Raw genomic sequence first — 119,209 nt, 5'->3', positions numbered from 1 at the left:
ACTCACTACTCTACAATTTGTAATGTACTATAGGCCTGTGGCCTTTAAATATGTGAAATAAAGATTGACTGATGCATAGTATGGGACAGTGTATTTTTTGTATGATGGGGTGACAGGAATTGTAATTGAGGTATTATTTGAAATAGGTTGGTTTGTAATAAACATCTGTTCCAATGGTATTGTTTCATATTGTAACAATTTACATCTAGGAACGAGAGACTTTAATCATTCATGTCTTAAGTAAAGGTTAAACTTGGATGGAGTGTCTGTAAATTTCTAGGAAACACTGTAACTCCTTTTAACTACTACTACTACTAATAGAATCATTTTGATAATTGTTTAAGAGCCGCTCTCTCATTGATTTGTAATTGATTGATTTAACTCTTTGAGGGTTTACTGTAAATTGTAAATCTTTGTAGAGGATAAAACACGTCCGAGGGTTGTTATGATATTTAAAACCCGCATCCCGAGGGCCTTTCCCCGAGCGATTTTTCGAGGGAAAGGGTGTTAAATATCATAACAACCCGAGAGGAAGTGTTTTATCTTACTTATAAACCGATTTTGAACCTTAAAATTATTCCCAAACTAAATTTCAACCCATTATAAGAATAGTTAGTAACTTTGTCTAATACTTTGTTATCACCAGCTTTTAGAGTGAACGTGTTTTTGTTTCTAACTAAAGAAGTATCGTCATTATCGGCATCAACATCAACATGATTTCTCCTCCCTGGGGGGTCCTCGCTATCCCTAAAAAGGAACTATGGTCTTGTTGATTAAAGCATTGTCATCCATCTTCATCTCGGCCTCGACCTCGTCCTTATTGAAATGCCCTCTCCTGTTATCACGGGTTTGTCCTTCAACCCGGCAATTGACGTCTTTGGCGACCTTGTTCAGTTTTGTCCTCATGATCATGGAGTCAATATTAACCCAAGCGCGACATTGCGACAATGCGACAACCCGACATTTTTCAGTTATTTCACAGCGTGTCAGCTTGATGTCGGAGGAAATCCCTTAGTGATGTATGTGTATGGTGCCGGGATTTGAACACGCGATCTTAGTTTTCTGGTACGTCTAGGACACAGCGAACTGCGCCGCCTAAAACGACAGGGCCAACCGTGTGTCATTTGAAAAAAGACCGGAATTAAATTAAAAAGAAATGCAAAGTGTTTGTTTTTTGACATGGTATACATGTTACTCCGAAGAATTTCAAGTCAAATTAACCTGAAGAATATGCGTTGGCTGTTTCTGTGATAAGTTTTGCATCCACGTAACCAATCTGAGAGGCAATGTGTATCACACCCTAGGGGTATGTGTGTTAGTTTTAATTACCTGTCTGAGTAAAGGATGCAGCTGCAATATTAGCAACAGCTTAAGTATTGTTCAACCCTCGTCAATCCCTGCGGCCATTTTCGTTATTAGAAACTGCGACGAAACGCTGTGATGTGTTGCGATAACGTATTGATCAGCCTCAAGATATTCCGTAGATATTGTCCATGTCTCCGGTCATGTGACCGCCTGGTATACGAATATATACAGTGACTGTCGGTCCCTCACAACATCTTCGTCATGGTGATAACGATGAACGACGTTTGGTCATCTCGGACCCTGGCTGCAGTGATGACCCTGGTTTGTCTGGCGACAGTGGACGCTGGGTGTCCACACACGGACCCAGGTCTGAAAAGATGGAGCGATGCCAGCACGTGGGGAGGGACCAAGCCAGGGGGAGGCCAACAGGTGACTAAAGCCTAAGTATAGCTTTTCATCCCTAAAGATGCTGAAATAAAACGAAATATTGTAACAACTGAAATATCCCAATATTACATGGAAACCAAAAAGATTCTATTAGATACTAAAAAAACAGTATCCCATTCAGGTATATGTGTTTTAATTTGAATTAAAACTTTGACCATACGATACGAAACACCACTTGTGATCCACAACGGATATGTGTTTCCACCGAGCTAATCATCAATCGGCTGGTTCAAACATTCTGCTATATTAAAGACCTTAAAACAATCCTGAAGCAAATAGCGTCTTGTTCTTTTATGTTATAATTGTTGTTTGGCTTTTGTTACACAGAATTATCTCTTCCTGTTTGAGTGACAGGGTGTTTGGGCCAAACTCCAAGTTTTGAGCTATGTACCGTAGTTATCTGTCTACACGAAATTAATCCTTACAGGTCACCCTGACATCGGGCATGCAAGTGCTACTGGACGAGTCCACTCCGTCCCTCGGGTCGATCACGGTGGAGTCTGGGGCCACTCTTGTGTGGGACGATAGGGCTGACATCACACTCACCGTCAGCTACGTCCTGGTTAGGGGGGAGTTCCACGTCGGCAGCGACGACTGCAGATTCACCAAGAAAGCCAACATCGTCCTCACAGGTAGAGTATATTAACAAGTATATAGAAGTAGCAGATTTACTACGAAAGCCAACTTCGTCCCTTCCGGTATAGAATATCATCCCACTATGGTCTATTGAGACACACCACTAACGTAACAGATATTTGAATGATAACATCGATCTATTGCAGGCCTCAGCAACTCAACACTGAACGTTCCTGGTTTCGGCCGGAAGTTCATCGGTGTGTCGGCAGGTGGCGTTCTGGAGCTTCACGGCAGAGAGAAGACGTCATGGACGAAGCTGGCGACCTCCATCCCTGCTGCAGATCAGACGTGTGGAGTTGTCTACGATCACAAGGTGAGGTGCAAAGATAGGTGGACAATGTCCCTTTCGCCTCTCCATAAAGGTCTTTGCAGCCAGTGTCATTGAATAAATATAAGTAATAGATAGAGGACTAGTGACAGAACTTTATCAGACAATACAAATCTGGAGGTGCATGTAACTCGAGCAGCACTATTGTATACATTGTATGGGTTTGGACTACTAAACATTTTCTGGTATATTACAGTACATAGACGTAACCCCAAAGACAACCAAACATCGGACCTGAGGCATGTAGGCTACTTACAATATTGCCCTTGTGTACTAACTTACAGTTGTGAACTCGCACTCTGTAACTCATGTTGTGGCCTGAAGCCATTCTGTTGATTCCAACATGGTACATCCTTATAGTGTTGTCAGCTAGAGTTCTCCATGGTAATGTCCATCTACAGAACACGCCCTATCACGTTGAGAGCGGGATGGGGATTCACGTGGTGGTGTGGAACCTGGACGGGAGTCTGTACGACTTCGGCACCTTCTTCACGGGAGAGACCTGGAACACCGCCGCGGACAGTTTGTTCGTGGAGTTTCTCAGAAGTACGTGGATACCGTTTCTTTAGACATACACTGTGGAGTACTTTATTCATGCAGTTTAATGATCCAAAGAAACAATCAGTTTTTACCAATATACTCCATTTGCAACTGCTTCAAAACAAGAAAAAGAGCAGGTGGAATTGTTAAGCGGTTAATTGATCAATCGTTACGCTGACAACCCAACTTCAATTCCTCATATCGCTGCCTCTTGCAAAAAATATCCATTGGTATGCAGAATGTATTTGATATCAACACCAATTGTTCTAATTACCTTTTTAACTTGTAATTTCTAGTTATCCCCACGAATAAAGTTGTGGCCCTCAGTGTTATGCGTAAACTGGGTGTTGAAGCAAGACCGGATTGGGACTGGGAGTCTATATTTACTGCTGTTGAGACTCTTGGTGGATTGACACAGTCACACATGAGGAACGTCTCAGACACAGAACCGTATGCTTTTATCACTGTGACAGGTATGTGTGTGACTTGTGTAGTTTATGGTAGATCCATCATGTGCATATGAATATAAGAGCACTTCAGTCTTCAACGAAGGACTTAATTATTGCTACGGGACATGGAATAAAACTTCCTGAGCTGTCGTTGTGCTTGGTTAATTTGAAGTATTAAGTAAAATATGTATCGATTGAAGTCATAAACGCACGCACACACACACACACACACACACTCACACACACACATGTACACACACTCACTCTCTCACACACACACACACACACACACACACACACACACACACACACACACTCACACACACACATGTACACACACTCACTCTCTCTCACACACACACACACTCACACACACACACACAGTCACAAAACGAGTACATAACAATGGTTGAAATATTTTATGTATGTTTGTAACATTTAGAAATTATAATAAAATTGTACTTTTAAGGAAACCCTGGCGTTACAATGGAGCAGCGCGTTGCCCAACACGGTGATGCAAAGTACACAATCACTGATGACGTTCACGTAACACTGTGGGGAAGAAAACTCAAGTTCTTTGTTGAAAGTGCTGTTAGGATAGAGAACAACTCGAGGCTCCCACATGACGTCAACTTCCGGGTCTCATCAACTGATATCGCCTACCCAAAGATTGACGTCATCAATGACGTGTCTACATGGCAACCAGGTAAACTTGTGTCTGATATGATAGTTTTGAAAGCTGTATTCTTGGTTAGCCCAATTTTGCAAACTGCCCGCACAATTGTTGCCAAATACCACACTATATCTCTTGAATATTCAAATGTGGAAATACATCAGGAAGGAAAAAAACTCTCTCCGCAACAATAAATAATTTTATTAGCATTCGGCACAATAAATACCTCTTTCAGATTAACCATTTGAACCAAATCTTTACATTATTTGGTTTCAAAACTAAAATGCTTGTCAGGAAGCGAAGCATTGTGTTGATAAATAAATCATCAAGTTATCCCACGTGTTCACCTATGTACATACTGACTGTTCCTCTACAGGTGATCGTGTTGTGTTCACCTATGTACATATTGACTGTTCCTCTTCAAGTGATCGTGTTGTGTTCACTACGTACATATTGAATGTTCCTCCTCAGGTGATCGTGTTTTGTTCACCTACGAACATATTGACTGTTCCTCTTCAGGTGATCGTGTCATCTTCACCTATATAAATATTGACTGTTCCTCTTCAGGTGATCGTGTTGTGTTCACCTATGTATTTATTGACTGTTCCTCTTCAGGTGATCGTGTTGTGTTCACCTTTGTACATACTGACTGTTCCTCTTCAGGTGATTGTGTTGTGTTCACCTATGTATATATTGACTGTTCCTCTTCAGGTAATCGTGTTGTGTTCACCTATGTATTTACTGACTGTTCCTCTTCAGGTGATCGTGTTGTGTTCACCTATGTACATATTGACTGCTCCTCTTCAGGTGATCGTGTTGTGTTCACCTATATAAATATTGACTGTTCCTATTCAGGTGATCGTGTTGTGTTCACCTTTGTACATACTGACTGTTCCTCCTCAGGTGATCGTGTTGTGTTCACCTATGTACATATTGACTGTTCCTTCTCAGGTGATCGTGTTGTGTTCACCTATGTTCATACTGACTGTTTCTCTCCAGGCGATCGTGTTGTGTTCACCTATGTTCATACTGACTGTTTATCTTCAGGTGATCGTGTTGTGTTCACGTCTACGGACTTTGACTGGAAACAGGCGGAGGAGTTTGAAGTGTTTCCTTGTGACGACTGCGCCAGCAACCAGTTCCGGGTCAAGGGTCGGTTGAGATTGAATCGGAACACGTTAATTTTTGTTATACCTGAACTACATTACAAGAATAAAGAAAAAGAGTTGATGAACATGTAGATATAAGTATCGTCTCTTATCTTTAAAATTGTTTCGAGGAAAATAACTTTCATAAGTCTTCATAAGAATATGCTTTTGTATGTCCTCATTGCCAAACGCTTAGATGAGCAGATGTACTGGTTACAGGAGAATTCAAGTTTCCGCACTACGGCAAGGTGTATGACGGAGTTGACATGAGAGGTGAGGTAGCACTGCTGTCACGTGACTTCGTTATCGAAGGTGAGATGGAGACCGGATGTTACGTCACAGAAACAAACAGGGAAAAAGAAGAATGGCTGTGTTCTCTCTTCGATTTCGACCACTTTGGTGGACATCTTAAGGTAACACACTTCATTTACCAGGGTGTTTAGTGGCCACGATGTACACATAGTATATCTGTGATAACGTCAACGTATATGATGGACATCTTAAGGTAACACACTTCATTTACCTGGGTGTTTAGTGGCCACGATGTACACATAGTATATCTGTGATAACGTCAACGTATATTGTGGACATATGTAGGTAACACACTTCATTTACCAGGGTGTTTAGTGGCCACGACGTACACATAGTATCTATGTGATAACGTTAACGTATATTGTGGACATTTTAAGGTAACACACTTAATTTTCCAGGGTGTTTAGTGGCCACCATGTACACATAATATCTATGTGATAACGTTAACGTATATGTAGACATCTTTAGGTAACACACTTCCTTTACCAGGGTGTTTAGTTGCCACGATGTACACATAGTATCTATGTGATAACGTTAACGTATATTGTGGACATCTTAAGGTAACACACTTCCTTCACCAGGGTGTTTAGTTGCCACGATGTATACATAGTATCTATGTGATAACGTTAACGTATATTGTGGACATCTTAAGGTAACACACTTCCTTTATTATGTGTACTGAATTCGGTACTGAGGAATACTTCGTATCTTGTCGGTTGTGGATATATAACAGAAACTATATACACTCAACATACACTCTCCTTTGTCAACACGGAAATCGATGAAACCTGTGTCTGACTAGCTACTTATTACTAACATTATGCCATGGTGGCTACATATTTACGCACTGGTAAGTATGTCGTGAAAACAGTCAAAAGAAGACAATTGATGGTATATATTTATGAACAGGTAACAAAGGGTTTCGACTCAGCTCACATCCAAGGCATGGAGTTCTACCACATGGGACAGCAGGAGTTCACAGGTAACATTTATCATAGAGATCAGTCTTGTGAACAATGATACTTTCTCCCCGGGGGTGCTATGTTGACATTCACTGTCAAGGCGTTCCATTTTACTTGCGTAGAAACAGTTCTCCTTTCATGTCAGTATGTTTGTTTTCCATCCATACATGTCTATTTGTATATGTAGTCCTCATTCTTCTCACGTGATCGCAAAACAGAAGTTCCGTTATGTTGATCTGAAACGTCTTTTTATATTTCATAAAATTTTACATATTTTAAAGGTAATATATAATGTAACCTCCAAAGTAAGTAACATTGATATGCCTGTAATTTGACCTGGTCAAGGTTATTAACTAGTGTATGCTTTACTTACACATTGGATGTACTGATTGGTGGCTCAGTAACGTTATATAATATCTTTGATGTTGTTACCTAGACATCTATACGGATGCTGGGATTATTCATGTACATCGACCATGGGCATTTATCAATAGCGTGAGAAATATTACATGATAAAAAATATCTTTTGAATTGCAGGTTCCTACCCTATACACTTCCACATGTGTGATGACGTCAACGGCACCTGGGTCCGCAGCAACTCCATCCACCACAGCCTGGCCAGATGTGTCACCATCCACGGCACCGACGGACTCGAGGTACTCTTCCTAGTTATCTGTCTCAATACATCATTTCTGTCCACCAAGTCATCAATTTGTATCACACACTTATTACTTAATGAAATCTGCATCACAAACTGCCTTTTAACATGAACACTAGTGCCTCCATTCTATTGCCGTCAGTTAGATTTCGTTGATAATGATTGCTTCTGTTGAAGGTCGCGAAAGTATATTCTCCAAGGTATTTACCGGAAGGTTGACAGCATTGCCACACAGTCAGTAAATAATTATTATAGCTTATGTATATACTGGTTGTTTGACTATTGCCTAATATGTGGATGTTTCTTTGACTGTTCCCACGTATGGTTCAACTATTCTGTCGTCATCACACAGGTGAGCGACAACGCCTGTTACGACCATCTTGGCCACGGCTACTTCCTCGAGGACAGTGTGGAGCAATACAATATTCTGGACGGGAATATCGGAATCGGAACGAAACACGGCACACACATAATGACGGACATGAAAAACAACTGGTGCGACAAAACCCTAGCCTGGAGTTGCAAGTACGTCATGTGCAGTTACTCGTATTCGGCAGTTCATATACTGCTATTGTACAATAATAAAATAACAGGAAACAAAAATGATCAGAAACGCATTATTTGGCCATGAGTAGGCCTGTAACTGTAAAGAGGCCATGTACAACCACAATTTGTACAACCAACATACAGAACTTGTACAACCAACATACAGAACTTGTACAACCAACACACAGAACTTGTACAACCAACATACAGAACTTGTACAACCAACACACAGAACTTGTACAACCAACATACAGAACTTGTACAACCAACATGCAGAACGTGTACACACAACATACAGATCTTGTACAACCAACATACAGATCTTGTACAACCAACATACAGACCTTATACAACCAACATACAGAACGTGTACAACCAACAACATACCATGGGCAACCAACATTCAGAACATGGGCAACCAACATACAGAACATGGGCAACCAACATACAGAACATGGGCAACCAACATTCAGAACATGGGCAACCAACATTCAGAACTTGTACAACCAACATACAGGACATGGGCAACTAACATACAGAACAGTTAGAACCAACATTCAGAACATGACAACCAACATTCAGAACATGGACAACTAACATTCAGAACATGGACAACTAACATACAGAACAGTTAGAATCAACATTCAGAACATGGGCAACCAACATTCAGAACATGGGCAACCATCATTCAGAACATGGGCAACCAACATTCAGAACATGGGCAACCAACATTCAGAACATGGACAACTAACATTCAGAACGTGGAGAACATATAGAACATGTAGAAACTGGAGACACAATATGTTAATGGAATTTGTTATGGTAATTCAGCGCAAAGAGGGAATATATATGACTGATAGATTAAGTTACTACTCTACAAGTATGTGATAAATATCGATGATGTGTCAAATATCGATACGGTATGGTCGAAGCTAGATACACGTTTGTGATTACTGCGATGTGTGGCTGACGGTGAATAGTCTAGCTCGAGGACATTAACACTGAGACTGTTCCAGTTCCCTGGCCACCTTCTGGATCACCCACTTCAACAACTACATCAGGAACAACGTGGCAGCCGGCTCGGATGTAAGTAACACGTCATGTCTTCCTCTTGTCAATGAGAAGGAAGAATACAAAAAGGTCATAGAGGATCGTGCTGACGACCAAGGAACCAAGTCTGGGATACGAACTTCACATTCTTAGATTACTAACATATAAGGCCATGCATTCCAGAAGATAAGACCTCAACAGTCAGGTTTGAAAGAGATGAGACTATTTAACAAGTTCGATTGTGTTATTTTAAAATGAGGGGTGTTTTCTATTGGTATCACAAACATATAAGGTATATCACGAACCCTCTATGACAACAATCATTACACCACACAATGCAAAGGACATTATCCACTATTTTTAAGTGTGAAGTTTACACGATATACAGCTTTTCCATTGGTTGAGAGGTCGGTCACATGACCGCGAAACATTCATATAAACGTATGAACGAAACATGTTGACGAGCATACGGTTTTCACGAGACTCTATTCTTGAAGTGACGTAAACACTGATGGACAACTTCCACATTCCCGGTGAAACCCCTGGGAATTCCCTAGCACGAATAAATATAGTATGGTTGCTGATCATTGAGACCCATTAATCTTGAACTCAGAGTTTTAGGGATAAGTCAGAGAGTTTGACTCAGGCTGCATACACATTCCTGAATATCGTCGCTACGACCCATCCCAGTGAACAAAACTAAGAAATGCACATCCAAACTATCGACTTAACAGTGACAGTCGACCGCAATCTATGAATTTACCTTAGTATCTATTTTACACATCTTTATAATCACCATTCAAAGATCGGACAACTGATCAGTGATGACACTTGTAATCGCCTCAGGTTCTCAGAAATCCCGCCCGTCACGTCTATTTTGTCGGCCACTTTGACACCATGTACTTGATGCAAATGTATTTCAACGCGCTATCTATGCGACTGACTTACTGAGATAGTTTTAAGATACCTTTCCCATCTAGTGATGATGTTAACAAGACAACAAAAGATGTTACTATCGAGAAACTTGAGCATATATACGCTCTACCTCTCCTTTTGAGAAACTATTTTATTCTGCCTTACAACTTGTTGTTGTGTGGTTGTCAGTGTTGACATGAAGTCACACGTACTAAATGAATGTCTGTATACATCCTTTGAGGTATAAAATAGCGACGTTAATTCACTTGGCCTCACTCTAAGAAGGTTCATAGTCCAATGTCCAATTACGATTTTCGCCCCTAATGACAAATGAGATATCATCTCATTTAACAGGAGGAGAAGTATGACATCGTTAATGTAATCTTTTCCCCTAGAACGCTGGATTCTGGCTCAACTACGCCGACAGCCCCCTCGGACCATCAGCTGCCCGTCAAGCGGAGAAACTGGCCAACAACCAATCAGCTGTCACAGAGTTCAGTACCAGACACACACCAATCCTGGAGTTCGACAACAACGTGGCTCACTCCAATCATGAGGTGAGACAGACAAACTCTGTACGGCGTGAGGCGTGGTACAGGCAATTCTTACTTTGCAGTTGATCCGCGAACAGACATATAACAAAGTTGTTATAAGGTTATACTAGTACATGTCTGGTTGAAGATATATATTTGTAGATGTCTTAGTTAAAAACGTCATGTTGCGACGAATGGGCTTTGTTTAGTTGACGGATACGTGTCGGGAATGCATCAGTGATGCAGTGTTTATAAGCCTCTTCTCTCAGAAAGAATACATTGATATATTACTAAACCCAATCGGAACAAAGCATCTCAGCGCTTCGACTGTTGTAAGCCTACGTAAAATTGGTGTTCCAATAGCCGTACTGCAACGATTGCTTTGTGCGAGTGGCCATGGCCTCTAGTTCCTGGATCATAACTGGGCTGTGTAATGATGACCAATATTTCCAATGCCTGCTAACGAGACAAACCGTACTTAATACAGTTGTCATTTCCAGAGAGGTCTGATGTTTGACAACAGAATCTCAAACGGCCAAATGCACCATAGCACGTTCATCCCGGAGAACGCGAGATTCGGATCCAGCGAATACGACCCCAGAGAACCAAACACCCCAGAGGGAGAACCAGTCACCACCTCCATCAAGAGGTACCAGATATTTATCACATTATGACATATATATGTATGACTTGATTATCTTTTAATTACACGTTCCGCAAGACGCAATATAAGTTAACCAATACACTGTTATTTAATTGCATTTATTTAAGAAATGATATGACACTATCAGGAAATGAATCATGCAAATGAAAACCACACGTTTATTATAATGCCAACTGTAAGCCAACTTTTAGTGCACGTCGCCTTCATATGGTTGGAATATTACCCATGGCGGCGTTAATCCTCATTCACCAACATTTTTTACCCTGCTTCCATCTCTCCGACAGACTTACCGTGTTCAAGAACCGTAAGGAGAATATATGGCTGAGGGCTGCCAACACCATTCTGGTCAACTGCAGGTGAGACTCTCTGCCTTGGGCAATACTCTAGTGCAACATATAATGGTCAAGGACGGGTATATGTTTGGGTGGACTGTAAAACAGCCTATACGACTGAAGAGGCCTGTCTTGGGTCCATTCTAATGCAGCATATACTGGTTGCCAGATCTCTTATTCGGCCGAGACTGGTCAAAAGGGTATGTAAATATGTGTAAATATTTGTTTTGAAGTGTACTGTATACTGTGTCGTATTCCAGTATTGCTGACTCACAGCGTGGCCTCGTCATGCCGCTGTCGAAGGGTAACCGCTTCAATGAAGTCAGGAATTCGGTGTTTATTGGGATGTCGGACAACATGGGTGTCGGCAGGACTTACACCATCGGCGGCTTTACCGGACCAGTGAAACCAATCCACAAGTTCAGTAGATCATTTCTGGGCTGGAGACCGTGAGTAAATATCCGTTATTCATACACACAAACTGATACACATTGTTCCCGCCACCTGTGTTGGTAATATGTTAAACAGCGGCCATTACCTGGGTGATAGAGTCCATAGGAAACTAAATCTGGAAGCCACTGTGTTATTACCCAAAGATGTGAAGCAATGCTGTTGTGATCGGACAGAGGGCAATTGTGTCTCGCGACATCAACCTCTGTAGAACATCACGATCAGCGTGACTGTGTCCTTTTGAATTGTTCTAACATGTAAAGATATTGTGATATTAATGTTTATTTTCTCCAGAACTGATCCTCTGCAAGGGTTCGTCTTTTACAACGGCCCGAGCTACGTCACCGACTGCTACTTCAACGACTTCTACAACTGGCACTGGAACTCCACGTGGGACAGCGTCTTCAACGTCCCTGGGTATCGAACTGGTGGCGCTCTTGGCTTCAAGAGAACCAACATGCTCGTCTTCAGCCCAAGAAGCACTGTGTCCGGTCTTAAGTTTGGATTCTGTGACAAGGTAGGTTAGTCTCTTGACACACGTACAGTGTCCCAGGTCCTACATTACACAACCCCAACTTGTAGTCGGGTCTTGCCCCGGTATCCTCACAAACACGGATCGGGGTCAATGAATGTGTGTGTTCATTCTGTAGATTTTACACATGGAAATACATCGCTTTCTAATACCATTATTACATTCAAAATAACCATAAAACTATATATATTCATGTGGACGTGAACCAAACTATCTTCTGTACTACGTGTAACAATCAATCAGTCATACTTGAGAGTATGTTAAGGACACAACTTAGCTGAAACTAAATGTGTTGACTTTAATTACATCTTGCTTTCAAATAGTATATACAAATCTTTTCTTGTCTTATAGTTATCATTGCGTCTTGTAATTGAACTGTTCCAACCCACAAGAGGAACATTGTCGAATATGCTATATACATTTTGTCTATTTTTCATGCAAACCTTCTCTTCCCAACAGTCTGAGGGAAACACAGTATTCGACGGCAACAAGACCACACCAGGATTTGAAGACGACGACGAAGGGAAAGAACAAGCGTCGTTACACGACGTTGACGGTAGCGTGACGGGCATGATCAACTCGCAGGTCGTCAAGAACAACCCGTTCTTTACCACACCCAAGTGTTCTGTGAGGGACAACTGGGGCATGGCCGTATGTCCTTACAAATACGTGAAGGTGAGCAGTCGCGGTGTTTTAACTGAGGAGAAGAAATTCACAAAGCCATTAGAGTAAAGCAGTAAAGATTATAAGGCCATATGCACCATTTTTATTTCGAATAATTCAAACGCCATACCTGATGCAAATACTGCATAGAATGCACAATAAATCTATCAGATAGAATGTATAGATGACTCCATTTTCCACATAATGGCCGTACTCCATTGAATTTTGGTTGAATCTATCGACATAACTGGATCGTAAATGGAAGTAGTTATTCCCCCTTTCGAATGTGTTTCCTTATTACTAACTTGGGGGCACGAATGGCCCAGTCGTCTAGGGCGCCGCAATTCGCTGTGCAGAGTTGCGTCCCTTGTGCACGCCAGAAACCTATGATTGTTGGTTACAGGTTTGAATACCGGTTCGCCCCGATTATGTTTCTAGGTTTGTCAGCACCATACCCGTGCTCGTGGCTTTCACCGAAGTGGTAAACGTCTGAGACCTGCATCGGGCTTTCCTCCCACATTGAGCTGACACGCCGCGATATAACTGGAATACTTTTAGAAGCGGCGTTAAACCCAACTCACTCACGTACTGTTACTGACTTGTTTAGGAAACCAAGACATGTTTGTTACTAAGTTAAATCTTCAATGAGATTCCCCAACACTTGCAGCTGCGGATTGATATTGCCATGTTAAACCATTATTATGGAGTCAGGAACCAGGAATTCAGTGGTGATCCTGAACGTGCACGTTGTGCAGGTGATGTGACCCAACAATAGGCCATTATGCCAAATTATGGAGCAGTTACATATCAACCATAAAAATGTTGAAGTCGGAGGAATCACTCAGAAGGAACAGATTATCATGATTTCTCCATTTAAAGTCGAAGACAAACTACACTAATATACGCATCTCATATTAATACGTTCAGCATCACAACGGTGTCAGAGAGAGGCATGATGAGGTCAAAGATTACTCACACGAACTGTTACTTAAACTATGACGTATTTCTGTAAACATTAACCATTTAGTATGGGGAGGTGCCGATGGCCATAAAATGTACAAATCCATCGGTATTGATGTTGTGGTTCTGTCTTTCATTGTAGATTGACATTAGAAGCGATGTCTGGAAAATCCACAACGATGAGCCTGTCACCTTCATCCGAGATGACGCCCATGAACACCCATTCTCAATGAACAGTGAGTTACCTTTCTTTAAGTAACACATAGGTGTAATTATGGTTTGTCGATACACATAGAAATATTAACATCAATCACCTTTTTTATTTTTTCAGAAGATCAAGGCCGTAGATATCACTTCATGGTTAACAAGACCTACACAGTTCATTTCAACACCACAGTCCCTAAGCAGTTCATGATACAGGCATTCAACATGGAGAGGTGAGAAATAGTCGTTAAAAATGTAGCTGAAGTGAATCTTGGACAAGTTATGCATCGTTTCCAGTACTGATCTCCAGTCAGCTCAGTGAAACCGCAACACTTAGTCATTTGTTTGTTAGCGTTATGACTCACAAAAAATTGTATATTACTATGAGAAAGTATGCCGTGACTTTCTAATTGGCACTTGGAGGACCCAAATAATAAATCGCTTCAGTTCTAGCTTTAATGGGAATGTCCTCACTATCTCATCGTCAGCGCGCAGATGATGCATGGAAGTCCATCCTGTTCATCGTGAGCTCTGCCACGTTGAATCCAGGCATTAGTTGTGTTAGTGATTACTGTATTAATTGTTTATTGCTGAACACCTCACCCTGCAGTATTCCAGCTATATGACGGCGGCCTGTAAATAATCAAATCTGGACAAAATATATGTTTGATATTTTAAGTAACGGTCCACGCCGACGTGGTGCGATGACAATCACCCAAGCCTGGTCGTCCAATCCATTTAGTCGCCTCTAACAACAAGCATGGGTTGCATGAACCAACGGAATCTCCACACGGTGATGAATCATATAACATGAGCAATCACCTGAAATACGTTGTTCCCAATAAATATGTAGTAACAGATGTGCAAACAATGTGTATAATATATCAAACCTGTTATATTACTGAATGAACTTTCTTCGTTTTCAGCGCAATTTATCAGAACTTAATAGCATAATTTAAACAATCCATAGATATCATCCCTAACTATTTATATTTTCAGTGGTGATTCCATTCGTGTCGGCGTATGCATGCCTAAAGACATGACGACATTTGAGCTGTCCAGTTGGTACCCCTCCTACAATAAACGGAGGCCACCGCTAGAGGTCGCCACTATACAGGAACTGGATGCTGATACTTCCGGTAGGGCCTACTTCTGGGACAAACAAGTTGGGTATGTACCACAGTTTTACGAGTTGTCGATATCAGTGTCTTAATGTATATTGTTATTCTGTCGTGTATGTGGAAAAACCATTTGACCATATTGTTGCTTCTTTATTACAGCATGATCTTCGTCAAACTGATGTCAAATGAGACTCGAACAGAGAGGCAGATGCTGTGTCCGAATGGAAAATGTCCAAACTTCAACATCGTGAGAAAAGACGGAAGCAACACTGCAGACTGTCGGCAAACAGCCTATGGTCCTTACATTAAAGAAGCAGAGGTACTGAACGTAGGCTGAAAAATACACAACCGAAACGTTTTTAGGGAACTACCATTTAACATTCTGGGCTAATATGTTTTTGAAAACCAAAGCCAGGCTTGTAACATGAAGTTGAGCAATATTAAGTTGTACCTTGTACATGACTGATGAGCCAATCTATCTTTGTCCAGGTATCCACTGGATATATTCCACCCTCTCCATGTGTCAAGGCATCATCCCAGGTGAGTACAACTATAGGTCATTGCTGCCAAAACCTTCTTTGTGGTAAAGAGCGGGACTTGTCATTATGTTTAAATGGATGAATGGAGGTTTCCCCCCAATGTGACGAAAGTTGTATAGATATTGAGGTGAGGTGAGGTGAAATGGGGTTTAACGTCGCGCCCAAGATTATTGCGCTCATAAAGCGACGTGCATGCGTGTGTGCGTGCGCGTATGCGTGCGAGCGTGACCAGTCTTGTTTAAGCCCATCAATACCGGGCGGCATCTTTTACCGTATTTTTGGTATGATGCGGCCGGGGATCGAACGCCCGACGTTTCTCTCTGCAGTCGAACGTTCTGCCACTATACCACGGAGGCGGCAGAAAGTTGTATACAGGAATGTGGTCACGCTGAGAGGAAGAAAGAGGAAACAGAATTGAAACAAACCCACTTTGTCCCTGCAAAGACTTCTCTAGTCAAAGTCTGGCTGTCCTACATGAAACGTTTAAATTTGTCTTAAACTGACTCGACCTCGAATAACATAACCATTACATGTAAGCATCACTACACTAGTGTTTCATCAGAGAAACACGGTACACGTGGCATATCAGATAATGCTACACAGAAGATGGCAACTGAGAAAGAATTCTACAATCAGTGCAATCTCTGAAAAGTTCAATTCTGTCAAAACGGTTTTTTAAAATATTTTAACTTAGTACACCACTATCCCACACGAGAAACTTAATGGAAAACTTGAAATGACTTGAACCATAGGGCCATTGTTACTAAACATGGTAGCCATAAATATCGTTACATCTCTATTGTCAGTAATGAAATCAAATATCATCTGGAGTTTACCGAGAAACAATTTGTGAAATGCTGGACTTTCTCATTAACATCTATATTTGGGCATACTACATGTAGGCAAGAAGTAGGTACCCGCTTATTTCTAATCTGTTTCCTTATACAAATGAATCGTAATTTTCTGTCCGGATTGGCAAAATCGAAACATTCAAATTTGGCCAAGAAGTTTAGCTCAGGCTTCATGTATATCGATGATACCCTGTCGTTCAATGATGGTCAAATATCCAGTTCCATTCCACTTATTTATCCACCTGAACTAGCAATAAAATACACCAGTCGTCCGTTTCATATGTAGATCTATGCATGACGACTCTGACTGACAACAAACTATCGACATGACTGTATGACAGGACAGGACTTCAACTTTTCAATAATCAACTTTACCTAGAAGTGCAGCTGCTCCAGTCTTTGGTGTCTACATTTCACAATGTTTGACCTACACTCGAGAAGACTTTTCCATATGAAGAATTATAAGAGCGTCATGCGACTCTTGCTCAAAAGCTACATCAGGCTTACAACACACAAGGCCTTAGTAAAGCTTTCAACATCAGGCCTACAACACACAAGGCCTTAGTAAAGCTTTCAACATCAGGCTTACAACACACAAGGCCTTAGTAAAGCTTTCAAAATGTTGTATGGCAGACACGTGGAGGGCATTTCAACTTGACGCATTAGCGATCACAACGATATGTTCACTTGTGTTTGACTGGTAAACAATTGATTAGCGATCACAACGATATGTTCACTTGTGTTTGACTGGTAAACAATTGATTAGCGATCACAACGATATGTTCACTTGTGTTTGACTGGTAAACAATTGATTAGCGATCACAACGATATGTTCACTTGTGTTTGACTGGTAAACAATTGATTAGCGATCACAACGATATGTTCACTTGTGTTTGACTGGTAAACAATTGATTAGCGATCACAACGATATGTTCACTTGTGTTTGACTGGTAAACAATTGATTAGCGATCACAACGATATGTTCACTTGTGTTTGACTGGTAAACAATTGATTAGCGATGTCGCGAACACCTGGTATCACCACTATTTGAGACTGATTGATAAACACATACGTATCATACAGTCGGACTCGTTCAATGGACTTTGAGTTCAGAAGATATTTCTTCTGCTTATGCAAAGGGTTTTGTATCGTTTATACATTATAGATGTACATATTTATGTCAAAGTGGAGACTGTTTTGCGTTAGATTTGCTTTTACATTGTGATTTTAATAGGGCTTCGGTGCAGGAGAGACCCGTCCGACCACAATCTTGACGAGTTCTACCAGCGAAGATCCCTATTGTCCACCTCAGGCAGAACCAGGTAGGTACATACAACCCTGATAGAATCATTGTGCACATTTCTTAATGAATAGGTCAAATTGTCTCGGTCACATGAGATGTGCATATATCTGGTGAGAAGAGGTTACAATGGGTGATATAAGTGAATGTGTGCTATTTTGTGCCCAAATCACGTGATTGACTGGTTGAGCTGTGAGACAATTTTACATTGCGTGCTCCCCGTGATGAATGGTTGTCAGTGTATCTTTTGCAGGTTACCCTAGACCCGGCTGTACTTCTCAGCTCGCCGAATGTCTGGTCGAATGTATTTTAATGACCACAACACGACCATTTGTGTGTTTCAGAACCTGTACCGCTTCTGGGTCAGTCCCGGGGCTGCGCTGTTGACACATGGCGGCGGGACATGGGGGACATGACAATACGGCTCTACAGATCCATGACCAGGGGGTTCTGTGTCCAGAGATGCGGTCAGAACGGTTACAGATATGCCGGCCTACAAAACAGCAATGAGTGTTGGTGTAGTGACAGTTTTGGCCTCTACGGTTCTGGAGAGGGTTGTACCAAGGAGTGTAGCGCGAAAACAGGACGTTCCTGTGGGGGAGGCTGGAGGAATGAGGTGTTTACCACCAGTGCAGGTGAGTGTGTTGTGTTTGCACCAGATTGTGTTCATAAATGCTCATCAATATATGATTATTCCAAATTTTAAAAGAAAAAATTGATCTTAAGTAAAGCTTGAAGTGATGCAGATCTTAATTACGTTCACCACTTCGGCGAAACTCGCGAGCACAGGTATGTTGCTGACAAACTTAGAAACATAATTGGGTCGATCCTTGATTCGAATCCGCGATCACAGAGTTCTCGTGTGCCCAAGGGACAACGGTGACCCTCCTAACGAAAATGAAGACGTGTTTACTACAATATATATTGTGAGTGATATAAGTATCAACATAACACACAAAAACACTTGTCACTGAGCATCTTAATAATCTCGTCCCCAGATCGCAGCACTACCTTAACGAGTTGCGGCCCGGGGTCACGTGGTGTAGTTATTGACGGAAGCTGTTACTATTTTGGAGATGATAGACTCAACTTTGTTGATGCTCAACGCGCATGCGTGAGGATGGGCGGTGACCTGGCAAGCATCTCCTCTGCAGCTGTGCAGGTATGAAACGTTTGGATGTACCCCATGGGTTTGTACTTCCTTATTGAATTATATCAAACTTCGAACAAATTATCCATTGTTTGTATCATGAGTACATCGTCGCTGCTTCTATAGGTTCTCACTGAACAGAAAGATAATTTTTTATGACTTGTCATTAGAATATGCAAACATTTTTCCTTCAGAGAGTTTACTGCAATTCTAAAAGATCGTGTTATGTATATTGAATAATGCAAAACTTCTATTTCAAGTCTGAAATAAAAGCATACCTGGGTCAGAGTGAATCTAACATCTGGATTGGCCTGACGGATGTTGCTAAAGAAGGAGAATTTGTCTTCATGGATGGCACGCCGGCTACATACATCAACGGGGACCTCAAGTACGACGCAGCTATACCATACGACGACTTTGTTGGTAAGAGTGAGTGAGTGAGTGTGGTTTCAAGCTGCTTTAGCATTATTCCAGCAATATCACCGCGGGGACACCACACATGGGCTTCACACATTGTATCCATATGGGGAATCGAACCCCGGGGTGACGAGCCAACGCGGTCACCACCAGGCTACCCCGGCCCACCGCCCCTTATTGGTTAAAACCTGTTGTTTAGCAATAAAATACCAGTATATGTGTCTTAGCGGTTAGTATTCCCTCAGAAATAAGATACTAGTATCAACAAACATCATTATTAATCAATGTGATCCAGTGTGGGATAATGTGCGTATAATGTGTTTCAGCCATAGACGTGTACCAAGGCTTAATCTGGGGTTACCGGAGGTCGCACTACGAGTACCGCTACATCTGTCAGATGCCTATCGCCTCCAGCACCGTATTTGGTACGTGTGCATACAAGACACAATTAACTATATGCTGCAAACATAGTATTAGATCCTCCCGAAAGGATATTTTGTATGTCATATATTGTACGGTTCAAATAGTTTAGTTAAGTTTAATTTGTCTGAACCTACATTTTAGTATGTAGTTATCGTGTGAGCGGATTAGTGATTGACATCAGCAGCATAGATATTAGCAATGGGATACGATGACATGCGTCAACAAAGTCAGCGAGGCTAATCAACCGACCCCGTGAGTCGCCTTGTACGACAAGCGTAGTCGCCTTTGAAGGCAAGCATCGGCTGCTGAAGCCCGCCGTGGTGGATTGACTGTGTACTTTTTTCGCTTCATTGAGGTATGAATCGAAAAACCGATGTGCAAACTTCCGCTACGCCTTTAAATCAGTTGTTGATAGGAGCAAGACTTTAGCACCATGAATTCAGGATTCTGGGACGCATTAGGCATGCATCTGTACATTGCGGGGCCTTGGCTCACGACGCATTAGGCATGCATCTGTACATTGCGGGGCCTTGGCTCACGACGCATTAGGCATGCATCTGTACATTGCGGGGCCTTGGCTCACGACGCATTAGGCATGCATCTGTACATTGCGGGGCCTTGGCTCACGACGCATTAGGCATGCATCTGTACATTGCGGGGCCTTGGCTCACGACGCATTAGGCATGCATCTGTACATTGCGGGGCCTTGACTCACGACGCATTAGGCATGCATCTGTACATTGCGGGGCCTTGGCTAACGGCGCAATACGCATCAGAGAGGCAGTCGTTATCGACAATTGTGAGAGCCTTCAGTCATTTGAACATAGTCTGAATTAGACAACGTCAGTTACTAAAATGACATAAAAGTCATGTAAACTTCTAAAGTTACAAGTACATTTGTTCCCCATTAACCAGAGAGCTGCGGACCGAACGGTGCCGGACACAGACTGGGCAGTAACGGCAAGTGCTACCTCATCCTCAACACCAAAACTAACTACGACACAGCAGAGTACCAATGTTTAACTCGACAGGGAGTGCTTCCGACGGTCACAGATGACCTCACACAGGTTTGGAACAATATACAGGTTTTGTGTGTACGACCTTCAAAACATTCTTGCTTGATGATACTGTTGAAGTGAAAGAAGTATTTTACTGTTTCAACATTACTATAAACCATAGGCTAAGGAGTGCATGAGAATGTGACCGAGGAAAGAGGAGGAGGGTGGTTTACAGACATCAGATACTGGCACCACCCACTACAATAGCATTAGGAGGCAGGTCCAAGTCATTAGTATCTATTGGCGTTCCGTTGATTCTAACTGCTCTTTGCAAAGTAGGTTAGTAAGTGAATGTTCTTTAACGCCACAGTAAACATTAAACCGATCTTAATCGGACAAACCAGTAACTGAAATCATCGAGCCACGCCATCAGGTCAAGATGGCACTCAGACAGCTACTGGGGCTGACCACCCAGTCCAATTAAATGGCCTAAGACGATCATGGGTGTAATGCATGGCGTTTAACAACCAGGGGTGCCAGAGGGCACCAATTTTAAAACGCCAATTGAATTCCTGTTTTGTCTTTCAGCGAGAAATCCGTAATCAGTTGCTGATTTTCGGCAGGGACATGGACTACTGGACCGGCGAGATGGTGATCAGCCAAACTGGAACAGCTATGGACACCCACTATAGTAGGAGCATTCATACACTGATGTTCACGTGCATGTTAATAGTCAAGTTAGCAGCAGCATGTTAATAACAATATACAGACACCACATGAATTACTCCTGTAATAAACCTGTAAGGTCCAACTGCCGTGTAGAGTGACATGTTTACAAGTATTCTACACTTGTTTATTTGTTTGTTTGTTGTTTTACGCCTTTATCAGCAATATTTAGGTTATATCACGGCGACGTGTAAATATTCGGGGTACGACACCCAATCAAAAAGGTCGACCATCCGACCTTATTCAGCCGTCTATTACAACAACCAGTAGAGTGGCGGGGACCTATGATCTATTCTGATGTGGGGCCTCTTGCACAAAGCGATCTTAGCGCCATGACGATCGTAACTCCCATACTTCATCGTGGACTTATGATATAAGTAGCGCTAAAATCGCTTTATGCAACATGACCCCGGGTCCTATAGTGTATTGCTACTCTTATGAGCTGGAATCCATCAACCGAGGTTGGGTCATGTCTCCCAGTTCCTGTATTCACGTACGTAGTGCAATGTTACTTTTGTTTGGTTTCACCAGAGTTGACCTACGCTTCCTTGTTCAACAAAAACGCTGCCAGTCCCAGCGAGAAGAATGGCGTCCTGTGCCTTATAGGTAGGTTTACATCTCTACTTTTATTGATCCAGAAGCGTTTAGGCAGCCGCCCAGCCAGTTCACTAGGTGGATTACTTTAATACAAGTTATATACAGTTTGGCACGATGTACATGAATGAAAGGCGGTAATCAGTGATACACCGCTAAAGGTATGGACACTTTGAAAAATACGTAAAATTGCGCAAATATTATTCATATTATTTGTTGTCAACTTTTAACCATCGCTGTATTCATACATTAGAATTAATGACTTGATGTAACGGCGAATGGACTGTTTAAATGGTTATATCTTTATCTGTTCCAGAGGGATCCCCATCAACCAGTAACTGTCCACCAAGTAAGATAAACGGTTTTATGTCTGAATTTGAAGCGATGTTATACTCTCAATGTTTCGATTTAAATAATCTGATTGATAATTCAGTCCGGTTTCAAACTGTTCTAAACATTATTTTTGAACTGATTTTACACTTTGCTACAACTCAAGATGACTATATTGTTACACACCCAATTCACCCAGTGCGATTCTGTAACCTGTATTCCCCAGCTTGGAAGGAACACAATGGCTCCTGCTACCTGTACACCGGCAAGGCCGCGCCCAGCTACGACACCGTGGCCGCCCTGTGTAACCAGTAAGTCCTCCTGTAGTAGACAGTGTCCGTGGCCACTCTGTGTAACAAGCAAGTCCTCTTGTAGTAGACAGTGTCCGTGGCCACTCTTTGTAACCAGTAAGTCCTCCTGTAGTAAACAGTGTCCGTGGCCGCTCTGTGTAACCAGTAAGTCATCTTGTAGTAAACAGTGTCCGTGGCCGCTCTGTGTAACCAGTAAGGCCCCCTGTAGTAAACAGTGTCCGTGGCTGCTCTGTGTAACCAGTAAGGCCCCCTGTAGTAAACAGTGTCCGTGGCCGCTCTGTGTAACCAGTAAGTCCTCCTGTTGTAGACAGTGTCCGTGGCCGCTCTGTGTAACCAGTAAGTCCTACTGTGGTAAACAGTGTCCGTGGCTGCTCTGTGTAACCAGTAAGTCCTCCTGTAGTAAACAGTGTCCGTGGCCGCGGGACTAACGGGTCAGGCTCACTGATGCATGTCATCGTATCCCAATTGCGTGGATCGATGCTCATGATATCAATGCCTGGATTGTCTGGTTCGAACTCGATTATTCACAGACCGCCGTCAAGTAGCTTGAATAATGCTGATTGGGGCGTTAAACAACAAACAAACAAATCCTACTTTAATGAACAGTGCCCGTAGCATCTCTGTGTAACCAGTCAGTCGTTCTCTTGCAAACAGTCTCTGTGTTCGCTCTGGGTAACGAGTAAGACATTGTTCCAAAAAGCGTTCAAATGACAAATACATTTGACAACTGAGGATACCAGTATAGTAAATATCAGAGCAATGCAGTAATTAGTATCAGGAATGCCATACATCCTGCAATATAGAGACAAGGAGAGGACGAGAAACACTTGATTTCTGTACTGCTCTACCTGGGGGTGGGGGGGGGGGGGGGGGACATGTACAACCGGACAGGTGTGTATGAGACACGTGTACAAACTGTACATAATGCCATAACGCTGCCGATATGTTTGTTTGTTTGGTGTGTTTGTTAACGAGGTACATAAACCCAGTGTTGAAATGTGGCTGACCGAGTGTAGTTTGTGTGTCACTGTTTCCTGGCGGAGAATGTTGAATAAAGTAGTTGTGTGTATACAAATGTCACATGGTAGAATAGCAGCATACTTTTACATTGGAGTCAATTCTGGAACAGCTTCGACATCACCGAATCAAATCTTGTCAACAGGGGCGACAGCAACATGGTGACAGTCCATAGCAAGGCTGAGAACGACTTCGTCTACAACATGGTGAAGGACTTCCACAAGGGAGAGGAGAGGGACGTCCTCATAGGTAACTTGTGACAACACATTGGGCATTCAGGAGCAACATTGCCAACATTACCTTATATGGACTAAACAAGTACTCTCTACATATTTAGGATCAACCTGTTAGACAAGCACAGTGCCTACACACACCCCATAGGAACACGATGTATATGATTACTCTAGAATGTATTCTCTGGTACGTCGCCAGGTGTCAGTTGGGATGAGTGGCATAAGCCCATAGACACATATAACATGTTAGTAAATAATATGTTGGTAAGTTAATGCAAGAAAAAAATGTATGTTAATGCGAAATTCAGTCGAACCTCGGTGTGTTGAACTAGGATGTGTCGAATTCCAGATTGTCTAGAACTCATTTAAGAGTCCAAATCATCCAAATTAAGCATGACATTCCCCTGATATCTTGGACCCCGGATAACTTGAACCCCTGATATCTTGAACCCCGGATAACTAGAACACCTGATATCTTGGACCCCGGATAACTTGAACCCCTGATATCTTGAACCCCGGATAACTTGAACCCCTGATATCTTGTACCCCGGATAACTTGAACCCCTGATATCTTGAACCCCGGATAACTAGAACACCTGATATCTTGGACCCCGGATAACTTGAACCCCTGATATCTTGAACCCCGGATAACTTGAACCCCTGATATCTTGGACCCCGGATAACTTGAACCTTTTTCAGGTCGCACATGTTCGACACAATGAGGTTCAACTGTTTTAAATATAGCAGTGTTATTACGATTGCTTAAAATTACTATAATTGAATTAAAAACGTAAACACGTGAAACACCGACTAATATGTGTAAATAAACGTGCAAATCCCTTGCATAATCCTAATAAGTGTCCATTTGTACTATTCCGAATATTTGTAGATAGCCACCAATTTAAAAGCTTCCAGCCACTTACAGGGCCTGAGTCCTAGGTGGCCAAGTGGCGTGCCTCTACGTATAGTGCACGGTAGTAGATCACTGCCTCGCCACGCTTGTCATCATGGTCTGTCAACTCTCTATCCGATGATACATATCAACAAATGGAATATCACCAGCATTTACTGGTCACAGGCTTGCAGCTCCAACTATGTGTTGTTTGTCCCCAGGTTACCGGTACCGCAGTGTGTTCGACAAGTTCACCTGGCTGGACGGATCGGACCCCGTCTACGAGAACTGGAGCGACGGACATGGCATGTCTGGACTGACCGGTGGCTACTGTGCGAAGATATGTTACTATGACAACAAAGTCACATGGAAGAACACCCCGTGTCTTAAACAGAATCACGCTGCCGTATGCAAGATGCCCCTCTAGACAAATCCCAGCTGTTCAGGTGTACAATATAATCCAAACACAGCATCATTTATCGAAGTTATATGCAAGTGTGATTTTGTAAGTGCGATGTCTGTGTATGTAACTCGTGTGTGTAGACTTTTATCAATGTATCCATGGATTCCAGAACACGAATTGTTGCAAACATATTGTAATCAGCTGTAGTAATTTCAGTATAGAGATTAACATATCATTAATCTCTCAGCGGGGCCTTACATGTATCTATTTGTTTTTTTGTTTAACGCCGCTCTCAGCAATTTTCCAGCTGTATGACGGCGGCCTGTAAATGATCGAGTCTAGACCAGACAATCAAGGGATTGACATCATGAGCATCGATCCATGCAATTGGGATACGATGACATGCATCAACCAAGTCAGCAAGACTGTTACATGTATCCAGATACAGTGGATTCAATTCAACTGACGCTCATTTCAATCTCTTTTGTTTGCTGGCTTTGTATGCAACAGTTCGTTTGACTAGCTCTAGAAACAATGGTTGGCAAATAAAACCTTTTTAAAACAAAATGATATTCACGAGTTCGATTTGTTTCTAACATGCTAAGTTCTCGACATTTAGAATATTGACAGGGGGTGAAGTATGCGATGAACTATTTGTGCAATACAGTAACGCATTCAATGATAAAGTGAGGTTACTAAAATACTGTTCAAAGAGGCGTTAAACATATATTCCGAGGAAACACCTGTCGTTGTAGTCGTTGATTTTGGGTGTAGCACATTACAATTCCAACACACATACATACTAAACACAACATGTGATCAGCGGGAGGTATCAACAATCGAACATTTAGACCGGCTAGCTCCGATAAAGTGTAGGAGAAACACAATGTAAAGTTCTTTTGATACATTCAAATGTTTACTATTCGACATACTTAACAATATGTAGTACCAAAGTATTATTGAGCCCTGAGGTCGAAAGTGCCGCACCGAACTGTGACGAGTAAACATATTTTGAGTTCTTGGGCTTCGCCAAAGTGCTAAACGTCTATCACCTTCGCCATGTCAGACTTTTTTCCAACACTTCACTGACACTCCTAATATAACTGAAATATTGTTCAAAGAAGGGTTACATCTAACTCACTCACATTCGCAAGGTTTTATTCACCCTTTAGACTTTACTGTAGTGTTTGTGTTGGGTGCCCTGAGAATGAACAGTATACGAGGGTGTCTGAAACTATCTGGACCTGACTATAAACAATATGCGCATGTAGTGATTGATATTGACTGTAGCATATACACCCTTCACTTCTTTCTGTACTGGATCATGCAAGTTGTTATATAAAGCGCTTTTGGGTTTGGAAAGGGCGCCATAAAATATATAATATATTATTATATTACCATAATTTGAGGGACAAACGAAAATCGCGAAAATTGTTGTTACATTTGATTATGCCAACATAACTATTCCTGCAACAGTTTGTAAAAGTGTCTGGTAATTTTGTATAAAATTAAATTGGTTCAATGAAGACTGCGACAAGAAATGTATTTGCAACCCCATTACCCCTACCATGTTTGAAATTGTGTAAATCTGTGTCGAAAATTGCACATTTATTTATTTAAAAAGATGAGATATCTAAGATACCTATCAGCGCCAGCACAGTTCATTTTTTAAATACAATAGAGCCAACTTAAGATATTTTCAACTGAATAACAAACACGTGATAAAATCAACTGTATAGTTTCTTTTGTCACTCAGTATATTGTACAAGGAATAAGGAGGTTACGGGTTAATGAACGCGTTCCACGGTCGTACAATGTAAATGTAAATGTAAAAAGGTACAAGTGCTTATATAATTCAATACAAGTAAATATATTCTGAAGTTGAATAATGCATCTTTTAATGCATATTCATGAAGACATCTCGACTTTAAGGTCGTGGTTCACAATTAGCATGTGCTTGTTAATGCACGGCGCACAGTTTGGATGTTTGCCTTTTTGTTGGTAGCATGTTACTCGTTCATGTCACTTGTGTTTAATGTGAACAGCACATTATTATTGTTTGGCTATCAGGGGCTCATAAAAACACATTTGTGTAGCCGTAAATAATTCTTACGTAATGCCACGGCTTGCTCGAAATCAACGTCTACGTATGTGAGAATTTGCCAGACAATTAACTGTCCATCGAAACACAATGTTATTTATTTGGAGACATTATCTACAGCAGGGAAACACTCATGACAGTCTTGCCACGGACCGGTCGGTCACAAGGCCAACAAGACAACCATATTCGGTTGGTGCATCTACGGAATCGAAACCAAACTGCCACATTAACAGCTGGGGCACGTCCTGGGTTGAGACCACTGAGTGGCAGAACCGTACGCATCAGGTTAAGGAAGAACAACGACGCCCAGTTTTGCTGTAACGTCCCCGGCGTCAGGTACGCCTAGGTTGGTGAAGCAACATCGGAGTTTCAGAAGACAAGACTGGGACGTATACTGCTCACAGATGAGTCCAAGTTTCACCTCTGCGTTAATCGATATCCTCAGTTTGGGGGTGGAAGTGTGATTGTGTGGGAAGGCATCGCAACCAATGGGAGAACACAACTCATCATTGTTAATGGCAAGTTGAATGGCGTGCGCTAGCAGGACGACATCGTTCAATATCATGGTCTACCATGGTCTTACTTTTGAGGCGGCATAACATTGCTGTACTGCCATGGCGTCTGTTGTCAGTCATCTAGTGTCTTCAATGCACCGCCGCTGCTTCGCCTGTATCAAAGCACATGGTGGTCACACCTGATACTGACATTGGTAATTGAGTTGTTACGTCACCCTCCTTTTAGGATGTGTAGCTCGGTCTCCTGTTGCCAGATATGTATATCAGATATCAATGATCAGACGAATGACCAAATACCAAGTTGTTATATTCGTAACATTTATGCCACATTATATGAAGCACAGTTCACCTTTTTCCGTTAGTATGTATGTGATTTCAAGCTAAAGAAATATATGTTCTCTATCAATATCTTAATATCTCCATAATATAAATTTGTTTTAGTCAATGTTATTCTCGTTCCTAATTCGGAATTCTAATTTTGTTTGTTTGTTTGTTGTTGAACGCCTCACTCAGCAATATTCCCGCCTTATGGCGACAGCTTGTAAATAATCAAGTCTGGACCAGACAATCCAGTGATTGACACCATGAGCATCGATCCACGCAATTGGGATACGATGACATGCATCAAAACCAAGTCAGCGAACCTGACCACCCGATCCCGTTAGTCGCCTCTTACGACAAGAATAGTCGCCTTTTACGGCAAGTATGGGTTGCTGAAGACCTATTCTATCCCGGATCCTCACGGGTCTCGGCATCTAAATCTAAGACTTCAGTTCTGGACAATAAATTGTTACATTCACCAGAGTGGCGGATACAACTGAGAATCATTTATAATTCTAAACATGATACTGGTGAATGTTTGATTCAGATTGGTTAAAAGGAAGTAACCTTTATCATACTGATACCGCTTTTAAATTAATCCTTTCCACACACAAAAAACGTGAGTATTAAAACATCGATCTATCGATATCGTACGCGTCGACTCATAAAACAATGGCTACCAATAACCCATTAATGATATTGTGTATGTTCGATGTCAGAACAATAGCTTATCAAACATGATGAAATCTATTTCAGAACACACTAAATTAGGTAAAACATACACTAATGGGCCACATAATCATCGGTCACAATACTAAGCAGTCTCTCTCTGGTGTAGTTGTGTGCAGCTGAACACGGCGATATTCTAACATACTTTGGCATTGGTTGTGCAAGGAGGCTCACTTCTGCTAATAAATCATTGGTTTAATATTAAACTCAACCACATACCAGGACTGTCCTCTGTGTTCATACAATTACTGTCACCATTAACAGATATTTAGGCAGTCAGAGTCAGCGAAGGGTAAGGGAGGCAACTCAAGTTTAGCCAATGTCGAAGTGCGGGGTGGAGTGATCGTCATAATTCATCGCCGAGATATTTCAAACCGAACGTTCGAAATACATAACTTCATATTATTTAATCAAGTTTGTTGGAGAAATAATGTGGTCAGAATTTATTTTTCACTATTCCTACAACCTGTCAAATCTACAATGGAGATGTATGTTGATTTCCTAGAACTGACTTCGTTGAGTCCAAGCAGTGCAGATATACAACACCTGGCGATGAATTTAATACATGTAGCTTTGGGGGATATTTTCACAACTTCTTTTTTAAAACTATGTGTGTTTAAGAGTTATTTTGAACTTGTCGAGACTTGAGTATTTTAATGATGAACTTTAATAATATTAATACCACTTATAACTACCCTGATCCCGTTCCGGAATGTCCTAAGAGGTAACCTCCCAATTGTCACACGGTCCAATTGTCTTGTATTTAGATATAAAGTGGTGTAATTTTACGCCGAAGACATGTTGTCAATTATTTGATTCATTTGTAACTTCCACGATGTGTTACGGGTGGGAATTTTGGGGGCATGGGTGGCCCAGTCGTCTAAGGTTTCGCGATTCGCTGTGCAGAGTTGCCTTGGGCACGCCAGAAACCTATGATTGTGGGCTCGAATCCCGGTTCGCCCCGATTATGTTTCTAGGTTTGTCAGCAGTAGCCAATATAGTTCCAACTGAAATATGTTTCTTATAGAGTGGCGAAGCAACATATACGCAAAACAACACTTGTTTTTAATTGCCTTTCGCGGCAATCCATCGGTCTGTCTGCTAGAGTACTGCCCTTTGTCAAAGGGAAGCTACTCTAACCCTAGTCTATGAGACGTCACGGCCTCGGTCAGACGTTGTTGACAGTCGGTCTGTCCTGTCATATTAAGAAGTGTTGTCAGATGTACACTCAGCGACAAAACGAAACAAGGTAACAATTCAAACATATTTCGGCCAAATCCAACTATTTTAATTTGTGGAAAAGGTCTACAAGCACAGATATGGCTACTGATCCTGCTTGGCTAGGCTTCGTGCCCTCACAAAATTGTTTCGAAATTTATATCTCCAAAGTTGCCAAAACTTATAAAATGCCTCAGCTACATCACAGTTAGACACTGATTTTCAGTATGTTAGACTGTTCTTTTGATAATGATAGCAATTATCCCTGTAGTTTATCCAGATTCCCGATGGTTAAATCCGACTCGATCGCCGAATGACGAGGGTGACGCCATAGTTTGTTTATAATCAGTGAAAGTAGTCCCTACTTGACCTTTGATATTTGCATCTCTATCCGCATATGACCCCAACGGATATCGTTTTTATCCGTTGGCTTTATCCTGCCGAGAAACCTACCCCTTATATGATAAATCTTTTGAAGCGCACTTGTTCTTTCTAGCATTTAATTCAATTGATCAGAATACAAAATATACTCAATTAAAGGTCAATTAATTTTACTAACATACACTGAGTCCCATGTTTTGTATCATTGAAAAACACACAGATCAAACACAACTTAAAAACACAATCATAATCTGGTTCATCTGTATCACCTGGCGAGTTGGAGTGTCTTACTCTGGCCGCCGTTGGGAGATGCTTATTGATTAAGTAGGTAAGACCAGGCAGTGATACTGGGCACACTTTACTGACCTGTCGGATGATTGGCACGTAATTGGGGCGTCTGACAATTGGGAGTGAACCTTCTAAGATAGCGGACCCCTGTAATTACTAGTACGCCTTCTAAGAGAGCGTTCTTGTCGTCATGCTAGAATGGAGATACCCTACTGTGCTGAAGCGCTCGGTTCCAAATTAAAATAAAATGTATCTAATCTACAGTGGGACTACGTCAAATTTCAAAACACGGTAGGTTTATCTCTTTATGTATATTGATCATGAAAATCGTTATCATACTTTGTATTATGAATGTTATCAAAATATGAATACGGGAAACATTCAACAGTTAATTGCAGACCGCGTTTGAAGGTTAAGTGATATAACGGTGTCGTCCCGATCGGTTCAATAGAAAGCTCAGAAACAGAAAGTAGAGGTCGACGGATCAGTACCTGGAGATAATCTCAAAACAAAGCTGTTACCATAGTGATGGGGTACAGAAAGCGTTGCTGTGTGATGGGTACCCCCACTGATGCCACTATAAGGGATAAGGTTTATTCCATACTGAAAGGCCTAATGCCCATAGTACAATTCTGTTTTCGGGAGTGGTTACAGATCCGTTTAACAGGTCATGTTCTAATTAACATAGCATCATAGAGGAACATTGATAGAACTTTAAGAGTACCTTTATCAGTAGTTGACATGATCGATATAATTTTATGAAGAGCTGGATGTACAAAAAAAGGCAGATCAAAATATATTTTCTTCTTTGGTGGTCGTATTTTGGACAAACAAACAGAAAATGAAACTCATCTTCAATCACATTTAAACCACATTTCTCACATATTCTCAATTCTCTGGCTATGTTACTATGTCTGCCTACTTCGATCCCAAGTCTAAGAGAGCTGCATCTAAATTGTGCTAAACTTATTCTAAACCTTTTAAAATTGATATCAAATAAATAGTATTCTGGGGAAATAGTTGTCTTAAAAAGCTTGTAGTAATTGCATTTTTCTGAATTTATAACATGCGATGACCATTTTTGTAAGTAGATACTCTTAAGTCTTTGGCGTATAGATACTTAAAACGAATCTGGATTGTTAGGTACACATTGATTATGCCAAACATACCCATAGCAGCATTCATTTAATAACGACTTTACATCATATACCCAATTGCGGATTCCATGTTTTTCATACAATAACATTATATTGTCACATTTTCTAGGTAATCTATCAATAGGCATTTTAAGAATCTTGAACCAATACTTGAGAATTCTAATATATTGAAATATGTACAGTGGTACACGTCCACATTCACCCTGTACCATAACATTCGATGTACAGTTTTTTTTACGCCAAGGAATCGTTTACAAGCATATAGATAGATCAGTTCAATAGTTCTGTGTTCAGTATTACTCAAGACCCCTGCTCCATATAAAGGAATTGGAGTAATTTTTGTATCAAGTATTTTTAAAAAAAAGGTTTTATATGAAAGATCAGATAAAGTTTTTAAACTATGTAAGATTCCCATTAGTATCTTTTTTTGCCTGCATTGCTGCATTACTGGTGTGGTAATTCCACGATAATCTGTCTGTAAATGTTACCCTCAGATATTTATAAGAAGTGACAATTTGTAACGGTTGTGGGTTGAAGAACAATTTTTCCCAACTTGATAGCTTATTTCCCTGTTTAAAAACTTAAACTTTCGTTTTCTAAGTGTTCACTTGGAGTTTACAATTAGAACAGTACAACACTGGTTGATCAATGAAATTCTGTAAACCGTTTATCGTACTAGAGAACAGAACTATATCATCAGCAAAAAGAAACAGAAATATCTTAACAATATCTGGATGCAGCTGTTCACCATCCGTACAATTATCCTTAATTTGTGCAGCCAGTTCATTGATGAAAAAACAGAACAGGAAGGGGCTGAGATTACAGCCTTGGCGTACACCACTGTTACATGTGAAGACATCAGAGTATTTTCCCTGGTTTTTAATACATGACTTTACACTTTGATAAATATTGCATGATAATTTACCCTTTTTATTACTAACACCATTTAAAAAAAAACAATGACCACATTATATTTCTGTTTACAGAATGAAACGCTTTTTTGAAGTCTACAAAAATTGCATAACAATTTCCACCTTTTCTCTACATGTATTTGTGAATAATCGCATTAAGTATGCAAATATTATCCGTGGTTGGGCACCCTTGCCTAAAACCTGCTTGTTCTTCCGAAATTTTACCTAATGAATCTGACCAAAACTGTGAGCCTTTTATAGATAACAGAAACAAATATTTTGCTAAAAACATTCAGAAGGGTAATTCCTCGATAGTTGTTTGTATCAGAACGCGATCCTGATTTGTGTAGTGGAATAACGACACCGATAGTCTACGTTTTTTTGGAAATAAGACGTTTCTAAAATCTTATGAAACAGTAACTCAAGGTACGGGAGTAGAATATTGGCAGAATGTTAAAATAAACTCTAGAATTAAACCATCTTTGCCGAACTCTTGCTGTTTTTCAAATCGTAGATAGCTTTTTGAATTTCCTCTCTTGTGATTGGCGTGTCAAGAATTGTAGCAGTTATGTCATTGTCACATGTTTCCTGATCTGCTTATTCAAAGAAGGTATCCCTAACACCATTACCACAAAACATATTTTTGAAATAATCATACCAATTTCAATGTTATTTTTAAGCTCATAATGTGGATTTAGCTTTCCGAGGGTTGTCCAAAATTCTTTCCACGACTTAATGTTATGTTCCAAATATTGTTTTTTTTCTTTTCAAGAAATAAAAGCTTCTTTTCCCTGCACGTGGTTTTGTAAAGATTTCTAATTCCTGTATATTACCTTAACGACTGCAAATCTTTATCTCTTCTGAATTTGTTGAGGCATGTACATCTCTCTTTTTTAGTAACTGACATTCCCAATCAAACCATTGTTGTGTTTTCTTAACCATGTGAACTACTTTCTTCATTTCGTCACCAGCATAGGAGAGTGCCTCTCTAATAAACTTGATACTTTCATCAATATTTGTGAATGCGGCATCAACTGCTTTTTCAACCAGTGACACAAACTTGTCTGAAGATAAGTTACAAAGAAATATTTCCTCTTTATCAGTTCTCCATTAAAATCTAAATCTCCCTGTCTTTGCTAACTGATCACCCTCTGTATTATAATATAAATAATCAGCAAACTTGTTCTTGAAGTCTAACTTCTGAATCCACGTCTCTGTGAGGCCTACAATGTCTCAGTCCTCTAATTTAGTCTTCAAACCAGATGTATTCCATTATAAGAGTTTCATAGTAGGAGAGTCATCACTTTTTCAATCCTCTGAGTATTGGTAAGGGCCCCGGCCACACCCCTGGGTAGTGCGGTCCTACTGGCTGCCCCTAGAGCTGGTAGCCTGACTGCGGGTAGTGGGGCGCGAACTCCCCTATTGCTAATCTAGGACTAGCAAGGCTAGCTATATAGATAAATGTAGACTACAGCTGCTGGGGCGTCGCTGCAACAACTCCTGTGTGTCAATTTGTAAAACTTAACTCTATTATTTTCATAACAATAATTTACACAGTTTATGAGGAGTGTGCTTTCAACAGCTAAGAAATATAAGCTACTTCATCATGTATTTCACTACGTTTGCACAGGGGAATTCCCCACGAAGACTAAGTGGAGAACGATTGTGTTAAATGAAATAACTACCCACGAGGAAGAAGTATAGAAATACACACTATCATAGAGAGCTGACCTATCTCGATATTGTACAATTCACACAACACGTACTCCTCACGTGTTATACAGCACTGTAATGTTATATCCAGAATTGAGAGAAGAAATACAGTATGTAATAAGGATTGGATCCAGAAGCAACACATCTAAGGAATGTACAAAATGTAATACTTTTGCATGTGATTGTTATCACCATGTCATCTTGAACTGTGAATATCTTCTTTCAGAGAGAGATGTATTCTATTCATCTCTAATTGATAATCTTGATGTTGAAATGTATGTTAAAATAGAGATGATGGAAGACCATGATATGTTAGCATTCTTTCTTGGTGCAGAAAACAATGACATTGATGAAATAACGTGTCATTTCACTATTTTTGAATTCTCAAAGTATTTAAATCAAATTAAACATATCCTAAACAACGTGTGGTAACCTTACCAATATTTCTCACTGTTTATAGCCTGTAAATATGCGGGACATAAATATATATATGTTTGATTATTTTGTTATTTAATTATTTAATGACATTATCTTGTGTTTTGAGAATCTTCGGATATATCTGGAGGATATAAAGACATTCATTCATTCATTCATTCATTCATCCATTCTGCGGGCTGATTAGGAAGAGAGAATCACATATCTTGTCTTAGACTAACATCTAGTCTCTGAAATGAACATATTTTATAAACAAAACAGTTGTTAAATGATCTTAATATAATATAACAAAAAGGAACTAAGATACTTCATTTCAACCTGAAACTTCAGTAATCAAGACTTACCAAATATGAAAGACTTGCACGGTCTACACTGGGTAGGTATATTTCAGGGTCTGTATGTCCTTGTGTCGTATGAACATTTGAAGTAGCTGTGAGGCCATGTATTGCATTTGTTGAATCAAAACACGATTCCGTACACAAAGGTTGTCAGAAGATTTATTTGACAGCAAGAAAGTATGTAATCAAACTCTGATAAGCCATTATGTAGATCTAACTGTTGACCGCAGGCCCCCCATTTGAGGAGCTTGTGGGTGGCTCATAGCGTGATATTGCCGGGACATCCCTGGAAGCGCCGTCAACAGTGCCTCACCCTAACAACTCTTGTCTCTAACACACATTGCGGCCACGAGTCAGACATGTGACGACCATTTTGAAGTAGAAATGAGTCAGTGAGTGATGTTTTACGCCAAACTCCCCAATATTCCAGTCACAGCACGGGGAAGGTTTAGCCTTGTACACCAACGCATTAGTCACAAGGCTACGCTGGGCAACCCCGCATTGGTTCTATCAACGCTAACTCATTAAATGACAAAAGCTATCTGCTACAACTTATACAGTATACACGATGATTTGGCAGTATTGCTTGTTGATGTCAAGGATTGCACGTTTCATATAAAGGATTGAACATGTTTCATATAAAGGAATGAACATGTTTCATATAAAGGATTGAACATGTTTAACATAAAGGACTGACTATGTTTAGTGTCACGGATTGCACTTGTTTAGTGTTGATTGTAAAGCTTAAAGCTTCATCTTACATACGGCCGCGTAATTGTGATCCACACATGGGGTGTTCTTCCATGTGACTTTGTTGTCATAGTAACATATCTTCGTACAGTAGCCACCGGTCAGTCCAGACATGCCATGTCCGTCGCTCCAGTTCTCGTAGACGGGGTCCGATCCGTCCAGCCAGGTGAACTTGTCGAACACACTGCGGTACCGGTAACCTGGAGACGAGCAACGACATTAAACATCCCCCATAGCGCAGTTAAAGGCAAACATACATTCTGTGGAAGCCAGTGTTAGGGCTTTATGTAACGATAATACCACAAGAGGCTCGTTGCCCCGGTAGCTGACTTTTTACGAAATGAACATGAAATGACGTAATTTGTGTGTTGCTGATACCTAAATATAACACAGAATGACCGCAGCGTTGCGTCACTTATCCGCAACAAATCCGCTGGTCGATGGGTCGAGTCCTATATCCGGCCCTGATCAGTACTTGCCAATCAGCGCCATACCAGTCATAGAGGGTTTCCCCAAATGGTCAATGCCCACGACACTTTACCGTACAATCAAGCTGTCCCTAATGGTGAAATTGATAAACAGTAAGGAAACCCAACTCATTCACTCCCATCTTTCTGTGTCCTTACCAACGAGTGATGATATACTAGGATAAGTGTCATAATCCCAAATATGAAATAAATATAGGGTCCATGATCGTGGATGTAATATATTCCACTGGCAGTATTGTTGGAATATATCCCAAATATTCAGACTTAATTTGTAACATAGGGTCAGTTGCTTTAGTTACCTATGAGGACGTCCTTCTCCTCTCCCTTGTGGAAGTCCTTCACCATGTTGTAGACGAAGTCGTTCTCAGCCTTGCGGTGGACTGTCACCATGTTGCTGTCGCCCCTGTTGATAGAAGTGGGACAGAATGAAGGTCTACATATAATTTAATGAAGTTGTCCGAACACCTACCTGAGGTTTTGTTTGTTTGTTGTTTAACGCCACAGTCAGCAACATTCCAGCTTATGCAGCGCTTTGTAAACATTGAATCATGACCAGACATTCTAGCGTTTGACATCGTGCCACGGACACTGTTTATTACAGTCCAACGTACTGGTTACACAGAACAGCCACGGACACTGTTTACTACAGGAGGACTTACTGGTTACACAGAACAGCCACGGACACTGTTTACTACAGGAGGACTTACTGGTTACACAGAGCAGCCACGGACACTGTTTACTACAGGAGGACTTACTGGTTACACAGAACAGCCACGGACACTGTTTACTACAGGAGGACTTACTGGTTACACAGAACAGCCACGGACACTGTTTACTACAGGAGGACTTACTGGTTACACAGAGCAGCCACGGACACTGTTTACTACAGGAGGACTTACTGGTTACACAGAGCGGCCACGGAGACTGTTTACTACAGGAGGACTTACTGGTTACACAGAGCAGCCACGGACACTGTTTACTACAGGAGGACTTACTGGTTACACAGAGCGGCCACGGACACTGTTTACTACAGGAGGACTTACTGGTTACACAGGGCAGCCACGGACACTGTTTACTACAGGAGGACTTACTGGTTACACAGAGCGGCCACGGACACTGTTTACTACAGGAGGACTTACTGGTTACACAGAGCAGCCACGGACACTGTTTACTACAGGAGGACTTACTGGTTACACAGAACAGCCACGGACACTGTTTACTACAGGAGGACTTACTGGTTACACAGAACAGCCACGGACACTGTTTACTACATGTGGACTTACTGGTTACACAGAACAGCCACGGACACTGTTTACTACAGGAGGACTTACTGGTTACACAGAGCAGCCACGGACACTGTTTACTACAGGATGACTTACTTGTTACACAGAGCAGCAACGGACACTGTTTACTACAGGATGACTTACTGGTTACACAGAGCGGCCACGGACACTGTTTACTACAGGAGGACTTACTGGTTACACAGGGCAGCCACGGACACTGTTTACTACAGGAGGACTTACTGGTTACACAGAGCGGCCACGGACACTGTTTACTACAGGAGGACTTACTGGTTACACAGGGCAGCCACGGACACTGTTTACTACAGGAGGACTTACTGGTTACACAGAGCGGCCACGGACACTGTTTACTACAGGAGGACTTACTGGTTACACAGAGCAGCCACGGACACTGTTTACTACAGGAGGACTTACTGGTTACACAGAGCGGCAACGGACACTGTTTACTACAGGATGACTTACTGGTTACACAGAGCGGCAACGGACACTGTTTACTACAGGAGGACTTACTGGTTACACAGGGCAGCCACGGACACTGTTTACTACAGGAGGACTTACTGGTTACACAGAACAGCCACGGACACTGTTTACTACAGGAGGACTTACTGGTTACACAGAACAGCCACGGACACTGTTTACTACATGTGGACTTACTGGTTACACAGAACAGCCACGGACACTGTTTACTACAGGAGGACTTACTGGTTACACAGAGCAGCCACGGACACTGTTTACTACAGGAGGACTTACTGGTTACACAGAGCAGCCACGGACACTGTTTACTATAGGAGGACTTACTGGTTACACAGAGCAGCCACGGACACTGTTTACTACAGGAGGACTTACTGGTTACACAGAGCGGCCACGGACACTGTTTACTACAGGAGGACTTACTGGTTACACAGAGCGGCAACGGACACTGTCTACTACAGGAGGACTTACTGGTTACACAGAGCGGCCACGGACACTGTTTACTACAGGAGGACTTACTGGTTACACAGAGCGGCAACGGACACTGTTTACTACAGGATGACTTACTGGTTACACAGAGCAGCCACGGACACTGTTTACTACAGGATGACTTACTGGTTACACAGAGCAGCAACGGACACTGTTTACTACAAGATGACTTACTGGTTACACAGAGCGGCCACGGACACTGTTTACTACAGGAGGACTTACTGGTTACACAGGGCAGCCACGGACACTGTTTACTACAGGAGGACTTACTGGTTACACAGAGCGGCCACGGACACTGTTTACTACAGGAGGACTTACTGGTTACACAGAGCGGCAACGGACACTGTTTACTACAGGAGGACTTACTGGTTACACAGAGCGGCAACGGAGACTGTTTACTACAGGAGGACTTACTGGTTACACAGAGCGGCCACGGACACTGTTTACTACAGGAGGACTTACTAGTTACACAGAGCGGCCACGGACACTGTTTACTACAGGAGGACTTACTGGTTACACAGAGCGGCAACGGACACTGTTTACTACAGTAGAAATTACTGGTTTCACAGAGCAGCCACGGACACTGTTTACTACAGGAGGACTTACTGGTTACACAGAGCGGCAACGGACACTGTCTACTACAGGAGGACTTACTGGTTACACAGAGCGGCAACGGTGTCGTACTGGGGCGCGGTCTTGCCGGTGTACAGGTAGCAGGAGCCTGCGTGTTCCTTCCAAGCTGGGGAAAACAACAGTGGCATAATGACAGCCTTTCTTGAAGATGAAGTCCGGTGTGGAAGAGTTGGAAAACCGGGCCCGTGGGCACTAACACAGGCCTTCTAAGACTGTGTCCATATAACATTTAAACAACTTGACTATCCACTCTATTGGTTTTAATGATACCCGTATGTTATTAATAATATCTAACACAAAACACGGGTTTACACAATAATTGATAGCCTACACGTTTACACAGTTGATAGCCTACACGTTTACACAGTTGATAGCCTACACGTTTACACAATTGATAGCCTACACGTTTACACAGATGATAGCCTACACGTTTACACAATTGATATCCTACACGTTTACACAATTGATAGCCTACACGTTTACACAGTTGATAGCCTACACGTTTATACTGTTGATAGCCTACACGTTTACACAGTTCATAGCCTACACGTTTATACTGTTGATAGCCTACACGTTTACACAGTTCATAGCCTACACGTTTACACAATTGATAGCCTACACGTTTACACAGATGATAGCCTACACGTTTACACAATTGATATCCTACACGTTTACACAATTGATAGCCTACACGTTTACACAGTTGATAGCCTACACGTTTATACTGTTGATAGCCTACACGTTTACACAGTTCATAGCCTACATGTTTACACAAACTGTTTGCATTTGGCCTGTCATTGGGGTTTTTTCGGGCCGGAGAAGCAAATAACGATAACGAAAGAGCTGCATGTGTTAACAAATAAGCAATCTCATCGATCAAAAAGACTTAACTTAATGTGCTGAATAAAAACATAATAGCAATAACAATCGTGATATACTCCTATTCCCCGCCAATGAATGTTCGGCGCACGACCCATGGCCCTGGCACAACCACCACCCTGGACATGTTCACTGGCACTGATTTACAGCAATTCCCCGGGACTGGTTGATGCTTTTTTTTGGCCGTTTTTCCCTTGAGTACCAGGATGATGTCCCAGAAATCTTGACTAGTTCGTGGTCTGTGCTGCGTCAACCGTATAGCCCTTTGTCGCTTTTTTGATAGTAGGTGGACGTATCGTCACATTGCTCAACAAGATGAAATACAGTTTTGTCTTGGAAATAATAAGGAAATGTAAGTATCTTTTAAGTACCATCGGTAATGGTGGCGAAGTCACTTGCTTGGTATTGTGCGATTTTTTTTCACACTTTTCTGCTTAATAACACTTCACCTGTAACTAAACACTTCACCTGTAACTAAACACTTCACCTGATCATTGCTTATTTTATCGCGTTAATATGTTATGATCAATGTTTAAAATGACTAAAAGTTTCATTTAGGCAATTTATTAAACGCCTAAATATTCAGTTAATTTACAAATTGAATGAAAACTCTCTCCACTGAAACCTGAATAACTAAATTTCTATAATTCCTAAACATCAAAACACACCAGTTCAATGCTTGATTTGGGTAATGCTCCGGAAATAAAACGTGACAGAAGGTAGGACGTACTACGCCCCTTCCTGCATCCCCCCCTCCCCCTCCCATTTCGTGGCGGGGGTAACAATGACGATACAGATACAAACATCCCCTCTTACCTTGTGGGCAAATGCTGACAGACGCTGGTGATTCTGGAACAGATAACAGAGTAACAGTCAAGTACCTCACAGCTGACCGTTCGTTGTTGATGTGCCTGGGCTTGTCAAGACAAGGGTGAGCTATGCAGCAACAGTTAATGCAGTACATGTAAATCAAGTTTCATCATGTGTATAAAGCATGTAGTTTTAGTGACTGGTGGTAATAAACAGAGTCTATCGAGCAAACGGGTAGCCATAGCAACATCAATTAAAAGATAAATAAACAGTATACACAATTTCATTGCACCTCTGTCTGTCATTAAGACATGTACCATGTATACCCACCAAGGAGACAAATGACGCCATTCTTCTCACTGGCACCGGCCGAGTTCTTGTGGAACAAAGAGGTGTGGGTCAGCTCTGGCAACACAGAATTAGCACAGACATTAATCCATGTGTGATTCGATTTCAAAGAACATCATATTTTTCATTGTTTGCGGTTACATACCTGGGCTCATTTCGACAAAGCGACCGTTGCTCTACGACTGTTGTAAGGCCATGTTAAAGGGAAACAATTCCAACTCTCAATCGTCTAGCCGGCGCCATTTTAATTAGCCCACGTTGTCGCCAGAAACCAATTAACGCTAGCGACCCAACAAACTGGGCTTCTTACCAGCGAGTGGGCAACTGGAAAACCTCTTTGACAGCGAGGGGTAATCCCCTTGAATCCCCGCAGTTGAGTGGATGATGATGACTATAACCTTTCACCTTGCAAATTCATCTGGGTGTGCAAATAGTTTGGTTTGACGATCGTAGTTCTACGACTGTTGTAAGTCTATATTAAAGTGTGGAAGTTACGATCGTCTTAGCTCTAAGATCGCTTTGTGAATCGGTGCACAGGTGTGTCACTATTGTGTACGTGATATTCTCTTGAAACACGCAATAAACCGACGACACGAACACGCGGTGTATGGAGAAGTTCACATAATATTCGACGGCTTACATTCATCTTCAGTAGAGGCAAGCAATTTCAGCTACTAGATATACACAACCTAGCTCCAACTACACACTGGTACATCCAATATCCGGCCCGACCTTCACACATCGGATCCAAATGGAATCGAACCTTGGATTTCAAAACACTGTTAGTCACAGTTCTGAACATTGCTATCACTAGTCACAGATGTTTACAAACAGCCCCCTCCCATATGCAACACTGGGCTCCCCTTGGTAGAGCTAACGAATTCTGGGTACATTACTCTCAATGTTGTTTATCGGTGGTGATTATCTGATTGTACAAGGTATGCATACCTACTGATGATTCTTCTATGGTTAGTTACAACGCCAATACAGGAACATGCGGAGTGGGGGGGACTTTAGAAAATATTTAAGAATTAAATGTCGGACCTTGCGACAACCTTCATACAATGTTTGGACCTCACTCTATGACGGTTCAGACTCCAGTGAACTTGCGCAAAGTCATTTCATCGAATAGTGTGTGCCTAGGAGGTCGTATAGGCATACCGAGTTTATTTAGTGCGTTGTGACGCCTTGTTTACACTGACAGACATACGACCAGCAACTCTATCGAGGAAAACATAGTAACAGAAAATATGACATGAACGTATGTATGCTCAAATTTCCCTTCTGCAAGACTATTGTAGTTTGATTACAATAAATAGAATCAAAGAATAGATGACACGTGTCTGTTAAACACACCCCAGTAAATCAGTACCTACAAGACAAAATGGCCCATACGATGAACGTGACGAGGAGATTTCCGATTTGGTGTTCATCATCGATGAACTGGTCGATCATTTAAAGCTGATTAAGAAAATGTGTCCAAAAGTTCTAAAGTAACTTCATGGATTACTGGAGAAAGTAACGTCATGGATTTCTGGAGAAAGTAACGTCATGGATTTGCTCGTGCCTTTGTTTTCTTCACTTGGATGGGTCGTAGCGAGGATATTCAATCACATATGTGCATCCAATGTTTAGGACTAATGTGCCTAAATAATTATAAACATGGCTTCTGTAAGTATTCGCTTTGGGGAATTCCCAGTGTGTACAGTAACTGTTGAACATCAAATGGTTAAATCCGTCCTGATGATATATCGAGTTCAATGTGTCAACAAATTATCACAGCATCAAATGTTTACCTGAATAGTAAGGAATGTTAAACTATGGTTAATGGTGCCTACCGTAATATGTGTCAGTACCCACGTCGGCGCCATCACTGCCGACCACCACCTCGTTCGTCCAGTAGTCCATATAGCCACCGAACGCCAACAATTGGTTCCGGATATCTCGCTTAAAAAAATAGATAATTATGTTGAAATGATATCTCTAGGGAGAAAATGTCACAAAACATGGTAGCTTAAGGGCGTGAAATCACTAGGAGGCGAATATCAGGGGTCTTTATTGCTATTTCTCATAACAAAGTACTCTGTGCTAGCAGAATGAAGCGCCTGAAGTTGGGAATGGCCACAATGCCTGGTATTTGTGAATAGGCATTGTTATTGGGCCTCACTGTACAGTGGTCGCAGACAACAACAGAACGGAGGTTTGGGTAATATATTGATTGTGCATATTTATTTTGTTTTTCATGCCAAAAAGTGTATAAGCATACACCACGTAGTCTGAGTGTGGTCTCTCTATCAAGCATTAGTTTTCCTGTTAACTTCGTGCACTGTACGAAAGTTGCAATGTTAATTGCAAAGACGTTGGACTCACGCACTTGCCACATTAATTATTTATATGAAACGATGAGAGCAGGAAATTCACAATTTGAACCTCTGAACTAATTGGGATAGAGTGATCACGTTATCGATGAGTGTCGGCAAGGCGACTGCCTGATCAATTCTTTATCATGGACCTGTCTCACACTATCATCCATTGGTTTGCCGACTCCAAGCAATCTGAAATATGCCTTAAATAAATGTCGGCGACGAAAACTCAATAAATCTCACGAGTATCACCATTTAAACATGTTTCGAAAGTCAAACGCGGAAGGCTTAATGAACCGAAGTCCTGTATATTGTTCCAAACCTGTGTGAGGTCATCTGTGACGGTCGGAAGCACTCCCTGTCGAGTTAAACATTGGTACTCTGCTGTGTCGTGGTCGGTTTTGGTGTTGAGGATGAGGTAGCACTTGCCGTTACTGCCCAGTCTGTGTCCGGCACCGTTAGGTCCGCAGCTCTCTGGTCAAAGGGGAACAGCGTTACTTCTCACACAAGTCATAATATTAAGTCCGGTGTTGGAACCACGATAGATGTTACTGATGTCAACAGAGAGGTTTTAGAAACCTCCACTTGAAATAGGCTTCTTTGCTTTCCAACATGCTGGCATTTAGCTATACATTATCCCCTGTTTTGTGACGTGTCAATGATGTGATGAGATATGACTTGAACCATTGTACTTGAGACACTGGAAGTAAGTATGGCTTCCTCTTTGACATGCCTGTTTGTTGTTGTATAACGCCGCAACACTATTCCAGCTATATGACGGCTGTCTGCAACAATCGAGTCAGGACCAGACAATTCATTGACTGACATCATGAGCATTTATCTGCGCAATTGGGATACGATGACATGCATCAACTAAGTCAGCAAGCCCGACCACCCTATCCTGTTAACGCGGGTTAATCTGTATGTATGACTATCTCCTCGTTCTATTCACTCCTTACCAAATGGAGTGATGGTGGGGGTCGCTGGCAGCTGACAGAGGTAGCGGTATTCGTGTTCCCATCGGCGGCCATACCACTGGTAGCCATGATTCACGTCCATAGCTGAAACACCAACACGAGGCACTGTATTTCTTACACACCTGTGGGTGAGAAACCTTCTTGAGATAACTGGTATCAAACATATGTGGAAGATCGAATTCCAGGACCGTGAGTGGCTACTCGATTATGACCTAAGGTCAGATTATGACGGACTTTACTTTCCTGATTGTAAGTCATTGATACGTTTCTCGTGCTTCGGTCGAATTCACCTACGTCTGTGTCGAAACGTTATGTTTTTAGAGTGTTAATAACTGTTCTTTGGTCTTGTCGAGTTTGTAGTATCGTCATCGCCTTGATAATCTACAGATATGGAGGAAACTATTAGGTATAATGTGCATTGATAGGCCGGCTGACGTCACAAATGAACTATTAATGCGCCACTGTGATCATGAGAATAGACGAAATGTGCATTTATTGGATGCTCGATGGGTGCGAGTTAAGGTGCGTCAGAAATAGATTACTTCATGAGTACTTGTCAGGTACCATTTAGCGAATTAGTTACCTTCTGAAACAGTTCGTTATGAGATAGATGGTATCTGACAGACACTCGTGTAGCAATATCAATTACAGTGCTTTGAAACATTTAAGTAGGTGACGATGTGAATACTTTGCGCAGAGAATGTCTTCATTGCTAATATTCGTTTCTTTAGGTCATGTTTTACCATTTGTGTTAAATGAGATCTTAGGGTGAAACTTTACTGATGGTAAAAGAATCTACCGTACCAACGAAGTCGTCGTATTGTCTTGATGCATCGTGTTTGAGGTCCCCATTGATGTATGTAGCCGGCGTGCCGTCCATGAAGACAAATTCTCCTTCTTTAGCAACATCCGTCAGGCCAATCCAGATGTGAAACTTACTCTGTCCAAGGTATGCCTTGATTTCAGACTTGAAATAGAAGTTTCGCAATATTCAATATTCATAAATAGATAAACATTCATGTTTACAATAATACTGAGGACACCTGTCAAACTCGAGGACTTCAATGAACATAATTGCAATGTTTATATTACTTACAATGCTAGGATACCAATACCTACTACCTACTTACTAAATATGATACAACGGATTGTGAGTGTACGTTGGAAATTGTAGCGTTCATTTGGTTTGAAATATTATTGTTTATTCCCACGATAACCCTTAGAGATTAATACATGTATGTGCATTTCGATGTATCCCAAGATCCCCTTTCAGGCTGCTCTCAGCATAGCATTACTACTCGAGTAACAGCCAACACCGTGTACCAAGTAGTGCTCTTCGACATGATGACAAACAGCCTTGTAGACATACATCTGTATTTTACACATCTTATTTATCCGATGGAACTGACCTAAAACCAATCTATCAATGCATGTCTACTTGATGTCATCAAGTATGCCAACCTACGCACCTTAGCCACACATACACGCACGCACGCACATTGGCCAGCCCAGCAGAGTGAGGTGCTGTATATAGTTTAAAGCAGCAGTCTAGGAATATCAAGGCGACCTGTAAATAGTATGATGAAACGCAAGTCACCGACGCTGACCGCCTCATGCTATTGAGTCACCTCTTACGACACAAAAAAGAGTTCTAACCTATTCTAACCGGGGTCGCCACAGGGATACACAACCCAGACGAAGATTCACCAACACCCACCAGTTCAGTTGCTGAGGAGACTGTTGCCAGGTTACCGCCCATCTTGACGCATGCGCGTTGAGCATCAATGAAGTTGAGTGGATTCTCTCCGACATAATAACACTTTCCGCCAGAGACTATACCACGTGACCCCGGACCACAACTTGGCAATGAGGTGGAGCCAACTGAAGAGATAGTTATCATGCTATTCACAACCTTTACTTCGGACAAACATTAAATATTTCGAGACAGACTTATTATGCCTTAGTCGTACATTCAAATTGTCCACATGGCAAGACTGGTATAATTAAATGTGACTTTCAAGAGATCTAATGACGACTTATTTTACGGGTAGGCAAAAAGAAGAGTCTTAATTCATACATCGGAATTTGCATGTATTTACACACACTCTTGTTTATGCGATTTAATGTATTTCTATAGATATGTTATTGTTACGTTTAAGTCGGAATATGAATTGAAATTGATAAAATCTATGTAATCAGCCTTGGCCATTCAGCCATGATATAGTCAAATACACATCGTTCATCTGCTTCTGCAAAGCTTCTGTAAGGCCCTCAGAAAGGTATCCACATCATAAGTTGTTGGTGTGCAAAGTGAAACGGGTGCAAACACAACACACTCACCTGCACTGGTGGTAAACACCTCATTCCTCCAGCCTCCCCCACAGGAACGTCCTGTTTTCGCGCTACACTCCTTGGTACAACCCTCACCAGAACCGTAGAGGCCAAAACTGTTACTACACCAACACTCATTGCTGTTTTGTAGGCCGGCATATCTGTAACCGTTCTGACCGCATCTCTGGACACAGAAGCCCCTGGTCATGGATCTGTAGAGCCGTATTGTCATGTCCCCCATGTCCCGCCGCCATGTGTCAACAGCGCAGCCCCGGGACTCACCCAGAAGCGGTACAGGCGCTGAAACACACAAGTGGTCGTGTTGTGGTCAGTGGCATAGATAAGACCTGACCTTCGACAGAAAGCCACCACGTCTTCCTACTTGGAATGACTTGTCGTGTTATAATCATGGGCCGAGCAGCTAGACACGGCTGCTTGTGTGAACAAAACAGGCCAAGGAGATCTGATCCAGCTCTCCAAACCGACGGCCAACTAACACACAAATGTCATTAATACTTACGAGTGACAAGGAGTGGAAAACAATATTTGCGCTATGACATTAGTGTTCTCAGCTCAACAATGTAGCAGCTGTTGGATAAATAGTTTCAATAAGAATTTAACAGTTCTATCCTAAACTAGGAATTGTTCAGGTGTCAAGCTGGGAGGACGTGTCAAGCTACCTGGTTCAGCATGAAGTGGACACTGGTCATTTCCGCTGTCATTGGCGAGGGGAACAGTCGTAGGTCGAGTTTCACCGGCACCAAAGCCCTTTTGAAGAAAGAAATACATTTACAAAGTAGCCACATACAGTAGGGTGTCTTTGTTCGGTCATCTTGGTTTATAGTTTACAGCAGATTACATCCAGCAAACATGTTCTTGCAGAGTGTGGCTCTGTAGCTTCGACCATCTCTTCTGCATCTACCCATTGCCACAGTGTCACAGTGAGCCAAGATAGATACGCATCTTTGAAAGAAACTCAAAGTAGATGAATATCCAAGAGATATATATCCAAAAGGTAAAACATGTCACTATGTCAGTGACATTATGCTGTAACGCTGTGATTTAACTGATCTAAAAGCGGTGTTTCGCACAGATCACCCACTCACTCACTAACCGATTCCTTGTAGTATATACGTGGATAATTTAGTTATTATCCATTACAGAGCCACCCACCTGTGATGATGCCTTGACACATGGGGGCGCTGAAGTCTGCCCCGTGGCTACCTGGACAAAGATATATATGTTACATCCATGAGGGCAGCAAATGTGAAATATTATGATAAGTGTTATCACCAAATCTTGTATGAGATACAACCACAACCATTGTGTATTTTCATTATTGTATTTTTCAGTCCATGTTCAGTACCTCTGGTTGTTTAACGTAAGGACCATAGGCTGTTTGCCGACAGTCTGCAGTGTTGCTTCCGTCTTTTCTCACGATGTTGAAGTTTGGACATTTTCCATTCGGACACAGCATCTGCCTCTCAGTTCGAGTCTCATTTGACATCAGCTTGACGAAGATCATGCTGTGATATAGACACAGTAAGTGATCAAATAGATGCACGTTGTAGAGTGAGATACGAGACAAACATCCTCTAACTACATGTATACCATTTCAATGGATTTAGCAAACCGACACATTAAATAGGAATACAAACGTCACCTTGCAATGGACATGTAATTGGAAGCACTTATGAATTTATTGTTGTGCACATGATGAACCTCACACCTCGAACATACATGTTCAATGTGAAGTGTAATAAAGTATAGTTCTGCCATGAACTGTTACAACGTAAAAGTGTTACAACGTAAAAGTGTTACAACGTAAAAGCACTACAACGTAAAACTGTGGTACATACCCAACTTGTTTGTCCCAGAAGTAGGCCCTACCGGAAGTATCAGCATCCAGTTCCTGTATAGTGGCGACCTCTAGCGGTGGTTTCCTCTTATTGTAAGAAGGGTACCAACTGGACAGCTCAAATGTCGTCATGTCTTTAGGCATGCATACACCGACACGAATAGAGTCACCACTGAAAATCGAATAGGTGTGAACCGTGTCTGAGCGCATAGAATGAATCATTCCTTCAGTCTGAGGCTAGTCCCGACACACATCTCAACATACAAGGATTACACTGTTATGCTATACGTAGTCCTCCTTCTGTATTCCTTGAATTGTTGGTAATCTACGATACGTTCAATGTAGAGCTGTGCTACCTTCGTTTCGAATGTAATTTGATTTGAAACTGAACGTGTCAAACTGATCAAATACAAATCTGGTTTAAATTACAGTAACCCGTGGGAACCTGGAAAAAAGTTCGTGTTTCGGGATTCGAGACATCAGGGGAATTCTATGCTTAATGTGGATAATTGGGACTCCTAAATAAGTTCGAGACAAACGGGAATTCGACACATCCAAGTTCGACACAACGAGGTTCGACGTACGTCATGGTGGAGTTTGTCATCATGGTATGTAACTGTTGTGATTTAAAGCGCAATCTCTGTGTGAATATTTCTATATAGATCTATACTGACGTTAACTGTGGTAGGTTGTAGGCGTCAAGGTGTGGATGAAATGAGTACTTGAAATGACATGACGTGTCGAAGATCCGCTTCTCAACTACACACATAACGACTATTTCTCACCTCTCCATGTTTAATGCCTGCATCTTGAATTGCTTAGGGACTGCGGTGTTGAAATGAACGGTGTAGGTCTTGTTCACTATGAAGTGATATCCTCGGCCCTGATTTTCTGGGAAAATAACAGTGGTGATCGATGTAAAGATTGTTATGTGCATCGTCAAACAATACAAACAGACAAACAGCTATGTACAACTTACAACATAAAGAAAGGTGACTCACTCTTCATGTGCATGTGCATTACAGCTATGTACAACTTACAACATAAAGAAAGGTGACTCACTCTTCATGTACATGTGCATTACAGCTATGTACAACTTACAACATAAAGAAAGGTGATGCACTCTTCATGTGCATTACAGCTATGTACAACTTACACCATGAAGAAAGGTGACTCACTCTTCATGTGCATTACAGCTATGTACAACTTACAACATAAAGAAAGGTGACTCACTCTTCATGTGCATTACAGCTATGTACAACTTACAACATAAAGAAAGGTGACTCACTCTTCATGTGCATGTGCATTACAGCTATGTACAACTTACAACATAAAGAAAGGTAACTCACTCTTCATGGCGAATGTATGTTCGTGGGCATCATCTCGAATGAAGGTGACAGGCTCTTCGCTCAGCCCCCAAACATCGGTAATAATGTCAATCTTGGAGAAAGGAAGAAAGGAATCATAACACAGCCAAATCCCATGTGGTGTAAGTACAACTTAGTATCTGATCCGAGTATCAGTTAGCAGACGCATCGAGACTTAACGCTGCTTGGACCAAGGTTTTATGGAGCATCAGCCTAATGTAGGTTGAACGCCTGACGTGAACAGGTATAAGACGTTTACCGAGCTCGTGGAAACCACTTTCAGTGGTGTGGTGCTGACAGAACTTTCTGGATAATGGCTTTGTGAATTTCTTCTCCTCAGTTAAAACACCGCGACTGCTCACCTTCACGTATTTGTAAGGACATACGGCCATGCCCCAGTTGTCCCTCACAGAACACTTGGGTGTGGTAAAGAACGGGTTGTTCTTGACGACCTGCGAGTTGATCATGCCCGTCATGCTACCGTCAACGTCGTGAAACGATGTTTGTTGTTTCCCCTCGCCGTCGTCTTCAAATCCTGGTGTGGTCTTGTTGCCATCGAACACTGTGTTTCCCTCAGACTGTTGGGAAGAGAAGGTTTGCATGGAAAATAGACAATGTGACAGTTTGTATAGGCCTCTAGCTGATTACCTCTCCTCGTCTAGTGGATTCAATTCAAATACCACAAGAGGCAACTATAAGACAAGATTTAGTTTGTATATGAAATTTGAAACCAAACTGTAAATAAAGTCAATTCATTTAGTTTTAGCGATTTTGTGTCCCAAGGAAATTCTCAAATATGACTGATTGTTTGTTAAATATAGTACAAATGATACTTTACTTCTTGGCCACATGAATATATCTAGTCGAATGGTATTGATGGTGTTAGACATCAGTGTATTCTCATGTGTATAGTGGATCTGATTCAGTTCTGAATGATTGGAACAACGTGTTGTGTTCATCTGCAGAATGGATAACCACATTTTCATAGTACCCGATCTGTCTTTGTGATGATACCGGGCCACTATTGGGGACTGGATTGTTTAATGTAGGACCTGAGGTACTTGGGGTACTTTATCTGTGCCAAGAGAGTACCAACCTACCTTGTCACAGAATCCAAACTTAAGACCGGACACAGTGCTTCTCGGATTAAAGACGGGCATGTTGGTTCTCCTGAAGCCAAGAGCGCCACCAGTTCGATACCCAGGGACGTTGAAGACGCTGTCCCACGTGGAGTTCCAGTGCCAGTTGTAGAAGTCGTTGAAGTAGCAGTCGGTGACGTAGCTCGGGCCGTTGTAAAAGACGAAGCCTTGCAGAGGATCAGTTCTGTTGTAAGTAAAAGATCACACCCTTTCCGATTCAAAGAAGTTAGATATTCTGCATAAGACCATGTTCAAGTTTAAAAGGATGTGATAAAGTAAGTACGATTATGAGTCACATCTTTAGGTAAAGGTCGGGTAGGCATGACACTGCAGTCGCACTGATCGCGGTATGCTACAGAGAGACACGGTTGCCTTTTGTCTGGTCTCAACAACATTCCTTCTCACAGTGGCTTCCAGATTTGATTGCCTATGGACTCTGTCACCCAGGTAATAGCCCCTCTTTATCATATTACCCATTCTCAAGGAGAGATCGTACACAGAACACGAATAACCACATCGTCGTTGTGCACTCAGAATGCATTGAATGGTTTTCCCCCAGAGTTGACCAGAGATGGAGGGAACAATGTGTAACAGCTTGTGTGTAAGAATAACGGATCTACACTCACGGTCTCGAGCTCGGAAATGATCTACTGAACTTGTGGATTGGTTTCACTGGTCCGGTAAAGCCGCCGATGGTGTAAGTCATGCCAACACCCATGTTGTCCGACATCCCTATAAACACCGAATTCCTGACTTCATTGAAGCGGTTACCCTTCGACAGCGGCATGACGAGGCCACGCTGTGAGTCAGCAATACTGGAATAGGACACAATATACAGGACACTTCAAAAACGAAAACTCCCCCAAACACATATTTTACATGTCTTAGCTGCAATGCAGAAACGCCTTACTACAAGACATGCCCTTTTAGCGGTATATGCTCACCCAAACATATACCCCTCCTTGGTCATGACCAGTATATGTTGCGCTTGAGTGAGTGGGTGAGTGAGTTGCGTTTATCGATGCTTTGAACAGTATTTCAGATAAATTAAGGCGCGTCAGCGTAATGTGGGTGGAGAACCCGAAGTAATGCAAGTCTCAGACTTTTACCACTTTAGAGAAACTCACGAGCATGTGTATGGTGCTAGCAAACCTAGAAACATAATCGGGTCGATCAGGGATGCGTACCAACAATGATAGGTTTCTGGTACACGACAGTATTCTCAGTAATATACAGACACGTCCCTTGACCAGTATAGGTTGCACTAGAGTATTGTCCAAGACAGACACGTCCCTTGACCAGTATAGGTTGCACTAGAGTATTGTCCAAGACAGACACGTCCCTTAACCAGTATAGGTTGCACTAGAGTATTGTCCAAGACAGACATGTCCCTTGACCGGTATAGGTTGCAGTAGAGTATTGTCCAAGACAGACACGTCCCTTGACCAGTATAGGTTGCACTAGAGTATTGTCCAAGACAGACATGTCCCTTGACCAGTATAGGTTGCACTAGAGTATTGTCCAAGACAGACATGTCCCTTGACCAGACTCACCTGCAGTTGACCAGAATGGTGTTGGCAGCCTTCAGCCAGATATTCTCCCTGCGGTTCTTGAACACGGTAAGTCTGTCGGAGAGATGGAAGCAGGGTAAAATACAAGCCAGTTTTTTTGTGCACCAAAATAAGTTGGTGAGTGAGGATTAACGCCGCCTTGAGTTCTAGCCATATGAAGGTGACGTGTACTAAGAGTTGGCTTACAGGTGGCATTATATACAAAAACCTGGTCGTATTTATTTGCTTGATTCACTTCCAAAAACAAATGCCAAACCATTCATTGAACAGATCTGATTTACATACAATGTATTGGTTAACACTGCGTCTTGCGGAACGTGTAATTAAAAGATAATTAAGTCCTACATATATATGTCATAATGTGATATATATCTGGTACCTCTTGATGGAGGTGGTGACTGGTTTTCCCTCTGGGGTGTTTGGTTCTCTGGGGTCGTATTCGCTGGATCCGAACCTCGCGTTCTCCGGGATGAACGTGCTATGGTGCATTTGGCCGTTTGAGATTCTGTTGTCAAACATCAGACCTCTCTGGAAATGACAACAGTATTAAGTACGTTTTGTCTTGTTCGCAGGCATTGGAAATATTGGTCATCATTACACAGCCCAGTTATGATCCTGGAACAAGAGCCCATGGCCACTCGCACAAAGCAAGCGTTGCAGTACGGCTATTGGAACACCAATTTTATGTAGGCGCTTTACAGTCGAAGCGCTGAGATGCTTTGTTCCGATTGGGCTCGGTAACATATCAATGTATTATTCTTCCTGAGAGAAGAGGCAAATAAACACTGCATCACTTATGCATTCCCGACACGTATCCGCCGACTTCAAAAAGCCCATGGCCCTTCTGTGACATCAAAAAGCAAATTATTCGTCACATGTTACACATAGCGTCCTTTACTTAAATATCTACAAATGTGTATGCTTAAACAGCTATGCAGTGTTCGCGGATCAACTGCAAAGTTAGAATTGCCTGTACCACGGCTCACGCTGTACAGAGTTTGTCTGTCTCACCTCATGATTGGAGTGAGCCACGTTGTTGTCGAACTCCAGGATGGGGGTGTGTCGGGTACTGAACTCTGTGACAGCTGATTGGTTGTTGGCCAGTTTCTCTGCTTGACGGGCAGCTGATGGTCCGAGGGGGCTGTCGGCGTAGTTGAGCCAGAATCCAGCGTTCTAGGGGGAAAGTTTACGTTAACGATGTCGTCGTACTTCTACTCCTGTTAAATGAGTTTGTCACGGGAGATTTCCGAAGTTGTTACTGAAGCTGATGCGATTACAAAATTAGTGTTAGCCACAATTGACCAATTGTCTGATCACTGAAAGGTTACAATAACGATGTGTCAAATAGATACAGAGATACATTAATTGCGGAAGACTGTCACTGCCAGTCTAGACACTGATTAAATCGATTGTGTGGATGTGAATTTCTTCGTTTTGTTCACCAGGATGGGTCGCAGCGAGGATTTTGGGGAAAGGGCACGTAGTCAAACTTTTATCCATTAAATGCTCAGTTTGAGATTAAAGGCCCTAAATGATCAGAAACAACACTTCTGTATTTATTCACGCCAGGTAATTCGCCAAGAATGTGGGAGCAGTCCGTCAGTGTTTACTTCATTTCAATAATAGAGTCTCCGGAAAGCCGTATGAACGTCAAAATGTGTCGTTCATACGTTTACGAACATCAGTTTGGCCATCATGTGACCACCTCCCATCAAATGGAAAAGCCGCATATACTTTATACGCATGAAACCAATACAAAACATCCTTTATTTTGAGACAACACAGACAAAATTGTCAAATAGTGTCATCTCTCCAAACCTGACTGTTGAGGTCTTATCTCTTGAACGTATGTCTTGTATGTCGTATGTTAGTAATCTTACAATATGAAGTTCCCAGTATCCCAGACCTGGTCGTCAGCACGATCCTCTATGACCTTACGCTTTCCTCCCATCCTCAGAGACAAGAGGAAGACATGACGTGTTACTTACGTCCGAGCCGGCGGCCACGTTGTTCCTGATGTAGTTGTTGTAGTGGGTGATCCAGAAGGTGGCCAGGGAACTGAAATCAGAGATTTCATCAATGTAATATGAAGAAGCAGAAATCGTATTTTCCGTTTTACCCGGTGTAGTAAATACAAGAGCCAGAGAGATGGTGTTGACGTTAGTAATGTCATGTGATGTTATTGACGTGGATCAAGGCCAGAATTGACTCGGGCTGCAGCCTTGCCACTTGGTCATATGATGTTACTGACGTGGATCAAGGCCAGAATTGACTCGGGCTGCAGCCTTGCCACTTGGTCATATGATGTTACTGACGTGGATCAAGGCCAGAATTGACTCGGGCTGAGGCCTTGCCACTTGGTCATATGATGTTACTGACGTGGATCAAGGCCAGAATTGACTCGGGCTGCAGCCTTGCCACTTGGTCATATGATGTTACTGACGTGGATCATGCCAGAATTGACTCTGGCTGCAGCCTTGCCACTTGGTCATATGATGTTACTGACGTGGATCATGCCAGAATTGACTCGGGCTGCAGCCTTGCCACTTGGTCATATGATGTTACTGACGTGGATCAAGGCCAGAATTGACTCTGGCTGAGGCCTTGCCACTTGGTCATATGATGTTACTGACGTGGATCAAGGCCAGAATTGACTCTGGCTGAGGCCTTGCCACTTGGTCATATGATGTTACTGACGTGGATCAAGGCCAGAATTGACTCGGGCTGAGGCCTTGCCACTTGGTCATATGATGTTACTGACGTGGATCAAGGCCAGAATTGACTCGGGCTGAGGCCTTGCCACTTGGTCATATGATGTTACTGACGTGGATCAAGGCCAGAATTGACTCGGGCTGCAGCCTTGCCACTTGGTCATATGATGTTACTGACGTGGATCAAGGCCAGAATTGACTCGGGCTGAGGCCTTGCCACTTGGTCATATGATGTTACTGACGTGGATCAAGGCCAGAATTGACTCGGGCTGCAGCCTTGCCACTTGGTCATATGATGTTACTGACGTGGATCAAGGCCAGAATTGACTCTGGCTGAGGCCTTGCCACTTGGTCATATGATGTTACTGACGTGGATCAAGGCCAGAATTGACTCGGGCTGAGGCCTTGCCACTTGGTCATATGATGTTACTGACGTGGATCAAGGCCAGAATTGACTCTGGCTGAGGCCTTGCCACTTGGTCATATGATGTTACTGACGTGGATCAAGGCCAGAATTGACTCGGGCTGCAGCCTTGCCACTTGGTCATATGATGTTACTGACGTGGATCATGCCAGAATTGACTCGGGCTGCAGCCTTGCCACTTGGTCATATGATGTTACTGACGTGGATCATGCCAGAATTGACTCTGGCTGAGGCCTTGCCACTTGGTCATATGATGTTACTGACGTGGATCAAGGCCAGAATTGACTCGGGCTGAGGCCTTGCCACTTGGTCATATGATGTTACTGACGTGGATCAAGGCCAGAATTGACTCGGGCTGCAGCCTTGCCACTTGGTCATATGATGTTACTGACGTGGATCATGCCAGAATTGACTCGGGCTGAGGCCTTGCCACTTGGTCATATGATGTTACTGACGTGGATCAAGGCCAGAATTGACTCTGGCTGAGGCCTTGCCACTTGGTCATATGATGTTACTGACGTGGATCAAGGCCAGATTTGACTCGGGCTGCAGCCTTGCCACTTGGTCATATGATGTTACTGACGTGGATCATGCCAGAATTGACTCGGGCTGCAGCCTTGCCACTTGGTCAAACTGCCATGTACATGTGAAGAGTCAAGAATACAAAAGATCAAAGTGCAAAAATGGGAACAGATACCGGCAACTAAGGGAAGCAATGTTACACAAAGAGTTGTAGCGCCGGAGACCATTTGGCCACCCGAACATCAAGTAATACTACACGAACAGGGAAATATATCTAGTACTAGGTGATGACTCTCAGAAGAGGGTGTAGACTAACATCCACTCATCCAAGTAATGTCGTATAAAGGTTGCAATATACAACCTTGTCGAATATCAATTTCTTGATTGTTTCATTTGTAGCCACCATTAATACTTTATTCCTGGGGATACAGGAATGCTCTAGGACACATCAATATGATTACTTATAGCGTGTATATTCCTGTACATATACCATGGTACATCTCAATACATGAGTGGTTTATTCGTCTTTACAGCACATGACGTACTTGCAACTCCAGGCTAGGGTTTTGTCGCACCAGTTGTTTTTCATGTCCGTCATTATGTGTGTTCCGTGTTTCGTTCCGATTCCGATATTCCCGTCCAGAATATTGTATTGCTCCACACTGTCCTCCAGGAAGTAGCCGTGGCCAAGATGGTCGTAACAGGCGTTGTCGCTCACCTGTGCAGTAAGGGATTATTAAAGTACATGCCAAGACACAAGTGTATGACGTGAACATCTATGGACTGACTTACATCACCGATCCCTAAGCAACATGTACGTAATGTTTACAAACAAAACCACATATGTGGATTATCAGGTTCAGATTCATACTTGTAATGCATTCTGTTAACTAGTACGTGCAAATATTGCAACCACCAAATCAACAGACAGAGTTGAACCACAGAACTATGACGGAATATAATGTGAAACCGTCATCAGGACATCGATTGTTTCGGTGTGTCGTTCTCCAGTATTTGTCCTATTGACAATATTCACAATGGAGCTAATGTCTAACATCATAAATTCATTGGCATACATTGCTGACTTTGAGCATTACCTAAAGTGTGCAGTTAAACAAAGACCGGGTGACTGCAGTCAGTGAACCAAGGTGCTGGAAAGATTTTCGTCCAAACTATACATAACTACAATGTTGTAATAGTATATATTGAATATCTACTTTTATCGAACGAGTGTACATATAGGTAATTATCTCTTTGACTAAGTGAGTGAGTGGTCTACAGTGCTGTAGCTTTCTTTTCGCGGCGGCAAGTGGATACCTCAAGTCCGTCGGTGCCGTGGATGGTGACACATCTGGCCAGGCTGTGGTGGATGGAGTTGCTGCGGACCCAGGTGCCGTTGACGTCGTCACACATGTGGAAGTGTATGGGGTAGGAGCCTGCAATTTATGCAATTTTCCTGACAATTTCACCTTTCATTATTCATTCACAGTAATAATATATATTGATACAATAATGAATAAATGAATAAATATGATTTTAGATAGTAACTTTTCGAATAAAGGTGAAAATATTAGATGTTGTAAATATGTATATCATCAGACCAAACTATAATATACAATTATGTTTTGTGAGAGAGTGAGTGAGTATGGTTTTATGCTAATTTTAGCAATATTCCAGCAATATCACGGTGTTGGACACCAAAAAAGTGGGTTTCACACATTGCACCCAAGTGGGGAATCAAACCCGGGTCCCCGGCGTAACGAGAGAACGCGTTAACCACTAGGCTACCCCACCTCCCCTATACAGTTGTTAACAGAATGGTTTAATGCTTACACATCTGTATTGCTATTATAGGTTGCTGATATTTGTTGCAACTATGTGAACAATAAAATAAAGAGGAGAACGTCTTTGTAACAAGATCTGACGACATCGAAACGTTTACAGTTCACTCTTGAAGACGATAGAATAGTATGACCATATCCGAACATAAGTTGTTCTTGACATTCATGAGAACATGTTGACATGTTGATCCTAGTGACATGTTATTACTTGTATCCAATGTTACCTGTGAACTCCTGCTGTCCCATGTGGTAGAACTCAATGCCTTGGATGTGAGCTGACTTGAAGCCCTTTGTCACCTGTAATAATGTTCATATTCATTAGTACTTTATGACGATACTGTAATTGCTCCGTCGCAAACGTAAGTCCTTGTCCACATGATCCCATGCCACCACGGCACCGTGAAGCCCCGCCGAAGGTAATGGGAGGTCAGGGATGGTTCGCCAAAACTGTATACAAATCGTCAGAGACATCCTGTTTACTTTTGTATTTACTGACTCGTTCAGATCAATGAAGTTAAACCATTGAGAACAATCTGTAGGAACGTTGACAGCACGCCATTGATTCCAATACAGTGCCTGTAATTATATGGTCGTTGATATTGGAACAGAACCAAGCTATGACGTATCTTACCTTTAGATGTCCACCGAAGTGGTCAAAATCAAAGAGAGAGCACAACCATTCTTCTTTTTCCCTGTTTGTTGCTGTGACGTAACATCCGGTCTCCATCTCACCTTCGATGACGAAGTCACGTGACATCAGTGCCACCTCACCTCTCATGTCCACTCCGTCATACACCTTGCCGTAGTGCGGAAACTTGAATTCTCCTACAAAGAATTAACATGGTACAATATTTTTTAAAAACAGGAAGTTGAGGAAGTTGGACAGAAAGAAATCGGCGACAACGACGAAAACAGCTTGAAGCATGTAGTAAACCGATAATTACTTCAGTATGTGAGGCAAAACTCCAATATCAATATTGATACAACACAAGTGAACAATTTACCCGCCTTGATACTTCTTCCATAGTTTCTCTTGGGTATGTAACTCGTAGAAGTATTTAATTAACATGAGCAACTCGTGGAAAGACTGACGGATACAGTTTTACCAACTGTCCACACTCAACCGACCTTTGACCCGGAACTGGTTGCTGGCGCAGTCGTCACAAGCAAACACTTCAAACTCCTCCGCCTGTTTCCAGTCAAAGTCCGTAGACGTGAACACAACACGATCACCTGAAGAGAAACAGTCAGTATGAACATAGGTGAACACAACACGATCACTTGAAGAGGAACAATCAATATGTACATAAGTGAACACAACACGATCACTTGAAGATAAACAGTCAGTATGAACATAGGTGAACACAGCACGATCACCAAAAGAGGAACAATCAATATGTACATAAGTGAACACAGCACGATCACCAGAAGAGGAACAATCAATATGTACATAAGTGAACACAACACGATCACTTGAAGATAAACAGTCAGTATGAACATAGGTGAACACAGCACGATCACCAAAAGAGGAACAATCAATATGTACATAAGTGAACACAGCACGATCACCAGAAGAGGAACAATCAATATGTACATAAGTGAACACAACACGATCACCAGAAGAGGAACAATCAATATGTACATAAGTGAACACAACACGATCACTTGAAGAGGAACAGTCAGTATGTACGTAGGTGAACACAGCACGATCACCAGAAGAGGAACAATCAATATGTACATAAGTGAACACAACACGATCAAATGAGGAGGAACAGCCAATATACGCACTGGTGCCAATAATTTGTTGGCAATATCATTCACGAAGTCAATGCAGTCAGAAACACAAAGGGACTCAACGTGACACAATATTATATTACGTAAAACGTCCTACTGGGTTTACCTGGTTGCCATGTAGACACGTCATTGATGACGTCAATCTTTGGGTAGGCGATATCAGTTGATGAGACCCGGAAGTTGACGTCATGCGGGAGCCTCCAGTTGTTCTCTATCCTGACAGCACTTTCAACAAAGAACTTGAGTTTGCTTCCCCAGAGCGTGAGGTGAACGTCTTCAGTGATTGTGTACTTTGCATTACCCTGTAGGGTCATGTGCTGTTCCATTGTGACGTCAGGGTTTCCTGAGACAGTTTAGTTGTGTAAGGTCAGTTTGCTATGTTTGTGTGCATGCAACGTTGTATGATCTCCATCCAGACTTTCCACATACAGACATTACAATGTGTGCACCTATTCTTGAAACAGACGCGGTATGGTTAAACTTGGACTGAAGTTCGCGAGTTTCATCATGGGCTAAGTAGCATGTATCAGTTATGCTGAGACAACAACAAAAAGAACGTTTGACACAGGATATGGTTGACATGTAACACATGGCAAAATCAGTAAATGTGAATCGTGTCACTTAATGTTCTGGCTCATCACTTGAGTACAGCTGCGAGGCAACACACACATACGTTTAATGCAAAAGGTATAAGTGACGGTGCTGTCGGTAGGGCCTGGCATGCTTACCCTTTACGCGAACACCAGGTGTTATCTCTACATTTCAGTGATGCATTCATATAATTGACACTACTATGTCACCTTTTCACGCAACTGTTTCAGAACCGGCATATGATGGGGACTGGCTATTCTCTGGTATTGACGTTATATATTATCTATTAGACAAGCCTACTGTACAAATGACAAATGAGATGTGTTGCAAACTAATATATTTCTTTAAAACGTTTTTTCTTTACTTATAAGCAGCAGAATCCATGCTGGCGTAATTAAAAAAGAATTATATTGTTTTGAGTTTCATCAAAATCAGAAAAGGCGCTATCGTGTAATTAGATATGTGGTCCATCACTTGATTGTCTGTTCTATTTGCATGCCGTCCTCGCATTCAGTAGTAGTGTTGTGCGGTGCGTGGCAACAAAACACCTACCTTATTCTGCTAGTTCTGTTTGAGTGTCGGGTGCTGCCAGTAGAACAGGACATGCTTACTCATCTATACAAAGTCTTTGAAGGAAATCATTCTCTTGCAAATTTTGGAACTAGTGATCACTCAACACATGGAATGTTTGATATGTCCTTTCAAGATTCCCAGCACAAGTGGTTTCTAAAAAAACTTAAAGGGAGACTGGCAGTGTGACTCATGTCTTTAAAACGCCATTTTGGTTCCAGCAGTAGAGCTGTGTTACATGTCAAATATATCCAAATGATAACTGCAGCTCTAAATTTGATGGCAAACCTTTCGGCTAAGACCTATGATAAAGTTACTGTTGGGTTTCTGTTACAATGGGGCGTGGCTCACTCATACCTGTCATGGTGATAAAGGCATAAGCCTCCGTGTCCATGACATCCCTCATCTGTGACTGTGTCAGTCCACCCAGTGTCTCAACAGCAGAATATATAGACTCCCAGTTCCAATCAGGTCTTGCTTCAACACCCAGTTTCCTCATCACACCGATAGCCACAACTTTATCCATGGGAATAACTGAAGTGAATGTTGACATAGTATTGAATTGACCTGTTTACATGGGGAGGAAGCAGGTTAAGTACGATGCTACTCAAACACGGCCAGGACATGAATCCCAGTCTATCACCCTAACAATATATTAATGGTTCGGAGACCCTGTTGTCTTCAGGAGGTATTTGCACTGTTTAAGGAATCGCAAAAAAATATGCCTTTAAATAAGAGTTACAAGCAAATTTCTATCAACACTCTCAGTCAAAATATCCATTATAATAATAATAACTAATTACAATGTGATGTGTTGACCATACGGAGGCTATGTGAGGTTGGGTAGCTATGCATAAGCCGAGGTAACTGGTTACATTGTTCCCACATATGAAGTTTGGACTTTGTGTATGAGTCGCAAGTGTCTGTTGGTCACTAAGTGAATGCATGAAGCGTTGTTTGCTGTACGTAAAATCTTAGTTGCTATTCGTGATGCTAACGATGTAGTCTTTGACTTGGGAAAAGGAAGCATCCTTCCACAAAGGAGTATAAATGCTCTTTCAACAGGGATTCAAACCCTTGCCTTCATCTGTTTCAGATGTATGTTTACAGGCAACGTGTGTTTGTGGTATAATTTAACAATATTTTTATCTCCTAAAAATTGAGATCATGTATGCTCACATGTAAACCTGATGTATATAAATGAAAGCAAATTTCACTTACTTCTGAGAAACTCCACGAACAAACTGTCAGCGGCGGTGTTCCAGGTCTCTCCCGTGAAGAAGGTGCCGAAGTCGTACAGACTCCCGTCCAGGTTCCACACCACCACGTGAATCCCCATCCCGCTCTCAACGTGATAGGGCGTGTTCTGTAGATGAACATTACCATGGAGAACTCTAGCTGACAACACTATAAGGATGTACCATGTTGGAATCAACAGAATGGCTTCAGGCCACAACATGAGTTACAGAGTGCGAGTTCACAACTGTAAGTTAGTACACAAGGGCAATATTGTAAGTAGCCTACATGCCTCAGGTCCGATGTTTGGTTGTCTTTGGGGTTACGTCTATGTACTGTAATATACCAGAAAATGTTTAGTAGTCCAAACCCATACAATGTATACAATAGTGCTGCTCGAGTTACATGCACCTCCAGATTTGTATTGTCTGATAAAGTTCTGTCACTAGTCCTCTATCTATTACTTTTATTTATTCAATGACACTGGCTGCAAAGACCTTTATGGAGAGGCGAAAGGGACATTGTCCACCTGTCTTTGCACCTCACCTTGTGATCGTAGACAACTCCACACGTCTGATCTGCAGCAGGGATGGAGGTCGCCAGCTTCGTCCATGACGTCTTCTCTCTGCCGTGAAGCTCCAGAACGCCACCTGCCGCCACACCGATGAACTTCCGGCCGAAACCAGGAACGTTCAGTGTTGAGTTGCTGAGGCCTGCAATAGATCGATGTTATCATTCAAATATCTGTTACGTTAGTGGTGTGTCTGAATAAACCATATTCGGATAATATACTGTTACTGTAGGGACGAAGTTGGCTTTCGTAGTAAATCTGCTACTTCAGGTTACTTGTTAATATACTCTACCTGTGAGGACGATGTTGGCTTTCTTGGTGAATCTGCAGTCGTCGCTGCCGACGTGGAACTCCCCCCTAACCAGGACGTAGCTGACGGTGAGTGTGATGTCAGCCCTGTCGTCCCACACAAGAGTGGCCCCAGACTCCACCGTGATCGACCCGAGGGACGGAGTGGACTCGTCCAGTAGCACTTGCATGCCCGATGTCAGGGTGACCTGTAAGGATTAATTTCGTGTAGACAGATAACTACCGTACATAGCTCAAAACTTGGAGTTTGGCCTAAACACCCTGTCACTCAAACAGGAAGAGATAATTCTGTATAACAATAAACAATTATAATTTTAAAGAAGAAGATTCTTTTGCTTCAGCATTTAATGTCTTAAATATAGCAGAATGTTTGAACCAGCCGATTGATGATTAGCACGGTGGAAACACATATCCGTTGTGGATCACAAGTGGTGTTTCGTATCATATGGTCAAAGTTTTAATTCAAATTATAACACATATACCTGAATGGGATACTGTTTTTTTAATATATAATAGTATCTTTCTGGTTTTCATGTAATATTGGGATATTTCAGTTGTTACAATATTTTGTTTTATTTCAGCATCTTTAGGGATGAAAAGCTATACTTAGGCTTTAGTCACCTGTTGGCCTCCCCCTGGCTTGGTCCCTCCCCACGTGCTGGCATCGCTCCATCTCTTCAGACCGGGGTCCGTGTGTGGACACCCAGCGTCTACTGTCGCCAGACAAACCAGGGTCAGCACTGCAGCCAGTGTCCGAGATGACCAAACGTCGTTCATCGTTGTCACCATGACGAAGATGTTGTGAGGGACTGACCAGTCACTGTATATATACTCGTATGTCCGGCGTTCATGTGACGCAGGTGGCACTATCTGACTGTATTTATTGTAGCCATCAATGTTTTATCAGTGCGATCTCACAGTTCAAGGATCCCTTTCTAATTACCTCAGGTAATAGCAAGGGTTACCCAAGTGCCAGCTTCCATTTATCATGAAACATCTTAAGTACTCCCACACGGCAGCGCAATAATACCCCCAGGGTGTGGTCTACCTGTGTCACCCCTGGTTCTGTACACATAGACGCAGCGTGTCAGCAGGGGGTAGTTTTGCGCTGGTTTGATCTAGAGGTATATCACGGCATGTCAGCTAAATGTTTAAGGAACGCCCGATCGGACCCATGAATTAGACGTGTATCATGTTTGGAACCGACAAACCAATAAGCAGAATGACGACACATATGAGATACGAATCCATGACAATATTGCGTGGTCAGGCCTATATTGCTTAGACTACTTGGCTACCTGTGGCCCCCTGCTTACCTTGCACCCCGAGTTTTAAGGAGAGTCTACAGTTCAATTGTGGCAAAAACCCAGGGAGGAGCAATTTCTAATTTAAGGAAACAAAATATTTTATGTATCCATAGAACCTCATGAAATACCATTTAATTATAGTTTGTGCTTTTCCACATTGATGGGTGTTCTTTAGATTATGACAATTGTTTTAGGTTTTATTGATGTCGCCGGTTGTTGTTTGTTGCCGATGGCGTTAAGGCCGTTGAGGACGATGATCATAGAGTGCTAACCGTAATCTGAGGACGTATCATTGTTGGAGTTATGATGACACGTTGTGGTGTTGTGTAACATAGGGCGAGACATAGGACTGTCGCCATGATGTTTCGTCAAGCAGGTGTTTGTATATGACTGATTCCGCGAAGTAGCGACCATGGCTGCGAGCGAGAGTCGATGACACAGGTGACTGTGTCATAATCTGCCTATTGCAGAAAGGTTCATGATGGAGATAAGATAGTGGCATCCACATGGATTTGATCATTTTCATTTACAATTATGATAAAAGGACATAACTGTTACTATCATGCATGAAGCCGACGTATATCATCTAACTGCTTCGATTATTCTGGAGCGATATTCACAAAAAGTTCTTTTTGGTTAAAATATAAATTGTTTGTGAAATATTCTACGAAATACTCTGAAAACTAAACGTTATGATAACTTCTATTCAGAATATTCAGGTGTAAGGTAAACTCTCTGGGAAAGCAGCCATTTAGGATCTCAGGTGTTGATTAACGAGATTTCAGTATTTGTAGAATAGATTTCAAAATAAGTATCCATTTCTAGACAACCTGTGACAAGCATTTAGGAAATTTGCACATGCACATTTTAGCTATTCTTAATGACGATTGGTCAGTTGTCACAGTTCATTCACTCGGGACAGATTGTTGATTTAAAAAAAAACTATAAAATCTCGAACAAAAATATGGTGGCGTCTTATAAAAGTCAATCTTATAATTTTACAGCAAAAGTGAAACTTATCTAAGCGTAAACTCTAAACATCCTAAATAGGATAGGATTTTGAAACCTAAACTTAATTCAAAATTATTATTTTATAACCTTCCCTGTGTAGTTCAATGTATATTTGTGCACTGATGAATGTATTTACACCTCCCACTATTGTCACTAACTATGGCGTCGAAAGCATTGTGACGTAGAAATGTTGGCTTTGGCCTTTGACTACGTTTCCCTCTATCGCTAACTGTTACGTCATACGCATTATGACGTCACAGATACTGCGTTGTGCGTTGTCTCTTACTATGATACGTTTTCATTTCACCTGACAAGCCGTTGATCGTGTGTTATTTAACACACGAAGAACTCACTTGTGTGTAATATAAAACATCGTTCTATCAATACGTCATATCTTGAGATTCAAATATGCGCTCGCAACTTGATGACGTCATATATTGGATGACGTTATTTTTGAGAGGGAAGAATCGAGTAAGTTGTTCCCCATAGATGTAGCTGGGCTACGCAGATAAAACGCAGTGACCGAACGATCCTACCCCAAATTGGGACAGATATGACATTCGGTTTTAGGAGAAAAAGGCACAGATGATTGTGGGAATATGCGGGATATACCAAACTGTAAAATGGACTTGTCCGATATTTCCGAGGCTGTACATGATGTTAATATATCCTAAGAAATAAACGACTCGTGGTAGTTATCGTACATTAAAGCCCCTTTTGGTTCATTCCCCCTGCTGTGTTTCAGTGTACGATAAACAACTCCCACTCGCCGTTTATCTCCTCCGTGTGCGTGTGTGCGCGTGCGTGCGTGCGTGCGTGCGTGCGTGCGTGTGTCCACATTCACAACTATCTTTTACGTCAACGTATCTTTTGGCATTAATCTCATTTTGGCATTAATCACGAAGGTGTTCTTTCAGTTTAGGAAACAGTTGGAAATCATTTGGTGCCAGGTCTGGCGAGTATGGGGAGTAAGGAAGCTCTTCGAACCCACATTGTCGCACAGCAGCCTTTGCAAGTCGAGAGATGTGAGGAGAGGCATTGTCGTGAAGTAGTAGAACTCCAGGATTCAGCATTCCTCGGTCTTCTTTGATAGAATCTCTCAAGCGAGGAAGCAAATTAGCATAGTAGGCATCGGTAATCGTCTTTGGACTTTCTAAGTAATCAACAAGGATCAAACCCTTTGCACCCCCGAATACAGTGGACATAACTTTCTTCACTGATCTTGAAGACTTAAATTTCTTTGGTGCCGGAGAAGTGGAATGTGCCATTCCATTAATTAACGTTTTGACTCGGGATCATAGTGGTAGACTCATGTTTCATCACCCATTTCGTTGACGAAATCCTCCTTAATTAGCTCAAAATATTCCTTAGCAATGTCAGTTCTTTATTCCTAAAGATCCGAATTAAGAAACTTTCGCACGCAACGATGAGCTATCTTATTCATCTGTAAATTTTCATGAATAATAGTTTCAGTGGATACATGGCTTTGATCTGCGTCTTCCTCAATTACAGCAATGATAATGCGTCTATCTGACAGTGTAAGTTTTTTTCTGTTTCCTTCATTGAAACTTCATTAATGGAAGGTCAGGGACGTCCATACATAGGGTCATAATCAAGGCTTGTTCTCCCAGCCTTAAACATACATTATTCCCATGCACTTGTGACATGCGGTCATGAATTTTTTAGTGAGTACTTTTCTCTAAAGTAAAAAACTTGACGACTGCTCGGTACTCGTTCTTTTTCCATTTTTTATGTCCATTTGGACCCCCATCACATTCAATTGGCTGTCTCAAATATACAAACGACCTCAGGCCAAATACACTTGCCACGAAGTACCCAAACAATGTACTACATTGACTAGTCCACTTTGTTGTGGCCCACAGTTCAAAGTTCTAAGTCAGGCTTCGAACTTTTTTATCAGCCCTCGTAGAACACTGCATGTTCCTCCAGCTCGTCGCAAGTACTGGGTCACATCATACCATGCAAAGAAACAGAGGAAGTAATTGAAAGGTTAGTCGAATGGTATTGCCATGGAACAGTTACGAAACATGACATCAGACAATCTTTTTCCGTTTCTGTATTTCAATATAATTATTCAGCTTTCAAATTTGCTTTGTGAGAATATTATTTCGGGTGACGATTTAAAAAAATTGGCCATGTTATACGGAAATATAAATAAGCGGTGCTTAACTTTTTCAAGTATACTCAGTCAAATTAAAAACTTTACATTTTTAAAAGTAATCCCATATATGATATACAACGGACAAATGTATCAGAGAAGGTAATTTTTAATCATTAATGTCCAAAGACGGATTTTAATTAAAGGTGGTAACCATAATTTGTTCCAAGCACCTATGGTATTCGGTAATAACATCAACAGTTTAAATCATAAGCCCCAAGCACAAGAATCTGATGGCACACAAGTTCAGTAGCGTCTATGGCCACCATGTGAGTTGACAACTGCCATACAAAGTCTCCGCATGGACCTTGTGATGCTTGTGATCACATGATTGGGAAGACGACGCCATTGTTGCTGCAAAGATCTTGCAAATTCTGTGGTTGGTTCTGGAGAGTGCGCAGACTTCTGCCAAGAGCATTCCAGACGTGTTCGATGGGATTGAGGTCGGGAGACCTTAACGGGCAGTCCATGACGTTGACACCCGCATTCTGAAGGAAATTCCTTGTCAAAATTGCTGTGTGGGGTCTGGCATTGTCGTGTTGGAAGATCAAACCGGGTCCATGTGCTGCCATAAAAGACAGAAGTTCTGGTGCCAGTACCTGGTCGCGGTCAGCAGCAGCGTTGAGGTTGCCAAGGATGTCAAGAAGCCTGGAACGTGCATTGCCACAGAAAGCATCCCACACCATGACACTTCCGCCTCGAAATCTGTCATCTTCCTGTACACAACACTGGGCGTAACGTTCATGACGGCGCCTCCACACCCTCTCCCTACCATCAGCAAATCGAAGATTAAATCGGGATTCATCACTGAAGACGACTTGATTCCAATTCCTCTGAGTCCTTCGTAAGTGTCTCTGTGCCCAAAATTGACGTTGACGGCTGCGTAATTGAGTCAGAATCGGCCCGCAGTATGGCCGTCGTGCTTGAAGGTGAGCAGTTCTCAGACGGTTTCGAACAGTTTGCGCACTCAGTCTACCCCTAAACAGTTCATTTCTGGTTGATGTAGCCGTCAAAAATCTGTTACGGAGGTGACGTAAGACAATCTGACGATCCTCTGCATGTGACGTTACACGTGGTCGACCTGGCCGAGGGCGATCAGCGGTGGTACCCGTTTGCTGTAGACGCGTCTGTAAATCATAAACAGTCCGTCAACCCATCGTCCTTGCGACTTCAGCTCCCGACGTTCCCGTCAGCAACATGCCGATGGCACGTTCACGTTGCACATTTGAAAGGCGTGCCATGACAAATGGCCGTAAGGACTTTTATTTTCTTGTGTTTTTCTTTTTTTGTTAATGACTGCTAACAAGTATGGCTGAAAACACGTGCGGTATTATGGCCACGTGACCAGTTGCATGTGAAAATCCACTTTTGCCACTATAGTGCTGTGCACATGATTTAGATCGATTCACCTGCACAAAAACGGGTGTTATCTGAAGACAATACGTGGCCATTACTGTTTAAATACACAATAAGGGCCCACAATGATAACTGGTCAAAATGTTAAAATTTTAGGATTGTGAAGTTTTTAATTTGGTTCAGTATATATCAAGATGCGTTCATCCTTATCAAGGAGCAGTGGTTTGCTAAATATGTTTGTTGATTTGATTTAACATATTTCATGAACAAAGTCAAAAGGACAACAGTGAATCACTTTCTGGGCCTCTCCAGCGATTCTTCCTGCTGCTAATCACGTGACGCAGGACACACTTTCCTTACAAATGGCCTCAATACTGTCGCGGACTCGGGATGCTGAACCGCAAAAGAAACGTCAACCCAAGTAACATTGCATAAAAAGTTGTCATTTAAATATCTGGGTAATTTTTGGCAAAGTTTCTAAAATTTAATATTACCTAGTCCTGAAAAATGAAATTTGATGATAAAAAACAAAGCAGTTGACAATAAAACCGATCGCCCTAACGAATTACGGCAATGGCCCATTTAACCTGATGCACGTGAGTTCCTCGCAAATTTAAATGCACATGCGTTCCCCCATTTCTTGCCCTATACAAATCCATCCAGATCGGATATAATTCAATCGTTATTGAATTGCTACCTATGCCAAGATTGACAAGAAATCAGCCACACCAAGCCCTTGGACAATTGCAAGCTGGACAAACCGCCCGGCAAGTAGCCAATGCATTTCAAATCCACGTAAGGACCATATACAGGCACCAGCAACGGTACCAGACCACCATCACTACAAATGACCGACCACGTAGTAGAAGACCAAGGCTCACCACCCGACGTCAGGATCGTCAGATTGTGCGACAGACCATGGGGGCACACCAGCGACACATTAGTGCGGACAACGTGTGTCGACGATTGACGAGCAGACACCTCCACTGTCACAGGCCACACCGAGGACCCATTCTGACACCACGTCATCGCCGGGACAACACAGTGGGCAACACAGCACCAGCATTGGCGCCACCAGCAGTGGAGAAGAGTCCTCTTCTCAGAGGAGAGCCGTTACTGTATCTCAACAGCAGATGGCAGAGGGTGAGAGTCTGGCGACGCCGTCGGGAACGTTATTTGGATGCTTGTGTTGTTGAGAGAGACTCGTGGGGTGGTTCGAGCATCATGGTGTGGGGTGGAATTGGTCTTGCACAGAGGGTCGGCCCCGTGGTCTTCCAGCACATCGGTCCAGGGAGAGGCAGTGGTGTCACAGCAGCTCGGTACATTTATCAAGTCTTGAGACCACACGCCATACCACATTTGGCACGTCGCCACAACCACGAGTTACAACATGATAACGCCCGTGCCCACGTACATTGCAAGAGCAACGAGATACTTCCTCCAGCAGAATGGCATCAGAACCATACAATGGCCTGCCCTCAGATAGTGAGTTAGCAGATAGTGAGAGTCGACGCCGTGGGGAACTTTATTCAGACGTTTTTGCTGATCAAGTCTTGAGACCACACGCCATACCTCATTTGGCACGTCGCCGCAACGTCGAGTTTCAGCCTGATAACGCCCGTGCCCACACTGCGAGAACAACAAGACACTTCCTCCAGCGGAATGGCATCGGAACCATGCAGTGGACTGCCCTCAGTCCCGATATAAATCCCATTGAGCACCTGTGGGACGAGATTCAAAGACGGATGAATGTCGTCCGACCAAGGCCGACAACTGCAGCTGAACTGCGTCAGGCGTTCCTCAGAGTGTGGGCTTAAGTGCTCATGTCCTTCATCAACCGCCTCATCCGTTCCATGTATCCACCTTGCACATCAGTCATCAATGCACATGGCGGACACATGAGATATTGACTTGTGATACCATTTTCTCAGAGACTAGCGTTGTGTTTCACTTTAAGAACATTTGACTCTTTAATTTCAGCCTCGATCAGTTTTACCAAGTTTCATCTTTTTAATATGTCGCAAAGTATGCTTACAGTGTTTGGACAAATAAGGGTTTTCATATATCTATCCATGATGACGTTTCTTTTGCGGTTCAGTATATGATGTTCATTCCTAATACAGGACATTTACCATCACCAAACACTCGCGTGATAACCTCTATCTATTTGCTATTTTTCCACCCTCGTCAAACTGTATTTTACTTGCACTGATCTCACCAATTGCCTCTGGAGTGAGGGACGGTGGGGTAGCCTGTGGTACAAGCGCCTTCTCGCCAGGTCGAAGATTCGATTTGGAGTCCCCCACATAGGTACAATGTGTAAAGCCCATGTCTGGTGTCCCCAGCAGTGATATTGTTGGAATATTGCTAAATCCGGCGTGAAACCATACTCACTCACTCACTCACTCACTACAGCTCACATGTACAAGTCTTACTATATGAAGTAGGGTCCACGTCGGTGGAATAATATACGTTTAACGTACAACTTACAGCTGGATCTACATTGCTTCCCAAGCATTAGGAGGGCTTGCTCTCAACACTGACAACATGGGCTTGGATGGTTTCCATGTTAAGAGCAGATAAGTCCACAAGTAGTCATGTTCAGTGTTGTGTTCGGCCAAATGGCTTTCACCACCGACTGGTTTAAGGTGGATTAGGGCCTGACGGAAGGCTGTGTCTCCAACTTTTTACTTTGCTCATTAATGGGAGTACAAATAGGAGACCAGTTCATTGATATACCCCTTTATGTGAACGTTAGCGTACAACGAGCGGAATCAGACGAGTTGATGCTGGATACTCTTCGAGTGGTGTCAACGGAATGGAATTCATGTTAATGATCACATCGTAAGCGATACAGAAGCCCCAGTGTTTTATCAGATTGCGTCTTTACTTGTGCTGAGGTCTGTCTATGGCAGGGTCGGTGGGACGAGCGTTGGAATTGGACAAATTAATGTATATATCTCGGGAGTGATGGTTTTACAAGATTTCCAGATAATACAATTCTTTAGTATGACTTGTAATCGCATACCGAGCAGCAGTCTGGGGAACAGGGAGGACAGCTCCTAACGCTGCAGTCAGAGGCGACATGGGATGCAAACCTATGGGAGCAGGACAACATGAATGCCTCATACGTCACTGGGGGAGACATAATGGCCATGGCTGACAATACACTTAATTATAACGCTTTTTAAACTATCATTGTTACGGTCGTGTAACGTACGTAACAAGTGGCATTTTAGATTTCATATGAACTCATATGGGATTATGGACACTATTATTTTATTTAATAATAATGTACCTGTAACTGATACTGAAATGATGTGTCAAATATTCAAAGGAAATTTGAAGGAATGTTCGAACGAGAGACTGTTGCGGAACCGGCAGAGAAACTACGCACAAACACGTCTTTTAAGGATAATATACTCACCACCAACAGAAACGCGAAACATGTTGGTTAATGTATGAAGACTTATATTCAAGAGATTAGATTGGCTTGATGCACAAACAAACATGCTGGTATGTTGTGTGAACCGATGCTCATGAACGCATCACATGTGACGTCATAGATCCATGACTCGAGAGGCACCATTTGTCTCGTGCAGGATCAGCGTGTAAAGTGTGGAAATCATATGCAGCATATCGTGATGAGAATAAAGGCAGTCTGTGGTAACACGTGACTGATTGTAAGTTGTCATTAACTGGTACACATCGGAAACATCTCTTCTCATGCTTCTATGGTTTGTTTCTTTTGGCGGCGAGTATATATGTATATAATCCATTGTCAACGTCAAAGCCCAAACTACCTCTGCACACTGATTCGACATCGCCAGTGAGAAGGTGCGGGCTGCATCTGCATCCCTCCCTGTGTTTTGGTAAAGTGATCTTGTTGATACCATCACCTCTCCTCTCAGTAGTCAGTGATGGCATCTTGTATTATACTACTCAAAATTTGATACGGATCACTAGGTGATATGTGTGTAAGTTACCACAAACATAACAAAAGACATGATTCTGACTCAGAAACGTGTTTAATCATGTTATGAATGAAAATTCATGAACGGCATGAACTTGTATCAATATGGAATGTTTGAGATCTGCAAACACCAAAAGGCATTTCATTAAAAAATGTTAACAGCAAACAAGAGAAAGAATTACACAGTTATGAGGGATAGTCCATCATTACACTTAGTCGATGAAGTGTCAATATCGAGTATGACCTCCCCTTGCATCAATGACGGCCTGACAACGTCGAGATATGCTGTCAATAAGCACCCGGATGTTCCCAATGGGAAGGTTGTTCCACTCTTCCACGAGGGCATGTCCGAGCTCTGCCAAAGTCGTGGGTTGTGCTCTACGGCGTGAAAGGGCAACCTGCAGCACGTTCCAGACATGCTCAATCGGGTTCAAGTCCGGCGAGCGCGCTGGTCAATCCATGCGGACAATTGTCTCCTGCTCAATGATCGAGGATCTCATCCCGGTACCTCACCCCCGTCATTGTTCCTCTCTCCAGGACATGAAGATCTGTCCTTCCATCTCTGTTGATTCCACCCCAGACCATGATGAAACCACCACCATAACGGTCATGTTCACTGATGTTGGCATCAGCGAAACGTTCACGTTGTCGTCGCCACACCCGCTGCCTCCTGTCTGTAAAGTCCAAACAATACCTGGACTCATCGGTGAACAGAACTGGAACCCAATCGTTCCGTGTCCAAGTGACATGATCTTCAGCCCATTCCAATCGCTCCCGCCGGTGTCGAACAGTCAGGGGGATTCGGACACATGCCCTTCTCGAGTAGAGACCTGCATTGTGAAGACGATTCCGTATCGTCTGAGTGGACACATTCACCCCCGAGGCGTTCAGGAGGTCGTTACGTAGGCTGGTTGCTGTCCAGAAGGGATGACGTCGTGCCTGAAGAGCCACAAAATGATCTTGGCGTTGGGTTGTCGACCTCTGACGACCACCCCCATGTCGGTGTGCTGCTGTACCAAAATTTTGCTGTCGGGACCAGGCCCTGCTTACAACGCTCTGGCTGACGTTTAGTGCATTGGCAACGTCACGTTGTGAATAGCCAGCATCAAGCATTCCAATACATCTGCCCAGTTGTTCTGTCGTCAGGCGACGCCTTACACGTTGAGGGGGCATTGCGTAGATAAACGTAGTGTAAACACTCAATTGAGTTTAAAGTTTCAGAATGAATCAGACACCGTTGCCTGATTGGAAATCGTGCAATGGTAGCAAAAGCATGAACTGTGATGTGAAACGCATTTCCCATGGCATGAAATGCACGTGCAAGTGTGTTGGAGACGTTTTTGATTTCACTTGAACACAATATTGCCAGTTATGCAGTTATTTTGTTTTTTTATTAAGAAAAATATCTACGATCCTTATCAAATTTTGAGTAGTATATATCAAATGTCTCATTGGTCCTCATATAAGGAAGTACCATGGGTTTTGTTCCCCATCTCAGTTCTTGTGAAGACGCCTCCCCATTTTCCGGAGAATGGATAACTGCTGTCTTTTCCTTGTTCACCAGAATTATCAGCATCCACAGTTATTGTTATGCATCAGTGATGTGTTAATCAGTGATTTGAGGCGGTATGACGCGTATCATGTTGTTATGCATCAGTGAGTGAGAGTTGTGTTTAACGCCGTTGCTAACAGTATTCCAGTTATATCAGCTTAGTGTGTTTTACCACTCCGGTGAAACCCACGAGCACGGGTATGGTGCTGACAATCCTGGAAACACAATCGGGGCGAACCGGGTTTTGAACCCACAACCATAGGTTTGTGATGTTAGGCGTTAAGACGATTGTCATGATGTGTTCTGCATCAATGATGTTAGGCGTTAAGACGATTGTCATGTGTTCTGCATCAGTGATGTGAGGCAGTAAGACGATTATCATGATGTGTTCTGCATCAGTGATGTGAGGCAGTAAGACGATTATCATGACGTGTTCTGCATCAGTGATGTGAGGCAGTAAGACGATTATCATGATGTGTTCTGCATCAGTGATGTGAGGCAGTAATACGATTATCATGACGTGTTCTGCATCAGTGATGTGAGGCAGTAAGACGATTATCATGATGTGTTCTGCATCAGTGATGTGAGGCAGTAAGACGATTATCATGACGTGTTCTGCATCAGTGATTTGAGGCAGTAAGACGATTATCATGATGTGTTCTGCATCAGTGATGTGAGGCAGTAAGACGATTATCATGACGTGTTCTGCATCAGTGATGTGAGGCGGTAAGACGATTATCATGACGTGTTCTGCATCAGTGATGTGAGGCGGTAAGACGATTATCATGACGTGTTCTGCATCAGTGATTTGAGGCAGTAAGACGATTATCATGATGTGTTCTGCATCAGTGATGTGAGGCAGTAAGACGATTATCATGACGTGTTCTGCATCAGTGATGTGAGGCGGTAAGACGATTATCATGACGTGTTCTGCCTCAGTGATGTGAGGCAGTAAGACGATTATCATGATGTGTTCTGCATCAGTGATGTGAGGCGGTGTGACGATTATCGTGGCGCGAGGCGGTATTAAAGTTTAACCATACAGTGTGGACCTGGCCATCATCGCAATTTGTCATTGTGGATATAACATTTCTAAATATAATTTTTGAAAGTTTTATTTCCAGTGAAATATCTGACCACTCCCAATAGTTGAATCAAGACAAACACACTACATCTATAAACAGTTTGATGTGGACGTTGGAACGTATTGCCCCTCTTCTCAAGTCGGGGTGGGACGTAATGTCATCTTGCACACGGCCGCATACTTTGAACCAGTACAAGCTGTATTTCGCCACGTGATCTTGTTGTCATAGTAACATATCTTCGTACAGTAGCCACCGGTCAATCCAGACATGCCATGTCCGTCGCTCCAGTTCTCGTAGACGGGGTCCGATCCGTCCAGCCAGGTGAACTTGTCGAACACACTGCGGTACCGGTAACCTGGGAACAGTGTTAAAATTACGTCAGATACCAGGCACTACAATAAACATACAAATACACTTTATATTCCTGTGCCTTATAAATACTTGTCACTGGATATAACGAAGGAGTGAGTGAGTATGGTTTTACGCCGCTTTTAGCAATATTCCAGCAATAACACGGCGGGGGACACCAGAAATGGGCTTCACACACTTCAGAGAAGGAACTGATTATCAGGTGTAGTTAAACGTAGTTGAGCGTCTCGCCGATTTGAACACTATTTCAATTAGAAAAGCGATTATCACGGAGTGCCAGCACATTGTGGCCAGAAAACCCACGAAATCGGTTATTCATTTATTGAATCTCGGGAAATTTGATATGGTGCGGCCGAGCCAAACATCACAACGGGGTACTAATGGGATTCGAACACACGAACTGCGATCATTACAGGTAAGGTACGCAACTCTGCTTATAAACCTGTCAAGGATTGACCATTCTTTGGGACGCTACATGTATTTGCGTCATAAGCTCCCGGTCTAAGTAAGTTTTACTTTTTGCTCGTAAGACCTGATGAGTTGGATAAGTTTGAACTTAAGTGTTTCAGACGGCCTATGTTCTAAAACAAAAAGACAAGAGTTTTTCATTATGAATGACGGAAATCGAACCTACAACCTCCTATTCAGAAGTCAGGCACCCTAACCAAAGTCCACAGGTGCCATGTTTGGCGTATATCTCCTGGACAGGTATATTTTACGAGTGTTTCCTTAGACAGTCGCAACGCAGCTTGATATACATGTTGCATGTACTAAACAAGTATAAATAAATGTTTTTTCGTCGGTTTGGGTTGAAAATGTAAGAGCCCTCGAAACTGCGGTCATCATACCCTTCCCTCCCCACCGGGGTTATCAATTATATACTTTAGTGTGAAAGTTTTCTGAAAAGCTACATTTTCATTGCAGTGAACATAACACTTTGACGGAATTATTGTCATACAGGAGTTACCTTCCCGGAACTGTTCTCCTTTTATCGTATGTGTCTGGCCCGTTGACTTCCTTTTTAAGTTAGTTCCACTACGACAAGGCAACATAGTTAATATCGCTAATTGCCCATCGTTATTCTCTTGAAAATGTTTCTATTGTTTTTTTAAGATTTTGCAAACTCGGAACTACTTTTTTAATCGCAGTTACAAGGGGTGGTGAAAAGTCCCTGCGTGTTACGTAGGGAGAATTTACTTTTCAAACTTTTATATTTGTATTTATTACTTCACAAAAAGTATATAATAAATAGGGTGTTCCATGTGTCTCGTGAACTGTCATGTTTCTATCGACACATGAAATATCCTCTATCTTCAACAAAAACCTCGGTGGCAAATCTTTCAGATATATAAATGTTTCGGCACCTCAGAAAACTGAGCCACCAATCCCCCGTACTAAGGATGAATGCCCTACAGAATTGTGGCCCCAGCCACATCTGGATGAGCCAGCGGGCGGAACAATACACAGGACACATCACTCATCATCATTCTGGACCTTCTGGGGAACTCCGTTCTCACCCAGTCTATGTGGCAACCTCTCTAGTAGCGCCTGTGCCAAGAGTGAGTGGGTTTGGTTTCACGCCACTTTTAGAAATATTCCAGCAATATAACGGCGGGGGACACGGGTCTTCGACATGACAAGCGAACACTTTAACCATAAGGCAACCCCACCGCCCGCCTATGTCAAGAACGGAGCTGGTGACCCACGACTGTCGTGTATGACCTGATGTCAACAATGGTTCCTGATTACCAGACCCTGTCACTAGGTATGCATGCATAAAGAAAATAGTTACCTATGAGGACGTCCTTCTCCTCTCCCTTGTGGAAGTCCTTCACCATGTTGTAGACGAAGTCGTTCTCAGCCTTGCTGTGGACAGTCACCATGTTGCTGTCGCCCCTGTTGACAGAAGTGGGACAGAATGAAGTACACACGGTTTTATGAAATTTCTATCATGTGTTCGTTTTCAAAACACTCTGGTCAACTGAGGTTTTATTTGTTGTTTAACGTCACTCCACAATATTCCAGCAATATCTTTCAAAGAATCGGGACCAGACAATCTAGCGTTTGACATCCTGCCACGGGCACTGTCTACTACAGGAGGACTTACTGGTAACACATTGCAGCCACGGACACTGTTTTACTACAGGAGGACTTACTGGTAACACATTGCAGCCACGGACACTGTTTACTACAGGTGGACTTACTGGTTACACAGAGCGGCCACGGACACTGTTTACTACAGGGGGACTTACTGGTTACACAGAGCAGCCACGGACACTGTTTACTACAGGGGGACTTACTGGTTACACAGAGCGGCCACATACACTGTTTACTACAGGGGGACTTACTGGTTACACAGAACAGCCACGGACACGGTTTACTACAGTAGAAGTTACTGGTTACACAGAGCGGCCACGGACACTGTTTACTACAGGATGACTTACTGGTTACACAGAGCGGCAACGGTGTCGTAGTGGGACGCGGTCTTGCCGGTGTACAGGTAGCAGGAGCCTGCGTGTTTCTTCCAAGCTGGGGATTACCACAAAAAGTGGGGTCACGTGAATCAAACAGTGGACATACATGTATATTCACCATCGGTTTGGTTCAGTTAATATGGGTATCCTTAATGCACGTATCCTCGTTCCAGGGATCTTCATGTTTTTGAAAGTACAGTGAACACGTGCGGCCGATTAATGGCAAAATTCAAGCTAACATTTGTTTCATATTTTGAACTAATGCGTTACTTTGAGTACACAAGGGTTAATAAATATGTTTTCGAAAAAGGTAAGTTTCAGTAGCTCATAGCCTTCATAGTGAATAGAAAATACACATTTTTGAACATTCAGAGTTTGTATCTACCTGAGGGACATTCGCTGGTAGATTTAGAAGATTCTGAAACAGACAAGGTACACAATGATGTCACGCGACAAGGATACACTCAGCCACTGGTTACATTGGGAAACGTTGAACTTATCTCTTTCTCAAAACAGTGTGAAAGGTGATTGAATAAGGCTCTCTATAATTTACGATATGTGTGAAAATGTAATATATACTTCATCCATATGTAAGCTGTACATCCATACAAAGAATTTTGAGCGACAAGGCAGTTGGTGTGACAAGGTGAATATTGTTCAACGCCGCTCTCAACAATAGTCAAGCTGCAGCACGACGGCCTATTAGTATCCTAAATGTCCTGGACAGAAAACCAGGTGTTGATGGCACGAGCACCGAACTCACGCCTTGAGGTAAGTTAACATACCAACAAGGTCAACGCTTGTAGCCAACCAGTCATTATTTACCGCCTCTTTACAGATGAGCTATATTTTTACCAAAAAGTAGAATATAAAGCTTTGAGGGAGGGTATACCAACCTAATAGACAAAGGGTGCCTTTCCTCGTTTTGCCAGTGGCTTGTTTCTTGTTGAACAAGGAGGTGAGCGTCAGCGCTAGGAACACAAGAAAACATTCAAATATTCAGAATATCTAACTTTTATATGAGATACATTAAATTCTAAAATACATCGTACACTTGCGACAAACTGGTAAATTACACTGGTGCATCCTGTTCATAACACACCACCCGGCTCGTCCTCGTGTGTGGTCACTATGGAAACACTTACATTGCATCCATAGCTACCACTGCTCAGCATTATTGAAGTACTCGTGCATTATCCAGAGAAAAAGACATTTTAATGGACAAATGCAAAGGTGAGGCGTTCGTTCAGTGGAAACCGTTGATTCCGCAGTTATGAAGCATATTTCTGCAGTAAATTTGAAAATTTCGGTGGCAGTCAGTTCTGCGAAATGAAAGAAAAGTAAATATTCGTCCAAGTATAGTTTCCCTTTCTTGTCACCTGCCCGGATGTATGTACAGCCGCCACTTAATGACACGCACCAACGACCTGGGATCTGTATTGACCTGGAACCCACTGTCGGATGATGCAAAGGAACAAGATTCATCAAAACATCTATGCTATCGTCGCACATCAGCTAATATGTCCTCAACAAAGAGGTATCAACCAGCCGTGCATCTTTGCGTTTCCCTACCATAGAAAGTGTCCCGTCGTTTATCGCCGTCGACCTTGACAGCCTCGCCGGTCCAGTAGCTTATGTCGTCGCCAAACATCAGCAGCAGGTTGCGAATCTCACGCTTTAACATACATGATTCAGTTATGTCATCCATAACACTTATACTCTTGTAAAAACAGATTCATTGTTGCACTACAATCGCAACATCATCAAATTTGTATTTATCATTTAATGGATCATAAATTTGGCAAAACCGTTTAAATAATTTGCATCAAACATGAGTTTTCTTGAAATAATCAAATGTTATAATTACACAGCTGAATAGCCTATCATTGAAGCCAATGTTGAATGGCATTGTTCCAAACCTGTGTGACGTCATCTGTGACGGTCGGAAGCACTCCCTGTCGAGTTAAACATTGGTACTCTGCTGCGTCGTGGTCAGTTTTGGTGTTGAGGATGAGGTAGCACTTGCCGTTACTGCCCAGTCTGTGTCCGGCATCGTTCGGTCCGCAGTTCTCTGGTTAAAGCGAAACAGCTTTACATGGGATCTTCACATTAATGTTTGTACATGTAGACATCTGTGCATGTCGATCACGAAACAGCTTTACATGGGATCTTCTCATTAATGTATGTACATGTAGACATCTGTGCATGTCGATCACGAAACAGCTTTACATGGGATCTTCACATTAATGTATGTACATGTAGACATCTGTGCATGTCGATCACGCAATGGTAATTACTCAATGCGGGCAACACTTCGCCTATGGAGGTTAAGCTTGTGTTTCTAATTATTAACGAATTACAATGAGATGAATGGGATGAATATTGTTTCATGACGTAAGAAAGAACCCGGCTCTATCACAGCCGGATGCAAATAATCCGGACTAGAGATCCCAATGAAAAGCAACCAAATGTCTGAGGAACGACCCATGACAGAACTGCCTCACCAAATGATGTGGTTTGCTTGAGAGGAAGCTGACACAGGTAGCGGTATGCCCCTCGCCAAGAACGGTCATCCCATCGGTAGCCATGTCTCACAACCATCGCTGCAATAACAGATGCATGTATAGAACATTGGAGACTCGCGGCATGTAGAGAACATTGGAGACTAGCGGCATGTAGAGAACATTGGAGACTCGCGGCATATATAGAACATTGGAGGCTCGCGACATATATAGAACATTGGAGACTCGTGACATGTAGAGAACATTGGAGATTCGCTGCATGTATAGAACATTGGAGACTCGCGACATGTATAGAACATTGGAGACTCGCGACATGTATAGAACATTGGAGACTCGCGGCATGTATAGAACATTGGAGACTCGCGGCATGTAGAGAACATTGGAGACTCGCGGCATGTATAGAACATTGGAGACTCGCGGCATGTTTAGAACATTGGAGACTCGCGGCATGTATAGAACATTGGAGACTCGCGGCATTTATATAACATTGGAGACTTGCGGCATGTATAGAACATTGGTGGCTTGCGGCATGTATAGAACATTGGAGACTCGCGACATGTATAGAACATTGGAGACTCAAGGCATGTATAGAACACTGGAGACTCAAGGCATGTATAGAACATTGGAGACTCACGGCATGTAGAGAACATTGGTGGCTCGCGGCATGTATTGTGGCGCAAACCCGAGTTGGAATGATTCAACGAATGAATCTTAATATGTGCAACAAGTATCGCATCGTGAGGTCATGCATCGGTACGAAACGAAACAGGTAATCACACATTGTACCCCATGAGGGTAGTCGAAGTCGAACCCGGGCCTTCGGCGTGACGAGCGAACACTTTAACCCCACCGCCCTTACTTTACTCCCCCTTTAACTTACTAACGAAGTCGTCGTAGTGTCTAGCTGCGTCGTGTTTGAGGTCCCCGTTGATGTATGTAGCCGGCGTGCCGTCCATGAAGACAAATTCTCCTTCTTTAGCAACGTCCGTCAGGCCAATCCAGATGTCAGATGTACTCTGACCAAGATAACCTCTGAACAGAGTCTAGGGTAGAAGAGAAAAACATCTAATAACGGATACAAGTACACGGCGCCATGTATACTATAGCAGATGGCCTTTACTTACAGAATACCCTCTATTCAGTGAGCAACATTTTATCCAAATTTAAGCCCAGGGTTTGAAAACGTGAAAGGCCAAAAACATGATAGGAAGAATGAATATCCCAAATTCAATGACACAATACTCACAAATGGAATGAGAGCAATACTTTAACATGAGACATGTTCTTGAGTCAGGAACATGTACACAATTAAAATGAAGGCTATCAAAAAGGTAACAACAAAACATCTCAATTATGCGTGTGTGTCATATGCGTTTATAATGTCTCACTGAGGCTCCAGACTATCACCTACTAGGGGTCCAATGTGCCCTGTGAACGTGGAAACCTAACAGCGCTATAGGTGCAATATAGGTGTAAATTGGCCACATAGAAGCGTGCGGCAACACGTGCGGTAAGGGAAATCAATCAATTTTTCAACTTAACTGAGGCCCATGGGCTCAACAACGTTTTATTTTGCCGTTTTATAAGGCTATTGGCGAAATAGCAAGGGTCTTAAATACGTGCAGTCCCGGTATACACCATCCTTGGAGAGTGAGCCTTCTCACGTTAACCTTATAAACTGTACACTCACGTTGTGGAGGTAACCCATTGGAAAAAGCGTTGGCTCGTCACGCCGAAGACACAGGTTCCAAGCCCATTTCTGGTGTCCGTGATATTGCTTGAATATTGCTAAAAGTGGCGTAAAACCATATTCACACACCACGGTGTCCGTTTTCGACCTGGCATCGTGGATCGACGGAATATTTATAACCGACATAATAGAGTTATGCCAACCGACCATATATCCAAACCCGAGGAAGATGCACCCACCTGTTCAGCTGCTGAGGAGATCGTTGCCAGGTCACCGTTCATCCTGACGCAAGCGCGTTGAGCATTGATGAAGTTCAGTCGTTCGTCTCCAAAATAGTAACACTTCCCTCCCAGTACCATACCACGTGACCCCGGGCCACAACTCGTCAGAGCTGTATTGTCATCTGATGAAACAGGTAGGAAACAGTTATGAAACAGACAGCGATTGTACCTGTACTTTGATTTGTTTGTTTGTTTGTTTGACTCAACATGCAGCAATACTTCAGACAAAAGGTTTAAATAATCGAGTCTGGACCAGACAGTCCTGTGATTGACATAAGCATCGATCCACGCAACTGGGATACGATGACATCCATCAACCAAGTCAGCGAGCCTGACCACCCGATATCCCGTTAGTTGCCTCTTGCGGGTGTCACTGAGAAAATCAATGGGTGTAGTGTTTATCAGATACACTGGGGTTTTCCGTTTTGTTTGGATTGAATGAAAACATATGAAAGACAGAAAATTCAAAATACGTAAGCAGTCAGTACTTGATTGTTAAAAGTGAAAATGCTTTTCTTTATTATCATTGAATCAATAATTATGGTCATATGTATGACCCTCCAGCATGAAAAGTACAAGTTGGCTGTGTTTGGTGGTGGTAGTAGTTGTGGGGGTGGTAGCTAAACAAAGAGGGCATCCATCCCATTACGGGTCATGTCAGAACGACCTTTCATCAGACCAATCAAAGCGTCGCTTACCAGATCATGAAAGTGACAGTCGGAATGCGTTTTCTTATCATGCAACCTCGAAAACTTTAACACGGGGTATTCCGAACGACAGTTACGGCCCTTACGACTGATTCCGTCAAAAGTATCGTCTATCTCTCGCTTCCGGTGGATAAACATTTGAACGGAAAAAGCCTTTCACAGTACGTGGGAAGCATTGCCATACAATCGCAACAATATATTAGACATTCCGGAATGTTCGTTCGTTCAGTTTTCCAAATTTTAATCGAGAACTGTGTTAACATATTTTTCAAGCGCAGTCTGAAATGGAAGTTGCCAAGTTGAAACGAGTGTCGTAAAGCTCGAGAAAGCTGCTTTCTAATTAGCTGATGTCGACTTTTTGTCAGTCATTTCAGTGGTCGGTCAAAGTTCGTAATGGGATTTTAATAATATTGTTTCAAGGAAGGTCGATTAATGTCTGTGGACCATTATTTCTGTTAATCTTATTGATTCTGCCTACCATACGGTTGTGATTTACTTGATTTCATTCATTGTTTGTGTATAAACTAGCAATGCGGCGTCTGCAACGCGCGGAGCTTCTATGGGTATTGACATACCATGAAACTGGCATGTCAGCGTGAAGTGGCCAATACGTTCAATTTTTTACTGTCTGATTGAAACAAAAACTATGACATTATTCAAAGATGGAGGCTAATGTGTATCAGATGATTGTATTATGTCGTTGAACCCAAGTACATGTTCAACCAAGTCCAAACTTGTCTAATATGTATTAACAACACTCACCTGCACTGGTGGTAAACACCTCATTCCTCCAGCCTCCCCCACAGGAACGTCCTGTTTTCGCGCTACACTCCTTGGTACAACCGTCACCAGAACCGTAGAGGCCAAAACTGTCACTACACCAACACTCATTGCTGTTTTGTAGGCCGGCATATCTGTAACCGTTCTGACCACATCTCTGGACACAGAACCCCCTGGTCATGGATCTGTAGAGCCGTATTGTCATGTCCCCCATGTCCCGCCGCCATGTGTCAACAGCGCAGCCCCGGGACTCACCCAGAAGCGGTACAGGTTCTGAAACATCGAGTTAGTGAGTTGTTGCAGTGGTCGTCAGTACCGGTACACTGTCTACTTCAGATGTAAAAATACAAAGTGGACAATTTGTTCGTGGAAGACAAACGTTGCTGTTTACCCCAACAGTAAAGTCAAATGACAAATGTCGGGAGAAATTAGTTGGTTTCTCTACATCCGATTTCGGGACAACCGGAGTCGTCAGTGTCTGAAAAACGTCATTAGGGTTTACAACAGGTACGTCGGTAGGAGTTGGAATATGATAGCATTTAGCACGACACTGCCAGACCAACTTCATGTGCTATTATGATATAAGGAGAAAGCATTCACACGAGTAGTTTGTGTCGTATGAAGAACAGAAACGGACCAAACGTTTGTGTCAAATCAAGCGGTCGTTGATTGGATGCATTGGCTAGCCATCGACAGCCATCGGTACAACAAACGTGGTTGTGATGGCCATGCATACCTGGTTGTGACGGCCATGCATACCTGGTTGTGACGGCCATGCATACCTGGTTGTGACGGCCATGCATACCTGGTTGTGACGGCCATGCATACCTGGTTGTGACGGCCATGCATACCTGGTTGTGATCGCCATGCATACCTGGTTGTGATGGGTACACAGACGTGGTTGTGATGGCCATACAAACCTGGTTGTGATGGGTACGCAGACGTGGTTGTGATGGCCATGCATACCTGGTTGTGATGGGTACGCAGACGTGGCTGTGATGGGCACGCAGACGTGGCTGTGATGGGCACGCAGACGTGGCTGTGATGGGCACACTAACCTGGCTGTGATGGGCACACTAACCTGGCTGTGATGGGCACACTAACCTGGCTGTGATGGGCACACTAACCTGGCTGTAATGGGCACACTAACCTGGCTGTAATGGGCACACTAACCTGGCTGTGGTGGGCATATTAACCTGGCTGTAATGTGCATGCTAACCTGGCTGTAATGTGCATGCTAACCTGGCTGTAATGTGCATGCTAACTTGGCTGCGATGGGCATGCTAACCTGGCTGTGATGGCGTACTAACCTGGCTGTAATGTGCATGCTAACCTGGCTGTAATGTGCATGCTAACCTGGCTGTGATGTGCATGCTAACTTGGCTGCGATGGGCATGCTAACCTGGCTGTGATGGCGTACTAACCTGGCTGTAATGTGTATACAGACCTGGTTGTGATGGGCATACTAACCTGGCTGTAATGTGCATACTAACCTGGCTGTACTGTGTATACTAACCTGGCTGTGACGGCGTACTAACCTGGCTGTAATCTGCATACTAACCTGGCTGTAATGTGCATACTAACCTGGCTGTGATGGCGTACTAACCTGGCTGTGATGGCGTACTAACCTGGCTGTAATCTGCATACTAACCTGGCTGTGATGGCGTACTAACCTGGCTGTGATGGCGTCCTAACCTGGCTGTAATGTGCATACTAACCTGGCTGTGATGGCGTACTAACCTGGCTGTGATGGCGTACTAACCTGGCTGTGATGGCGTACTAACCTGGCTGTAATCTGCATACTAACCTGGCTGAGATGGCGTACTAACCTGGCTGTAATGTGCATACTAACCTGGCTGTGATTGGCATACTAACCTGGCTGTAATGTGCATACTAACCTGGCTGTAATGTGTATACAGACCTGGTTGTGATGGGCATACTAACCTGGCTGTAATGTGCATACTAACCTGGCTGTAATGTGCATACTAACCTGGCTGTGATGGCGTACTAACCTGGCTGTACTGTGCATACTAACCTGGCTGTAATGTGTATACAGACCTGGTTGTGATGGGCATACTAACCTGGCTGTAATGTGCATACTAACCTGGTTGAAATGTGCATACTAACCTGGCTGTAATGGGCAAACTAACCTGGCTGTACTGTGCATACTAACCTGGCTGTAATGTGTCAACAGACCTGGCTGTAATGTGCATACTAACCTGGCTCTAATGTGTATACAGACCTGGCTGTGATGGCGTACTAACCTGGCTGTGATGGCGTACTAACCTGGCTGTCATGGCGTACTAACCTAGCTGTGATGGCGTACTAACCTGGCTGTAATGTGTATACAGACCTGGCTGTGATGGCGTACTAACCTGGCTGTGATGGCGTCCTAACCTGGCTGTAATGTGCATACTAACCTGGCTGTGATGGCGTACTAACCTGGCTGTGATGGCGTACTAACCTGGCTGTAATCTGCATACTAACCTGGCTGAGATGGCGTACTAACCTGGCTGTAATGTGCATACTAACCTGGCTGTGATTGGCATACTAACCTGGCTGTAATGTGCATACTAACCTGGCTGTGATTGGCATACTAACCTGGCTGTAATGTGTATACAGACCTGGTTGTGATGGGCATACTAACCTGGCTGTAATGTGCATACTAACCTGGCTGTAATGTGCATACTAACCTGGCTGTGATGGCGTACTAACCTGGCTGTACTGTGCATACTAACCTGGCTGTAATGTGTATACAGACCTGGTTGTGATGGGCATACTAACCTGGCTGTAATGTGCATACTAACCTGGTTGAAATGTGCATACTAACCTGGCTGTAATGGGCAAACTAACCTGGCTGTACTGTGCATACTAACCTGGCTGTAATGTGTCAACAGACCTGGCTGTAATGTGCATACTAACCTGGCTGTAATGTGCATACTAACCTGGCTGTAATGTGCATACTAACCTGGCTCTAATGTGTATACAGACCTGGCTGTGATGGCGTACTAACCTGGCTGTGATGGCGTACTAACCTGGCTGTGATGGCGTACTAACCTAGCTGTGATGGCGTACTAACCTGGCTGTAATGTGTATACAGACCTGGCTGTGATGGCGTACTTACCTGGCTGTGATGGTGTACTAACCTGGCTGTAATGTGTATACAGACCTGGCTGTAATGTGCATACTAACCTGGCTGTGATGGCGTACTAACCTGGCTGTACTGTGTATACTAACCTGGCTGTGATGGCGTACTAACCTGGCTGTACTGTGTATACTAACCTGGCTGTAATGTGTATACAGACCTGGCTGTACTAACCTGGCTGTACTGTGTATACTAACCTGGCTGTACTGTGTATACTAACCTGGCTGTGATGGCGTAATAACCTGGCTGTACTGTGTATACTAACCTGGCTGTGATGGCGTACTAACCTGGCTGTACTGTGTATACTAACTTGGCTGTGATGGCGTACTAACCCTGGCTGTAATGTGTATACTAACCTGGCTGTGATGGCGTACTAACCTGGCTGTACTGTGTATACTAACCTGGCTGTACTGTGTATACTAACCTGGCTGTGATGGCGTAATAACCTGGCTGTACTGTGTATACTAACCTGGCTGTGATGGCGTACTAACCTGGCTGTACTGTGTATACTAACCTGGCTGTGATGGCGTACTAACCTGGCTGTAATGTGTATACAGACCTGGTTGTGATGGGCGTAATAACCTGGCTGTAATGTGTATACAGACCTGGTTGTGATGGGCGTAATAACCTGGCTGTACTGTGTATACTAACCTGGCTGTAATGGGCGTACTAACCTGGCTGTACTGTGTATACTAACCTGGCTGTGATGGCGTACTAACCTGGCTGTGATGGCGTACTAACCTGGCTGTACTGTGTATACTAACCTGGCTGTGATGGCGTACTAACCTGGCTGTACTGTGTATACTAACCTGGCTGTGATGGCGTACTAACCTGGCTGTGATGGCGTACTAACCTGGCTGTACTGTGTATACTAACCTGGCTGTGATGGCGTACTAACCTGGCTGTACTGTGTATACTAACCTGGCTGTGATGGCGTACTAACCTGGCTGTGATGGCGTACTAACCTGGCTGTACTGTGTATACTAACCTGGCTGTGATGGCGTACTAACCTGGCTGTAATGTGTATACAGACCTGGTTGTGATGGGCGTACTAACCTGGCTGTGACTGGCATTTTAACCTAGCTGTGGTGAGCATACTAACCTTGCTGTGAAGGAGGTGGGCAGTGATCCTCTCCCCTGGCAGAACTAAGAGCAACTGTGGCAGGTCGGGTCTCTCCTGCGCCCAAACCCTGATTCAGATAAGATAAGATAAGTAATGACTTCATTATACCAATGGAAATTCATATTGCCCAGTTAATTAACACTCCTTCCATAAACAAGAATTTACTGTGTATACTAACCTGGCTGTAATGTGTATACAGACCTGGCTGTAATGGGCGTACTAACCTGGCTGTAATGGGCGTACTAACCTGGCTGTACTGTGTATACTAACCTGGCTGTACTGTGTATACTAACCTGGCTGTGATGGCGTAATAACCTGGCTGTACTGTGTATACTAACCTGGCTGTGATGGCGTACTAACCTGGCTGTACTGTGTATACTAACTTGGCTGTGATGGCGTACTAACCTGGCTGTGATGGCGTACTAACCTGGCTGTACTGTGTATACTAACCTGGCTGTGATGGCGTACTAACCTGGCTGTACTGTGTATACTAACCTGGCTGTGATGGCGTACTAACCTGGCTGTGATGGCGTACTAACCTGGCTGTGATGGCGTACTAACCTGGCTGTACTGTGTATACTAACCTGGCTGTGATGGCGTACTAACCTGGCTGTAATGTGTATACAGACCTGGTTGTGATGGGCGTACTAACCTGGCATTTTAACCTAGCTGTGGTGAGCATACTAACCTTGCTGTGAAGGAGGTGGGCAGTGATCCTCTCCCCTGGCAGAACTAAGAGCAACTGTGGCAGGTCGGGTCTCTCCTGCGCCCAAACCCTGATTCAGATAAGATAAGATAAGTAATGACTTCATTATACCAATGGAAATTCATATTGCCCAGTTAATTAACACTCCTTCCATAAACAAGAATTTATGTTTTGATAAAAAAATAATGCTAAAAACGAACTCCCGCACAAAAGACATTAACTATCAATTATACATTACACTCCGGCGTGTACAGTGTGCTGCCCTTCACCGATATACACTGGTATAATACACACTGACCTGGGACGAAGCCTTAGCACATGCGGGCAGCTCCATGTCTTCACCAGCTACCTAAAACACAAGGCTCATTTATAGCTGAATTGCAGTTACATGCAACGACCAAGTCAGCAAGCCTGACCACCCGATCCAGTTAGCCTCCTCTTCCGACAAGCATAATCGCCTTTTACGGCAAACTTGAGTTGCTGACGACCTATTCTACCCCGGATCTTCACGGGTCACGAATTAAAGATGAACTAAGTAACATGTTATAGATACGAGTATATTATATGAATATGTCAGTATGTCGGAGGACTGATATCCTCTATTGCATGGATTTGAAGGCGTGTAAAGCACTTTGTGTCTCTTGGTAGTTCACTTGTATCACCACACTGGAGTAATCCAGGTGATGCAGGTCTTAGACAGCTGGGTTACAGTGCTGACAAACGATGATAACCAGGGTGAATATGGTATTCGAACCCAGGATCAAACAATTGAAGGCCGCCTGCAGATCCGGCGACTCAAACGACTGAACTGGAGAAAGGTCAAGGTCGCACAGGTCAGAGTTAATTACTTTGGTGAAACAAGAGGTATCATACTGTGAACCGCATGATAATGACACAACCAAGGGAAAAAATGACACAACCAAGGTAGAAAATGACACAACAAAGTGAGATAATGACACAACCAAGGGAGATAATTCTCCCCAATGAAATGCGAACCCAAGAGTTCGGGGTCATTTCGCTCCCAGAAATATGAAAACTAAAAACCCTTACTTCTTATTAACATTGATACAATTATTTGAAAACATACAGTCTCTCAATGTAATCATAGACAATCTTGACAATTTGATGTTACAGCGTTACCACCTGCCCCAATCGAAACCGCCTCCGTGGTCTAATGGTAGAGTGAGTGAGTTTGGTTTGGTTTAACGGCGCTTTTAACAGTATTCCAGTCATATCACGGCGTGTCAGCTTAATGTGGGGGGAAAGCCCCAAGTGATGCAGGTCTCGGACGTTTACCACTTCGGTGAAACCGGCTAGCACGGGTATGGTGCTGACAAACCAAGAAACATAATCGGGGCGAACCGGGATTCGAACCCACAATCATAGGTCTATCGCGTGCCCAAGGGACGCAACTCTGCACAGCGAATCCGTGCCCCCGTCTAGTGGTAGAGCGCCCGCCAGGAGAACAGAAGGTTGGGCGTACGATCTTCGGCTGCGTAATACCAAAATACCTTAAAAGGTGGTACGTGTTGTTACCCTGGGGTTAAAACAAGGACTGGATGGCTCGCAGTCAGTATACTGGGTCGCCCAGCCAGACCACCCGATCAACTTAAGTCGCCTCTCGTGATAAGCGTACCAGGTTTTTGTTAACTGGGAACATGTTCTTGGAAACTGTGGGTTTGTTCCTCACCTCTGGTTGTTTGACGTAAGGGCCGTATGCTGTTTTCCGACAGTCTGCAGTGTTGCGTCCGTTTCGCCTGACTATACGGAAGTTTGGACACTTTCCATTGGGACAGAGCATTTGTCTGTCAACTCGTGTCTCGTTTGACATCAGCTTCACGAAGATCATGCTAAAGAGAATAACAGTCTGAATGACGGCCAAGCAAGTCAACAGAAGGTTGTCAAATTAGGTTTTATAGCTTGTCAGTTAAAACTTTAAGGAAACCTCAAAATGATCACCGCGGTAACCAATTTGACGAAACCCGGGATAAACCCGAGCGCATCATTAGGATTCGAACCCAGATTCGAGCAGATCTTTACAAAAGTAGGAGTAGCACGAATTTCGGCAATTTAATTAGGTCATATTATTTGGTAAAACTTATACATACCCAATTTTTTTGTCCCAGAAGTAGGCCATACCGGATGTGTCGGCATCCAGTTCCTGTATAGTGGCGACCTTTACCGGTGGCCTACGTCTGTTGTACCTGGGGTACGAGCTGGTTAGTGCAAATTTCGTCATATCTTTAGGCACGCATACGCCGACACGAACAGTATCACCTCTGAAAGAATGAGGAGTCCACATGTTTTAGGAATTTAACTAGTGTTTCCGAGCGAAAGCGTTAACTGATAGGCCTCAAAACAACTGCTTCAGGCCTTGAAAATAAAATTGCCTGCCACAAAAATAGAATTGTTGCATGGTGTTTTTCTGGCAAAATTTCTTGCTTATAGCTATAAAAAAACATATCTGCTGAAGCAAACATAATATCTTATCTCGATACAAATCCCGTAGTACAGATATGTCTGCATAGCATAAAATATCAGCTGGTTCAAATTCAACATTCGAAATTTTAATACTGATCCGCTGAACTCAGGTTTTCAAACTTTACCTCCTCATGCATTACAGCATTAATTATTTAATGGCAAAGGGTAACATGGTTTGTTTAGCGCGTTTCGTCATGGACATTCAAACACGTGACATGCTGTTAGCGTTTGACATCAAGCACTATAACTACTCACCTCTCCATGTTTAAAGCGTGCATCTTGAACACCCTTGGGACCTTGGTGTTGAAATGGACGGTGTAGGTCTTGTTTACGATGAAGTGATATCCTCGGCCCTGGTTTACTAAAGTCAATTTACAAACTCATATTATGGGCACAGTGACTTAAGGTTATCCGTAGTCTTAACTGTCAGAAATACCCATCATATAAAAAGGAAGGAGTTCACATTGTATCAGTACCTTGTCCTGCTCGACCTGTAGATGTCGATATTACTCCAAAATACGGGCCTACAATACTACAATCGTCCACGCAATTATATGGATAAAAACAATATTTACAAGTTAAATAATTTTCTCGATTTGATTTGCAGGTTGAGGAAGGGCAAGATTCAGTTTATTTTAGTAGAACGAAGTGGGACTTACATGCCAAGGAGAATGTGTGCGCGTGGGCGTCATCTCGGATGCAGTACACAGGTTTATGGTTGCGGGGGACCTTGAGGCTGGTGATCACGAAAATCTGTACGGACAATGTCATACACACTAAGTATTACGAACAGAATAGCCTCACACGATAACACGCGTAAACCCAATGTTTTGTGTTTCATTACAGTAAATCTACGAAAGAAAATATTGGTGGAATGACACCCTTTGATACTTGTTGGCAGTTATAGCGGAGTAGATAGAAAACAATTCCAATCGTCAAATTACGAAGATGTAGAAGATGCTCTGTTCGATTTGCTTAAAGCTGTACTAATTGAAAACATTCCATTGTGCTGTCCCTTCATAATTTCTAAGGCAAACAGGGGCGGTCGGGTAGCCTAGTGGTTAAAGCGTTCGCTCGTCACGCTGAAGACCCGGGTTCGATTCCCGACATGGGTAAAATGTGTGAAGCCCATTTCAGGTGTCCCCCGCCGTGATATTGCTGGAATATTGCTAAAAGCGGCGTAAAACCATACTCACTCACTCACTCTAAGGCAAACAAATTTGCTGAGAGGCAAGAACACTGACTAGTACAAATACCGGCTGGTTTGAGGGATTTAGGAAGAGGTGTGGCATATGTTCTAAACCAACCCATGGCGAGAGTGCATCAGTTGACCCTGAGCTCAATCTCATTCAAATCAGATATTAGTTCTCGTTACGCTAAACAAAGATCTGAGGACATCCCATTAAGGGTCACGTCAGAACGACCATTGATATGTGCGATAATCCAAATCATATTTGGCACAGGAAAGTGGTCTTGATGTGTCGAGGGTGATCAGAGGTGTCAAGACTGATAAACTGATAACAAGGCTGGTGGACGCTCTTGCCTCGGGAAGATGGAAGTCTAAAGAACGCATTACTCTTCTAGTGGCTGCAAATATGACGGACTGAAAAACTAAAGCTTTAAATGATCAGTATTTCCGTGAAACCAAGGTGTTTCACGAATGTTCGAAGTTTGCCGGCTGACTACAAATTCAACTCCAAAGCCTGGATGCAAAGTGAAATCTTCCGCGAATGGGTGATCCAATCAGCCAAGTCCATGAAGAGACAAGAGAAACATCCTGCTTCTGGCAGACCGCTGCCCCGCCCGACCACGTGTCCCAAACTTGACAAATATCACGCTTGCCTTCCTGACACCAAACAAAACATCCAAGATTCAACCCATGGACCAAGGTATCGTAGCCAACCTGAAGATCAACTACAACGGGGATATGGTGAGCAGCACGACCAAAGTCCATGACAACAAACAAGAACACGTGGTACCCGTCCTGACAGCAATCAACACGATTCATCGAGCGTGGCGTCGCGTGACAGCTCAGTGCATTGCTACAGTGAACTACCTGATGAAGTTGCTGTGTCCTTGTCGAGAGTGTGTGTCCGGAGTGAAAACAGCGACTGATATCCCACACGATGTGACCCTGGATGACTATTTGGCAGCCAATGACGACATCACAGCTGAGCGACCAACAGAAGACAACATCGTCAGCAAAGTTAAACACACTGAAAACACCGGCCCTTCTGACTACGATAATCAACTTGAGACAGAACCACCGAACAAATGTGAACTTCTCACACCATCTGAAAAGGCCACGCAATTACATGCCATTCGTCGGTTCTTTCCGCGTCGCCCTGGCGTAACACGGAAAGTGCTTGATAACATTGATGACATTGATGACATTGAGACAATACTGGACCAAATCCGTCTTTCAACAAATGTTCAAAGCAAAATCACAGACTTCCTGAATGAAGGCAAATGACTCTTGTATATGCATGTCAATGAAACCTGTTTTTACTTATGTTGTATATGATGAATAAACATAGTACATGTACAGTGCACGCTTTCGTTATTTATCAAGTAACATGGTGTGGTCACATGACTTGATCAAGATGTCAGTCGAAATGCCTTTAACGAACGACGGATATAACGAACGACGGATATAACGAACGACGGATATAACGAACTACGATTAGTGGCCCCTTTGGACGCAATAATCATAAGTAGACGAAGGAATAAATTAATTTTAGCATCTTTATCAGGCAAACCCGTGGTTGACAGCATGAGCAACGATGAACTCTACCCGACACAGAGTCAAAAATTGATCTCTCAAAACAATAAAAGTAGAATCCATATGTGGTTTTCATGGATAATCTTTGAGATACATATCTAAAGTTATGTTTGTAAATATAGCGAGCGTCTTTTAAAATTCTAACATATAATCTCTACAGTGTAGTTTATTGTTAAACAATGATTGTAACTGCGTTACATTGTTTCTGTTAAGATTCCGAAGACGCGCATTGCAGTGTGTTTGGACAGTGATCAATTGTCAGGGAAGTTACTATATTCAGATGCTGGCGTGGCGTGGAAACCCCCGGTCCTGTATACCGAGGACGGCGATAGTATTTCATGCAAATTTCTTGAAATTTATTGACAACGACTGCTCACCTTCACGTATTTGTAAGGACATACGGCCATGCCCCAGTTGTCCCTCACAGAACACTTGGGTGTGGTAAAGAACGGGTTGTTCTTGACGACCTGCGAGTTGATCATGCCCGTCACGCTACCGTCAACGTCGTGAAACGATGTTAGTTGTTTCCCCTCACCGTCTCTTTCAAATCCTGGTGTGGTCTTGTTGCCGTCGAACACTCTGTTGCCTTCAGTCTGTTGGAAGAGAATGCTGATATGCGAAATAAAGCAGGGTGGTAGATGATATATAGTATACACGCTTATTTCAGGGACATAAGAATGTACTACACACATTAACCGATGCAACATGCCGTGTGCTACACACATTAACCGATGCAACATGACGTGTGCTACACACATTAACCGATGCAACATGACGTGTGCTACACACATTAACCGATGCAACATGCCGTGTGCTACACACATTAACCGATGCAACATGACGTGTGCTACACACATTAACCGATGCAAAATGCCGTGTGCTACACACATTAACCGATGCAACTGCATCGTATCCCATTTGCGTAGATCGATGCTCATGTCAGTCACAGGATTGTCTGGTGCAAACTATTATTTACAGACCGCTGTCTTATAGCAGGAATATTGCTGAGTACGGCGTTAAAGCACAAACGAACAAATAAACCACCTATCCAACGTGCCGTGTGCTATACACATTTAGCTGTGCAACATGCCGCGTGCTACACACATTAACCGATGCAACATGACGTGTGCTACACACATTAACCGATGCAACATGACGTGTGCTACACACATTAACCGATGCAACATGCCGTGTGCTACACACATTAACCGATGCAACATGACGTGTGCTACACACATTAACCGATGCAAAATGCCGTGTGCTACACACATTAACCGATGCAACTGCATCGTATCCCATTTGCGTAGATCGATGCTCATGTCAGTCACAGGATTGTCTGGTGCAAACTATTATTTACAGACCGCTGTCTTATAGCAGGAATATTGCTGAGTACGGCGTTAAAGCACAAACGAACAAATAAACCACCTATCCAACGTGCCGTGTGCTATACACATTTAGCTGTGCAACATGCCGCGTGCTACACACATTTAGCTGTGCAACATGACGTCGGCGACACACATTTAGCTGTGCAACATGCCGCGTGCTAGACATTTAGCTGTGCAACATGCCGCGTGCTACACACATTTAGCTGTGCAACATGCCGCGTCCTAGACATTTAGCTGTGCAACATGCCGCGTGCTACACACATTTAGCTGTGCAACATGCCACGTGCTACACATTTAGCTGTGCAACATGCCACGTGCTACACATTTATCTGTGCAACATGCCACGTGCTACACATTTAGCTGTGCAACATGCCGTGTGCTACGTACATTAACCTGTGCAACATGACGTCGGCGACACACATTTAGCTGTGCAACATGCCGCGTGCTAGACATTTAGCTGTGCAACATGCCGCGTGCTACACACATTTAGCTGTGCAACATACCACGTGCTAGACATTTAGCTGTGCAACATGCCACGTGTTACACATTTAGCTGTGCAACATGCCACGTGCTACACATTTAGCTGTGCAATATGCCACGTGCTACACATTTAGCTGTGCAACATGCCACTTGCTACACATTTAGCTGTGCAACATGCCGTGCGCTACGTACATTAACCTGTGCAACATGACGTCGGCGACACAAGCATGTGCTACACTCATTTAGCTTTGCCACATGATGATGTCGACTGTTGTTTAACGCCGCACTCAGCAACATTCTAGCTATGTGGAGGCGGACTGTAAATCGAATCTGGACCAGACAATCCAGCGGTTGACGTCAGTCTATAGTCCCCGCCACTTCAAATAGAATCACGAAATATCGCGATGATTAATTAAAGAAATCGGCTGCTTGTATATTTAAATACGTATAACGTGAAAACAAGCGATTCCGTCGATAAAGAATATGGAAGAGATGATGTGGATTTATGTAAATAGCAGTGCCCCTGTCGGTCACTGACCATGTCATTTGAAACAGGCGCATTCTCCTGTACATATTGTTCCGGTTCGTTAAGTCTGACTTTTGCAGTTCTTCTCGAACTTTGTTTTGATCCTATTCTCCGTTGATTGTTTAATTTATGCACATATCAGTAGCCAATCACCCGATGCATATCACGCTACAAAGTGTATTCCTGCGCCTGCGCATGTTTTGTCTGCTTTGAATTATATAATTGTTTTTTTATTAAACTATTGGCGACAACATATGTTTTCGTTTTCGAATTAAAGTACAAGGATAGACTGGGGTTTTCAATTCCCTTATGAACCTAAAAAATACAGTCATTCCTACTTTCGTGGCGATAAACATCATAATTGAGTTTTTATCGCGTGGCTACAACCCGGGGAAGAATGGACAGTCAGGTTACTGCGAGCGGTTATATACTACTCAAAATTTGATAAGGATCACTAGGTGATATGTGTGTAAGTTACCACAAACATAACAAAAGACATGATTCTGACTCAGAAACGTGTTTAATCATGTTATGAATGAAAATTCATGAACGACATGAACTTGTATCAATATGGAATGTTTGAAAACACCAAAAGGCATTTCATTAAAAAATGTTAACAGCAAACAAGAGAAAGAATTACACAGTTATGAGGGATAGTCCATCATTACACTTAGTCGATGAAGTGTCAATATCGAGTATGACCTCCCAATGCATCAATGACGGCCTGACAACGTCGAGATATGCTGTCAATAAGCACCCGGATGTTCCCAATGGGAAGGTTGTTCCACTCTTCCACGAGGGCATGTCCGAGCTCTGCCAAAGTCGTGGGTTGTGCTCTACGGCGTGAAAGGGCAACCTGCAGCATGTTCCAGACATGCTCAATCGGGTTCAAGTCCGGCGAGCGCGCTGGCCAATCCATGCGGACAATTGTCTCCTGCTCAAGGTACTGCTCAACCACCCTGGCGCGATGAGGACGGGCGTTCTCATCCATTAGGATGAACTCAGGGCCTACAGCACCAGTGTAGGGTCTGACGTACACATCGAGGATCTCATCCCGGTACCTCACCCCCGTCATTGTTCCTCTCTCCAGGACATGAAGATCTGTCCTTCCATCTCTGTTGATTCCACCCCAGACCATGATGGAACCACCACCATAACGGTCATGTTCACTGATGTTGGCATCATGGAAACGTTCACGTTGCCGTCGCCACACCCGCTGCCTCCTGTCTGTAAGTCCAAACAATACCTTGACTCATCGGTGAACAGAACTGGAACCCAATCGTTCCGTGTCCAAGTGACATGATCTTCAGCCCATTCCAATCGTTCCCGTCGGTGTCGAACAGTCAGGGGGATTCGGACACATGCCCTTCTCGAGTAGAGACCTGCATTGTAAAGACGATTCCGTATCGTCTGAGTGGACACATTCACCCCCGAGGCGTTCAGGAGGTCGTTACGTAGGCTGGTTGCTGTCCAGAAGGGATGACGTCGTGCCTGAAGAGCCACAAAATGATCTTGGCGTTGGGTTGTCGACCTCTGACGACCACCCCCATGTCGGTGTGCTGCTGTACCAAAATTTTGCTGTCGGGACCAGGCCCTGCTTACAACGCTCTGGCTGACGTTTAGTGCATTGGCAACGTCACGTTGTGAATAGCCAGCATCAAGCATTCCAATACATCTGCCCAGTTGTTCTGTCGTCAGGCGACGCCTTACACGTTGAGGGGGCATTGCGTAGATAAACGTAGTGTAAACACTCAATTGAGTTTAAAGTTTCAGAATGAATCAGACACCGTTGCCTGATTGGAAATCGTGCAATGGTAGCAAAAGCATGAACTGTGATGTGAAACGCATTTCCCATGGCATGAAATGCACGTGCAAGTGTGTTGGAGACGTTTTTGATTTCACTTGAACACAATATTGCCAGTTATGCAGTTATTTTGTTTTTTTATTAAGAAAAATATCTACGATCCTTATCAAATTTTGAGTAGTATATTTAGCAGTGACCATGGGCAATAGGACTTTAAATAATTCATCTGCAAATGTTTTTCTTTCGGTTCGTACTGATAATGTACGTACGCTGTACACGATCTAAATATAGTCGCCCGCCGTCACCTGACTGCCAATCCTCGGTAGGATTGTAGCCACGTGATTAAAACTCAGTGATGTTTATCGCTAAGAACATGAACATTTCTTGAAATTAAAGCTCACTTTGCAATTTTTGCCATAACTGAAGGTAATATTCCCTATCAGCGGTATCATCGCGATATGGTGTGATTATATTTCAAGTGGCGAGTACCGGGTTCGATTTCCCACTGGGTACAATATGTGAAGCCCGTTTCTGGTATCCCCTGCTGTGATATTGCTGGACAAGTGCTGGAATAATTCTGGAATAGTGCTAGAAGTAGGGTAAGACCACAGTCACTCATTCTCCGGAGAACCAGATAAGGACAGTACAAACACTTAGAAAGAAAATCACCTTGAGCCACACAAAGGTGCTGATATAAGACTTATCTTGAAGAAACGGGCATGTATGTGTGGATTGGATGTCAGAAATGCCCTTTACTTGCAAATGTAAGAAAGGAAAAAGGCTAGTTTATCAACCAATTAATCAGGACTGGTACCGAAAACTTTACAATACTGGTATGAAATGTAACTTTGAAATTTGTCACTTCCCTAGAACTATGCCTCCTGTCCTTTACTGAGAACAAACTATAAAATCATAGATATTTCCTTATTTCCATCAAATATGCGAGGAAAACTACCTTTTTCCAAATTTCCAATTTTTTCCAAATTTCAGGCCAAAAAGGGTTCTTCTTGGAACGAAAAAATGACCTACCTTGTCACAGAATCCAAACTTAAGACCGGACACAGTGCTTCTCGGATTGAAGACGGGCATGTTGGTTCTCCTGAAGCCAAGAGCGCCACCAGTTCGATACCCAGGGACTTTGAAGACGCTGTCCCACGTGGAGTTCCAGTGCCAGTTGTAGAAGTCGTTGAAGTAGCAGTCGGTGACGTAGCTTGGGCCTCTGTAGAAGACGAAGCCTTGCAGGGGATCAGTTCTGGGGAGAGTATAGTGTATCAATGCTTACATCATACTATCAAACATTAGGCAGTTTGTAGTAGGGTTTGACGACAGCTGTGGATTAAGTAACAACGGTGTCCCACGCTATCCGAAGCTAGGTGGCCCTGAACATTGCCGAGCCTCTTCTAACCCGAAATTACCCAGCCAATCTTTCCCATCCTACCACTGCCGTCGTCCAGGGTTAAATTCTGAAGATATTTTAAAACTATTTTACGATCAAATGTCCATTAGCAGGGCCTATATATGTTTTCTTTTAATACCTATACCTTTGTTTAACGCCACAATCTGCAATATGCCAGCTGTACGGCGTCAGCCTGTGAGCAATCGACCCTGGACCAGAGCCGTCATCTTCCCGAGGCTAGAGAGTTAACGGACTTTAAAAGCCCTGTTTCCACCCTTTCCGAACAAGCCTGGGATTCCTGGGCTCGATCGTAGTGCCACCTATGGCTATTACGAGTTATGTCCCTTCCATGCCTCTCCTTCCACCTCTCGTATAACTTGCATTTGCTTCAAACAAAATGGCGGCGCCCAGACAATGCGATATGATCGATAATCAAGATCTATAGTGTGAAAAAACGAGTCTTACATCGCGAAGTGCATCAAATCACGTGAGCACCTTGATTAAAAACGTGATAAGATTTAGAAAATATCTGTTGACAACGAGTTGGTGGTGCACATGCTTTGCAAATACTGCCATGGACCGAAATCTGCAAAACAGTTTACGAACCAGATTTCGATTTCGTTCGTATGCATAGACTCGTTAGTCCAGCCAAAATGTAACTCCATAATACCAGCCTAGTTCGGCAAGGGTAAAAACTGGACTTGTAGTCAGTTAACTCCCTTGCCTCGGGGAGATGCCACGCCGTCCCTGTCTGACCCTGCATACACAGGGGGTAAAGTATCTTTAATATACCGCTGTTGCATGACGCATTACGTATTTCAAAAACCTTACGGCCTCGAACTTAATGATCTGTCAAACTTGTGAACTGGTTTCACTCGTCCCGGGACATTCCGCTGACGGTAGGTCTTCCCTACTCCCTTGTTGTCAGACATTCCAATAAACACCGAGTTCTTCACTTCGTTGAAGCGATTTCCTCTTGACATGGGCATACTGAGGCCACGCTGAGAATCGGCAATGCTGCAGAAGAAGAATGTTGCATCTAAACCAAACAATACAAAACACAGGGCGAAAGCGCGACTGGTGACAATCGCGGCTTCATTATTCCCCACATCACTATTTGATGCAATGTACTTTGTACACATAAAATACTGTGCAACCAGTATTGGCGACAGCCCCTAGAGATGAAATTGTGAACGTGTAAGCGCCGTTTTGAACAGTATGTTTTAATAACAGCCGTTCAACGTTGGTGTACAACTTACAAACACGCGTGTGGTGCTGACAAACTAAGGAATATGATTGGGGTAATTGTAGGATTCGATCCTATGACCTTTTGATCCTGGTAAACGAACAACTCTCCACGGCGACATGAAGCAATTTATGTTTATCAAGGCTGCCATCCAGGATCCTAAAACAGCGCCGAACCGTAACACGTTTATATGTTCATCGTTGCTCTTAATTTGAAAGGGAGATGTCTGTTACCGAGTGCCCGTGAGCTATTGTGGTCTCACCTGCAGTTGACCAGGGCGATACCCGGGCTTTGTGGTCTCACCTGCAGTTGACCAGGGTGATACCCGGGCTTTGTGGTCTCACCTGCAGTTGACCAGGGCGATACCTGGGCTATTGTGGTCTCACCTGCAGTTGACCAGGGCGATACCCGGGCTATTGTGGTCTCACCTGCAGTTGACCAGGGTGATACCCGGGCTTTGTGGTCTCACCTGCAGTTGACCAGGGCGATACCCGGGCTTTGTGGTCTCACCTGCAGTTGACCAGGGTGATACCCGGGCTTTGTGGTCTCACCTGCAGTTGACCAGGGCGATACCCGGGCTATTGTGGTCTCACCTGCAGTTGACCAGGGTGATACCCGGGCTATTGTGGTCTCACCTGCAGTTGACCAGGGCGATACGCGGGCTATTGTGGTCTCACCTGCAGTTGACCAGGGCGATACGCGGGCTATTGTGGTCTCACCTGCAGTTGACCAGAATGGTGTTTGCAGCTCTCAACCAGACGTTCTCTACTCTGTTCTTGTACACGGTAAGTCTGAATGGAAAAGATAATACATCTGTAGTTCGATTTTATCATTTTTAAAAAAAGGAGTTACTAGCCAGAGAATAGGAACATGTTAAAATTTGATTGCTGATTTACAAGCGACTCCCGAATGTGGGAGAACACCAGAGAGTATACCTGTTGATTGTGGTTGTGACTGGCTTTCCTTTAGAATTACTTGGCCGCCTCGGGTCGTACTTGATGGACCCGAATCGTGCATTCTCTGGGATGAACTTTTTACCTTCCCAGTGACCGTTTGAGATTCTGTTCTCGAACATCAGACCTCTCTGCAAAGTTATGCACGCCATTATTTAACAACAAATGCTATTATATCGCGTATTGAGAACAGTACCTGGAAATGTAACCGGTAATATAACTCTGCAGGTAGTGTGTAGGGAGTGTTTTGAAACGTTTACAAAGTATTTGTTTTTATAAAACATGCACGTACTGATGGAAATGAATAAGGGAACACTTAGTTTTAGACACAGTGAAGTTACATGCTATCATGGATTCCCAGCTACCAAATACGTATTGCAAACAATGCACACAAATTCATTTCAACACTGACGCGCGTGCGTGCGTCTGCTTGTACAATTCCGGACTTATGCCAATTTTATAGTGCTGGCCCATTTGATACCATGTTGCAGTTTAACATGAATAACGCGGCCGGGGACCGAAACCCGGACCTTTCTGTCTGTGGGTGGACGCTCTACCACTGGACCACGGAAGCAGTCGTGAAAATATGATATGATTATATAAGTATGTAAACAATGCCATTCAAACGCTAATTACAGCCTGTGAATTGTCACTTGGGTCAAGACAAGAGTTCTACACACTTAGGTCATCACTGATCACACCTGCAAGTCCAGACAGACGCCACCCACGCAACACGGTGTCATTGTTTTTTGCGACTGCGTCAAAGGCCGAGACGAGCCGACACGAGCCCGCGTGCATGTATTGTTTTAGCGGAAGTACTCTAATCAGTGCTAATGAGCAGTGCTATTCGGTGTGTGATTGGATTAATGTAAGGTGAGGATTCTCCTGTAAACATGACAGGGGACATTTTCTCGATATATAAATCCACTGATGCTTGAGAGGAGGGGCTAATACAAAAACTACCAAAAATATGACTCAAAGGTCAAATAATAAACTACATCCCGGACTTCCTAAACAATCGTAAAATAACAGTGGGTATAGACCAAACGCTATCGTATCAATGTCCCCTGGAAAATGGCACTCCCCAGGGCAGTATCCTCAGCCCCACACTCTATAATATAATGATAAATGATCTATTCGAGGGCCTATCCCCTAAAATAAACACATCTAAATTCGCGGATGATGGAGCCCTCTGGATCCGCACAAAAAGCATTAAAATGGCGCAAAACCTACTTCAAAAATTTCTAAACAAATTACAGCAATGGGCTGACAAATGGGGCTTCTCCCATAACTCGGAAAAAAACTACAGGAATAGTATTTAAACACAAAAACATGAAACCCGCCTCCCCAAAACTCCAGCTAAACAACAATCCAATCCAATTCCTTAAACAAACCAAATTCTTAGGACTAATTTTTGATGAACATCTCTCCTGGGACGCTCACATAAGTAATCTAATAAAACAATCTTAAACAAAACTGTAAAAAAATCAAATATCTTCACCCCAAAACGTAAAACACTCAAAATAGACATAAGACTAGCAATCACATTAAATAAACAAACCGACCCAAACATAGCAAAAACCACCACACTCGCATACATACATGAAAATTGGCCAAATTGGAGTCACATTTACACAGACAGATCCTCAGATCCGATCTCCAAACACACAAGTTTCGGAGTCCACATCACACAACCAACTAAAGCCACACAATCCTACCAACTCCCAAACAATCAATCAATATTCACGGCCGAACTAATGGGCATGGCCTCAGCCCTTCATAATCAACAATTTAAAAAACAAAAAATCCTAATACTTACCGACTCGCTCAGTGGACTACAAGCCCTCCAAAATAATCCACCAAAAACCGCCCAGAACAAATAAATCAAATACTAAATTGCTCAAACGATTTAACTAAGGCAGGCAAACAAATAGCATTAATTTGGATCCCCGCCCACGTAGGGATATACGGCAATAAAAATGCCGATAAAGCAGCTACTCTCCCTTAAAATCCCAGAAATAAGCTTAAATGTACCCATCTCCAAATCAGAAATTAAAAGTGTCAACAAACAAACAAAAATCACCAAAAAATGGCATAACTTTATATCTAAACTCAAATAGCCAAATCAAAAAGGTTCTAAAAAAAAACTAACCAAACCAAAAATTCTACATCCGTCCAAAAAAAATCGACAGGGTAATCACTAAACTCCAAACAGGACATACCAACCTAAACAACCACCTCAAAATAATTAAAAAAACACGCAACAGGAACCTGCCCACACTGCAAACAACAAGAAACCCCAGAACACGCACTCATACATATTGAATCCGGGGTGGCCTGTAAGCGAAAGTTTCGACAAAAGAGCCTCTTATGTGCAATTACTTGGTGGAACGTCCGCAAGAGCAACGAGTAATTTATGTTTAGAACGAGAAAATATCATGTTCTATTTGTAAATTAATTTGGACACCCTCATTAAACGAAAGTTTATCTTCAACTGATAAAGATAGATACGATAAGGACTATATTGTGTCGAACTAACGGTCGAACCTCGGATAAATGAAAATGTTTACGTAGGTCCCTTTGACTTAACGGTGTTTGACTGTAATAACATTAATGTCTGCCATCACCCACCTCATGATTGGAGTGAGCCACGTTGTTATTGAACTCCAGGATAGGGGTGTATCTGGTGCTGAACTTTGTGACAGCTGATTGGTTGTTGGCCAGTTTCTCAGCTTGACGGGCAGCTGATGGTCCGAGGGGGCTGTCGGCGTAGTTGAGCCAGAATCCAGCGTTCTGGACATAAAAAAGCAAACCGTTCATGAAGCTAACGAAGTTCTACTTTCGCAGATGATATTCAGCCTTGCAAGATGTAATACAGTCAAAAGCAGATTGTCAAAAATTGTACCTTTACCAGACCAAGATCAGTATTCGGATTTATGTATTAGAAAATCTTCCAAAATAAGCATATTCTGTTGAATCTTTTAATCCATGTCTAATATTGTTCGACATGTGAACGATCTTACGTCAGAGCCGGCGGCCACGTTGTTCCTGATGTAGTTGTTGAAGTGGGTGATCCAGAAGGTGGCCAGGGAACTGAAACAGATGGATAAGGAAGCAAAGATTTCATCAGTGTAATATGAAGACGCAGAATACCATTTTCCATTTTACACAGTGTAGTGAAATACAAGAATGAGTGAGTGAGTGAGTATGGATTTACGCTTCTTTTAGCAATATCACATCAAAATCACGGCTGGGGACACTGGTCAAATATGTGGAACCCATTTCTAATGTGGGGATTCGAACCCGTGTCTTCGGCATGACGAGCGAACGCTTTACCCACTAGGTTAACTCACGGCCCCGAATACGAGAGTGAGTTGGGGTCATGTCATGTTATTGACGTGTACCAAGGTAAAAAATTGACCAGTTGGTCAGTCCGAAAAGTACATGTGAAGACATAAGAATACCAAGGACCGATGTACAAATATGGGATTCGAATAAAAAGCGGATACCGGCAACTGAGGGAGGCAATGATACACAAAGAGTTGTAGCCAAGGAGACCCTTTGGCCACCCGTCCCCTGTGTCCGTAGGAAACATCAAGTAACACTACACGAACAGGGAAACATACATGTATCTAGTACAATTGGATGATTGTCTCCGAAGAGTGTGAGTGAGTTGGTTTTAACGCCGCTTTTGATACATAGTGTTCCAGTTATATCTCTGCGTGTCAGCTTAATGTGGGAGGAAAGCCCGAAGTGATGCAAGTCTCAGATGTTTACCACTTCGGTGGTACCCACGACACACGTACACGATACAGTTAATGTCAAAGGGGTACAGAAAATGTCAGTATCGGTTGTGCCCACCACGTGCATCCATCACCGCTTGACACCGACGACCCATAGATGCAATCAAGTTGTCAATAACACGCTGTTGGATGTGCTGCCATTCATGCTGAAGTGCATCAAGAAGCGTCGGAAGTGTTTGGGGCGGTGGATGCCTTCTGCGAACGCGTCGATCCAACTCGTCCCACAGATGCTCAATCGGGGACAAATCTTGAGACCGGGCTGGCCAAGGTAATGTCTGGATGTTGTTGTGCTGTAAGAAGTCCTGACAAACACGTGCAATATGCGGTCGAGCGTTGTCCTGCTGGAACTGTCCGCCTTGAACGTTGACGTGAGGAAGAACGTAAGTCTCTGTAACGCACACCTGCCACATGCACGAGAGGCGTCCTACCTCCGTGATGAATGCCTGTCCTGCACGTTTGCGGTTGGATGAAGCTGTAAAATTGATCCCCAAACGCTACGTTTATGTGCTTTGCATGTGTTTTCGCGAATTTAGACACAACATCTTTCTGTTTGACTTATTTGGTAATTTTATGTAATTATTTTAGATATTTGGCAAAAAGTGGTTTTACATCTGTCAAGTTTCTTTTTTTTAATTTATATTTATATATATATACATTGACATATATAAACTGAACCACAAACCTAACCCCAAGTAACATTGCATGAAAAGTTGTTAAATATCTGTATTTTTTGTCAAAGTTTCTAAAAATTTTAACATTACCTTGTCCGGAAAACGAAATATGAAAACAAAGCGGGTGACAATAAAACCGATCTCCCAACGCATTACAGCAACGGCCATGTTAACCCGATGCACATGAGTTCCGTGCAAATTGAAATGCACATCCTTTCCCCCATTTCTTGCCCTATAAGAATCATCCCTGATCGGATAACATTCATTCGTTATTGAATTGCTACCACATGCCAAGATTGACAAGAAAACAGCGACACCAAGCCCTTGGATGATTGAAAGCAAGACAAACCGCCCGGCAAGTAGCCAATGCATTTCAAGCCCACGTAAGGACCATAAACAGGCACTAACAGCGGCACCAGACCACAAACACTAAAGATGAACGACCAAGTAGTGGAAGACCAAGGGACGTCAGGGTCGTCAGATTGTGCGACAGCATCTTTAAGATCGCTTTGTTACTGCTGCGGAAACTGCTCGACAGACCATGGGGACCCACCAGCAACACATTAGTGCGGACACCGTGCGTCGACGATTGACGAGCAGACACCTCCACTGTGACAGGCCACACCGAGGACCCTGACACCACGTCATCGCCGGGACAGTCTTCAGTGGGCAACACAGCATCAGCATTGGCGCCACCAGCAGTGGAGAAGAGTCCTCTTCTCAGAGGAGAGCCGTTACTGTATCTCAACGGCAGATGGCAGAGGGTGAGAGTCTGGCGACGCCGTTGGGAACTTTATTCAGATGTTTGTGTTGAGACCACACGCCATACCTCATTTGTCACGTCGCCGCAACCACGAGTTTCAGAATGATAACGCTCAGAGTGCGAGCTCTAGTGCCTATGGCCCTTCATCATCGTCTCATCCATTCCATGTATCGATGTTGCACGCGCGGTTATCAATGGCACATGGCGGAAACACGAGATACTGACTTGTGATGCCATTTTCTCAGACAAGTGTTGTGTTTCACTTTAAGAAAATTTGACACTTTAATTTCAACCTTGATGATCAGTTTTGCAAGTTTCATCTTTTTAATATGTCTCAAAGTATGTTCAGTGTTTGGACAAATAAGGATTGTCATATCCTCTCTCCTCTCTCTCCTCTCTCTCTCTCTCTCTCCTCTCTCTCTCTCTCTCCTCTCTCTCTCTCTCTCTCTCTCTCTCTCTCTTCTCTCTCTCTCTCTCTCTCTCTCTCTCTCTCTCTCTCTCTCTCTCTCTCTCTCTCTCTCTCTCTCTCTCTCTCTCTCCTCTCTCTCTCTCTCTCTTCTCTCTCTCTCTCTCTCTCTCTCTCATCTCTCTCTCTCTCTCTCTCTCTCTCTCTCTCTCTCTCTCTCTCTCTCCTCTCTATATATATATATATATATATATATATAGAGAATCACCTGGTACCTATCAGTTCTCCAACCTTCATAACGAGTAGGTTGTTTCGTTTACTCTTATACCGGGATACTGATAGTTACGTTTCGATGCTCTATCCAATATGATTCCTTATAACGTGTATATTCTTTAAGATCTAACAAGGTACAGCTGAGTGCCCCTGCCAATACGCGAGTGATTTTATTCGTCTTTACAGCACATGACGTACTTGCAGTTCCAGGCTAGGGTTTTGTTGCACCAGCGGTTTTTCATGTCCGTCATTATGTGTGTGCCGTGTTTCGTTCCGATTCCGATATTCCCGTCCAGAATATTGTATTGCCTCCACACTGTCCTCCAGGAAGTAGCCGTGGCCAAGGATGGTCGTAACAGGCGTTGTCGCTCACCTGTGTGATGACAACAGAATAGTTGAACCATACGTGGGAAACATCCACACATTAGGCAATATTCCAACAACCAGTATAGGAATCCTGTGCTTCAGAGTTCTTGATACAAATTGATGACATATCAAACTACGTCAGAAAACTTAAAAGTGTACCTCAAGTCCGTCAGTTCGTGGATGGTGACACATCTGGCCAGGCTGTGGTGGATGGAGTTGCTGCGGACCCAGGTGCCGTTGACGTCGTCGCACATGTGAAAGTGTATGGGGTAGGAACCTGCAATTCACAAGATATTTTCATCATCCAATATTTCCCCACGAAATTGACAAATGTCCAGTACAGTCAATAATCTCAGTGTTCGTAAAGGATGTCCGGATAACATCAAGGATATTATAACGTTATTAAAAGCGTCAAACCCCCTTCATTAATAAGTGTCGATTGTACGATCAAATAGTGGTGATAATAGGTGTTCGCGAAAAGGTGGACGTATTCTGCCCCCACCCGGTGGCACTCGTCACAAACACCTGGAAAGGAAAAGTTAATTGTTCACCTGAAAATACACGGGAACATACAGTACAAGTCCAAATAGGGATTTGCATCGGACATCATTTTTGTCACTGATGGGTCAACTTTCGAAATGTTCTCATGCCTACCATAACACTTTTTTAAAGTTTTACTGAGGCCTTTAAAGTTTTAACCATGATCAAACAACTTATGAGCTAGAGTTATATGACGCCCTTTGAAATATTGGTCGAAAGCGTGAAATATAGACACCAAGTGCTGGAGCTGCAGGATTATTGCTGAATGTAAAGGGAAAAGTGGACATTTGGAAAGATTAATTCATCCCTCTTGTCATAGTCTTGTGGAGAGTGTTTTGTCACTCGAAATCTTTCTGCATAAATCTAAATATGATTTGTTTGCTTTTTTGTTTAACTCAACAATATTCCAGCTTTATGACGCCGGTCTCTAATTAATCGAATCTGGACCACACAATCCAGTGATTGACATCATGAGCATCAAGCCTGGCAATAGGATGACATGCATCAACCAAGTCAACGAGCCTGACCATCCGATCGCGTAAATCGTCTCTTGCAACAAGCACAGTCGCCTGTTACGGCAAGCATGGGTTGCTCGAGACCTTATTCTATCCCGGATCTTCAAGGGTCTTCAGGCGGTCTCATTGGTCTCCTTTATTTCTAGTACAGGTCGGTAAGTAAGTGAGTGGAGGGGAATTTGCTATTTGATGGTTATTGAACGATATCAGATCATCAACCCAAAGCTTAAGTTAAACTTCTTGGCCAAATTACCTACTTCTTACTTGGCAATCCAAACATAAATTGCGATTCAAACGCATAAAGAAACAGATCAGCAAGAAGGTGGTGCCAATTGGTGCCAATGGGGACGACTTATTCTTGCCTCAATTTCTTACCCCCAGATTGTACATAGGTGTTATCAATTAGGAAGTCCACTTCCGATTGCATTTGCTTTTTTTCTGAAGATAGATATGTAACTAGATCTAGGATCATCACGTTTTGTAACAAAATCCCCCTGGATCAAGGAAGGGTGTTTTAAATGTTGTGGTGGGATAGTGGTGTACAAAATTAAAAAAACAATTGATTTGACAGAATTGAACCTGATTCTTTTCTAAGATTGTACAAACGCAAGAAAATCTTCTTGGGTTGTGAGAATCCACATAGTATTAATTCCACTTGTCTCAAATACTGTCTGAATATACAGAAAGTCCTTTCTTGATTATATCAAGGCTTGTGGTTAATCTTTAAGGTAGGGATTTGGTGGTACATTTGCCCAGCAATATATCTCTCTTTGTACGGATTTTTATGAAGCATTGGAATCCAGTAGAAAAGAGGAATAGACATGTCTTGAGGTGGAGTCATGTCACAAGTTGATAGTACTGATGATGTAATGGCAGATTACGCCATGTTCTTTGATCAAACAAATAATGTAGTGATGCTTACATCTAATGGTTATGTTATTTGAGGAATTATTGAATGTATACGCTAGTTAATTACTTTGTCTTGTTCAAATTACAGCGAAATCATTTACTTTGGAGGTTACATTGGGTATTACCGACCTTGAATTATGCCATTGTATGAAACACAACGTATCTGGTGAAGATAATGGGACTTCTGATCACGTGAGAAGAGTAAGGACCACATTATACAAATAGACAGGTATGGATGGAAAACAAACATTGACATGAAAGGATAACTGTTTCTACACAAGTAAAATGGAACGCCTTGACAGTGAATGTCAACATAGCACGGGGAGAAAGTATCATTGTTCACAAGACTGATCTCTATGATAAATGTTACCTGTGAACTCCTGCTGTCCCATGTGGTAGAACTCAATGCCTTGGATGTGAGCTGAGGCGAAACCCTTGGTTACCTGTACATAAATATATACCATCAATTGTCTCTTGGGTCTTCTTCGAATGCACCTACCAGTGTGTAAATATGTCTTCTATTTTTTCTGTGTTCCAACAATGGCATAATGTAATAATAATAGTATTAAGTAGGTATTTAGCATCGTCGAAATGCTTGTCGAACTAAGTTTAGAATAAACGCGGGCAAGCGTAGATCATAAGGCGAGGACAGGCAATATTTCCCAACAGCTGGACTTCATTTTCTTTGTTTTACCTGACCGATGATTTTCTTTAGATCAGTGAGATATACTTTTTGTATTATTCCACAACCGACACGGTGCTGAGTACATCCCGGACTAGGTGCTGCCAAATATAGACACGTTCCTCAGTACCGAATTAAGTGCACACACTTTGATAGTTACGTCAGACAAGTCATACGTTGACATCACCACATATATAGAATGTGTACATCGTGGCCACGAAACACTTGTACTGCTCCGGGCTGATGCTGATTTATAGTGCTAATCCACTGAGATACCATGCCGCAGTTTAACATGAATACCCCTCTCAGGCACAGTATACCGACTCCGAGCCGACCAGTCCTTGTTTTAGCCTCATAATGCCAGGCCCCAGACAGGGTAACAACAAGTACCATCTTTTAACGTCTTTTAGTATGATGCGGTCGGCGATCGAAAAAACGAACTTTCCGCTCTCCGGGCGGATGCTCTACCACTAGACCACGGAGGCGGTCCGTTTCCTTAATATGTCAACCATATACGTTGACGTTATCACAGATATACTATGTGTACATGGTGGCCACTAAACACCCTTGTAAATGAAGTGTGTTACCTTAAGATGTCCACAGATACGTTGACGTTATCGCAGAGATACTATGTGTACATGGTGGCCAATCAACACCCGGTAAAGGAAGTGTGTTACCTTAAGATGTCCACCAAAGTGGTCGAAGTTGAAGAGAGAACACAGCCATTTTTCTTTTTTCCTGTTTGTTTCCGTGACGTAACATCCGGTCTCCATCTCACCTTCGATGACGAAGTCACGTGACAGCAGTGCTACCTCACCTCTCATGTCCACTCCGTCATACACCTTGCCGTAGTGCGGAAACTTGAATTCTCCTGTAACAAGTACCTCTGCTCATCTAAAATTTGGACAATAAGGACATCCAAGGCATATTCTTTACGAGACATATGGATATATCACAATAAATGTGCACATAGCACTGAAGAAGAAGTGAGTGTCTTTACATAAGTTTGACTTATGAAAGTTTTTCTAAACAATGATAAACACTAAATCTATATTTACATGTACAAACACCTGTTTCTGTACTCGAGTAGTGTATTTTAGGTCTCGAAATCTGAATCATACAGAATCACTCAACCGACCTTTGACCCTGAACTGGTTGCTGGCGCAGTCGTCACAAGGAAACACTTCAAACTCCTCCGCCTGTTTCCAGTGAAAGTCCGTAGACGTGAACACAACACGATCACCTGAAGAGAAACAGTCAGTATGAACATAGGTGAACACAACACGATCACATGAAGAGAAACAGTCAGTATGAACATAGGTGAACACAGCAGGATCGCCTGGAGATAAACAGTCAATATATACACATCCATCACTTGTTTGTAAACATAACAGGCAGGCTGTAGCGAGTTCAACTCCTTGCATAGTTGCAGGCCGCCCACCGCAGTGGGGAGATGTGACGGGTGGCTACGGGTGTGGGGAACTTGAGTTGGCGTGACTAATTAAGAGCCAGATATCTGACCGAGGTTATACATGTGTTGGTGCCTCCCTGCTTACCTGTTTGCCATGATGATACGTCATTGATTACATCAATTTTAGGATAGGAGATATCTGTGGATGTAACCCGGAAGTTGACACCATTGGGACGCCTTCTGTTTCTTGTACTGACAGCACTTTCAACAGCAAATTTGAGATGCGTCTCCCAAAGAACAACGTGGACGTCATCAGTTTGTGTGTAGGTGCCATCTTTCTCCCTAGCCACGTGCTGCTCCATGGTGACTTTCGGGTTTCCTGAGTAGGACAACAACGAGTACATATACAACGGAGATATACAACTATTCTAAACTATCGCATTACAATGCTGCTGATAACCCCGATTAGTTTGCATGGGACGGATTGCTTAATGAGGTGGATGTGTCTGGGATTTCCGTGGGAAACAGAATATGGGTAACTGCTTCAAGATCCGCAATACATTTTGTAAGACATCCAGCGTGTTCATCTAATAACCTTCCAGTAACACCTCATGCCAAATTATTTGTGTCCAGTTTTGTTTCGTTTTGTTTTGTTTGTTTTTGTTTTTTTAGGGTGGGACAATTCGTTTTTTCTCTTAAAGTCCGCAACCATCAGTAAGTATACTTACCTGTAATAGTTATAAAAGCATACGACTCTAAATCCTTGACCTTCCTGATGTGCGACGTTGTCAATCCACCCAACGTCTCAATGGCGGAGAACACGGACTTCCAGTTTCTGCGACGTTTTGATTTAATCCCCAACCTCCGCATTACACCCAGGGCGACCACTTTATTCTTAGGAATAACTGAAAAAAAGTTTGTCATGTATCAGACTACCAAATCTGTTCATTAACAACTTGATTGCTTTTTGCAGTTAGTCCAAATACCTAATGGAAATTGATATGTATATCTGAAATATCTTCCGATAAGGTTTATATCAATCGAAAAGATGTTTTAAGTGTTTACCAACACCTGTGTCATCACTGACTGTCAGTCATCCATTCATATCATTTTCACCACTATTTTGCCTTTTACACCCAAATGCAATCTGTTTCGGCAGATGATTGAGACTGGTAATTCTTTGGCTTTGTTTTATATTTACTTTAGGTATCAGTTTCATCCTAAATTATCAATTTTATTTTATGACAAAATAGAATAAAATAATTTACGACATCATTCTAAAAGAATGGGATCGGGTATGCATCAGTTTTTTTCATGTTTGTTTGTTGTTCAACACCGCATTCAGCAAAATTTCCGCTATACGACGTCGGTCTGTAAATAATCGAGTCTGGACCAGACAATCCAGTGATTGACATCGTGAGCATCGTTCCACGCAATTGGGATACGATGACATGCATCAACCAAGTCGGCGAGCCTGACCACCCGATCCCGTTAGTCGCCTCTTACGTCAAGCATAGTCGCCTTATTCTACCCCGGATCTTCACGGGGAGTAATATGATATACTACTTTTGGCATGTTGCAAGTGGAGGAAGCTTACAGTTTCAAACAGCGAGTAAGTGTGGTTTTACGTCGCGTTTAACAATAGTCCAGCAATATCCCGACAGGGGCACCAGAAATGGGCTCCTAAACGGGGAATCAAACACTGGCCTTCGACGCGATTTGCTGCAATATGTTATGTCAGATTTGTCGTTTATTTCTTGACATCTATAGCTTTGTTGAAATGAACCAGTACGGGTCGAACTGAATTCGATCTTAAACGGAATTTAAAACTATTTCAGCAGTTCCTGGCGGGAAAGTATACGGACACTCCTGATTCACAGCTATATACGGTACCTCAAAGTTCTGGTTCTTGGTTGAACGCTTGGTCTTGGTCTTCAGCATGCTTGCCGTAAGAGGCGACTAAACGGATCGGGTTGTCAGGCTCGCTGACTTGGTTGATGCATGTCATGTTTGCAGGCCGTGTCTCTGGAATATTGCTGAGTGCAGCGTGGGGCAACATACAAACAAACAAAGCCTTCAACAAAGGGGAGGTTGAAACCTGATCCTTCAATGCGTCATCTGTTGTCAAGTTCTGTTGATGTGTATCATGTTCCTGTCACCAACACTGAACTTACATCTGTATTCCACGCCGTAAAAACAAGGCCACCACTTACTTTTCAGGAACTTCACAAGGTTTTTATCGGCGGTGGAGTGCCAATTCTCCCCCGTGTAGAAGGCGCCGAAGTCATACAGACTCCCGTTCAGGTTCCACACCACCACGTGGAGTCCCATCCCCCGCTCCCGGTAATATGGCGTTTTCTATGTGGGGAAAAATATCAGACCTGATATTCACAGAGGGTAATGACTATTGGCTCACAACTGAATAAGGTCTTCGTCTGAAGATCTGGAGTAAGTGAGGTGAAATTGGGTTTAACGTCGCGTCCAAGATTGTTGCACTTATATAGCGACGTGCATGCACGTGTGTGTGTTTGTGTGGCTGCTTGTACTAGTCCGGACTGATGCCGATTTATAGTGCTAGCTCACTGAGATACCATGCCACAGTTTAACATGAATACCCCACTCAGACACAGTATACTGACTCCGAGCCGACCAGTCCTTGTTTTAGCCACTTAATACCGAGCGCCAGACAGGGTAACAACAAGTACCATCTTTGAACGTCTTTTGGTATGACGCGGCCGGGGATCGAACCCCGGACCTTCCGCTGTCCGGGCGGACGTTCTACCACAAAACCACGGAGGCGGCGAAGATCTGGAGTAAGTATGTCGGGTTTATGTCATTTTTAAAGATGTTTAGAATCGCCTAGCCCACACCATTATTGAACCAGGTAAGGAATCCAACCAGCAAACTGGAACTGATGCCTGTTGCGTGTATCGTATATCTTACTCGTATACTACATGTCAGCAGCTCTCCAATCCTAACCTTGTGATTGTAGACAACTCCACACGTTTGATCTGCAGCAGGGATGGAGGTCGCCAGCTTCGTCCATGACGTCTTCTCTCTGCCGTGAAGCTCAAGAACGCCACCTGCCGCCACACCGATGAACTTCCGGCCGAAACCAGTAACGTTCAGTGTTGAGTTGCTGAGGCCTATGGTAAGATTGTTGAACTGTTGATACTTGATTCAGTATGAAATAGAATATGCAAATTACTGGTCATGCCAATACTTAAAAGCCAAAGGTAACCTTTACAATATTTCAAATTCAAGGACACGTGCGGCCTTCTTTTTCAGATGCACTCTTCTGTGTAGACGGTGTTACCAGGTCCATGTTACCACTGGGAGACGAGTGTTGATGTAATCATCTCATATTTAATGGCCATGAAGTTGAGTGACTCTTTCCCTCCCTCCCCCTCCCCCTCCCCTGCTACTACAGTTTACATGGTAGGGTAATATACGGTACCTGTGAGGACGATGTTGGCTTTCTTGGTGAATCTGCAGTCGTCGCTGCCAACGTGTAACTCCCCCCTAATCAGGACGTAGCTAACGGTGAGTGTTATATCTGCCTTGTCGTCCCACACTAAACTGGCCCCAGACTCCACCGTGATCGACCCCAGGGACGGAGTGGACTCGTCCAGTAGCACGCGCATGCTAGAGGTCAGGATAACCTGCAAATCATAGTACGTTTGTATACAGTGCACAGATACAGTTCGTTAAGACAAACCTTAATCTGAGCAACGTGAACTAATACTATGCTATAACAGTTAAATACAATAATGCACAATGCCATTTAGAAAGTGGTCAAATGTAACAAATGTTATATGGGATAACACTTTGTCAGTAGAGTACAGATTCCAGTTGAGTGCTATCCGGGATTCGAACCCACACTGCCAGAGTGAGACACCTCATCGCCAACTCACAAAGTCAGCCATCTTACCCACTCAGCCACCGAGGCTTCCACGACATGAAAGTCCGACAACCCCAAAATCCTCACGATTTGGCAGATATATTGCCGATGTGACGTAAAGCATAAAATCGCTCACTCAACCTCCCATAATACTAGAATTTGTACTTTACTAAGAAAGTTTTCTCCCAAATAAAATGTTATTTATTTGGGATAAAACTTTCTTAGTACAGTACAAATTCTAGTATTATTGGGGTTGAGTCTCACCCGGGGTACACAAAGTACGTGGTCTCGGACTACCGTTGTTATCCCAAATAAAACATGTATTCGATAAGTATATATTCTACAATGTCTTCGGCAATAAACAATCTAGCTACAATAAGTTGCATCTAATAAAATTATGATTGTACAGCATCCGTTGAGATCCGAGATAGATTTGGTCTTCAGCAACCCATGCTTGTCATAAGAGACGACTAGGATTGTCGGAAGAGGCAACTAACGGGATCGGGGGGAAAGGCTCTCGCTGACTTGGTTGATGCAAAAAATATTTTCTTTTTACGTTTACTTTTTACATCAAGGGTTGTGATTATGGCATGCACATGCAAATAATATCAAGACAGCTGTATTACTTTCATTCCTACTTATCTAAATTTGGGTAAAAGACCCATCGCAGTACAGTCGTGTGCATTGACCAACATCACACAAAACACGCTTTAAATAGTAATTTCACCTGTTGTTGCCTTGGTATGTAACGTATTTAACATCCTATGTTGTGTCTTGACGGCGATTCAATAAATTTAAACCGTGAATATAAATTGTTTTTTATACTTTGAAATAGCATAGAAAGATAAATAATTGACTATTTTTGATAATCTAGGCCATGGTTATATCAAGAGTGAAATGAATGATGTTCAAAGACATGCTTTTATCTGGTATCAGATGTATCGACTTCTTTTTCAATTACCTACCAGTGGACAAATTATTTTAATCCTGTTTTCGTTTGTTCATCTCGAATGCATCATGTGACATTAAAATCACGGAAATCCTGTTCGAAAATTTGATAGCTACATTCGGTTTGAGTCCTCTACTGGACAATAGAGTCGCGACAAATTATACATATTTAGTTATCAGAATAAACGACATATTACACAAAATGATTGCCAGGCATAAAATTGACCAAAGTCACCTGTTGGCCTCCCGCTGGCTTGGTCCCTCCCCACGTGCTGGCATCGCTCCATCTCTTCAGACCGAGGTCTGCGTGGGGACACCCAGCGTCCACTGTCGCCAGACAAACCAGGGTCAGCACTGCAGCCAGTGTCCGAGATGACCAAACGTCGCCCATCGTTGTCACCATGACGAAGATGTGGACTGATCAGTCACGGTTTCTATGTATATACTTTTTTCCAATATTCACGGAACCGAAAACATGCGTTTAATAGTTATAGCGTAAATGACAGAATAGCATCAGTTGAACGGTCAGCACATTTAGAGCGAGATGTATTTTCACAGAAGGATGAAATGCCGTTTCTGATTCAGCCGACACAATTAGAAATGGCCGGACCCTCCGAGACATACAGCCAACACCGATGCACTGGT

At 42.9% G+C, this 119,209-nt stretch overlaps 2 protein-coding genes and 1 pseudogene across 2 annotated transcripts; 1 reads left to right on the top strand and 2 right to left on the bottom strand.

Annotated features, from left to right (window-relative positions):
- Nucleotides 1-1,566: 1,566 nt before the first annotated feature.
- LOC139462114 (cell surface hyaluronidase CEMIP2-like) lies at nucleotides 1,567-25,636 on the top strand. The gene is made up of 35 exons (XM_071243618.1): nucleotides 1,567-1,734; nucleotides 2,180-2,384; nucleotides 2,535-2,701; nucleotides 3,118-3,262; nucleotides 3,553-3,729; nucleotides 4,175-4,411; nucleotides 5,426-5,530; nucleotides 5,746-5,939; nucleotides 6,748-6,820; nucleotides 7,338-7,456; nucleotides 7,811-7,983; nucleotides 9,021-9,090; nucleotides 10,365-10,526; nucleotides 11,003-11,151; nucleotides 11,451-11,522; nucleotides 11,759-11,947; nucleotides 12,243-12,465; nucleotides 12,940-13,155; nucleotides 14,246-14,339; nucleotides 14,435-14,540; nucleotides 15,307-15,477; nucleotides 15,588-15,747; nucleotides 15,918-15,968; nucleotides 18,053-18,140; nucleotides 18,463-18,753; nucleotides 19,117-19,280; nucleotides 19,529-19,691; nucleotides 20,012-20,110; nucleotides 21,024-21,175; nucleotides 21,695-21,797; nucleotides 22,364-22,438; nucleotides 22,743-22,775; nucleotides 22,983-23,067; nucleotides 24,230-24,333; nucleotides 25,431-25,636. Exons 1-35 carry the CDS (start codon nucleotides 1,567-1,569, stop codon nucleotides 25,634-25,636), a joined length of 4,989 nt encoding a protein of 1,662 aa, XP_071099719.1.
- Nucleotides 25,637-36,463: 10,827 nt separating this feature from the next.
- On the bottom strand, nucleotides 36,464-64,852 carry LOC139462113 (cell surface hyaluronidase CEMIP2-like). Its single transcript, XM_071243617.1, has 35 exons — nucleotides 64,685-64,852; nucleotides 64,047-64,251; nucleotides 63,730-63,896; nucleotides 63,169-63,313; nucleotides 62,305-62,481; nucleotides 60,893-61,129; nucleotides 60,121-60,225; nucleotides 59,624-59,817; nucleotides 59,217-59,289; nucleotides 58,469-58,587; nucleotides 57,697-57,869; nucleotides 55,483-55,552; nucleotides 54,506-54,667; nucleotides 53,874-54,022; nucleotides 53,477-53,548; nucleotides 52,550-52,738; nucleotides 51,885-52,107; nucleotides 51,147-51,362; nucleotides 50,767-50,857; nucleotides 50,203-50,308; nucleotides 49,419-49,589; nucleotides 48,926-49,085; nucleotides 48,733-48,783; nucleotides 48,240-48,327; nucleotides 47,569-47,859; nucleotides 46,946-47,109; nucleotides 46,033-46,195; nucleotides 45,211-45,312; nucleotides 44,574-44,725; nucleotides 43,727-43,835; nucleotides 41,871-41,945; nucleotides 41,547-41,579; nucleotides 39,873-39,957; nucleotides 37,257-37,360; nucleotides 36,464-36,669 (listed from the first exon to the last, which is right to left on the bottom strand). Exons 1-35 carry the CDS (start codon nucleotides 64,850-64,852, stop codon nucleotides 36,464-36,466), a joined length of 4,995 nt encoding a protein of 1,664 aa, XP_071099718.1.
- Nucleotides 64,853-76,598: 11,746 nt separating this feature from the next.
- On the bottom strand, nucleotides 76,599-118,967 carry LOC139462112 (cell surface hyaluronidase CEMIP2-like; annotated as a pseudogene).
- Nucleotides 118,968-119,209: the final 242 nt, after the last annotated feature.

Source organism: Haliotis cracherodii, unplaced genomic scaffold, assembly GCF_022045235.1.
Source record: "Haliotis cracherodii isolate W230 unplaced genomic scaffold, xgHalCrac1.p SCAF_15, whole genome shotgun sequence".
Classification (NCBI taxonomy): Eukaryota; Metazoa; Mollusca; class Gastropoda; order Lepetellida; family Haliotidae; genus Haliotis; species Haliotis cracherodii.
This window is presented reverse-complemented; position numbering and strand designations above follow the sequence as displayed.

Bases quoted from the DNA above. Each gene is read 5' to 3' on its own strand.
- LOC139462114 (XM_071243618.1), top strand. From the start codon at position 1,567: ATGGTGATAACGATGAACGACGTTTGGTCATCTCGGACCCTGGCTGCA. The intron at 5,940-6,747 runs GTAACACACTTC...ATTTATGAACAG, and splicing joins ACTTTGGTGGACATCTTAAG to GTAACAAAGGGTTTCGACTC. The intron at 7,984-9,020 runs GTACGTCATGTG...AGACTGTTCCAG, and splicing joins ACCCTAGCCTGGAGTTGCAA to TTCCCTGGCCACCTTCTGGA.
- LOC139462113 (XM_071243617.1), bottom strand. From the start codon at position 64,852: ATGGTGACAACGATGAACGACGTTTGGTCATCTCGGACACTGGCTGCA. The intron at 59,818-60,120 runs GTCGGTTGAGTG...AATTCTTTGTAG, and splicing joins CAACCAGTTCCGGGTCAAAG to GAGAATTCAAGTTTCCGCAC. The intron at 47,110-47,568 runs GTGAGTGTGTTG...CTATCTCTTCAG, and splicing joins GGTGTTTACCACCAGTGCAG to TTGGCTCCACCTCATTGCCA.